Below are 144,179 nucleotides of genomic sequence, written 5' to 3' on the forward strand. Positions count from 1 at the left end.
ATTATTATTATATTATATCATTGCTTCAAAACTCTCAAACAAGGTCTTTATTGATGTCAATTTAATTCAAAATTACTATATATATATATATATATATATATAGGGGAGGAAGATTCCTCACACCTGTTCTTCAAATGTCCCTTCTCTATGCTTATTTGGCATTATTGGTGGGGGGTGTGGAAGCATCCTTGTGTCCATGCGGACTCTCTGGTGGAGTTCTCGAGCAGTTTGGGCAGACCTCCTATCTTGTCCTCCTTCCTCCAGACTGTCTGGTATATTGGGCCCATCTTCATTCTGTGGCAGATCTGGCTCGAGAGGAACATAAGGATCTTTCGTGAGGTCAGATTGTTTGTTCAACAAGTTTGGAATAGGATCATTGCCATGATCCGGGAGACAGTGGAAGCTAAATGTGAGGTGAATTTTCCGCTAAGTAGATATGAGGCAAACATTGTGAGTAGGTTTGGCCTGCAGGAGCTATCTCCTGCCTCAGCTTGTGTCAGGAGAGGTAGACGGGCTATGAAGAAGGTGCAAAGGGTGGGAAAGTGGATACCCCCTCAGGATGGGATTATCAAGATTAACACTGATGGCTCATCTAGGGGTAACCCAGGCCCAGCTGGAGTTGGTGGTGTTGGCAGGAATAGTAGGGGGGAGGTAGTTTTCCTCTTTTCGGTTCATAAAGGGAGGCACTCTAATAATTTTATGGAGGGATTTGCTATTCTCTACGCCCTAGAGTGGGCTTGGGAGTAGGGATGAAGGCAGGTGATTTGTGAATCAGATTCACAAATTGTTGTTAACTTGTTGAATGAGCAGAAGGTGAATGGGATCCAGTGGCAGTTGGCAGGGATTGTTCAACAAATTCTACATATTAGTTCTTTAATGGAGCAGGTGTCTTTCATCCACATCCCTCGTGAATGGAATAGAGCAGCTGATTGTCTGGCAAAGTGGGCCTTAGAACATGGTAGTGATTGGAAAGTTGAAGGTTGGGAGCATCTCTCCAAGGATCAATCTCAGGACTTGCAGAAGATTTTTACTGAGGATATGGATGGTTATGTAGTTGGTTGAAGCGAGGCTGGCTTGATGGTTCTATCTTGGGGCCCGGGGCTCTGACTCTCTTTGTAATTCTTGTTATTGAGTTTCAATACAATTTTTACCCCTTTTATTTAATATATTTTAAATACATTATGCAAATGATTTTTTCCTTAAACTTTTCACATCACATTCTACACATAATCATATTATGTCCAAAAATACTTTAATTAGAATATTGACAAAGCATCATTTCACACCAACATTACTTGTAATGTACGCATATTGATATTATATCTTTTAACATGTCCATCACATCTTCAAGTACAATTATTTATTAAATAAAAATCATACTCAAATATATAAATATTTAAAGAGTTCCCTCCCAAAAAAACACTCAAAATTGAATATCAATAATGACACATTCAAAATACACCTTAAACAAATAAAATAAATAAATCAACATGTCCATCACATCTAAAGTACAATTATTTATTAAAAAAAATTCACACTCAAATATAATATATAAAGAGTTCCCTCCTAAAAAAACACTCAAAATTGAATATCAATACTCACACATTCAAAATACACCTTAAATAGATAAAATAAATAAATCAACTTAATAAAAAACATTTTAATCAATTATAAACAAAATAGACTGATCTAATTCTAGAGTTGTGTATTAATAATAATATATTACATTTATTTGACCATATGGTACAAGTTGTCATTTGGATAAGAAATTGAGGTGGAAAGCTTCAATTTAAGATTGAGGGAGGGACCATGGTGGCCCACGATGATATAGATGTTTATTTGACACCCACCAACTATTTATAGAATGTTAGAGTTTAACTTTACATTATATAAATGGAGAGTTCAAATATGACTAAATGCAGTAATTTTTTAAATAATGTTTTATTTAATCTATATAGATAATGTATCAAATTAAATTTCAATTTATTTTTTTATTATTAATTAAGTATTTTAAATTTTTTTAAAATATGAAGTTTGTTATAAATTGATCAGATAGAAATAAATATACAATTTAAGTTGAGTAATGGAATAAATAATTTTTACGTAATTTATAAAAATATCAATTAATTTAAATTTAACAAATATTTAATTATATTAGTTATATGAATTAAATAAATAAATCTATTTTAACCCATTAATGGGTCTTTGGGGGCTAATCCTACATCAGATAAAGGGGAGGTCATATGGGAGCCACCTAGCAAGGAATGGATAAAAATAAATTTCGATGGTGCTTCTAGAGGAAACCCGAGAATCTCAGGTGTGGGGGTAGTGGCGAGGAATGACAAAGGATCTATCCTCTTCAAAGGAGCACACTGTCTGCAGGATGGTACGAATAACGAAGCGGAGGCTCAAGCGACACTTCTGGCAACTGAGTTAGCCTTAAATATGAAAGTCCAACAGTTGGATTTGGAAGGAGACTCTCAGGTGGTCATTAATGCAATTACTAAAGGCAACACTCCATCCTGGAAATTATCTCACTAGGTGGCTATTATCCGAGAGAAACTCAAATCTTTTGAGGAATTTTGGGTCTCTCACGTCAGGTGAGGTGCAAATGTAGTGGCAGATCTACTCTCCAATATTGGCTGCAACATGAATAGTCATAGGGCCAAGTGGTGGAATGGAGAAGGAAGCTTGTGGAAGTGGTCTTAAATGCAGTCCTAGAAATATGCAACTAACAACATGCACGCAAGGAAGCCCGTTATGACAAGTACATTTGTTAGCCGGTGTTTGCATTAAAAGTGGTAGTTGTCCATGGTAGATAGTACATTTTAGAGAAGATGGCGAAGTGCAGCAAATTTGCTGTGAAATCTCATGGCCTTTACGCCACCACACCTGCATTTATTACCTATCTCAAATGACGGCGGAGGAATTTAATTCCTTTGGTTTGCGAGCTGGTGGATAAGTTTGTATTTACTGTGAATTTTAAATGGTTTTTATGTCATTTGTATTGTAGAAGCTGGAGTAAATACTTTGTGTAGGTTTCATGGGAGCAAATTTCACTTTGTGAACTGAGAAGAAGTTGGTGCCGTTCCTGGGCATAGTATCGGAGAAGAGGATGCAGGGACTCTTTAGGTACAAGGAGGAGAAATTGTGGAGTGCAGCATGCCTTATTCTTGGAGAAGAGGTGTCCCACATCCATTTCCTCTACCAGACGAACATGGAGGTGTATTCCTTGATTTTGGCATGGGCATGTGAGTTTGAGCTGGAGGTGGAGAAAATCAGATTCACTCTGACAAAATTGATTGACGGGGAGTACCTAATCAACCTCAACTCCATTCTGGAGTGGGTAGTGCCTCAGACATGTATTCACATTAAGGAGGGTGATGACAAGGAGGAGTTGCTGCCATTTGATCACAGACCAGAGGATGACATAAATGACAAATACCATGAACGAGCTCGCATTGGTTGGGAAGCCATGAAGCTCCGTGTAAAACTCATTAGGACAGATGAAGTCTTGAAGGCTCTAAAGGTGGTGGTGCGGATGGAGGTTGGGAGAGAGCTGCGAGATAGATTCGAGGAAGGGCAGGCGGTTCAATTGCTAGCGAGTTTGGAAGGAGACCCCGACTTTGGATGCTTGGAATGCATTCCAAAGATGAAAAGCGAAGTTGCAAAGGGTAAAGCTACGACTGACAAGGTGGACGAGGAGAAGGTGAACTAGAGTGAGAGCGAGTGAGTGGCCATGTGGCCATTGTTTTTCCATGCTCTTTTAATATACTGTTTTATTAGCTGTTTTTTATTCATATGTCTGTAATATTTGGTGCGGGAGATGCATAGGATTGGTTCCTCCTTTGTTTTTGCATTTGAATGACTCTAGAATAGGCTATGAATGTGGATATTTTGGGCCACTGTTTACAGCTTTTAATTTGGCCTATGGATGCTAGTGACTGTATATCTTTTATTTCTGAATTAATTACCGATAAAAAAAAAAATCTATTTTATATTTAAAATATTAAACTAATTTATAATTATTTAATAATAATAAAAAACTAATTAATAAATTTTTAATTTAAAATCAATATATTTTGTGAGTGCAAAGACTTTAATTCTAATGTAAACAAAATATCTAATAAATAAAAATCATATAAAAATAAAATAAATACATTATTTTTTAATATATAATAAATTTTGTAGATATTTAAATCATTACAACCCACCCCATTTATACCTAAATCTGATAATTATAAAAAAATAATTTAAAAACCCACAAAAATTCAAAGGAAAAACTGGTAAGTTGAATACAAATTCTCATGTGCTTTGATACACTTAAATCCAGATGTAACACAAATTTCCATGGACAACCCGTAGCAGTATTAGTTGAAAAATATTTGTCATAAGACGAAGAAAAAATTACTTTTGCAAAGACAATCGGCCACCTTCCACCAAATGATAGGTCTATCCCGACTAATTTCAATTTCCTATACCACACTTCCTCGAACTGTACCTCCTAATTGCCAGTAACCAACTTGATGATCACGATAAGTGTCACGACAATAAAATATACTCTCTCAAACCCAAGGTTTTTAATAAGTAAATTTGTTGTCTGCCATCGAAAGGATCTATCCTCTTGTCTGTACAAACTATTCAAACCTATTCACAATTTCTAGCGCACTCGATTGCCACTAAGACTTGCTTCCGATTGGCTTATTTGGAATTGAGAAAATTCTATAAATTAGTCAGATCTATACCAACTTAAGCCTCTTCCTCACTCTCTCCCAATTTTATGTACCTTCGATAGATTCGGTAGGCAAACCAGGGAGAGGATTCAAGCAGAGCCCTAATCCACATTATCAGAGGCGGATATTTTTTCTTCATAAATCCGCTGGCAATTGCAGGAATTTCAAGGTATGTTGTTAGTTACAGTTTGATTGATAAATCTTATATTGTTCACAACTAAAAAGTGTTAAACCCCTTCGGAACTGCAGTTGGTTTTTGGTTGGGTATGTTAAGAATCTATCATTTATTTGTTTGCTGCTCTTAATTTAAGTTGCGTATGGTCTGGATCGATCAAGCGATTGTTTTCTTTCTTCTTTTGGTTTAAGTAAATAGTCTGATACGGGACTCGTTTGGATCTAATATTTGAATGCATGCTTTCCTTGAATTTAGTTGGGCGTGCCCAATGCAGTTGAATGATTTGTGCATGTAGGGGATCAAAGGTATCTAAGATATCTATGTAAATGCCTAATGCGTGTATATATGTCCTGTATATGTATATATCATATATGCATGCATGACTGTTGTATCCTTTTCTCTTTATATATGTGTATGCATACACATTTTTATTTGTGCAGATCTATATATATGTGTATGCATGTATTTTTGTGTCCTTAGATTTTAATACAAGTCTTCGTATAATTACATGTGACGTATTATATACAAACACATGCCTACAGTGTCTGTTTCTCTGTAACTACCTGTATATATGAGTGCATGTCTGTCTGTTCCTGCATATCTATATACCCATCTTTGATCCTGTGATACCTAAATAAATTGAAGTACAGTCCCATTTCTGCACTTTTCAGATAATTCTTATTTAGAGCGTAGGTTGTTTGTTTGCATCCACATTACATTATCAACCAAAAATAGCTGCAGCAAGCATCAATATCATAGGTTATTTTAAGGATGTGGAGCTTCTATGGTCAAATTGCTAATTAGAGTTTCATTGTGCAGTCATGGGACTTTGTCATCAATGAATGACTTAAACATAAATCCTAAAAAAATCAAACTCTAGCGTTGTATATTATGTATAGTCTCATCATTATATACTTCACTTTGTTAGATTTGGGGCATTTCCATGAATCAATCAGAGGGTTATGGGCATATTGATGCAATGCACGCCTAAATCAAATTAGTTGCAGCAAGTGTTAATGATTTTGATAAAGCGTATATCCCATTTATAAAACATCTTTGTGGGGTTATAACTGGACGTGGCATTTTAATATTTGTTGAGTCATTCTTCGATGTTTTCTGATGTACATTGGTGATAATCACAAGCGGACTTACAAAACACACAGGCACCTCTAATAGATGTTAGTACCACAAAGAGGGTGGATGCTAACACATCAGCTCAGGGGCTTTCACCCTAAAGCTTGCTTCTGGATAGCCAAAACTTTTGGTGCGTGTGATGCCTTATAAGCCTAATCTGTCTCATATTTATTTTCATTGTGGATAACTATGCACCGAAGATTCTTCTTACATTTTAAGTGATTAGAATTTTTGCCATGCAACATTTAGATATTCTCTCAATAGTTGTGGTCAAATGCATTTCTTAGATAAGTGCAAATTATTTAGAAGTTTTTATTTTTATGGGATTTTTTAACTGGGCGTATTATATCTATTATTAATACTTGAGTCATCCTTTGGTGAGCTATTTCTCATAAGTGGTCATTTCTTCTATAAGAGTTCTCTCATGTGGTACAGTTCATATTTGTGTGCGGGATACAGAGCATAATACAAATCATTCAGATGGGTGTAGGCATTTGTCTGCATTGCATGTATTACCATATATATTAGAAATTTAGAACTAAACAAACATACTCCTGACTCGTTCACTTATTTAAATTTAAGAAGGATCTGTACTAAGAAAATTGCCAGTGTCACTGCATTATGACTATGTAGAATGTTTTCATAATGTCTTGGAACAAATAGGCTTTCGCTTATCCATCTTTATTCTAAACATATTAGAAATTTACAAAGGAAGGTTTCCACGTAAGCTTCATTTTTCTCTGTTGCCACATGCAGGTCACTTTGATTTTCTCTTGGCATCAGGCACAGCTACTGAAATCTTCTCCTAACTAAATTATGTAATGCACACACACAAATGAATGCATGTATATATTTAATGCTTGTACCTCTAAGTACATTCTCGTATGTGTGTTCACTGTAGATGAATTCTGACACCCTGTGATTGATCTGGGCATCCTATGAATCCAGCATATTGATAGGCATAGTAATGGGAATATACCTATAGATTTGGATATACCTATACAAAGCCTGCTGCAGCTAATTTGATTTGAGTATACACTATAGATGAATATGTACGACCCTCTCTTTGATTTTCACGAGCCTTGAACATAGCACAGTCAAAGGCATAATACTGGTGCTGTACTCAAGTTGATTTGGGCATGCTCTGGATTAATGACATCAATGCCTACTGAAGCTAGTTTGATTTGAATAAGCAATGCTCTGAATCCAGAAAAGTTATGGTTACCATACTTAAATAGTTAAATATGAACACCATCTTCTCTTACATTGTTATTCCAAGCTTAATGTATAGTGCAAATATTAGTGAGAAAAAAGCAATTGTCTTTGGCAACTATTAGCAGCGAAATGGAGGAATGGATTGGAGATCATGGCAACTGATATCCTAGAATATAGATCTTGCAGCAGGTTTCATGTATATTAGCATGTTTGTTTTGTTTTTGAACTTATTTATACTTCCCCTGGTAGATCATTACATGAGCTCTTACTTTTTCACATCTGTACTGTCTCTTTCTCTCATGTACTCTTCTGCCCTGTGCTTTTCTGTTCTAATCACTGACCTGGAAGCAGCCAAACAAAATCTTGTCACAAATCTAGACTATAATACAGGATTGGAAGCCTTTCGAGCCTTCTAGAGAAAGAAATTATTTGGTAATATGAATATAACAATACTGTTAATATACAAAGGATTGGTTCCGACTCTCACAACCTGAGAACTAAACCTTTTGATTCATTTTTGGTAATATGAATATTATAATACTGTTTATATACAAAAGATTGGTCCTGACTCTCACAACCTGAGAACTAAACCTTTTGATAGTAATATCATGAAGTCTGGAGTCAGATTTGCTAGCCATAGAGCCTAACATATTTTATTCAATTCCAACGTCATATAGGGTATATTTTATTCTCAGTTTTTATTCCTACTGAATGGAGACTCATGTATCCTTAAAATGGCTAAATGTTGATGAACCGGACCAAAAGTAAGGAATATAAAAAGATATTTAGAAATTGGGATCCAATGCAGACTACATATGAAGGTTCTTCTTTTGTGGTGAAAAGTAAAGGGAGTCCAGAAACTAGGTGTACTGGCCTTATGTCATTTGTCTCACAAGTGCTTTTGGAAATGCTTGTACTGCTCTCATATTGTTTGTCATATTGAGAACTGTGATTCTAATTTTCTTTTGTGCTATTTATACTTTTACCTAATTACTTTATCTGCGATAGGTTGATGATTAATTGATACAATCCATAAAGTTTTTAACTTGTTTTAATTTTTAACTTTTTCATATATTGTAGCTTTTGAATGTTTGGTGCATTAAATTCTTAAAAGATTTTTATAATTTTATTCCTGCAGTTCAGTCTAGCTTCTCTTCCTTTTATCGAGTATTCTCATTTCTCAAGTTCTCTCCTGTACTGCAGCCTTGCAATATTCTCTCTAGTCAATGTGAGTGTATTTCTGTAATATTTATTAATAAAGATATTCTCCTACATTTTGAAGCATCCTCAGTAGCAATTAATTTTGTTTCTTTATCTATTGAGATTTACATCAATAGTAAAACAATATTGGAAGTGATTGTTATTGTCAAAATCATCTTGGTCGACATACTCGAGGTGCTTGAAACTGGAAAAGTATTTCTAACTTTTCTGTTAACTGCCTCAATGTCATCCAGTGTAAAATATCTACTGCATGGGTCTGTGTTATTGTGTATCTAATACAGCCAGAGCTGGAGATGGTTAGAAATCCTAAACACGGTGTCTACATTTTAAAGACAAACATGATCATATCCTTTTGTAGATTGATGAGTTGCTGCATTTCAGAATAGGTTCTTGCATTTTTTATTCAAGCTCTTAACTTTATGATATCTTTGTGTGCCAATGTGCGGACTTGTGGTGTTGAATCAGAGTTGATGAATTATATTTATTGTGGGAACTTGGTGCTGTCCCTATAATTGCAGGACAATGCTATCATGTCATGTGTCTATTTCATCTGAAACCTGCTCAGTTTGATGCTGTTTATATGATTCTAAGCCAAGGATTGGAACAAGGTTGAGGATAACGTCGTTTAACTATCTTGCTCAACTGTTTACCCACCTTAAGTGCAGTGGGTTGTGAGCTATTGTGTCCAAAATGCTTAAGGTGTACATATGTTGCTTCAGGTCTTGTAATTTATTACAATGTGCATTTCTTAATAATTTTATTAAGATTTCAGTGACTCAATACAAGTACTTGCTTGTAGTGTAAAAGTTGTTTTTCATTCAAAATCTTCCTTTTTCAATAGACACTGAAGTGAACTAACCAAGAAAAACCCATTTCTAATGATATTGTTTCTTATAGAGTGGGAGAACCTCCATTTATTAAGTTATTAGATTAATGTAGCTTGTCATAGTAATAATATCTACAATGGATATATGATATTAGCATTGTTTAAGTATAGTTTTTTAATTTGGTTATTCTTGTGCTATCATTATTACATTGTTGTACGTAGAGGTTTATTTGTTATGAGGTTGTTCCTCAATTTTAGGAAGTAGTTCATTTTCTTGGGCCTTATATAACAGGCCTCTCTGATGAAATATTCAATGGCTTGTTCAATAAAGTTAATATGGTATTAGAGCCAATGTATCGGAGAGCCTGAGTTTGGTGTATTCTCCAAACTTATGAAGAATTTTTCTGATGAGATTTGGATGCAATGAAGGAAATCCATGTGTGACTTCTAAAGCATTGAAATAGGGTGGAAGTGAAGATTCACTTGACCTGTGGCAGTGTGTTTTCCTTTACTTGTTGGGAGGCAATGAAGTGCTTGGTTGTGTAGAGAATATGACCTTGAAAGCATTAACAGATAAACAATGCCTGTGGAGTAGATTGTTTACTGTGCAAGATAGACTTGAAACTGAACACTTATGTGGTTTTAAATCTGCCATCAGAGAATCCATGCCACTATGTACTTCACTATAAAAGGTTTTGGCGCAGTTTCAAAGTGTTGGGTTTGATGCATTTGTGCTTTGTATTTTCTGGATCTCTAATCAATCAAATATTTGCACGGTTTGAAGTTTGTTAAATTCATGCAACACAATTGGTAGGCACAACAAATATCGGTGCAGCCTGTAAATCCTTACAACCCAGTGTGAGACTTTCATATTTAGTACTTGAACGAGTCTGTTTTATCTGAAAGAGAAAGGCGAACGCACTTCTTGTGCAATCTGCAATCAAGTTTGCTTTTATTCTTTATTTTCTAATATAAAGTTTTTGTCTATTGTAGATCTCATGAAAATTTAGGGCAAAAACAATTTATTAACTTTCTAAAATTATTAACTACTTGCCTTGAGTTTACCCTGAAGGGTATTCATTCCGTAACTTGTTAACATGCAGATATTTTTTTCTAAAAGTTGGTCAAATTGTGTGTAGTAGGCAGAAAAAGTTCCCTGTAAATTTGTTTTGTTCCACCATTTTGTTTTCTTATTTTGCCTATAAAGATATTGTTAATATAATATCTCTCAAACTGTAATGAATTTTCTCTTGTAAACTTGCAACATTGTGTCTAGTGGAGTCTGCAACATCCTTGTAAATCAGTTTTGTTCCAGCTCTAATTGATCTCCCAGTTTAATTGTTTTTGTAAACCTAGAGTCTAGGGTAGTGCCTGATATTGTAGGGATCCAAATCTTTCTTTTGGTTGACTCTTAGAAGTTGACTAGAAAGAATTATAGTCTATGGAGTCATAAAATACCCAACGTTTGTGACTATGTGGCCTTGATCAATTTATGTTGAACAAGGAGGCATGACTCATAGATAATCCAAAGACCTATGACAAAAGGCACGAGTAAGCTTTAATGCTTCTAAAGCTATTTTTTGCTGATGCCTTAGTTGCAGGAAGGAAGATTTGTTTCTGACTACCTTTTGTGTGTGAAGGATTTCAATGATTAATTGGCAACCATTGAAAAACCAGTAGATGATTAACATTTGGTTTTGTTAATAATACATAGTTTAGTAGTGTTACTTGATTCCTTTGTTGAGTCTTTGTACGGTTGTACAAAATTGTGGAGACTCGAGAACTTGTCATCAACACTTCTTTTACAAAAGGAATAAAGGTGAGAATATCAACTTCAAACATAATAGAGAGTGCATTCAATGCACAAAGCAAGAATAGAGGCAAAGATAATAAGGCAACTAGTTCATTAAGTGAATCTTCAAAGGGTGGTAATACTATGCAAAGATCCCAGTAGAAATGCTACTATTGTAAAGAGTTGGGACATTTCAAGAAAAAATGTCAAAATCATAATGAGATCTTGCTAGTGGTCAAAAGAAGTCACGATATGGAAATATTGTTGAAGAGGATGAACAAGTAGCAACAACTGACTTTGCTTTTGTGGTATCACAAAATTGGTTTGTTGAGTCTACAACCTCGTATTTTGACTTCAATGCATCTTGACACTATATGAGTTGCAAAGATTGGTATGTAAGTTTTCTTAAGGATAAGAGTAGTGAGTTTGTTTCTTTGGCTGATTGTTGGACTCACATTGAATAATTTTGTAAAATATATACTTAAGCATAGTTCATAAACTTGGACCTAGAGAGTACTCTTCAAGCCAAAAATTGACTCTATGAAAAAATTGGCAAAAACATGACAAAATTTGGCAACTTAAAAAAAAAATGTAAAAACTAAAAAACCATAAATTTTATGCAAAATGTAACTACAAAATGTATCAAATGATTTTGTTGAGAATCTAGAGGTAACACTCCTAGTGGGGTCAAGGGGCAATTCCTCTCATGAGGGCTTCTGGTAGTGTCCTTTGTAGAGTTCGGGGGCGGTTCCCTTCTGTAACATCCCCAATGAAATATTTTGCCAATTTAAATAAATAAACCACAACAAGATCTGATGCAAATTATGATATTCAACATGCCACCAAACCCAGAAGCACAAATTGCAAACACACCTTCACATACACAAGAGAAGCACGAGGGTAATTTCACCAATGAGATAGATGAATTGAGAATGAGATGATAAAATATGTACATATGCCTTGCTTATAAAGGCAAGGAGAGAGCAAGTAGAGATAACCTACATCCAACTACTAGCAACAAATATGAAATGCACCCTAAACATTATTAAATAACGTTCAACTAATATCTAATATAGTGTTATGTTGGCCCTAAGTAAAACCTAAGCCTAAGTAAATGGAACAAATCCACATTTACTTCAACACCCCCCCTTAGCGTAACTTAGGGAGATTATTATGCAATATGGTAGCAAGATGTAATATGGGTCCCAACAACTAGGCCATATCAGGTACCCATGTACAAATGCAAATGTGATGAAATGAAATTTGTCACAAATTGGAGAAAAGGAGAAAACCTCGTGGGACAAAACTCCTCTCCAAAAGAGAGAAAACAAACAAGATGATGCACGGAGGACTCACTAATACCCCCCAAGGACTACATACATCATGTATATACAATCAAGAATCCCCATAGAGGAAGGAAAAAGAGAGACATAATATCTGCCTCATAATGAAGAAGCTCCAATGCTGATGAAGTATGATTGGAAACAAAAGATGATCCAATGCTTACAAGCAACACATCTCCTCTAGGAAGAAACAAGTTCATTGAATGACGAAAAAGCCACTCTATGTCCAACTGAACGAAGGAGGAAAGAAGTCTCCAAATAGAAATCTTTGAAAACTGAGTAGGAGTCTCCAAGATCATGATCAAACTCAACCAAAAAATGTGATAATTCAAGTGAAGGAGGAAACTCATCAATGTCAATCTTCAAATGCAATGTATATGTATCAACAATCATGCTGAAATTGTCATCATAGAGGAGAAATCCCCTCAAGTATGTCTCCCAAATCTGCAAGATGAGACTCAACAAATAAGTCTGAAATAGTTGCCAAATACTTATCCATTAAAGCAAGATTTGGAACACTATGATCAACCTATTGAAGAGTAGAACTCAAATCTGAAGTAGTAGGTGGTGGAGGAGAACTAGTCTCAAGAACACCAAGATATAATCAAACTTCTCACAAACATGATTCACCTTGGATGGAAGGGTGTGAACATCAGTCAAAGGAACATTATCATTAGGTGCAAGATGAGAAATGGAGTACAATCGGGATGCATGATCCACCACACCTGTAACTATAATATCTCTAGTCTCCATATCTCCAATGAATACATGATCAGGAGTGAACTTAACTATCTTACCTTCTGCACCATGAGTAATTTGATAAACTAAAAGGAGATTAGTGGTCAAGGAGGGAACCCAAAAAATATCATTAAAAGATCCCTCTCCCATATCAACAGAATCTTTCCCGCAAACCTTCATATACGTATTGTTACCCATCAAACTGTTAGGTGAATTTCAAGGCTCAAAAGAAGAGAACATGTCCATAGAAGATGCCACATGATGAGATGCACCTGAATCTAGAAGCCATCTCCCATTTTCCGGAATAGTGAAAGCCAAGAGTGCTTTAGCTTTCATCTCATTGATAAATCCTGTGTTCGTTGATTGTGTAGATGAAGGTGCTGCTGAATGAGAAGCTAAAGAAGAAGAAGACACTAATGAGGGCAACTAAATGTTGTGCTTCTGAAGAAGGTGTGTAAGCTCATCAATCTTCTTATTGTAAAACCTATGCTCATCATTTCTTGGTCTCTTGCAATAAGCACATTTTATGTTCATTTTGGATGATTTCTTTTGAGAAGAGGTCTTGGAATAAGGGGTAGGCGATGAAGGAGAATCCTTAACTCTCTTCGGACTTAGAATCCTTATTCTGTTTCTTGCCTTTGTCACTTGGAACCTTTGGATTTGGATCTTTTGCAAGAAGTGCTTGAGACCTCAGAGGCGTCAATGTGCCCATTTGTGCGAACTTTGCTTGCTCCCTTGTGAGCTTATCTGCAAAATCACCAAGAGAAGGCATTTTGTGTGCACTACCTAGAGCATCCATAGTAGCATAAAATGTAAAAGCAAACATAGAATAATTAGGACCTAGCTTAGAGAGAATTGATAGAATCAATTGTTCATCCTCTATTGTAATCCTGCATTTTGTCAATTGCAATATAAGAGAATTGAGTTTTGTGAAGAAGTCTTGGATATTGTCAAAATGTCTAGGATCGAGACTCATTAGTTCATTCTCCAACCAAAATTTTCTCATCTCATTTGGCTTACCAAAGAGACTCTAAAGGGTAGTCCAAATATCATTAGGACTTTTACAAGATACAACATGATATCTAAGATCAGGAGAAATAGACATAATGAGAGTACCAAGAGCTTCATCTCTTCAATCAAACCATTTTCTCTTTTTTGTAGCACTTGTGGATTTTGGATCTTGGCTGAATGTGATTTGCTTCAGTTGCAATTTCAACAACAAAATCTTCGTATTGGATTTCCACTTATGATAATTGTATGGAGTTAGAAGTTTTGCTTTAGGCAAATTGATGATCAACAAGATAATGCAGCAAAATATCCCTCATAATATAAACAGTCAACCCCTTCACAAGAAATTGAGGAAAACCAAGACATGACTTTGATGGGCAAAAATGAGCATCAAACAACAAAATCACTGGAAAATACTTGTACCATTGCGAAGTTGACGAAAACAACTTTTTGTTGATGTTTGGTTTGCAAAAAATGGCCTCTGTTTGCAAAAGTTATGCAATAATGAAAAAAAGGCCTATATTAGGCACTTTTGAAGCACCAGGGGGCTTAACAGGAAGTGACTGGTCCCTCCATGTGACCATGGTCGAGCACTTGAGCAAAAAAAATTCCCTTTAAGGCTAGGAGGGTGATAGCAGAGTGTTGGTGGGTAGCCCGTGCCAACATTAGCCAGCCACTACACCTCAAGCACCAATTGCCATGAACACCAACTCACACATTATTATTGAACTGTATATAAAGAGATAAAGATAGGCTAAGCACCAACTACCATGAGCACCAACTCACACATTGTTATTGAACCATCGATGTATATAAAGAGATAAAAACAGGCTCCATAAGCAATGCGGGTTTAATTCTCAATGCCCTAGCTCAAGCCCTTCTTATAGGGGCCTAGCAGATAGCTTTGCACGACAATAAAAAACCAGAAACGACAAATATTTGTAACAAGCTTTAGGAATTACTAAAGTCTAAAACAAGAGTAATAATATATGGCCAATAAAATAATATGCCTGCCCAAAAATAAAATTGCTGGTCCAAGCATAAGAAACTGCCTGCAAACAATACAAGGTGAGTAGTCTAATGAAAGCTTTTAGGCGATGAATGAGACCACTGCACTTCAAACAGTGATCCTTCAAACAATTCGTGGCTTCTCGTACAATGAAAACCATTGCTAGACGCCAAGGAATATGGGCCAACAATTGCAAGCCAATAAGTAAAAGAAACCCACCGCATTGTACACAATGAGCTCCAAAAAAAAAGCTGATTTGAGAGAAGTAAAGCGTTCTCTGCTAGTTAATAACAAGGTTGCCCAATCAAGGAACCTCTTGGATTTGCAAAAGAGAATCCGTTGGCCAACTCAATTCACAGAAGGTGATCTGCAAAAAGAATCACGTCAAAGAAATTTTGACAAAAGACCGGCTCCAAATCAGGTCGATTACCCTTTAAATGTCATCGGCAAAAACTATTTTTGAAGCACCAACGAACCAATATATGCCGTTTAGCTCCTCACATGGGCTTTCAAAGCATGAGTTGAGGTATTGTGCAGGTTGTGAACAATATCGTCAAATGAAAATAAATAGATCAGGTAAAGAATTAAAGATGCCAGCCTCACAATAATATTAAATCGCTAAATCAAGAAATGATAGCAAGGAGAGATCAACTAATAATGGTGCATGCCAACCAAATCAGAATCTACCAACACAGCCAAAGATAATTGAGAACAAAAGGAGAATAGATGGATGTGCGCCAAATGCAATGGCACTTATATTGCCAAATGACCCTCCGGGGACCTCAAAAATTCACTGACAGAAACTCCTAGCATGAAAGGCAATGCAGATTGAAGGCTCTAATACCATGTTGGTGATGGCCACCAAACCCAGAAGCACAAGCTGCAAACACACCTTCACATACACGAGAGAAGCACAAGGCTATTTCACCAATGAGATAGATGAATTGAGAATGAGATGATAAAATATGTACACATGCCTTGCTTATAAAGGCAAGGAGAGAGCAGGTAGAGATGATTGACATCCAACTACCAGCAACAAATATTAAATGCACCCTAAACATTATTAAATAATCTAATACCCTAAGTAAAGCTTAAGCCAAGTAAATGGGATAAATCCACATTTACTCCAACACAACAAACATTTAATTACTTATGACAAACTAAAATATCCACAAATTTCATCAATTTAACCAATGTTTAGGTAGCTAGTTTGACATAAATCTTGCAGCAATCAAACTTCACAAATTCCATATAACCTAGAAAAATTGCAACTCAAACGAGCAATTAGTCAACATTGAAATTGAAGCAAATGACCTTGAAATGCTTGTAACTTAATATAATGATATGAATCTGATTTTTGCATCAAATAGGATTGTTATGACAATAATTACAACATCAAACCCTACATGAAATTGCAACATAAATAGCAATTCTGAACTGGCAAACACACATGAAACCAAACTAGCTTAACTTCATTACTCCATGAAGTTTCTTTGTGATCTCCAAATGATATCACTGTCATGTACCAAAGGGGTTTCAACTTCAAATACTTGCAACCAATGGGTTTTCGTCCACTGATTACAATCACCTATGGGTTTTTGTCCATGAAAGTAACTTGAACTCAAAGTGCTTTGATAGATAAATTGACATTAGATGAGAATGAGATGATTTCCCTAATGGAAATGTTACAAGTTTTATAAGTTGCAGCTCTCTAATTCTTTGATTGAATTCAAGCTCTCTAAAGTACTCATCTTCATCCTTGCTTTCAAAACTATCCATAATTCTTTGATTGATTTCATAAATGTTTGCACATGACCCTATATAATTAATCCATGATGCCACCAATTATAAGCAACTCCCTCCAAATGTAAATTAGCAAATTGAATAGTATTTCCTTCTGCCATGGGACTATGTGTAAAGAATGCTTGTAGCTTTTGTAGCCAAGCCATTGTTGAAATTTTATTACTTCTGCCAAACATCGGTGCACTCAATTTTACAATCATCTGTTTTAAAGCTCACTTCTCATCATTTTGGTGATAATTATGATGTTTTCTTCTTGAAGCCCTCGTGTCTTGGATTTCCAAATAAGTTAAATGATACATTTATTCGAAAAGCCTGAGGTTTGATGTTGTATTCTTCAATGATTCTTTCAAGTTCATCGCCATAAGGCTTTTCATGAGCTTCTTCTTCAACTCTTCCTTTCTTAGAAACATTGGCTCCGAAGGTTTTTGAAAGGAATGCTTAGTAGATCTACCATTTCTTGATGTGCTTCGTTCACCCTGAGGTACTCTGTTTAACTCTGCATTCTTCAATTCATTCAAAGTTTCTGACATTTTCACCATTAGAGCAGTCAATGCATCTTGCCTCATTCATTCTGATTACATTTTCTTGGAGGATCTTCTCTTTATCTTCAACATTAAGCCTGCTTTCTTTTCCTGATATTTTCTTTGTCATTGGGGTTTTGTTTTAACAACTATTACTCTCTTTTTACGTATTGGATTTCTTTGTCCCCTGAAACCATCAACAGATAAGTCTACCCAATAGACTGCCAAGATCTTAGCTTTGATTCCACTATAATATCCCCAAAGAAGTATCTTACTAGTTTTAATAATTAAATCACAACAATCTCTGATGCAAATTATGATATTAAATATACATGTAATTACTTCCAAAATAAACTGAAATATCCACAAATGTCATCAATTTCACCAATGTTTGGGCAACTAGTTAGACATAAAATTTGCATCAATCAGACTTCACAAGTTCTATACAACTTAGCAAAATTGCAATAAAGAGTAGCAACTAGTCAACACTGAAATTGCACCAAATGACCTTGAAATGTGTTGGTGTAAATTATGTCTCATAATTACACTTTACTTAAGTTGACTTAGGGTAATACATTTCATAGTAGTTTGCATATGAGACACTTAGGGAAGTGTGCACATAGGGAAGTTGCTTGTAGGAGAAATTCCACCTTTTGTGGACTTATCTTGTTGTTACATTCCAACTTCATTGGGTGATCCACCTCTTGTGGAATATTTTATTATTTCTCCTACCTACCCTTACCTACCCTTGTTTCGAATTGGGCCACATGTCATGATTGTGTTCTCACATATCCATATGGCCTTGCCTTTATAAGCATGCTCATCTACATTGTACGTAATGATCTAGTTGATCATATTTTGTATCTTGATGAGAATACAGTTTGTTCTTATCAATCTTTTGTCTCTCTTGTTTGTGCTATTCATTGGGGCTCTAGATCTCAGTTATTTTGACAAATTCTTACAAAATGCTTGCAACTTAAAACAATGATATGAATTTGATTTTTGCATCAAATAGGACTATTATGACAGTCATTACAACATCATGGAACAACAAAAACTCCTACCTTAAATTTGTGACACAAACAACAATTTTGAACTTGCAAACATGTAAAATCAAACTAGTTGAACTACATTACTCCTAGAAGCTCTGTTGTAACCTCTGACTGAGATTACTCTAATGTACCAAAGGGGTTTCATCCTTTGATATATGCAACCAATGGGTTTTCTTCCGCTGACTGCAATCTCCAATGGGTTTTAGTCCATAGAAGTGACTTGAATACAAAGTGCTCCTATAGATAAATTGATATAAGATGATATGACTTCCCTAATTGAAATGTTCAATTTTTATATGTTGCAACCCAAACTTGGGTGCCCAAAATCGCATGCCTCATTTTGGAGTAAAACAAATTAAATAACTCTTCAAAACCGTTAGCCTAATCCTAAGTGGGTTCTTAGGCCTAAAATGTAAAAATTACAAATTACATAATAAGGTCAGCCCTACATACCTTACAAGAAATAAATCATCTTATTTGAATTGAGCAATTTATCAATGACATTAAATTAACCAAAAATGGGACATGACACCATGGCATTCCTTGTTGTGATACATGGTTGCCTCAAGGGGTGAAGCCCCACCACCAAGCTCAAATGAAGAACTTCAAAACCACACAAACCTTGAGTGTGCACATCATTTTTCAGAATTTTTTAATGGTAAACAACAATGCTTATAAAGACAAAAATAAGTTTTTGTAGTGTTTAATCCATGTTCTTTTTTTGCATTTTTGACATGTTGCTAGCATGGTGAGAAAGGCATCATAATCTCAAGTGAGACATATGCAATGATCAACATACTTAAGGCAAGGATATAGGGAGAGATTCAAGGTATGGAAGAACTTAGCAACAAATGATGAGGATCAGCTCCAAGGTGATGGCGAATCAAAGACAAGTGAGATAAGAGGCAAGGAGTAGTATGATCAATGCATTCACAGCCAAAAGGAAAGAACAAGCATAAACATCACAATATCTACGTCCAATGCAGCACTAAGGCAGAATTTCAAAGCAAGAAGGTGAAGGGATTTAGGATCAAGGACATAGTTCTAGAAGAGTTAATCAAAGTTAGAAGATGATGCAATTTGGGAATATCTCTTACCTTTGTCTCATTCATGATCGAGCTTAAAAATGTTGAGTATCAAGAGATATTGTATCAATCACCTACATTTGTGATGAGTTACAAGGAACAAGATGAGGTGGCGCTCAGTTAGTCTTGTCACTTCATTCCAAGTCAGAGTGTCTAGGTTCATTGCAATTGACTCATCCAACGAGGCGGATAACTACCACATGTGGGCAAAAAGTTTGATGCACCTACCCTCGTCATTCATTGGTCAGAAATTCAAGGAAGGACATTTGTCGTATATTTTGTAATTTTATCATTGGTCAGGCATTAAATGCTTTATAATGAGTGTAACAAACCTTAATTAGGGTTTCTATCTTGAAATCTTGGCCATTGATTGTGAATCAATTTGAGCCATTCAATTTTAATAAGAGCACTATATAAGGCTTCACTTTCTCATTTGTAAAGGTTAATAGTTAATAGTTCAAGAATAGCAGGTTAATAGTTGATAGTAGTTAGCAATTAGAATTAGAGTAGGAGAAGAAGGCAGAAATTGATGCCAAACTTGTAAATAAACATCCTTTTCATTGAAGATATGTTGGAATGTGTTGTTTCTTCTACATTACTGCATGGTTTCTTGTTGGATCATCATATTAGATGATAATAATTAGATGGATGAAAGATCTTTGTGCATGATTGATGGTGAAGCTCTTATGTTCATACTACTAGTATTTCATTGATTGGAAGTATCTTGCGTAGTCAACTAAACTCATCTATCCAAGCTTAACTTCAATTGCTACTTCTTCAATGATATGCATTATCTTTATGGTGTCTATGTTTGTGGTAGTGATTTGAATATCGTATGCTTACCTTAGGAGATCGCATTAAACTTTGTGGAGTTGTTGCTTTGCCATGCAAAGCAAAGTCTAGTTGAGTTTCACTAAAGATTGTCCATCGCTCTTGCATTCTTAGGATTAGATTATGTTTCTTAACCCTTTATCCTTTTGCTATTTTTTCAAGTCAAGTTACCTTCCACGTTCCAACAACATTCAAACATTCAAGTAAAATGTAAGTCCACCTTGTGATTCTAGCAATATCACATCAAACACACATTAGGAACCTTGGAGTCATCCTATTTGATCACTCAGTTTAGCACTTGGGAGGATTTTGTTCAAGAGAGGATAGAATACTTTGTATTTTATTCTGTGTTTCATAGTGCATAAAAAACACATCAATAGGTCCTAGATGGGCTAATAGAGTTGAATCCGTTCAATATTAGTAAGGCATGGTGAACCAAAAGGGTTTAGATTCAGAATATGTTGATTTGCATGGTCCTATGAGGACCCTTGCTGTGTTTGTGCAAAGTATTTTTTGTTACTTGCCGATTACTTTTCTAGGAAAATATGGGTTTGTTTCTTGAACGATAAGTTATAGTTTTTTTTTTTTGGTGTGGAAATCATTTGTTGGAAAATAAACAAGCAAACAAGTCAAGACATTGAGATTAGATGATGGAGGTGAGTTTGTCTCTAACTAGTTCAATGAATTTAGCCCAAAAAAAAAAACAGAGTTGTGGAAAGGAGGAACAAAAAAATGATGGATATGGTAGGGTGCTTGATGCACAACTAAAATTTGCCATAAAGGTGTTGGGTAGAAATTGCGAGTAGTGCAGTCTATATCTTTAATAGAAAGTCTTTGTAAAATCTTGCAAAATGCCACTCTTGAGGAAGCATGGTCAGATTGAAAACCATTTGTAAGTCATTTTTGAGTTTTTGGTTGTGTTGCTTTTGCACATAGTCCTTAGGAAAAGAGAAGTGATTTAAAAGCAAAATGCAACCATATATATTTGTTGGTTATATTGAAAAATCCAAAGCATAAAGCCTACTAGATGTCTCTACAAACAGAATTGTGGTTAACATAGATGTTATTGTAGATAAGAAAAAAATCCTTCCTCTCAATTAATGTTAATTCTACAAATGATAGTGTATAGGTAACTACTCTTGATTTTGGAACAAGTTTTGATATTGAAATCAAATAAGAAACTTTAGGAGCCTCAAATTATAAAGGTATCAGTTGGAGAAGAGAGTGAAGCTTAGTCATAACAACACAATGGAAGGCCTATCTACATGTTTGGGAAAGCAACTTGTTCAAGGTGGTGAGTAGGTAAATTTTGCTCCATCTTCTGTTGTTTCACAAATATTTGAGCCTTGGACATTTGTAGATGCCAAAGGGAAGTTTGAATGGGAGGCTGCGATGAAGGTAAATTATTATGCCTTGACGAAAAATAAGACTTGGGTTTTGTCAACATTGTTCTTAGGAAAGAAATCCATTGTTTGTAAGTTCATTTATTGTGTGTAAATCAATGGCTATTTGAACAAGTCTAAAGCTCATGTTGTCCCTAAAGGATATGCATAGGATGAAGTGTGCACCATGACGAGACCTTTGCTTCTACCATAAGGATGGTAACCTTTTAGCTAGTTATCTCCGTTACTTCTCAAATTGGATGGAAGGTATATTAGATGGATGTTAAAAGTGCCTCCTTGAATGGAGCTTTGGAGGAAGAGGTCCACATGACTTAGTTGCTAGGATTCTAGATTCCAAGCTAAAAGCATTTGGTTTGTAGGTTGATAAAGTCCTTGTATGGACTTAGTAGACTCTTTGATAGAAAACTCGATATAGACCTTACAATAATATGGACTTAGGAAGTAGGCTCATGTTCTTGGACTGATTTAATAAGCCCTTGTGCGATGTAATATTCAACAGTTTGTTCAAAAAAGTTATATAGGAATACATGATATATTTTGTTTGCATCAATTAAGTATGGTAAGGATAATTAGGGAGCACTTGTACAAAATAAGAGGAAAATTCCTTAGTTCAAAGGGGGTGAAGTGTGATGGAGGCAGTGTCATTTCCGGCAATTGAAGTGAAACCAGCTAGGAAAAGGGAATTGTCCAATGAAGGATCTACACATTTCTTACAAAAATTGACAAATTGGTGACTTGATAGGATGTGTTGCAGTGCAATTGCATGAACTTGCCAAAATTTCAAAAAAAGTTGCGATTTTTGATGCCATAAAATATTCAGTCCATGTTACAACACAATCCACAACCATGAAATTGAAAGATTGGTTAGATTCATGAGATGGGAATATAAGATAAAGAAAAAATCATCACTTATATGAAGATCAATGTTAAATAGTGTTTAAAAAAGGTACTTTTGAATGTCAGAAAGTAAATTGATCTTTTTACCATTTGTCCAGTAACTAGTTCTAAACTAGTTTACTGCATTTTCAAGTATTAGGTTAGTGATGTTAATAGATATGGATAAGGTTTTCTTATATTAATTTGTGTGATTGTTCTTTGACATATGCATAATCCATCGATAAGGTAGGTCTTTTCAGCCATGTTAAACTGCCAGTCAATTTAAAAAAAAGTATATGATCGCTCTCATGTTATATATTATAGTTCTAGAATATTTTGAAGTTATTTAAATTTTTTTTATAATTTTAATACCATCTTCTGGTCTTTAGGTTCTCTTAAGAGCTAAATTATTGGCAAAGCTGCAATGGAGAAATTGATGGAGGCAACTACAATTGCTCATTTTTCAGGCCTTCTTTTAGATGACCTGCGACCTACTACTTCAACAGTTAAAGATGCACTGAAGCAACCATTTGTTATTGGTAATGTATTATGGGTTACACTGCTATTTTCTCTTTGCTCTTCTTAAACTAGATCTTACATTTATATAGCTTCATGGAAGTGCAGTTTTAAACTAAATTAGTGGAAATCTTTCTGCAATTTCTTGCACTTAACCATGTCTTTGTAGGCATGCAAAGAATTGTTAATGTAAATAGAGAAGGAAAATGAAATTGCTATAATAGGAAATTCCATGGATAATAGGAGGCAATGACTTTAAATGCTACTATAAATATAGTTGTTTTATGAAGTTATCTATGAACAAATAATTTTGGCATGACTTTTTATCCTTACAATCTGTTGTATATAGCAGGCTTTCCAAATTGTTCCAAGAATTGATGCAGTGCAATTCAGCTAGTTCTTGTTTTATTTTCTATTTATAGAGGCATATAAAGCAAAAAGGTTCTTCTATATTGATTAGTTGGCAAACTTAAGGAAGCAAACTCTTTTTAGCATAGTGGTCAATTTAACTTAGTCATGATTGATGAACTCTTGTTAAGGTGATTTGTGTAATGCAGTGTTACATTGCGACGTGTCCCCTGGACTTCTCCAGCTGTTCCTGTCCATAGCTAGGACATGTCCTTGGGGAAGTTCTTGGGCATCAAATAATTCACGTATGTTGTGGAAACAGCAAAAAATTGTAGTGGATGGCTGGCCATCCCTGAGACCCTTGGAATGTTTGGCATATCAGATATAAAAATGAGGTCAAGGCTGCTGCAAATATCCGTTTTTCTAGAACTCAGTTCTGTCTTTCAGATTATTAGTACATAGAAACTCTAGATACTCAATAATCAATAGTAGATTTCACAAAGATCATTCTAAGTGGGTCCAGGAGAGTACTAATCAAGGAATGAAATCCTATCTCTGGCCTTGAATGTAATGTGTCAAAATGTCTTGAATATCTAATATTGCCTGATATCTGTTATCACAGGCCACTGATGTTTGCAATTTTCTTCTTTATACATTATTGCCACGACTGTTAACAAAAAAACTCTAAAATTCCACACAGCCGACATAAAACAGGTATTAAAAAAACCTTTGAGAGCTAGATAAATATATAGTGAATAAGTTGAAATATAAAATAGCTCTACAAATAAAAATAAATGAAATTTTAGTGAGAAAAATTGAAATATAAATTATAAATAAAATAACAAGTAATACTTTTTGAAATAACTATGTAGTTAAATATATAGTTAATAATATGTAGCAATATAAAATAGTTTTTGAAATAAAAATAAAGTCAATATTAGTGAAGAAAATAGTTTTTAAGATTAAATAAAATAGTATCTAAACGTTAGATATCTTAAATATATTTTAATACATAGTATATGTAAGTTGATCTTTGTGTACTTCATAAATAAAATAGTAAGTCACATGTAAATATATAATTTTTACTATATTTTTCAATATAAAATTAAAACAATATTAGAATATTAGTTTGATATTATAATAAAGTGATTGTGTAACTTCTATTTTTTTAGACTACTATCATCTTTAGTATGTAACTACTTTCTGTTTTTAGCATATGATCGATAATATAATGTAATGCCCTCAATCTTAGAAAGCATGTCATTTTCTCTCAATCTCATTCATCAGTTTTTACCAACAATGGTATAGTTGTTCCTTGCATGTGCGCCCATTGTGCTTTTCTCAAAATGTGGACTCCCCTTTTTTGTTTTTACTTTTGTTTGGTGTTGTTTCTCTAGTAACTTTTGTTCCTCCCCTTGGTTATGGAGAGTGTGCTTTAATGTCAAAATGATGGCTAAGGTTCCATATGTTTCATGTTATGGTCGTTTGCAAGCTGTTTGGTCCATTTGCCTTAGAAATATACCAAATTTTTGGGTTTCAAAGTTTCTTATAATGACATAGATTTCCCTTGATCCCCAACTCACAATGCTTCCCTTTGTATTGTTTCTTGGAGTCAGAGTTTCAGGCTTGTCCTTTTGTTTGCTTCATTGACTAAATTCCTTGGTATTCTCAATCCTCAATTCATGATCCCTTTCATCAATATGTCTTTCGAAATTAGAGATGTGGTAATGCTTTTAATTTCATACTTTAGGTAGGTGTTGTGATATATGCTCGATCCCCCGACTTTGATGTTATGAGGTATGCTTGATCCACCTTCCCTCAAGTAGATGTTAAGAAATCCTTGACTCTCAACTCTTGATCCTTTTTGCAATGTTATTCTCTAGAGCCGGACTTTCAGCCATCTGACATGATTTCCTTGGTATGCCGAACTGCGACACCTTGCACTATATTATTTTTCAGGTTTATGGGTTTGGATTTACCCTCACATACATTGAGGTGAGAGTTACATGATATCCCTGATCCTTGACTCCTGATGCTTTGCCTTATATATATCCTTTCTGAGAATTGTTTCTATACTTCTTTTGTGATCAAGGCTCCATTCTTCCTTTCGAAGGTTTCCTTTTGGGCATGAATCATGGTGTATCCTTGACTCCCATACTTTGACACTACACACTAAGTTATCTTTTGTGCTTCCAAAAGTTGTGTGGGAAAATTCCATATTTTTCTAACTCCTTGATAGGTTGACAAGTAAATGTCGGAGGTTCTTAAGGTCATGGAACCTCGGAAGTCCTAGCAACATCCTAATCAACAATCTCTAGCAAACTCCTCGATGATTTGCATTGCTCATTTGTTTCTGCTGCACCACTTTGTTGTGAATTGAGAAATATGTACCAAGAGTATTGTCATGACCCTGCCAAGTACCAGATCACAGCTTCAATAAAATACTAGATTGCAGCCCTTATGAATGTTGTGCTAGGCAATTAGGGGTTGATAAAAGTTGCAGCAATTCGTAGAATAAAAGAATTTAATTAAAATTAAATTAAGAGTTCAAGGACAGTGAATTAAATAATAATTTACCAAGGGCAGCGACTGTTAGAAAAAGCTTTTGACTCTTTCAAGGATTGGATATAAAAGGGAAATCATTTCTTGAAGAGAAGACACAAAATGCATCCATCAATTTTTCAATCCAGCAAGAAAGCAATCATCAATCATCAATAACTAATCATCAATTTGGAAAATATAAAGTGGATTGCAAGTAAATATTGCAGCCAAAAAGGATGAAACTCCTCCAAGGTTAATTTGAGAGATCTAAACACGTAAAACCTTCTTTCTTATTATCAAGTTTTTAATGATAAATCTGAATCTTGACTCCAAGGAGAAATTAATAGTTTTAAGGACGAAACTCTTTAAATTCTCTTAGCAAGTTAAGGACAAAACGTTAATCTTGTCAATGCTGAGTTAGGGACAAAAACTTGCCCGATTCAGGCGAATATGAAAGCATTTCCAAAGTAAACATACAAGAGGAAATCATCACAGTTTGAAGGACAATTATAGCAGAAAACTAACATAAGTTCTATTTTCAAAAGTATTCATAGAATTATAAAGTTGAATATTATAAGAAAATTTCATCATTTTAGAAAGTTATATTTATAATTATAATGCAATTATCATTCCAAGTTAGAATTATCGTCTTAGGGAAAAAATAGAAATGTTCTTTGTTTGCTCCATAAGAGGTGGCTTAAATTTATTCTTGGAAATTGAAGTTTCCAAGTTGAGAGCTCTTTTCATCGCTTCTTGCAAACTACAGATCAAAAGATTTTACTGAATTCTTGAGAGGTTCAATCAGCCCTTCTTTGAACAAGATAATGAACCTTCTTTCTATGACATCAAGAACCATTATTGCCAATCTTTGAAATTTTGCTATATAGCTTTCTACATCCTCTTCTTGCTTCAGTTGAGGAAGCTCTCTAAAATGAACCTTGGGAGACCATCCCATTACCACCATTCATGTGCTACTCCTTCCAAATGGAGGGTAACATATTTGATCGCATCTCCCTCAAACATAGGATTAAGAGAGAAACAGTTGTCCAACTTCTATATCCATGCATGAGCCATACACTTGTCTGAGCCAGCGAAGGTGGGCATTGTCAGCTTACTCAACCAATGCTGCAAATCTTGATGAGTGAAGTTTGTGTTTCTCTCCCTCGGTTGATTTCTCATTTTCAAATTACAAAAATCTTGCAGAGCATGGCTGAATGAAATTAATCTAGTTGTAGAACTGATCACCATTCTATTGTGGTTATTATTGTCTTTCAACTGATGTACTCTCTTCATCTAGCTGAATTTGATTAACTTTGGAAGTATTCAAGTTTTGGGATGTTTGCGTCATTTGATTCAACAAATTTGTCACTCTTGCTGGATCTTGTATGATGGCATTGAGCGGTAAATTGATTCTTTCTCCTTCATTAGGATTTCTCTTTTCTCCTTTTGCCATATCAATATTCTCTATTTCAAACTCTGCTAAAGGAAACTCTATGTCTGAATTCAAAGGATCAAGAGACCGAGTTCTCCTCCTTTCCCTTTTGTAGTATTTGAATTCTTTGTCATTGGGACATGTGGTTTGATGCTTTGCATTAAATGGTTAGCTTGTATATAGGCTATGCCACTATAGAATGCAAACTTTTGGATTAAATTTTGTGTTTTTTTCATTTGACAAATCATTTTGAATTAAATGTCAAATGAAAAACACACAATTTAATCCAAAAGTCTGCATTCTATAATTCATGGACTCTGGAAAACTCATACCATCTATTTATAGGCACACTTTTTGATCAATAAGATTTTGATGTGGGCAAGGTGTGAACATACAATGATTTCGGACACTAAACTTTTGGCAGCAAGATGCACAGATCTAAATGAATGCATTGTTGGAAATTTAGGTGATTTTTGATGTTGTGGCAGCTCTAGGCTTACAATATTAAAATCGTTGATAGGTCTTCTAATATTTCTGGCAGTAAGCTGCACAATAAATTACAAACAAAATGCTAGTTTAATGAACTGCATGACTGAATCTAAATAATGGGAATATAATATTATTTTTGATGCAACAACAGCTATAACAACCTGTGATGTTGCAATTTAATCCTCTCAAAAGGTGTGGGAAAGCACACCAAGCAAAAGGTAATTAGAATTGCTGATGAATCTCTGTGTGATTACTGAACTGGAATCACCAATTGAGAATTTGAGAGTTTCTGTTCCCAAATTCGAAAAGACCTCAAAGGTTTTTGTCCTTGGATCTTGCAACCCGAAGGGGTTTCACCCTTGGATTGGTTTTCAAACATAACTGCACTGCAAATGAGAAAGTTGATAATATCAAGTTTATTGACCTCCTTTGAGTTTTTCCCCTTATTTTCTAGATCAATTGAGGAGTAATTAAATATTAATTATTTCTTTTCTAGTAATGCCCCTCCACTATTTTATTTTAAAGTTTGCAACTCCTTTCCTAATTTTAGATTATAACCTATTGTGTGTTGCACACACTCCTCGTCTTTGATAGGGACCCCCCCTCCCTTTGTTCGCCTCATCGAGGTCCTGCTATAATTTCTGTCCATCTGAGAGAGAGAGAGAGAGCTTAAAGCCGGAGCATGATAGGAGCCAGACAAAGGCATGCCCGTAGACTTAAACCTGGAAATTTGAACGTCACCATAGGGAAAGAGCCTTCAAAGTCGAAGCTGAGATTTAAATTCTGAAACCTCCCCAAATTCTGGAAAGCGTCTTGGAGGTCAGGTATAGGGTAAAGGGAAACTTTGGTGTTTGCTACCTGAGAGAGGAATGGGTCGCTTATCTTTAGTACCCAAGTTTTGCCTTAGAATATTTGTTAGCCAATGTCTAAAACATAACTTCAAAATTTGTTATTTTGATAGCAATAGGATAAAAAACATTTTTGCTCCCAACGTGCTTGCAAACACCAAAATTAATACCCGAATTCATCCTTTAGGCATTTTAAAGGTCAGATTTTAAGTAAAGCGACTTCAAAACTCGGTGTTTTTGCAACTAAAGACAAAATGTTTTGTTTCCAAAATGATTGAAAATACTGAAGAAAGGCACCAAATTTTGTTTGAAACATTTTAAGAAGCCAAAGTTTAAAACGTAAGTTAAAAAGGTCGGCTTTTTTTAACAAGGTGAAGTTGAATGTTTTTTTTTGGTTTTTGACCCTCCTTAGGTCTATAAGAATGCCGAATTTCATTATAAGACGTTTGAAAGCCCAAAGTTTGAATATTAACATAAAATTGACCTTTTCAAATTGACATAACACTTCTTTCATTCAAATGCCGATAAAAGTATCGAGGTTCCTTTTTTAAAACATTGAAACAGTCAAATTCTCAAAAATGGAAGCCAAAGTTCGGCATTTAAGACCAAGGTGAAATAAAATATTTTTTCTTCCAATGATTTTGCAAATGCCGAAAATAAACCTGAACTCCATATTATGCGAAGTCGTAGTTTTAAAAGGAATATAAGCAAGTTCGGCTTTAACAAGCGAGTGGAGTGAAAGCATTGTGTTTTTCGATCCTTCTAGGCCGATATAAGCCCTGAACCTCTTGCAAAGTCATAAGAAAGTTTAAAACATCTAAAAAAAAGTTTGGCATTTTCTATCAAAAGGAAACAATGTGTTTTTCCTTCGATCTCCCAGCACCGAACTTGTTTGAGGAGTTTTTTTAGAGATTCGTGGTTTTCTTTTAAATTGTGTTTTAAAGGTGTTGTGTCCAAACATACCGCCTAGGCCTAAAATCGAAATTGCTCAAGAATGCAGGGAAGGGGGAATTAGACAGCATGAGGGTGTTGCTAGAAAACACCCCAACATCCAAAATGTAGGGAAGGAAGAGGTCAAAAACAAGCTCAAAAGGGGAATCATTGTAGAGGTTAACGTCATTCATTCAGGGGCATTGCCAAAAGAGGAGAAACAAAACAAAAAAACTTTTTGAGGAAATTGAAGCTTATTCAAAATGCACTGAAAGGGAAAATCGCACCATTGGAAAGGATGTTGTAGAGGAAAAATGTAGCATCCCACCACCTATGGCATTCCAAAAATGCAAAACAGAATCAAAATGCTTTAGCAAATATCATGTTTTTAGCAGGGAGTAAACAAACCAGCACATCAATACTCACAGTTATGTTTTTCTGGCCTATGGCAAAGCAATTTAAAGTTTGCGTTTGAATCAATGATGAAATGCTGCAATCAAACCTGAGGTTTAGAAGTCAGCACGTGTGGTCTACATATTTTAGAAATTTTATTCAAAACTAACCCAGGTTAAACCCTAGGTTAAACACAAACACAGTTAGCCACTGAAAATAAAACCAAAGATCACCTTACCGACACAAATTCGGGATTGGCATAAAAAACTTGCCAGAAATTAGGGCTTGTTCCCAAAACACTTGCCAACTTTGAACTTTTCACTAGATTTTGTCAAATTTGGGTTTTTGCACCATAATGTATATCAAACTTTGTTTCAGAATTTTGCTGAAGTCTTGAAATATATTGAAAGCTAGAAACTAGTAATTGTTGCTTGTGGAAACTATCAATAAAACGCTTGAAACTGCCTCTATCCTTTTGTGGAATTTAAATTTGGAATGTTTTCGTCATTTTGCTAACGCTTGTATGCTAATGCCGTCTTTGGCAAAACTAACCCCCTATTTTTTAGTCCTCGAAATCCATTGTAATTCGTGTTCTTTTGTGTAGGGTAAATGCCTCCTAGGGCAGCCAGCTCTTCCAAGGCACCCGAAATACCAAGTACATCCCATACGTCTAAAGCAGAGAATCCCTGCAAGCTAGATAAAATGAAGTATGAATACCAAGGAGTGTTGCAGGAGTCTAAAATTCTAAGTAAGTGGGAGAATGTGGGGGATACAAATTTTGGGCACATTGGTATCGAGTAATTCAAGGATAGGATACATGGCCCAAATCCAACCTGGAGGGCATAGATGATGGTACAAAGTGGGATAGTTCAAGCTGCTGGTTTTTTGTAGGCTATCCAAAATTATGAATTGATTGTGGATTGCGCCAGGCACTACAAACCATTAGAAAGGGTAGTCCTCGTCAATGAGATGGTAATAGCTGATTTTTACACCCTAGATTCTCACATAAGTCTTTGGCATCCCCATCCATTGGGATACGATAGCCGTGCACATGGAGGAGGCTCAAGACTTGTATGATCAAAACCCAACCAAGTGCAAAAATAAAATGAATGATAATTGGTTCAGGGAAAATAGGCCTCACAGCTCCAAGATCCTGAAAAAGATCTACAAGAGTGAGTTAAATGAAGAGTATGGGGATATGGTCACCCCCCTCAGCCGGATTATGGGATTATCCCACCCGAAGTTGTTCGAGGAATGGATGTTCTGCTATACAGAGGAGATCTTTGGGGGCAAGCTCATGTTAGAATAGGCCCAGATAATCAGTGATAACATCCATGAGCAGCTGGTGCTCTTATCAGAGAAGATGTTCACCATGTCTTCTTATGTGGTGTAAATGCTAGCTCGACATTCCAGACTTATGGGGCTGATTCACCTTGGCGAGATCAGAAACGAGGAGAGCCAAATGAAGGTACATGAATGCTACCCCCAATTGCACTATCACAACATTGGCCAAAGGGAAAGGAATAACACAACATATGCAGTGGGCCAGTATGAGAGGGTGAATGATGCCTTCACCATGCGGATGGTCAGAATAATGCAAGAGGGACTACAACAAAGGTTGTTTGAATAGGCAATAGCTTTGGTGAAGCAATATGGGCCTGGTTCATACAATTTCCTAGATTCTCATACTTGAGAATTTATGGATTTGAGGGTTCATTGTATAGACTACCTAAGTACCCCACAGACAAACGAGTCCTCCTAGAGGTGACCATATAGGCAAGTGCAGAGGGGAAGATCCTTAGAGAGAAGAAAGTCATAGGGGTGTCATTTCCAATAGGCATTGGGGATAGAGATGTGTATGTGAAAACCGCTGCCCAAGTAGATCAATCAGCAGAAGAACTAGCAGCCTATGGTTTACAGGAGCACACCATTTGGAAGAGCTTTGATCCTATTAGGCTAGGACGAAAGGCTTACGGTAGACATTTTAGGCACACGACAAACATAGAGGACTATTGCACTAGTTGCAGTGATGACTTTGAGGTCCAGAAAAGGGAGTTTTCTCCATTGAGCTTAAATCAGATAAGAATATATCAATATGCCCGAGTCCTTGACCAGATGGACGATGATGGAGATTGCTTACAACATCGTATTTATGATTTTTTAAAGGATCTCCCACCGGCCTTAATCAATTGGTCGCAAGATCCTATCTCTAGTTTGGAGGTGATAATGAGGGAGCCAAAAGGGTACATTGATGCTTGGATACACCAACAGACTGAAAAAGCTAGTGTGTGAAGGTATAAAGTTTACCTATAATTTGATGGAAGGCCTTGAGTCACAATCCTTTGAAAGTGAAGAAGCATAAGTTTGTAGAACAAGGGGATGAAGAGAACAAAGATAGTGAAGAAGAGCCCTAGAGGAAAAAGAAGAAGAAAAGGGCCAACAAAGAGCCGAAGGCATCCAGGAAGTCTAGAAGGAAGAACTCGTCACCTGAGGCTCCTTGCAAGAAACTAAAGATAAGGCGGCCCTCTACTACAACCACCTCTCAAGAGGACTCCATTGTTGCAGGAGATGCAACTGACATAGAGCACCTACCCACTCCTCCCATGCTGCAAATGGAATTAGTCTTTGCAATGCCAACCTAGAGGAGCTGAATTTCCAAAAGCAGCCGATACAAATTATTGATTTAGAGGATCCTGCAAATGAAACTGAGGAATTAGAAATCTTGCTTGTAGTGTCGGATGCTGATGAGGAGGACTTAGACAGAGGTACAAAACAACATGAAAACAAGGTATATCAGCAGCCACTTAGTGAACTGGAGAAAGCTCGACTAGAGGAAAAGAGCAAGATACTGTTGAGCATAGTTTTAAAACTCGTGGACTCACCACGGACTCACGAGTCCATGGGAGCCACGAGTCGACTCGCCAAGGACTTGCAAGGTGAGTCCATATGAAAGACTCGTGAGTCCTTTGCAAGGACTCACGCAAGTCTTTTGCATGGACTCGCGAGTCTTTTAGATGGACTCGCACAACCCAGAAAAAAAGTCATGCAAGCTTTAAATTTGAGTTTTAAAATTTTTTTTTTGCCTTCATTTGGCATAACTGAGGGAGTGAAAAATAAAAGAAAAATAATACCCGACGCCTTTATAAAATAATAAAAGTATTTTTGGCCTCGCCCCCTTGACCCCAACGTGGGGGCGCTACCCCCAAACCCTCATCAAAAAATATAGGGGGAAACTGCGCCGATGGAAGTAGGGAAAATTTAACCTCTGAGTCTGATTAGGCTCCATATAACAGCATAATTAGCATTGAAAAAATCTTGGTATTATACATTTTAGAGTTGAAAGTTTGAAACTATGAGTATGTGACATGTGTAATGTTTCAATTATGGCTCTTATGCTCTCTAAATGCATTAATTTCTTTATTTTTTTTGTAAAACTACAGTTTTTCGTTTTGCTGAGTCCTTGCCGAGTCTTTCACGAGTCTTTCACGAGTCCGAGTCCGAGTCCAAATTTTTGGTTTGCCGAGTCTGAGATTTTCAACTATGCTGTTGAGGAACAACCTCTTTCTATGGATGGACAGGGGAATGTGAATATTGGGTCAGTTGTAGCTTCTAAAGAGCAGAGGAAGGAAATCATAGTCACTTCTAGCTAACTTGCACGTCCTGTATGGTTGCAAACCAAGATAGAGAAGAAAACGATAGTAAGGGTACCTCTAAGTCTTGATGACTTATTTGCCAGAGTAGGACAACCTCAAACCAAGGAGAGGAAGAAGTCTAGGACCTACTCAAGATTCGAGAATAACCAGAGATGCACAACAAAATAGGATTGTGCATGTTGTTGTTCCTCCATTGGGCAAGTCAGCTGAAGATGTGACTCTCGTTGATTACAAAATTTTATTAGTAGAGATGGGGAAAGCAACCAAGGAGCAAGAGGATGAAGAATTTTGGGGCTCCTTCGAGGCAATATTGAGAAGACTGAATAAAGAAACAAAGGAGAAAGAGATGTATAAAGCCTGGGCTGAACAAGACGAGGAATACATCAATCACTTACTTAGGCCATTACAACAGGAAGAAGAGTCGTATGTCCCTCCTATCATATTTGGATAAAGATCAACGCTCGAGTTTGAAAAGTTAAGAGTTGTGCTAAGGCAACCAAAACATGGTTCAAGAAACTAATTGCAAAGGGAAATGATGTGCTCAAGGAGTTGATGATGCTACAAAAGGGGATGGACCGAAATCTCTAGTTGATAGAAAATCTCAAAGACCATTATGACAGTATCGCCAAATCAATCAATGTGGCACTTCCTCTTCTAATTGCTTTGGTTAAAACCTTCACTAAAATTCCCACTGGCAGGCAGGTCATAGAGCCGCATGAATTCAACGCCATCATGGAATGGTTTCAAACTTTCAAGCACTATCATTCAAGAGGGATGTTATTGTCACTATCAATCACGACTAGGAATTGAGCGAGGATGCCATTGAATATGTCAAGGAGAGTTGCTCCTTCTAGAGAAAATGATTGGTGATAAGAACCCATAGATGAACATTGACAATTTGAGAATCCTTGGAAAAGTTGGCTCTGGGACGACGAGGGCCCATTTTTCGTGAGCGAAATGAAAATTGCCAGCAGACTATGTTGCAATGAGCCAATATGAATCCAACACGCTAGATTGGAACAGAGAAATCGTGAAGGTGGACAACAAAATTGAGGCCAATAAATTTTGGTTCAATAGCATCCTTGTACCCTTCGATCAAGAGCTGATAGTAGTCCACCTAAAATTCCAGAAATACATACAAGAAGAGTGGGCAGCGGGCCGAGACATTTGGAAAAACTATGTGGATGGTGATAAAGATTTTATATTGTAAAGGAAATATCTATTTTGGGCCAAAAAAAAAAGGTAAAACACAATGCCCAAAAATAGTTATTTCTGCAACTAAAAAGTTACCTTGTTTTGTCTTGAGCTCTATGCAGTTCACTTTTTGAAGGAAATCAATTGTTGGTAGTTGCAGAATTAGTTGGGATGTGAAATGTATCCTTAGCTAGGTATGGGGCATGTTTTTGGGAATGAATCTGGGCCATTTAATGGATTGAATCTTTGCCATTCATCCAGTTTTCAAAATCTATAAAAGAGATCTAGCTCTCTCCCATTTTTGTAAGAAGCTTAAGGATTGTTGTAGAAACTTTGTCAAAGCTTAAGGATTGTTGCAGAAACTTTGTCAAAATTAATACAGAAACTGTTTGCAGAATGGTCTATGTATGATTTCATGTGAGTGCATGGTTCTCCTTCTTCCCATTTGTTTATTTTTGTTAATATGGAATGGTTTTTGAGTTAGTATCTGATAAAAGTCTTTTGTTTATACCATTCGGAATTAGCTGAGTGTTATTTCCTGTGCATGGTTAGGTTGAACATGTATGAATCTTAGTTCTATCATTGGATGTTTTATTGGAATGCTATATATCTTTTAGAATTGAATGTATGCATCTTAGTGGTTTGAAAATCTGTTTTAATCCCTTGAAGATTGCACTAGCCTTTGCTGAGTTGTGTCAAAAATTGTCCAAGCAAGGCTTGGTTTTTAAAGACTGTCTATTGACTTAAAAATTGTTTCATCTAGGATAGATTAATCTCTTTAACCCTTCCTTTTGCTATTTATTTTCAAAATCTGTTATAAAAGTATCTAACACAGCATCATGAACATTGAATATTTGATGGTGGTAAGGCCTATGAAGTTGTAAAGCTGCTTGTAAAACCTGTTCTGAAAGTCTATCCTCAAAGAAGACATAAGTCCCTTTCGTGATTACCAGCAAATCACATGCACCCTGAGTTATCCTTAGCAAGTCAAGACCTGATGACATGAACCTTGAGGTTATCTCCCATGATCAACCCGAGTAGCATTGGAGATTTCCTTATTCAAGAGAGGGTAGGATACATTCAACATTCTATTATGCATTGATTGAAAGTGCAAGCTTTCGCGATCAACATAACCCCCATCCCAAACGATAGAGAAATAGTAAAATATGTCTAGGATTTACATATGGCCTTATTGCTAAGTTACTCATTTGGGTTTGGAGGTTCAGTTTGTGAATTTGGGCAATTTTTTTTCGGGGCTGGGTTCGTGCATACAAAAATATATAAAAATAAAAAATATGTACATATTTGCAGCAGTAATTACATTAAAAATACACCACTATACTAATAGTCAAATACAGTAGCAAAATACACCATCATATTAATAGTCAAATATTAGTCAAACTTGACTGTCATGATATATATTGAAGTTTAAAAATAATAATGTCAAGTGGCAACAATCAGCCATCATTGGTCAAACATCATATGGGTCATCAAAAATATCATCCTCCTTCATATTAGATGATCTATATTGTGGTAAATTAGAAGAACCACAAAAGTGCCATTGGTAGTGGCAATGACACTAGCATTAGCATTGGCACTAAGACTCATGCTCACTAGGTGACTCATAGTCATCATCAACTCCAAGTGCAGCAAGGTGGGAAATGGAAGCATCCGACTCAATACGCTTTGGCTAAATATCCCACTTCTTTGTGTGTAAGGAGCTGGAATTTTGAATGCACAAACAAGTCGTCTGCCTTTTCTAAGTGTAGTCTATTGTGCTCTATTGAGTGGATGAAGGAGTATGTGCTCCAATTCCTCTCAGATGAAGATGAACTAGCAACCTATAAAGACAAAATTAGAGATTTAAGAGTTACAAATAAATTTAAAATATAAATAAAGCTTAATTGATAAAAGATAAGATTTTTTTTTTAAATAAAACTTGCGATGAATATTTTGATCGTAAGAGGTAGGTGCGGGTATGATTCTCCATGGAAGTACCATGAACTATGAGCATCAATTTATATACTTGTTTCAAAGAGCATCAAGACCACAATCATTTGTGGTTGCAAAACCCTTGAACTAAACGCTCACTACATCCCACCGATCACCAAAGAGTTTGTGAAGTTCTGCCTTGTATCCTTGAGCAACTTCAGGACCTCTATATGGGGGAACTCATGTGCCAACAATATTGAGCTGAGAACTATAATATTTAAGACTCAATAAAAAGGCAAGATGATGCACAAAGTGGTCATTTTGTTCCATCTCTCTACCATTATTTGGTGTGGCTCTTTGAAGGCTTTTTCTTTGGGATCTTCCTCTTTTGCATTTATGATGACTTTCATTTTCTCAATCACTAAGTCGATGACATCATATACCTCACCCAAGAAAGGCTTATCCATGTCAGTATAACGGAATCATGCTCAATATAGGTTTAGTGAAATTGAGGAGATACTCAACATGATCCCACCAAATGTCATCTAGGATCATTTGCTTAACCTTTGCTGCCCTTGTAGTGCTAAATTGTCTCCATATGGACCAAGTTGGGCTGATTACCATGTTAGATAGTGCCTTATGAACCTTCAGAAGTTGCCTCAACACAATTGTGTTGGAGGCAAAATGGGTCTTAGCAAACTAATCAAAACAAGAAAATAAATTTACAAAAATTAAAATTAAAATAAAATTAAAAAGTTTATTCTAAAGAAAAACAAATTTATTATTTAACTTACCTTCAGCAGTTCCAATCGTGAAAATTGTCTAAATGTGCCTTGTGACATATGGTGGTCGGTGATGAACATTTGGATCTCTTTGGCCTCAACATACACTTGTTTGATCTATTCAATTTTGTTGCCAATTTTATGTAGCATTAGGTTGAGGGAGTGGACATCACAAGGTATCCAAAAAATGTATTCTTAATGCTCCTCAACCAACAACCCAACAACCACAACCCAACAACCCTACAGTTTTTGGCATTGTTTTTATAACATGCACAACATTTTGAGGGCCCACTTCTTTAATGGACTGGCAAAGAATGTTAGCAATAAATTCACCATCCTTCAACTTTTCTTCACAGTCTACCGCTTTCAAAAACGTTGCCCCTTCAGGGGACACTGCAATATCATTGATCAATGGGTGATTTTTGTATCTTTCAAAAACATTGCCTCTATTTCGACCCATGAATCCTTTATGGGCTTCAAGGAAGGAGTCATATACATATATCACCTCTTTGTCCAATAAGGTAGCATGCATCTTCTCATAACTTGGGACCTTGTACCCCTTTGGTGCCTCATTAATTGATCTCATTATTTTTTGCCAATATGGTGAGCAAGCAACATTGAATGGTAATCCATTAGCATAGACACATCTAGCTATGTCTTGATTGGTAATCTCTTTACACTCATTGTGAAATGTGATTTCCAAGGGTCCCTTTGATCTCTTATGTGTAGAGGTCACAAGTTGTTGTTCAAGCATGGACAAAAATGGATGGCCCTTTGTGGTTGAGGATGAGAAGGTGATGGAGAGGCTTTTGGTTCTGTCTTAGTCTTTAGCAAAGGATGAGTTACAACATCTTTCTCTATTGCTTGGTTTGCTTTTGCTTGCTTTTCAATATATGCCAAGACTTGTTCCTCTACAAGAAGACCTTTACCATTTGGGGGTGTTGGGACAATATTTGATGCCTTAGTTAGAGATAAAGCATAAATGGGCTTTTACTTAGTTGTTATATTTTGCTTTGCAATGATTACAAATCCAAACATAACCTCCGTTGCTTAGAATTGTTGTACGTATTCAACATATTTCTCAAGGGGAGAGTATGGGTGTGTTTTGAGTGAGGTTGGCTCCCAAAGTTAGAAGTAGTTGTCAATTTAATACCTAAGACAACAAGCTCTATAAACAGCACATTTGAAACAAACCAAAATGAGGAAATGTAAAAACAAAACAAGAGAGTTCATTTGCAAAAAAAATAAAGGAAGAAAAAACCAAAAACTTAAAAAGACCTACCTCTTTGGAAGAAATCTTCCTCTACGATCTCTTTGAGAACAAATCAACACTTGCAAATGCATAGGAATAGCGCAACAACAATTGGATTGGAGCATTCAACGATCAATCTTCAACTCTCTGCGTGCAATGGCAAGCAAAAAAATAAGTTCACAATGGAGCAAAATATTCTTGTTTTTCATTCACAATAGCATAACTGAGATATATTTTGCATTTTAGATATTTTGTATGGGCAAATTTAGGGTTGGGGGGTTGAATTGCACTTTTTGAGTTTAAAAAAGAGTTCAATAAGGTAAACAAAATCCAAATTCCTCTTGGGTTCGACGAGTGGTGTGTTTTGGAGGCAAAATTCACTAGGGCCGGACCCATAGTCTATGGCTGGTACCCTGCCCAGACCCACAATGGACTGGCCTGAGACCTCGGACTAGGTTCGAATCGGACCAGGACCTGAGCCTTTCAGGCAGCGAATCGGTATCTTAGCCTTATTGTGCCCCATTTAGGCAGCCATAAAAATAAAATATTTAAATTGTCCTTTACAATAATTTTTAAATAATATTTAGGATTACCTTGAATTCTAGGATTACCCCTCGGTCCACTTCCCTAATAACACATTTTATTAAAACTTGTAAGTTGTCCTTTAAAATATTATAGTGACTAGGACAAAGGACAAACTTAAGTTATTATCATTGAGATAATTGTCCTCACTTTACCCATAAGCCTATGGTAGATAAATAAATAGGCTTAGGTGCATTTGATTAACTTTGGTTTGAAATGGGGACATGACATATGAAATGTTAGGAATGTTCCAAGATTGAACAACAATTTACTCTAGTCCTAACATTCTTGTGCAATTTAATGGGAAAAATTGCATTGTTTGTAATGCTAAACAGGATAAAGTGTTTATAAAGGTTTGTACAAGTTTGGTAACCTTGTTTTGCATGCTACATTGGAGGAACTGTGGTTCGGTCATAAATCCGAGGAGATCAAGGCAAAATCCATTACTATGGTACCCATTGATTGATGTACCTTCCAGTTCATGGGGTGTTCCAATTCATTAGCCTTTGGGTGGTTCTTTGTGCATCAATGATGCATAACCAAAGGTGTCTCCATTTTGGTTGAGGTTCAGCCCATACAGAGCTCATTTCCGGTTGTCATTTTGTCTTTGTAGCATTGCTTGTCCTGCTTCAAAGGCCCTAGTGTACTTTGAAGGTGAGCCCGATGCATCACTTTGAAAAACAAGAAAATTGGTTGCTAATTCCATAGCAGAGATCATTTTGTTCTTTTTGCATATTTTCTTTAGTGCTTGCCATCATGAAGATTGCTCATGGAGACATTTCTTCCTATCTTTGCACATATTCAGGGCCATATTGTACCTAAATGACAGCCTCCAAATCCTTCCAATTTAGTCATCAAAAAGGGTGTTTTAGAGTATCAGTTTAATATTATAATAATGTGAATGTGTGCGCTTGTTTGTAGTATGTAGTTAGTTTGTTGTAACTTATGCGTATTTTTGGTATGTAACTACTTTCTGTTTTTATCATATGATCAGTAATGTAACGCAATGCTCTCAACTTAAGAAAGCATGCCATTTTCTCTCAATCTCATTCTTTGTTTTTTACCAACTAACAAAAGAAATATGAAAATGATAGTAGTAAAAACAGGAAATAAAACTATTGAAATAGGTATATAATTTAGTAAATAAAATAGTAAATAACTAAGTAATACAAGAAAATAGGAAGTACTATACTTTGTAAATAAAATACTAAGTCATACTTTTTGAATACCTACGTGATTAAATTTGCCATAAATAATTTGTACAAATATAAAATAGATTTTAATTTTTTTTTAAATATTTGATAAAGTAGTAAGTAAAACTATTAAAAAAGTAGCTGTGCATTTAAAAAAATAAAATTGTAAAAAATATACATGTATGTATGTATGATAATATGCAAATAAGGGCATAGTTCAAAAGGGGTGCATGCAGGATATAAAAGAAAATAACTAACATTGTAGGAAAAGCAAGATCCATATGCTGCAGAGTCTCCTTTGAGTGCATCTTAGTGGAAACTTCAAATCAATTTGACAGGAAGCACTCATCTTAGTGGAAACTTCAAATCAATTTGACAGGAAGCAGCTGTAATTTCTCCATCTGAACTCCTTAGAAGGTGATCCTTATTTTGGAATTCATTTCTACTTCAACATCTATTCACGCTGTGAAGATCCTTGACTAAAAGAGCAGACTTCTCTTTTTGTGACCACGTAGTTGTATCTTTTGATTTAGTTTTCACCAAATCCCCATGAAATAATTTATCACCAAACAAAATACTGCCATGATAAACTGAAAGAACCTTTGTTTAATATCCTAGCATAGATATCTTGAATATATCTATCGAAAAGATAGCAAGAGATAATCAGTCTTGACATCTATATTGAAATTGTTATTAGGATGAATAAACATCTCAAGAACGATATCTCTTGGCATCTTTTAAATGTATTTATATTTACGATATCTATGCTAGTTTAATGCATTTGTATATGTAGGGTGCCTATAAGTAATCTTCATATGTTATTGACAACCTTGAGGAATTTCCTTATCATTCAAAGAGGCCTTAATATTAAGTTGTCACTGGCCTAAAGGATTTTGTGCATTTTTTTAATCATTTAATGCTATCACAGTTGCAAAGGCTTGAGCCTTGCAAAACCACTTTCATTTGGAAATGCATTCCAACATATCACATGCATATTCACTAACCTTTCATTTGATTGCATAACCTTAAAGAGTGTCATTAATAAATCTATTTTCACTAATTGCACAAGATGCATGTGTCATGTCTATTGCTTTTGTATTCCTTCCATAGGCCATATGTGGTTTCCACTTTTAGTTGATTGTTTGTATTCATTTGCGGCAAATTTGTAATTATTTCTTTTGGTCTTTTTTCGTGGACTGACAGGTCACTGTTGGATTTTGCAGGGGTTGCTGGTGGTACAGCTTCCGGAAAGACTACGGTTTGTAACATGATCATTTCACAACTTCGCGATCAACGTGTTGCTCTTGTGAATCAAGTACTATTCATTGTGTATCCCATCATTATTTGTTTTAAGTTTTAGCTATTGAACCTTTGAACATTAGTTTGAGATAGTTTCCATTTTAAGCCTTGTCAAGATTGCCTGTTTGGTTATTCAACATATATCTTGAAACCCAAAGAACGAATTGGGGCTTTCTTGCTGATATTTCTAAGTTCTAAACTTATTTACTTTGCTTATATTGGAATCGGGGATATGCATCCCTTAAAAGTTTTTAGCCAAATGTGAAAGTAGATATGAGAATTTATTTTTTAACAAACGTAAAAGTATTCTCTTTAGTTCCCTTGTGAACCTTATTTTTGAAATTATCTTCTTTAAAGAACTCATTTTTGTCTGACATTTTCTTAATGGAAAGGAAGTTATTTTACATGTCTTGCTGCATATAGAAGTTTCATCTTTTTTTGGTTGACTGAAATAAAGTTTGATTTTTGTTTTATCTATTTTCACAGGATTCATTTTATCATGTTTTGAATGAAGAAGAGTTGAAGCACGTTTCCGACTATAATTTTGACCACCCAGGTAATAAGTTAATTTTTGTTGGTGGCTTGATTGGTTCTAAGAGGATTTTTATATTGCAAATTGCATTTCTTTCCTGAGGTTTTACCGTTTCGGGGTTGGGCACAGGGGTTTTGCTCTAAGTGAAATGCAACTTTCACAAGGTATGCAACATATATGCTCATACACAATCTGGGAAAAATTGGATGTGGACAAATAGTTAATATGCTGACAGACTGTAATTATGCTTGACAGAACTGAAATTTGCAGAATTGATTTTACAAAATCCTCTGATACTGGTTTTGGTCTATTTTCTTCATTGTATTGTCATAAGTACGAATACATTTTCTATTGTTACTACTCTCTTCCCTAGATTCCATGTTGAAAGTAGACAATCTTTTGATGGGATCGCCTGGGGAGTTAGGCTAGCTGCATGTCTTATCCAACTGATTATGCATAAAATTTTATTCTTGAAAATAATGTCCCAAACGATTGACATTTTAAAATTTCAGAATATTCTCTTCATCTTGGTAGGGATTATGCAGCCCAAGGTCTTTACTTTGTTTTAGTGAATGGTGGAAAATAGGCAGACATATAGTAGAGTTTTGGAGTGAATGCTCATGGAACAATTGCAATATTTTGTAGGGATAATTGGAACTTTTTATGTTTGCATTCAATCTAAAGAAAATAAATAAGAAGAGAGGTTATTAGTGTACAAGCATAAGTTGACTCAATCTCACTCTATGAAAACCCTAAAACAAAGGCATTAGTTTAGTTACTGTCTGTTATGTTGAAACTAGTGATGGAGATTTTGCACATTTTGTTTAAACACATGGTTGCATTTAATCGACAAAGATTTTGTTGTTGTTATTCTTTTTCACCAATGAGCTTTATAAATAAATTTCTATTTTAGTTTCATATTAGACAAAAGGAGGCAGACAGCACATCAGTTTTGGCAGCATTGTAGATTTCCAAGAGGAAACTGAAGGAAAGATACCATACATTGGGAGAATATATTTCTTAACATAAATGTGTAACTAGTTCAGGTATCTTAAAACATATCTGTTAAACTTGAGGTGTCAACCTCAAGGTACTGATCTTAAAATCGAGGGAAATTAATTTGTAGGCTATGCACCCTAAAAATGTCTGGAATCTATCCTGAAATTTTTAAAGAAAAAATATCTAAGAGAACCTATCTTAAACTGTGGGAAAGTAATTTTTGGACTATGCAACTTAAAGTAAATATATTTAATTAAATTGACGAATGAAATCTGGAAAAGATCTATATATTGAATTTGAATTTAAAAGAAAGTGTCATATTACAAAAAACATTTTAAGCACCAGCTTGTAGGTGCTAAGCAATCACAAAAAATGTGGTAAAAACACATAATACTACAAGATCGTGTGGACAATGACCAAGATTATGAACAGGAAAAGCATTTTGAAGAAACAGAGCAGGCTTAGACAAATTCTGAAATAAACAGCTAAGGCAGTAACCAAAAAGTGACTAGGACAAAAGGAGTTTTTTCTACAATTTTTTTTTTGGCTAGGGTTGCAGAACAGTTTCCTGTTGTCAGTGCCAATAGGTGGCCAGCCTTCATAGTTCCAAGCCGAGTAACAATGTAATGTTTTTGATTCTTTTTGCCATATTCCCACATTTTGGCCCTTATTGAATTTCAGTTAGGATTGACATGTTTCATTTTTTTGGCTTGTCCATCCTTCCTTGAGTTTAAATGATTTTCCACTCCATGGAATAACACTGTTACAACCATTATTCCCATTGTATAATGCCTTCTGGTATAATTAAAATTATCAACAATAGCTTGGTCTATCTTTGTGAAAGTTTAGGCATCTGTTGTTATCAGGCAAGGTACTTGTTGTGATGTATTCACACATCACCCCATTGCAAATGGGGACCCTCCCCACTTTTTTGCTTTCTAGGGTAGTCTTAGCTTAGTTGTTGGTTGTTGTCGAGTCTTTGCTATTATTCTTTTGTTTGTAGTTGCTCAGGGGTTGATCAAATCTCCCTCTTTAGGATGAAGTGAGGTACAACATTATCTTTGCCCTCCAAAGCTTCAAGTGGTTAGCATTCTAAGATTAGACTAGAAGATGAAGATTCCCTTTGTCCTAGAGCATTGTTAATCTTAGTAGCGGAAGATGAAACTCATAGTTAAGACGCATGTAAGAAAGTTTTGAATCATGATTTTCTCTAGAGATGAAAATTTGATAAACATAGTCTCAAAATCTTGACAAAACTTTGGAATGCAAATGGATTGCAAAGGTCTCCAAATAGGCCAATTCACTAATGGATTGCAAAACTAGTCAAATTGGCCAATCATGGTTTTGGGTTTGCAAAAGAACCTAAGTTAGCAAATCAAATGGAAAATTGCAAAACTAGTTGATTTGGCCGATCACACCATGACTTGCAAAGGTCTTTTGAAAATCTGCCATGATAATGACTTGTAAAGGTACTTCAAAAAGCCCCCTAAGTGAATGAGTTGCAAAGGTCTTGTTATCACAAAAGCTTGCACCCTTGCTGGGCTATCAACTCAGCAACCTCGTGAAACATGGAAACAACCCCGAAGTGTGGGACCTTGCGCAAGGGGGTTGAATCTCCGGAGAAGGCCAACTTCCTTCTTAATCCAAGTGCAGGTGTTGAACCAACTCAACACTTCAAATCTTACTCCTAAACCTATCCTAACAGCTTGCAAGGGAAAAGGGAAGAGAGAAATGCTTAAAATGAAAGGAGGTGATGCACCAAGATAAGAGATGTTTCTCTCCCCACCCAGAGATGACACTAGGAATCAATTGAAATAACTAGGAGATGCACAAACTTCAGTTGCATGAATGACCCCAATGCATGTATGGAGGTTAGAACTTGTTGAATATCGAGAGGGGAGAAGGTTTCCCTCAAGTCACACTCAGAAATAAATTAACACAACATATATGAGAGAAGAGCCATTAAACATACCTATGATGAAGGTAAAGAAATATACATAGTATGCATAAGTTGAAGGAAGGCAAGAATGATAATTTCAATTCATTCAAAGGCCAATGGCCAAACTTACAATTGCAGAAATGCACAAATACACAAGTCTTTAAGAGAAGTGAAAAAACATAGAATAGCTTAAGCCAGCGGGGAGAGAACCCTTTACAATGAGGCCTAACTACCTTATATAGAAAACTGGTTGCAAGAGTTGTTGGAGCATTAAAAACCTTGAGTGTTGATCACACCATCTAGAAGTGTTGCAAGCTGGAAGGAATTCGGGAAGACTTCAGAAGCACAGGTTGTTGAAGTTGGGGGGACAAGGAAGGAACTTCGGAACCTCAGGCTTTTGGAGTTCCGGGAAGGAGAAAGGAGAGGCAGCAAGGAACTTCGGAACCTCGGGGTTCAGGGGAACTGGAAAAAGGGGCTAATGAAGGAACTTCAAAACCTTGGGGTTCCGGAGTTTTGGGGAAGAGGGAAAAGGTAGCAAGGAAGGAACTAGAGAGAAAAGGAAGCAAAGGAAGGAACTTCGGAACCTCGGGGTTTCGGAGTTCCGAGGAAAGGAAGAAGAGACTAAGAGAAGAGAAGAGGAGACCTAGCAAAGGAACTTCGAAACCTTGGGGTCTCGGAGCTCCGGGGATTGGAAAAAAGGCTAAGGAGGGAACCTCAGAACCTCAGGGTTCCGAAATTCCAAGAAAGAGAGAGTAGGCTAAGGAAAGGTACTTCAGAACCTCGGGGTTCTGGAATTCTAGGGAACTGAAGAGAAGAAGGCAAGGGAAAGGAAAAGGCTAAGGAAAGGAACTTCGGAACCTCGGGGTTCCGGAGTTCCGGAGAAGAGAGGAGGAGGCTGAGGAAAGGAACTTCCTCCAGACAAGACAACCCTTCACACTTCATAATTCCACTGCTTTTCTCTTTGATCAATTGGGGCAGTGCTGGTCCATGGAACATATCTCTTATCGGTTCTCACTGATGGACCAAGGGTGTCATAAAATGACAACAGGTTCCTTCAAAAGCCGCTTCAAGTAAATGTTGCAAAGGTCCCTTCGAAAGCCGCCCTCAATCCAAAGTTGCAAAGGTGCCTCAATAGGCCAATAAGACCAAATGATGCAAAGGTGGTTCAAATTTCTGCCAAGATTGCTAAGTCGCAAAGGATAACCAAAAGGCTGAAATGATGATCAAAATGAAGAAGTCAGCCTTCAAGAACTAGCGCTCCCAAGCAAAGAACATATTAAAATGTTTCTTTTAAGATGCAAGTTGGCCTATGGGGGAGTTGGAATGAAAAGACACATCCTTAGCCCTCAACGCCTATATAAGAGAGTATTCTTGTTCATTTCAAAACATTATCCAAGGAAGCGATTTGATAACCATTTCTGATCATTTCATTTGATCAAATTTCACTTGAAGGCAGTGATTTTGGTTGAGCGAAGATTTCAAGATCAAATTGAAGACATCTTTTATCCACTTTGAGGGCAAAATTGTGTGAGAATTCACATTGCGTCAGACCTATAGCAAGCACAAAATCAGACATATAAAAGTGGAAAGTAAGTGAAATTAGTGTGTATTCTATGTATTTGACACCCTTTTGTTTGCTTTGCAGGTGATTAAATGAGGAATCAAGGACAAGTCAACATCAAGATCTAGCTCATGCAAAGCAGAGATCAAAGTCAAGACCTTGGAGCATAAAAGAAAGAAAACTTACAGGATGATGAAAGAAAGTTACAATCTTGAATTCCCTTAAAGATTCCAAGGATCAAAGATAGTACACCAGGTGCACCATTCATCAAGTGTATCATGAACAAGGGAGGATCAATCAAGGTCATCACATAGTCTACATCAAACATGATCAAGGAAACAAATAGTTTCAGAAGAGTTAATCAAAGTTTGTTAGATCATAACTATGCTTCTCATCATCAACACGTTGAGCAAACTGAATAATGTTGAGTATCAAGAGATATTACTCAATACTCATTCATGATGATGAATCAAGTCTACAAGTACGAGCTGAGATGGCATCCTAGTCATCACTCAACCAATCAGAGGAGTCCATTGTCATTATGTCCAGATACAATGCACTTGACTCATCTTATGGAGACACAAACTTTGAGCTACCTATCCTCATATTTCATTGGTTCACAATTAATATTGAACCTAAGCATTGTAATTATTTCATTGGCTAGAATAAAGTTTGTTGTAACAAACCTTAATTAAGGTTTCATTGTAAAATCTTGGCAAAGTAGGGGGTTAATAGTTAGTAAAGGGGGTTAATAATTAGTAATTGATCAATAGATAATAGCTAGTTAGCAATTAGAATATAAGTTAGATTAGGAGAAGGTAAAGATTGTTGCCAAAATCTTGTTGTAAAGAGCATTTGATTTCATTGAAGCTATGGTGAATTAATGTGTCATTTCAATAAGTTGTATGGTCTTTATTTTTCAATTCATTTCCTTTCATATTGATTAGTTGAATGATAGAGCGATGTGCATGATTCATGGTGAAACTCCTAATCCATACCACTAGCAGTTTGTTAACGCAAACTCGCTTTGTGTGGTCAACTGGAATACGTGAATGGGTTTAAGTTCAATTGTTATTCAATCACTGATATGCATTCAATTAATGGTGTCTATGCTTGATAATGATTTGAAAATCATCTAATGTCCTTAGAAGATTGCACTAAGCTTGGTGGAGTTGTTGCTTTGCATGTCAAAGCAAGGCTTAGTGAGGTTTCACCAAAGATTATCCATTGTCTCTTGCATTCTTAGGAGTAGCGTAGTCTTCCTAAACTCTATGCCTTTTGCCCTTTTTTTATTCTCCAAGCAAGTAGATAGAATCTAAGTTCCAGCAATTCAAGCATTCAATTATTCAACAAAAGGCCCCTTGAAGAAACAACAATCACGACCAACTGTGCTTATCCACACGTCGTGACCTGACATTGAAGTATCTTGGAGTTATATCAAGTGATCTTTGTGCGAATCTTCAGCATTTGAGAGACTTTGATTAAGAGAGGATAAGATACTTTTAGGTATTTTATTCTGTGTTCGCATGTGCCTAAAAAACACATCAACGGTGCTATTTATAAATTATTCTATATGATCCTCTGACTCATGTAGTATCAAGAGAATCATTAAGCTTTGAAGTTACGGGGAATAGTTTTCTAGCTCAGTATTGTGATAAAACTTCACAGTTTGCTCAGCGTCAAGTGGAATCTCACAGGCACACAATTTCATTCTTGTTATTATTTTATAATTATCTTCCTGTCTCACTTAGTTCCCTTCTTTTATTCAAGGGGTTACCGTTCATACCTATGCATATGGGTGTTTTTCTTTAACTATGCACATCATGATTTGTATATGAGCCCGTGAATTAGGCATTTTATTTGTTTTGATTCTGGTTAGAAATTGGTACTTGCAGCATTCCAGTGTTGAAGACCCATTCTTATGATAATATCATTGACTTTTATCACAAATCGTTTCTTATATGGGTATATTTGAATGAATTGCTTCATTTCACTTACTCATCACTTGTTGGGTTGCAAGGCTTACTGTTTCAATTCAAAACAAATGGGTGTTCCATGTAGCTTGTGGACAATAATTGCAACATCTACAACAGAAATATGGGGCAGTTTACTCAAACTTTGGAGGAAATAGTAGTTTCCTGTGTGTAGTTAGATTTATTATTATCTTGTAATTATCTTCCTAGTTCACTTACATGCATGCATTGATAGAGTTAAGGTTTATGTTGGGCTTACAACTGAATCTAGTAAACCTAGTCATAACTTAAGTATCCGATATGCATCTTCTTGTATGCATGTATGACAAGTGACCAACTGTGGCATCCAAACCAAGTTTACTCAGTGATAACAGATGACTAATTACTACTTGGTTCTCAAGGGTTCTCTTTCGACTCATGACAAGTGGGTGGCCAATGCAACTTGTGGGCAACAGGTTCCACATCTAACAGAAGTGTGGGGCAATTTATTTAAACAAGGGAAAATGATAGGGTGAAGTGGAGGCTTGTGTAGGTAGATTTATTATTGTCTTCTAATATCTTCTCAGCTTCTTGTATTGCTGGCATGTATGGAGTTAAGTTTACATTGGGTTCACAGCTTAATTTAGTAAGCCTAGGCACAACTTAAGTGTCCAATATGCATTTTCTTGTACATGTGTTACATGCAATCAACATAATTGGATGTTTGTAAACTATTAATTTTCTTTTGGTGAAGAGAGTACTGCATGCATAGTTGTGTAAATCTCTCTTCTCTCATTCATGTGTGTTTGCTTTTTCATGGAATTCTCTCTTCACTCGTGGAAATTGCTGCCTTGCTCTACTTGTGCAAATACATGTATTAAGAGTAAGTGCTAAAAACAATCAGATGCATTAGTTTCATATTTATAAGAATAGATCTTGAGCTGCAACATCTATGATAACAGCCTTCAAAGAACTTGATTTTCCACAATGGTCAAAAGTCTCTGGTATATGACAATTGAGAAGTAAGAAACCTATGTACTTGCAACCTGTTTGTCTGTGAACATATTCAGTAATGCAAGATCTAGAGAGCATGTCTGTGCAGGTAATCCATCAGTTGCTAAATCAAATATAGCTGAACTATGTCTTATAAGCACTTCTAACATGAGTAACCATGGTTATTTTTCAATGCTATTACTTCTAGTTCTGGATCAGCTGCCTGTCTTATTTTGTTCATTAGCCATCATGTAAATGTTCAGCAACTGAAATAGCTTGAACCTTTTAGATGTTGAATATTGTAGAAGCCTAGAGGACAAAGTTTTGTGGTTTTTGGCTAATTTACAAACCTGTGGTTCTTACTAGGTCTTTTCTTTGCAAAATGAATTGGAGTCTGGAGACACCAGGTTTTTCAATTGTTGTCATCATGGAAGATCTATTATCTTGTTTGTAGTTAGTTGAAGTTTTTATTATATTTCACATTTAAGAGTTGGGGATTTGTGACATTATCAATTATAGTTGGAATCTTGAAGAGTTGTGTCTAGTTATCCCTTTTAATGCTTAATATTTTTGGATTTTTTATTGTAGATGTTTATCTCTGAATTTTTTTTAGCGGATGCAATATTTTATAGATGCAAATTTTTATATGGCTTATGAATTTTATCCTCAGATGCATTTGACACAGAGCAGCTACTTGATTGCATGATGATGTTAAAGCAGTGGAAGTCAATTGATATTCCTAGCTATGATTTCAAACATCATCGAAGATGTGTGCCTACCCGAAAGGTATTCTTTTTCCAGTTGTCCTTTTTCAGACTTCATTAATATGGGAAGCGAACACTGTGATATTCCAAGTTCCAGCCAATCAAAATGAATAAGTGCCATGCTATGTTTAGGCTGGAACCCTTGTAATGACCAATACACATGTTTTGGCACTTGTAGTTGATAATTCAAGTTTCAAATAAAAATTCGAAACAATTAAACTGACAGTCATTTATAAGGGGAAGTCTCTGATGCATAAACTTAGATTCTTTGTCATCCCAACAATTCATGGGGTAAGAGTGAGGGAGGCAAGATGGTTTAGAACTTTAGAGTGATGAGCCATATAATAAGTAAGGAGTCAAGAGTATCTTTCCAAAGGACATTAGACAAAACTCAGTCTTGGTTGTGATGGTGGAGAAGGAATATTTGCTGTATGTAAATTGGGAATGATGTGTAGGCATAGCATTCAAGAATTTGAGTTGTATAGATGCAATCTATAAGATGCTGACCTTTCTGCTATGATGGCCAAAATTGACATGGATGGTATAAACTTCAAGGTAAATTTGTGGATTTAGCATGATTTTTTTTCCATGTGTACGGAAGCTGAGATTGAATAATTGAGGACAAGATGAAAATAAATCAGAAATAGGATAGAACTGCTTATTTTCTAGTGCTTTAAGGTGTATCAGCATCTTTAATAGATTTTTTTTTCTAATTACAAAGTACAAACTTTAGGACAAAGCAAAATTTTAAATGGTGTTAATTTTGATCTGGGTGCAAAATATTTTATCCTGCATGTTCTTTTTGTTAGTAGATGTTCAAAGTATCTATGCTGTAGTCTATTTCTCTGTTGTAAATCCAGGACCAATATCCAGATTTCAAGCCTTATTTTGTTTTTCCTGCAGGTGAATCCATCAGATGTTATCATATTAGAGGGATTATTGGTTTTCCATGATCCACGGGTCCGTGAGTTGATGAACATGAAGATTTTTGTTGACACAGGTTTCATTTTTTCCCTTAATAGCTTCTGGTTAATACAGCTTGTTCGAACATATTGATCATTAACATACCAAGTACCTTGATGTTAATACTTTATTAATCGAGATACTAATCTGTTTTACTTGGAAAAGGTGTATTCTGTCTCTAAAGGCCACATTTCAAAGTATTAAAAATACAGAACTACATTTGGAGCTTAAAGTAATTTTTCGTTTACACTGTAACAGTTGGGAAAAAAAATTCAAAGGATTTGCTGATCCAATACAATGGAGTTACATTTGTAATACAGCAAGTGTACCTTGAGCCTTTTAGTCAGTTGCAACTTAGATAGGGTTTATCGCTTTATTTTACTTTTGTATAACTATAAAGTATTGTCTCAAATTTTATCATTTATGCCAAAATTTTTTTACTAACAAAACAATCATTTCTTTGCCATTTCAGGTGGTTGGCCTTAATTAGATCTCCGTTGTTCCAACTGTTTGTTTTGGCATTTTGCTAAGCATCATTTTTTAATACAGCTAGACATAGGATACTTTTGCTAACAATAATTATTGCTTCTACACTTTACCTTTCTTCTCATTGAATGCCTTTGAGGAGTGCAGGCTAGAAAAGGAGAAGTATATGCAGAAGAATCTTTCCATGATCAATATGTTTGAATTCTCCTTAATACATAATTTATTGTTTTAAACTTTTAAGTTTAAACATTACGTATCTATGTTGTTTTTGATCTTTTGTGCTTTTCTTAGGAATGAGATAAAATATATCCCATAGTTTTAAAATTTTTTGCAACCATTTCACTTTGAGAGTTTGAGGACAAGCTTGATTTATAATTATTGCTCTGTACTTCAGTCTGCAGTTTCAACGAACCCTTTATGAGTTTCAATGAATCTTGTGCAAGCTTGACCTCCTTTTTAACAAGGTGCTATGCATCGTCTCGTAACATAGGCTCTTGTATCCTTTTGGAGCCTCATTTTTTTTCACCATTTCTTGTTGATATCACGAGGAAAGAACATTGAAATCTAATCCATTTGCATAAATACATCTTGCTATGTGTTGATCGACGATCTCTTGATACTCATTTTGAAATTCCATTTCCAATGGCCCCTTTGGTTTCTTATTTGTAATAGCTTGCTTAGGCATGTAGAAAAATGGGTGGCACCCTACCACAATTTTAGGATTAAAGGGAGGTAGAAGGATGATTTGTTTGCCAAAAATGATGATTTTATCTATGGCTTTTTGCTTCATCTACTTGCTCCTCATTAATATATGTATCACTTGCTTTGATGGCATAGGTGCACCATTCTTTCCAAAGAAAGCTTTGATGTATTGTTTAGGTATGCCACACAAATGGGCTTTGAATCAACTATATGAGCTTGAATTCTTGTTACTACACCCATTGCAACTACAAATGTAGTCTCCAACACCTAAAATTGGTTGCATCATAGCAATATATTTCCAAAGAATAGAATTTGAATATGTTTTGAAGTGGAATTGATCGACATAGATAAAAGTCCTTGGGGCTTGGACTCGGGCTCGTCTGAGTCTAGAGCGAGACTCATCAAGACCTTTTTTCATTTTTTTTTCTAATTAAAATCTCAAATCATACTTTTTTAGGCTTTTTTTCAAGAAATGTTTTGTATCCAAAAACCCTAAAATGTCCCTAAAAGCATCATTTCGTGCGATATAAAGATCATTTTTCTCTCTTCACTCCTCTTTTTCTTCCCGCATCCCTTCTATCGTTGGGTTTTTCACACATTTAACACCTTGTGCAACTTATCATTGCTACCCCTCAAACCCATTAGCGTCTCCACTCCCGAACCCCCACTACTTAGTGGGACCTACCTTAGATGCCTTCATAAGATGGATGCAAGCTCCTTTGAGCCATAGACTTCTAGTTATTGTTTTGATATTTATTTGGAACATTTGATGTCATGGATTTCATATTCCATGAGTTCTGTATACTTTTGACAATATTTAAATATCTAAGTGTGCTATTTCCTTCAACCATAATTTGTGTTTATAATTATATGATCGATGTATATTTGTATATGTGATTAAATTAGCTTCTACTTGATGATGCTATTGTGTCTTTAAGGTTTATTAAATAAAGGGTGCATGAAACAAGTTTTAAATCCTTAAAAATCTCTAATTTTCCTGGGTTTTTAAATTGCCGAGTCTACACTGAGTTTTTTTCCTCTTGTCGAGTTTTAGTCTCGTTTTTATGATATATATAGCAATGAACCATGGGGATGTCTCTCCCCCCCAACCTCCACGTTTTTGGGACGGGGATGGGGCAACCTATCGCCATCCCTCTGCCACAAGGACTTTCAAAGATGCCATGCACATCCAAACGCCTTTGTGACGTCTTGAGAACGATAGGAAGCAATTTAAAAAAAATATGGTGAAGATGGAATCCTTGTCTTCAAGTCAGTCTCATTCTCTTCATCAGAATATATACATGAAATGTAACAGAAAGTTATATTTCATGCCATTTTCCTTTCTTATACTTCAAGTTATATTTCATGTATATATTGACAAGATGTTTGAGAGTGGTTTCATATCTCTAGGAGTTATAATGCAGATTTTAGGTTTTAAAAGATTTTTAAAATATCAGATAGTCAAATTTTATAATCAACAAGCTCTTATCAGCATTCTCTCTCTCTCTCTCTCTCTCTCTTGCTCACTCACTCACTCACACACACACACACACACACACACACACACACACTTACACTTTATTTACCGTGAACTCTAGACGTATCTCCCTCCCTATCACTCTTCCTCTACCGCCTCTCTCTACCTCTCTTTATCTCACTCTCTTCTCTCTCTCCCTACATCTAGACCTATTTCTCTATATCTCTCTCTCTCTTGGCCCCTGACTCCCACAAGTGGTTCTGCCCTTAAAATCGTTTTGGTGTTGCTCTAAACCCCCATGAAACTATAAATCTAAGCAAGTGATAGGCCAATGATGATCGTGATGATAAAAATCACATAATACATATCCCTTGGTTGCAAATATATGCATGTTTCATTTATAGTTATACAAATTCCTTACACATCTTTTTATAACTAATTTTTCAAGTACTATATGTGTTTGTACCACCACCTCCCAAACCCCCTCCCCCCCCCTCCCCTTCACTTGTCGCCTCTCGCTGCCATCCCCAAGCTTAGGCCCTTTGTCCCCCTGTCCTTGAAACCCGTCTCCCTGTCTTGAAACTCCATGGCACATTGATATATAGAGATATGCATCTTTGACCACTTGGAACATGTCTTGAGGAATGGGACACGTTTCTCCATTCTAGAAACAAGGTAAAGACATCCTTGATTGTAGGAAATATCTCACTTGTGTTTCCTTGCATCTTTGTTTAAAATAAAAAACAAAAAAACAAAAAAATACAACATGCAAAATGTCATGCAAGGTTTTTAATGCTTGTCCACTGCTCAAAACAAACATGAAATACATTCTACAGTCGTTATTTATATTTTATTGTCGGGTGAGGTTTTTTTTACACTCTGGACTAAATGTTTGAAGCAGAAGAAAGGATTAGTCAAATATGCGTTGAAGGTGTTTTGGTATACCATGTTGAAAGCATGGCTTACCATTTAATACATGTGAGGGGGGCTCCAGGATCTATAATTATGCAGTCACATGTACAATGAGATATGAAAATAATATTATATATTCTATTATATATCAGAAATATTAAAGAATATAGAGAAGTATATTCAGACGAACCATGTTTGCATAAGAGACTATAATTCTTATATAGATATATTCAAAGTTCATATAAACATGAAAAAAATGGCATCTCCAAGTACTCTTGTCTCCTATTTTTCAAAAAGAGAGTTGGACCCATTCTTAGATTGTGTTCAAATTGGAGTTGGATTTGGCTTCTATGCAAATTGAACCAACAACATTGTAAGAATCGTCTAGGGAGATAGCCACCCAAGATCTAGAGGCCTATTGAATAGAAAAATAACAAGAGAGAACAATAGAGACAAGAACAAACTCTATTCTCATCAATGATGCAATAAGATGGCCCAGACAAATGTACATAGGAGACCCCTTGGTGATATAGCCAAGGTGAGTATACAAGACGATGACAAGTGTTGTTGTCTCATGACATGATAAGTAGAGCAAAAAGCTATCATCCCACCTAAAGTGGAGAGGTGCAACCATGGAAGGTTGATATGATAAGTGATAAAATGATATGTCCACCTAAAGTGGAGATGCTTCAACCACTCCTATGCAATTCCCTAAGTAAGCTTAAGTTTAGGACCTAGGAAAGAATAAACCAAGTTAAGATGCCTTAATTACACCAACACGCCCCCCCACAAGTGCAACTAGGGGAATGTAGACTCAAGCTAATAATGCAAGATGGGTCTTGGCAACATAGCCATGTTAGGTACCCATGTACAAATGCAAAACAATCTCTCACAAACGAAGAAAGGGAGAAAACCCAGTGGAAAAAAACTCCCCCCCCCCCCAAAAGAGAGATGAAAATACAAAAGAACTCTCAGAGAATAATGAGAAGGACAAAACCCCATGTGAGGAAAAAGTCCCCCCCATAAGAGAAAAGAAGAGAGACCAAGTAGCCCCCCCTCAATGTAGAATGAGCACCAATGGTAGATGCTCCAAGCTGGATGGAGAAGCTGCTCCATGAGCGTCGGACAATGTTCCTCCCCTTGGGAATAAACAAAACCAAAGGTGTTTGCATGAAGTCTCTTGAATCCTGGAAGGAAGTTGTAGGAAGAAACTCAAAATGTATGGAGTCTCTGAAGGCTGCTCAAGTATCCCCATGTTGATGTTGAATGTCACCCCTTCCAAATCAGGTGTACTAGGCCAAATTACTGAGGAATATAATCCAAGCTCTAGTGAAGATGAATGTAGAATATGATCCAAAGACTCAAATGTCTCTAAAGATAAAGAGACCTCCTCCAAATGCTGTACATAAGTATCCACAGTCACATCAAACTCGAGAGAATGATCATGTAGAGAATGAACAAGAGGCCAACAACTGAAGAAGGATCATCTCCATCAAAGAGAAGATGAATATCATCAATGATGTCTCCCAAATCTGCAAGGTAGGACTCCACAAACAAAGCTGCAATGTCTGTCAAGTAATCATCCCAAGGAACTGTTTCTGGAAGGCAATGTATATCTTGCTGCACCGAATCACATGAAGCCAAAACTGTAGCAACACAAGCATGATCAGGAGCAACAATAGATGTGATATACAATAGGAGGTGATGAAATGCAAGGCTCAAGAATTGGATCACATGTGAGAACACCCAAGTTCAAGTAACCAAAGTTCTCGATACGGGAATCCACACAAGAAGTGTGATCATCATCTAAAGAATCAAACTCATCAATAGGAACAAAGTCTGAAAAGGAGTACAACCAAGATGCATGATCCACCACCCCGGTAGCAATGATAGCTCTACTCTCCAAGTCTCTAATGAGAATTGAATCAGGAGTGAACTCCATAGTCTTCCTTGTTGTGCCATGAGTGATTTGATAGATGGAAAGAAGATTGTTTGTCAAGTGAGGTACACACAACACATCATTGAAGGTGCCATTCACAATAGCAATAGATACTTTCCCAATCACATTCATATATGTATGATTGCCCATCAAAATTGGTGGCATGTTGCAAGGCTCAAATGAAGAGAACATAGACTACGGAGATGCTATATAATAAGAAGCTCTTGAATCAAGAAGCCATCTCCTTGAATCATGACTTGTAGTAGCACAAAGCGCTTGTCCTTTACTTGCCCCAAAAGTGTCACTCTTTCCCTTATCAAATTCTTTTTCTTTGGAAGAAGTTGCTAAAGTAGACATTCTAGAAGGCAAACTGATTCTATTCTTCTCAAGAAGATGCTTCAATTCATCAATATCCTTCTCGTGACAATGGTGTTCATCATGTCCTAACTTCTTGTAGTATGCACAAGTAAGCTTCTCCTTATATGGTTTCCCCTTAGGAGAGGATGTAGAATCCTTTTGTTGAGGTGAGGTAGATTGTGCTCTATCCTTTTGTGGTTTTGGCTTTTCTTGCTTTCGGTGAAGGAATCAGCGCTCCTAACAGACACAGAAATTGACTAAACCTTCTTCATAAACAGATACTAGCTGCCTATCATCGCTGGCGAGAAGAAGATGGCTGGGATCAATGAAAAACCTATGTTTTAGCGTCGCAGTTCGCTACTCAGAAACTACTTTTTTCCCTCCGTCGCAGTTAGTTTTTTAGGAAGAATCTCACTTTTTCCCTAACTAATGAAAACCATTGGAAACAATAGATGCCCACCCATGTTTAAAGCATAGGCAGGCGACCTTAATTAATATCTTTCCTAAGCAATTAATCTATAGTTAACAACTTGACAAGGAACGGGCGGGTAACAGGGCTTGGCTATTCCTGATCGTATAGAAATGAAAAACCAATAGCTCAGCTTATCACGAGCGACCGTAATAGCTCAGCTGGTCCGGTAGCTTATCGCAACCAATTTGCTTCTTTTTGGAACCTTTCTCATGATTAGCCACCAAGGCATGTGACTTGGATGATTTGAGAATACCCATCGTGTTCAACCTTGCTTGTTCAAGCATCAACATCTCTGTGAATGAATCAAAGGATGGTGTAGTATAGGCACTCCCCATTGTCAACCAATGAGTGTGGAAGCTAGAAACAAAAGCTGCATACTTGGAAGGAAGCTTGTCCAGTAAATTGAAGACCAATTGTGCATACTTCTTATCAATGCCACAATCCTTTAGTTGTGCTCTTATCCCATTTGCCTTAGCTACATAGTCTTGGATTGTAGCAAAACCCTTAGCATCTAAATTAGTGAGATCATTGTCAAGCTTATAACCCCTAATCTCATCAACTTTGCCATATAATTGAGCAAGTTTTTCCCAAGCGTCCTTAACTGTCTTACGCTTATCAATGTGAAAGATAAGATTAGCTGATACATATTTCTTTAATGTTCCAAGAGCGATAGTACTTTTAATGAGCCAATCCATTTTCAAATTAGCATTCAATGGTTCTGAAATGGTACCATCGCTTTTTCCATTAGCTTACTCCATGTATTAACTTTCCAAGTTGCATGATTATGTAGAATTAAAAGTGGAAATTTAGGAGAACCCATAACTAAAAATCAGAAGAGCACCAAGAGAGAAAGGAAGGAACAAACACACGACACCCCCCAAATTCACTCAATCAAAGAACCCCCCCTCCCCCCGCCAAATGATGGTTTGGCACTTTATACTTAGTGCATGTACAATGGCCACTTGCAAAAACAAGGCAAGGTGGACTTCTGATTTCAACATTCAAAACTACCTCAATTAGGCTATAAAAGACTCAAATCACCAATGCAAAAGATCTAATTGAGATATGAGCATTACATATGCCAAAATAGGCCCAAAATGGCCATATGTTGAAAGTACAAATTCTACTCACAATCACTGCAAAATGATAGCATAAAAGTGAAGTAGACAAAAATCATGCACTTTAAAAAAAATTACACTTGAAAAAGTAGTCATATGAGCCTGAACGGAGCCATGGAAGTTGCAAAAACGAGGATTGGATAGGTACAATTGTGAAAAAGTGAATTCTCTAAAAAATCTGTGCGTCAAAATGGAAAACCACTTGCAGCACTGTGAAAAGTACGAAATTCTACCCCAAATAAAAAATAAATTCATTGAAAAATGAGCCCAGATGACTAAGTTATGAGATTTTTGAAATCAGCTTTAAAATGAAACCTCTCAATGGAGAGAGAGAGAGGGGGGGGGGGACTAATTGCCCCACATTTGTTGTGTGGTGAACAATTTTAATGTTTATAGAAGAGCAATGCAAGCATGACAATCGACTAAAGTTTTGACATACTTATTTCACGTAGTTGATGATGTGACACTTTGGCTGTACTTGTGGTTCTTTGATTGCTAATGTGGCAGATGATGAGGAGTTGGTGTGGCTATTGTGTGGGCGACTTGAGGAGTGCCATGTGGCATTTATTGGTAGGAACTGCAGATTGTGTGCTCACCGTTATCTTTGTGGTCCACAACTAATGAAGTAATGCCACGTGTCCTGGTGTGATTGGTGACTACTAGCAAAGTGTCCAACCAAATGTAATGTACAAATCAAACTGCCAAAACCACGATTGAGTTGTGATCGATAGTCTACAATATAGACTCGAGCAATTAGAGGAGGTCGATGTAAGAGGAAATTAGGTTCAATCTAGGCAATGCGATTACACAATATGCTGAGAAAACCTCTCCAACAAATTTAATATCCTCTTGCCAAGGAAATTGTCACTTTCCACGTAAGAGTCCCATGCCACAACACTTAACATGTCAGGCAACAGAACCAAGGAAAGTGGAAAATATGCACTGATCAAACGATATTAAGATGTTGATAATAAAAACGCATGGGCCAGTAGAGAAGGACTGCCCACACTGGTCAAACCATGCCGCCGATTCAATCAAATACGCCGATCACGGTAGATACATGCTCTCGATCCAGCAAGGAGAACGAGCCACTTCCAAAATAAGATCCATGAACGTTGCTGCTGGTACAATGCATCAAACAGTATCTAGGTTCCAAGTTGGAAATAATGCGCTTGAAAGGTTGCCCAATGCTGTCAACAAGGAATAAGCCCGATCATGGAAGGCAATTAAAAATGCCTCTGTGCAAACCACGCTAGCCAGACAAGATCAAGCTGCCAATTTGAAATACACATTCCAATACAAGGTGCGATCAGAATAAATGAACTTGGTGCCTAAGCAAGTTCGATCAATGAACAGATGCTGATCAACAATGATTTTGAAATATCTGGTGCCGTGGGCCTGGCAAAGAAGGATTCATTAGCATAGAGATCCGCCCAAACCAACGATCCAATAGCAAACGTAGTCTGCCAATCAAACAATATGCAGTAAAGTGCAGTTACTGGAATGGCACGAGGTGATCATCAAATGGAATGCAAAGACCACAGGTTCAGAAAGTCCAGATTTGCATAAAATAGAAAGCACCCCTTCCAATATATCGTAGGCCACCCAAATAGATCTTGGGCAATAAAAATAAATCGATGACCAAGCTTTAACCACAAATTGGAGAGGCCATGGATCTACAAATAATGCGATGCCAATCTGAGATACTCCACGTGGGTCTGTGGATGAAAATGAGCGGGATAATTCTACAACAATTCTTGAATATGATCCCGATCACAGGAGAATGTAATCAAACATGATAACTGCGGGCAGCAAATTGAGAAAACAATCGCCTGACAATTCAATCCCTCAATCGAGCAATCAAACCATGGGATGATAAGTGCAGCTCAACACAACGATACAATGTGCCAAAACATATATAGGCAGTGCAATACACTGCAAATGAAACTTCACTGCCAGAGTGAATATGGCCACCAAATAGCCAGGTTTGAAAACTGGTTACCGTGGGCTTTCTCTGCCATAGAAGATAAAGACAAATAGTAATTTGTAGATTTGAGTGGGAGGGGGGTTGCAAGGCAATGTTAGTTCTGATAGCACTTTGGTAAATAGCACATTAGATTGACCATGCATCTACCAAAACTCCACACAAATCAACAATATGGAGCCACACCACAATAAAATGCAATATGCACATAGTATAGACCAGTATTATTTTTTCCAATATCAATAAATTTGCTCAAATTTGATAAAAAATGTGCAAATGAAATATTGATAGAAAAAAAAATCTGCAAATCTGCTGTTTGAAACAGTCTAAATGGCCCTGCGACTAAGAAATTTTTGCTACAAAAACAATTTTATCCGGAATATAGGCATATTTGTAGTCAAAATTCATTGAACTAGCCTTCCGAACACAATGTCGATGACCAATCAGCCTTAAACTGCACCAAGATCTCTCCAATGACTATCCAAAGGAACCCTAATGGGTTTGATACCATGTAAGAATTTGCTATGGAGATAGCCACCCAAGATCTAGAAGCCTATTGAATAGCACAATAACAAGAGAACAATAGAGACAAGAACAAACTGTATTCTTGTCAATGATGCAATAAGCTGGACCAGACAAATATACATAGGAGATCCCTTGGTTATATAGCCAAGTGAGTATATGAGACAATGACAAGTGTTGTTGTCTCATGACATGATAAGTAGAGCAAAAAGCTATCATCCCACCTAAAGTGGAAAACCGCAACCACAAAAGGTGGATATGATAAAGTGATGTATCCACCTAAAGTAGAGATGCTCCAACTGCCCCTATGCAATTCCCTAAGTAAACTTAAGTGTAATTAGGGCCTAGGAAAGAATAAACCAAGGTAAAATGCCTTAGTTACACCAGCAAACATAGATAATAAATATGTATGATATATTGTTTAATAGAATAAAATAATAAAGTATCCAAAGCAATGTTAAAGAATTGTGTGAAAACAAAAACCATGATTTTTGTTTATGGAGGCTTTTGTATGATTGCAATGGGGAATAATCTCATTGCGTTTTGATTTTCTAGTTGCAAATAACTCCATGATATCATTTACTATAATGGAAACATTTTTTTCGGTGTCATGAAGGGTAGAAACATGAATTTATAGTTGTGAAGAAGAGTTTGAATCATTTTTACGGCATGTGGTAGTCACTAAAATTACAGAAGAAAGGGCCAAGGCATGTCCTTGCAGCCTTCTCTACTTGGAACATACCCACATAGTATCTAGGTTTGCAAGGCTATGCCTTTGTTGTCTTGTAGATGCTCTTGTTTGGTCCTTTGATACTCAACTGCAAGGAATTTAGTATCATAGGATGAGAGGGTAGGCTTCTTGTTGGTAAAGCATAGGGTTGTCATTGGGATTGTGAAAGTATCTATGTTGAATAACTGTTTCCTAAGGCGAGTTTTCATTTTATTGGAGTCTTCTTGCTAGTTTTTATTGATGGTTTTGTTAAAATTCTGTATATTTTTAGCATTTAAGTCTCTATTTTTTTTGGGCCTGGTGATTGATTGCCAAGCCACAAGTGGGTGTTTGAATGCCTCATCTATTTCTTGTTGTATAATTTTTCTTTCAATTGCCATTAATGCTCATTCAATTGAGCTCGAAATTGGTAGGAGTGTTAGAAGATTAACATGTATTAGATGACTCTTGTTGATGGACTCTTCCATTAGAAGTTAATCATTTGTTGCTTGAGCATGCTAGCTCATTCACCATTATTCTTTTGAGTATTTTGATTGGAGCAGTGGTGGGCTCCCATTGGATTAGTTGTACTAGGAAAATTTTGCTTATTTTATTTGTTTGTTTTCTCAAAGTTGGGTAATCTAAGAGAGGATACCTATATGAGCTTGCTTTTGTTGTGTTTTGTTCTCCTGATAAAACTGTCTTATTTACTTTTAAGGATTACTCTTCCTTACATTATCTTTGAGACTCTTTAAAGTATTTTTTTCGTGCCTTATCTTTCTTTCTATTTACTAGTGGATGAAATTGAATTTGATATGCATTCTGAAAAAAATGAAAATGAAACGTACATGTAAATTTTTATTTGTTTAACTTGTCTAGTTTCTTGATACTTACTTCTAGCTGTCAAGCTGTTATTACTCTGATTATCTTCATGAAAACTATTTTCAGTGCAGATGCTGATACACGTCTTGCAAGGAGAATAAGGCGTGATACAGTCGAGAGAAATAGGGATGTAGGATCAGTCCTTGAGCAGGTAAGTATTTTATTTTTTTTAATGGGTCTTATTTTTCTTAGTACCATTGTAAAGTTAAATCATACCTAATATTTTCATTTTGGTTTTCTAGTGGTTATTTATACTTTTCAAACCTTGCTGGGATACTTATTTGTCATTTACCCTGGAAAGTTATTAGTTTATTCAAGTATGCCTTTTTCTTTTGTGGATTTTGTTCTTATTTGTACACACAGTAAGTGTAAGGGATTGCAAGATGCTAAAAGTATCATTCTATTGATTGTGTACAGTATTCGAAATTTGTGAAGCCAGCATATGACGAATTTATATTGCCATCAAAGAAGTATGCAGATATTATCATTCCTCGTGGAGGAGATAACCATGTTGCTATTGATTTGATAGTGCAACATATTCGAACAAAGCTTGGGGAACATGATTTGTGTAAAATATATCCCAATCTCTATGTTATTAACTCTACTTTTCAGGTAAATTGTTTAAGTTGTATATCCTTTTCATAGTTATAGTTTGTTTGGAAGCCATTCACTTTTCAATGGTATTAGAATATGGAATTTGAATAGAATTTAGTAGATAGAAACTCAGTAATTTTTTTTTAGGATAAAAAAATTGGATTGGTGGTTCTAACATTCTTTTCTAATGATTTAATGTCAAGGAACTAACCCTATTGGGATGAATGATTATATGTTTGATTCACAGATAAAAGGAATGCATACATTGATACGTGATGTTAAAACTACCAAGCATGATTTTGTATTCTATGCAGATAGGCTGATTCGTTTGGTAATTCTGCTGTCAATATCTTTATTTTTAAAGCAACTCAAAACATTGTTAATTATGGTGCGATTGTGCTCGAAGTTTGTTAGATTATCTAATTCATTAATTTAAAATTCCTTGCAGGTTGTTGAACATGGTCTTGGTCATCTTCCATTTACAGAAAAGCAGGTGATCACTCCTACTGGTAAGATCCTAATGGCCTATATTTCTTTCCACTCAAATTCTTCAAAACTATTATGTGATATACTATTTGCACTAAGATCATGTACTTCATTGATGAAACATAATGTGCTTATTAATGGACCCAAGGTCAGTTGTCAAGGTGTGCTAGTACAAACATTATGTATCCAATGAAGAGCCTAGGAAACATACATGTTGCACGTAACTGAGGTAGCCTTTTTTATAAACCTTTGTCCAAAGTCATATGTGGGGCATCATGTGGCTTACATATAACATTTGTGTCCACTTCTTATTTATAAATTGTTTGCCTTAACATATTAAATTTTTGTGTTCTGACAACAAATAAATGCTCTACAAAACTTTCAGCAGCACTAAATTTTTTGTCAGTTGCTTAACCTCTTTAATGAAGTTAAGAATGAGCATCCCATCAATCTTCTTATTGACTTTTAAGTAGGCAACTTATGATCTTCTTGTGAGGGTAGTAGTTAGGTTTCTTAATGTATAATTTTCTGGACTATGTTGTTGAAACTATATTTCTTAATTTTTAAATTAACCAATTTACGCTTTTCAGTGATTGATACAATTGCCTTCAGTTTTAAATTTTGATGTGTCCCTCCTATCTTTTCGTATGGTCATTGCTTAATTCCATTCTCCTAATTTTTTTAAGAGTTTTCTTTTCATTCTTCACCTTATTTTTTTTCAGTTCTTTTGTACTTAAACGATAAATTTTTCCTTCTTTTTTCTCTTCATCTTTTTCCTATTGTTAACTTTCCTTCTTGTGAGCATCCAATCCATATCAACTGATTCCAAAACCATCTATTGCCACGGGAATGGAGCCTTCAAATCACTTGTCGTAACAATTAGTTTTATTCTATTTATCAAGAGACAGCGGTAATTGTATTGGTATGGGGAAGGGGATGCCAATCAAATTTAAGTACACGGGTAACTAAATAAGGAGACAGCTATATTATATATAAATGTAGGCACCCGAGATTGTGGGTACGGAAATGTGTGAATTAATAATTGATTGTTATTAAAAAAAGTAGAGGAACACTCCTTATGTAAGCAATTACAAAAGATCTTTCCATAACGGAAATGATCGAGAACTAAAGATAGAATAGAACAATTCTAAATACTAACTGACTGACTTACAGAATAGAAAGTTAATAAAAACTAACCAAATAACTTAAATGACCATTATAGCTATAAGTATTACAATATTACTCTAATACTCTCCCTTAATGGTCATTCTACTAACTACAAACATATGTCCTGAAATTTTACAACCAGCCGATACAACCCATGATCTTCGATGCCAACTGCAATGGTTTTCTTCTTGCCGTTGAGTCTCTAGCTACCTTCCAACCTGATGTTGGGTAACGAAGCCATCTCTTCCACTATCCAAAGACACCAAAAACAAGATAAAATGCAGCTTCTAAAAAAACTTGAAAGCCATGATTTGTTTTTAAAAAATCGTGCAAAAATTCTGAATACCCAGAAAATCGTTCTAAGCCTTCGCAATTCTGAAAATCCATGATTTTGCCAAAAATCTTTAAAAGAACCCCTTCAAAAACTCTCCACGACTTCGGAGAAAAACAGCAACATCCACGATTTTGTAAAAAAATTGAGCAAAAAATCAGCCACGATTTTGTGGGAAAAATCATCAAACCTGAGATGTGACGTTGTAAGTAGAAATATAACACGATTTTGTTGAAAAATTGTCAAAAACTCTCATTTTTTATATTAAAAAAGGGTAAAAACCCACGATTGTGTCGAAAAATTGTCAAAAACAGCAACCCTCAGTGATGGGAACAGATAGCCCTTGCAGATCTAAAAGGAAATCTGCAGAAACCATGAAAAATCGCCAAAAGCAGATAAAAAATTCATGATTCATTCAAAACTTCTGAAACAAACTTTTAGGTTAGTGCCAAAAAATAGAAACGCTTTATTTTATTTAAACAAATTGATAAAAAAATTCTGTCAATCAAAGCCCTTGATTCTACAGATAGAACCCACAATTTTGTTTTAAAAAAATCGGGCAAAAAACTTCTAGAAATTTCCTCAAAATTTCTAGGTAAAGACTATGAATTTTTATTTAAAAAATTAGCCAAAAAAGAACCTATGCTATAATACCATGAAATAATAATTGATTGTTATTAGCAAATTAGAGGGAGGAATACTCCTTATATAAGCAATTACAAAAGATATTTCCATAACGGAAATGATTGAGAACTAAAGACAAAATAGAAAGATACTAAATACTATCCGACTTACAGAATAGAAAGTTACTAAAAGCTAACTAAATGACTTAAATGACCATTATAGCTAAGTATTACAATACTACTTTAATAATGGGTACTTGGTCCACATTTTTATAATGGAGTTTCCTAGTGAATACGGGTTTTACTTCCAAACAGTGGTTACATAAAGGATTATACTTGAACCCACAACAGGTGATCCATATTTCATGTTAACAAATGCTTGAGCAAGGAAAGTTGTCTTTTATGATCCTCATATCTAGATTTATATCCGATACCCATATTTATATACACTTTAGAGCTCTTCTTGGAGAATGCTTAGAGGTATGCTTAATCAACTCCCAAGAAGATGCAATTTTCATCTATTCCTGCAAAAATAGTTATATTACTTTATTGCACATGTTGATGGCAGAATGGTTCATGTTAGATATTGTGCACAAGGGTCAGATATACATCAACATAGTTTGAGAACTCAGAGTCACTATGGATTTGGCAGCTCAAAATTTTAACTCTGATTTGGGACTTGGCAAAAAATTAGGCAAAAAAGTCATGATTACAAAAAAAAAAACCAGAAATTAATGTATTTAGTATTTTAGAGAATACATAAGTTTATTCTCATCAACAATTTATTATAATTCAAAGACTACTTACACCATAGGACCTTCAAATAGTAATGTTTTTTAAAACTTATCAAACCTTATCAAAGCCAAGTCAAAGAGGGATGAAACCACCTTTTTCTCCCAAAGAATGTGATTCTAAACTTTGCAACAATTCCAAAGTGTTTTTGTTCTATTTTGAGTTTTTGATCCTTGAAAAATCCTGAAGGACATAATTGTTTGTTGTTTCATAGGTTTCACAAGCAACTGAAGGAAATAATAGGTGAATCCGATGGTATAGAAAATGCCTGGTTCAAATGTCTGCAGCTGTGCAGAAGCCAAATAGGAGGCGAAGGTGAAGGAAGGTGCTGACAACCACAATTTTTTGTATTAAATATAAGGGATAAACTGTTACAAAAATCAGCCTACAGGCTAGAAAAGAGTCGGAAACAGCAACTTATAAGTATAGAAGTAGTTGCCAAAAACTGCATATGACTAACATATCCTGCATTACTGACTACCCTATAACAGAAACATTAAATATAACTTCATTATCTACTTGTTGCAGCAATATACAGCTGCAAACCAAAAACTAACTGAAGCTGTTCATCTTTTCCTATCAGCTCCTACTTACAAATATATAGTGGATACATATTTGCTATTTTGGTGACAAAACATAATAAATACATTTCTTACTGCTTCCTATTCTCACTAAGAACATCAAATCTATTATCTAATCACGCTAATGGTGGTACAACAGCAGATATCTCTTCTTTGGATCTCATTACCTCTGCAATATCCTCATCAACAGTGTTGATATGTGCTCTCATGCCATGATCTTTACCTTTGATCTGCTGGTTCTCTTTGGGCAGCTCCCTATAGGTCATTTGAGGATGTCGTAAAGGTGTGGATTTCAGCTTCGCTATGAAATGGTACCACTTTCTAGCAAGGTCGTACACCTTTAGTAGTGTTAAATTCTAAGTGTCTCGGCTAGAGAGACTTTGGTTCAAATTTAAGTGTCTCGACCAGCACTGCTTAGGGAGTTTAGGTTGACTAAGAGAAGCAATCCTAGATTGACCTCCTTTGAAGACATTGACATAGTTGGGAGGATTCTTTGGCCATTGTAGTTATTGCAAATGGTTTGTTAAGGATTTTTCATAGTTGGCAATGCCCTTAATAGATTTGACAAAGAAAAGAGCCTTCACATGAACTGGTGCAACACAAAGAGCTTTCAATAAACTCAAGGACATAATGAGTTCATACCCCATGCTAGCTGTTCTTGACTTTTCATTTTTCTTTGTACTAAGATGTGATGCTTCAAGAGAAGGGATTGGATCAACTTTGATGTAGAATAAGGATTCAATAGCATTTGAGAGCTAAAAACTCAAGGAAGAAGAAAATAGGTTCTCAATTAAATGATAAATAGATGTTAGCCATCATGCATGCATCGACTAATTTCAAGCAATGCCTAGTTGGTGGTAGATTTGTGCTGAAGACAAATTAAAAGAGCTTGAATTATTTCCTTAGATTGAAGGTTCCAAATGAGAGACAACAAAAATAGGTAAGCAAGCTTTAGGCCTATGATTTTGACATAGAGTATGTTAAGAGAAATAAAAATGCAATAGTTGGTGCTGGTGCTTTGTCTACGAAGCCAATTTTATGCTCTATCTAACATCTCTACTAGTTGGAAAGTTGATATTATAGTTGAATACATCATGAATGCTTTTGCTACTAACATCCTAGAAGGAAAGTTGTAAGTTGATAGGTTCAAAGTAGCAAATGAATTCATCCAATACAAGGGTAGAGTTTATTTTGTCCATGAGTTAAAGATGAAATACAAAATCTTTAGGGCAGTCCATGATACACCATCGGAAGACACCTTAGATATTTCATGAGATATAAGGAGATTAGGGAAAGTTTTTCATGAAAAGGACTTAAGGATAATGCCCTCAAGCATATCAAAGAGTGCATTATTTGTTGACAAGACATGACAAAGTAGACATTTCTAGCATTCTAATCAAAAGTGGGGGAGCATTTCAATGGATTTCATCATAGAACTTCCAAAGGCACTAGGTAATGATTGCATTTTTGTTGTGATTGATGGATTCACAAAACATGCTCACTTCTTTGCCATATCCTTTGAGTTCAAGGCGTCTTAGGTAGCCAAACTAGTTTTAAGAGAAGTGTTAATGCTGCATGGTTTTCTTGAAAACATAATGAGTGACAAAGATAGGAGGTGTTGTGACCTTTTCACACATCACCCCATTGCAAATGGAGACCACCCTTTTTTTCGCCTAGGTGTCTAGTTGTTTTTTAGGGTTTTGTTAGTTTGACAGTAATTTTTGATCACCGGAAGCAATTCACTTTCAAAATTTGATCAAGAATGCGATTTGAGCTAGCTTCGATGAACGGTCATAAGATTAAGGGGTAGAAGTGAAATGTGCAATATCGACAATTTTGTCAATATGTTGTCAGCTTTGTTGATTTCTTGTCAGGATGCTTGGTGTTGGCTTAGTGTTGAGGATGTTAAGTTTTAGTGTTGCATTTGAGGCTAAGTTATTGAGCAAGCTAAGTTTTTAGCACTCAGGGGATGTAATTCATTGCAAAATTAATTCAAACTCTGACCCTAAAGTGCAAAATGCAAAAGCCTCCCAAAGTTCGACCGAGATGTGGTTCAGTGAAAATCCTTCCTAAACTCTGACCTAGGAAAGAAGAGAACAATGCAAATCCATCAAAAAGTCCAATCTAGCTCGTAAGCATTGCAAAACCTATAAGAACTCTGATCTAGAGCGAATACATTGCAAATAATTTAGAAATTCCGACCTTGAAATCAATGCACAACTCAAATAAAGTCAAACCATTGTATTATTGTAAGTTTTGAATAAAGTCCAATCTATGGTTGTGTAAAATGCAAGATCTCACAAAAGTCAGATTCGAGAGTGCATAATTCATTTAAAGCTTGACCTGGCTTATGATCAATGCAAATCAGATTGAAATTCCAACTTTGTGCAATTGGAAAATTGTCCTAAATCTTGACTTGATCATTGCAAATTCGGCTTGAAGTCTGACTTGAATTCGTCACAGACCTGTTGTGACGTTTTCACACATCGCCCCATTGCAAATGGGGACCCTTGTTTTTTTTTGCTTTTTAGGGCTTGTTTTCTAGGTTTTTTTTTTAGGGTTTTGTCAGTTGGCCTTTGCATTTTGAGTGCTGTCAGGGAGATCAATAGGATAGCAAGTCCGGCTTGAGTGATGTCCTGATCCTGAAATTTGGCTAAGTCTGAAAGTCCTGATCCTGAAATTTGACCAAGTCTGGAAACTGAAAAACCTCAAAAAACTAGATTTTGCAATATAATTCCTGGAGGTCTGAAACCACTCTCAAACATCCTGAAAGTATATATGGAATATAACTTAAAGTATAAGAAATGTTTCTCCTTTATTATACTTAAATGTTATATTCCAGAAAAATTATCCTGATAGAGAGTTCAAAAAGTCAAATTTTGCTCCTGTCCTTTATTGAGGATCCAGAGCGAATTTCGCTCCTGACCCTCTCAGGAGGTCCAAGGTGAATCACTCCTGTGCCTCACCAAGGTTCCAGAGCGAAAAGGCTTATTGGAGTCATTCCTGACCTTGTTTGGTCAAATTGAGACATCAAAGGCATGGTGGAGGACGAAATGAACGTGATAAAGCATCCAGATTTGATTAAAGACAATGAAATGATGGAGTTTTGCCTAGAAGGGTAATTTCGCTCCTGTTCCTCACTGAAGGACCAGAGCGATTTTCTTTAGATACACATTTTTAGACCTTTCTTGGACTTGAACTCTTATTCATGGCGTGTAACAGGATGAAATCTTCCTTAGCAAAGACATTTCGTGATTAAGGACGAAGCATTTTGGCCTAGAGGACAAAATTCGCTTCTGTCCTCACTGAAGGACCGGAGCTTGAATTTCAAATTTGCACTATTTTTGCAAGATCAAAATGATTTTATGATTTGAAGAGGTTAAGGGAAGCATGTTTTATCCATTGAATATAATTTAAGCAGTCTACAAAGGAGTAAAACAACCCAAAATGTAAAAAGTGCTCCCGTCCCTCACCAAAGGACTGTCCCACTTTTTCAAAAGTGCTCCCGTCCCTCACTGAAGGACCGTCCCACTTTTTCAAGTTTCTCTTCTTTGTTTGATATTTTATGGCAAAACTTGATTTGGATGCGAAGGACGAATGATGTTTTATGCCTTGGACGCAATTGAGAGGTTTAAAGAGCAAAAAGTATGCCAAAATGACAAAAAGTGCTCCCGTCCCTCACTGAAGGACCATCCCACTTTTCTAAAAATACAAATTTCTTGCAAAGGCAAGGCAAGTTGCGTGATTGAAATGAATGAAAGAGGGCAAGATTCATCCATTGAAGATAATTTGGAAGACTAGCAAAGGACGAATTGGCTTGTAATTGCAAAAGTGCTCCCGTCCCTCACTGAAGGACCGTGCCACTTTTTCCAAATATGACCATTTACCTTGCATTTTGAAATGATATTTTTTACCAAGGCTCAAGATGGTGTGAAATGTGATATTCTACGCCTTGAGGGTAAATTGAAGATTAATATGATCAAGAATTCATGCAATGGACTCAAAAGTTCTCCCGTCCCTCACTGAAGGACCGTCCCACTTTTTTTGAAAACAACAAATTCCCTCCGAGATTAGGCTAAGGCAACGTTGTATGAATTTTGTTCATCATTTTGTTCATCATTTTGTTGGCATTTCATCAAAACAAGTTTTTGAGGGTAAGAAAGGTAATTTTCAAAGGAGAATACATTTCAATTTCAAATGTTTTGATTCTGATTTTCTGATTTTATGTTTGAAGTATTCATCATCTTTGATGTCATTAGCAAAGCTTGCAAGGTTTTAATCGAATAGTCATCAAGCCTCTTAGCTCACATCTTGCATTGATATGTTTTAACTCTTCTTTGTACCCTTGCATGTTTGTAACTTAAGGTGTTTTAATTTTCAGGGTAGATGTTAGCTCCAGGAGGTATCTCTCGAAAGGCTCAAAAGAAGTATGACTACAAGGGAGTGCTGCCTGAGTCCAAGATTAGTTCGAAATGGAAGAAGGTTGGAGACACCAACCTTGGGCATGTGGACATTGGAGACTTCAAGAAGCGGATGCATGGACTTGATGGATGCTTACTACCAACAATAGCAAGGAAGATGATGCGCAATGGAATTGTTCAAGCAGTAGGTTTTCCACCGGCAATACAATGCAATGAGATGATAGTGTTATGTGCAAGACATTGCAATTGTCAAGAAAGACAAATTTGGGCTCCCAATGGAAGAGTGCTAGCATATCTAGGAGAAGTTGCAATCAAGGAAGCATTTGGAATCCTTGATCATAATTCCACAGTTTACATGTCAAAAAAGGATGCAATGAAAATTTATGAGGCAAAGACTAAGGCTTGTGTAGAGATAATCAATAGCCAGTGGTTAGAGAAACCAAGAGGTTATCACTCGAGGATGCTGAAGAAGCTCTTATGCATTGATTTTAAAGAAGATTATGGAGACCTCGTCCTTCTATTAACCTGAGTCATGGGAACCCCTCAGGTTTCTACTTTTGAGTTGTGGATGTTTTATTTCATTGAGGAGATCACAACTAGATTGTAGATGATAAATTGGGCTAAAATAATTAGTGATAATGTAGATGAGCAATTGAAGAATTTGGTACGCACTCGGTCTTTCTATATGAGTTTGTATGCTGTTTATTCATTGGTAAGAAGTTACAAGCATCCAGGATTGATATGTAAAGGGATAATGGGAAATAAGAAAGATCAAGTTAAGATGTATGATTGCTATCCACAGTTGCATTTGCATGAGAAATCTCATTTCAAGAGAACAAATGATGCCTTTTCAATGTACATTGTCAGGACTCTTCACGGAGGTACCCATCAAAGATTGACAGACGAAGCTAAGGACTTGGTGCAGAAGTTTGGCTCATGGTACATCCAGTTTCCCAAATTCACATATCCAACTTATAAGGTGATATTGCTTGAGGTCACAAGGCAATTGTCCACATACGAGAAAATTCAAAGAAGCAGGCACGAGGTTGGAGTTTCCTTTCCTCTTGCAGTTGGGAAGATTATTGAGTCATGTCCTTCCACACAAGAAGCTGAGAAATCTGATGAAGAAATTCAATTTTATCCTCTCTCCGTCTATAGGTCAAGATCTAATTTTGATCCTTATCATTGCATTAAAATGATAAATAGGAGGAAGTGCAAGCATAGAGTTGATCTTGAGGATTATAAGGGCCAATGCAGTGGATGAGTTAAAGGATGCGGTCAAGATTGTCTGTGAGTTTGATTAGCGAGTGAACTTTTCCTCATGCTTTTGATCATCTCGAGGATGATCAAAATTATGTTCAAGTCCATTCTGAAAAAGAAAAGAGTAAGCCACTTCCTCCACTTAATTGGTCCGATCTTGAAATATCAAACCTATCTACATTGATGAGACCGGTTACAAGGTATACAAGGTGGTGGGTTGATCAACAAGTCAGCAATTTGAAAGAAAATAATACTTCCTTGACTTATGAACTAATGGGTGATTTGGAGTCACATTCATTTGATGATCAGGAAATGACTGAAAGCATAGAGAGAGAGATTACAATAAGCAAGAAGATGAAGATTCTATTAAAATAATATTAATATCTATTCTCTAATGGTCATCTTCTATTCTTAGTGGTCATCTTAGTTGTCGACTTATTTAGCTATTTAGCTTTTTAGTCGACTTATTTAGTTTGTTTAGTCTTTTAAGTGTAACAATTGCTTCTTTATTAAAGATGCATAGTTAGCTTTTTGTTATTTAGTTTTTAAAGCTTTTAGCTTTTTAGTTTTCACTTAAAACAACTAGTTCTTAATTTAGAACGTCGCCTTATAAACTCTTTATATATGGTTGTATATCGTTGAATAGTTCATCTGATTATTTTGAGCAATTAAATTTTCATGGTATCGGACCAAGTCAATGGGGTTTTTTAGAATTCGGCGAATTTTTTATTCCTACCTGGAATTTATTTCCATTTTTTTTTTTAAAACTTTTTTTATGAAAAAAATCATCATTTTCTTTTTTGGAGGGTTTGTGGTCAAGGTTTCTTCTGCAAAGTTTTTTAGCAACAAAAGGGTTTTTCAGGCGTCGTGTTCTCTGCTTCGCTCAAGGGTTTCGTAGTAGTTTTTGAGTAGTTTGTGTCATTTATTTTATATTGCTACATGCGATTTTTTCACGCGTTTGTCTGCATCTCTGTGTGTAGCGCCTATTTCATCTGCGGCGTTCTTTTTCTTCTGTGATTGTTGTGTAGGAGGGTTTTTTAAGAACCGTGGATTGCAAGGGCTTTTTTTAGCCGCGATTTTCCCTTGTTTCGTGTGATATCTTGTGCGATTTTCTGGGCGTCCTATATTTTTCGGCGTGTTGGCAACAACTCGTTTTTTCGTCAAGAATTTTTTGGGCTTTTTGGTGGTTTTTTGCAACCCTGCACCTATTTCGCAATTTTTTTGGAACCTAAATGCGGGTCTTGTTTTCTCTGTCCAACGATGGTGGCACATTTTTTTGTGGCTTCTAGTAGTGATGGTAGCGGTTTAGCTTGCGTTTTTTGAAACCTACCTTTCAGTTTGCTCGCGAAGATCATTTCTTGGTGTTGCGATTTTGATCACACGTTTTTCGTGACCTGTGGGATTTTCTAAGTGACAACAGTTTGTTCTGCAATTTTTTTTCTTGCGTTTTTTTAATATTTGTGAATTTTGCGATTTTCTATATTGCGATTTTTTCAACAACTTCGGCGGTCGTTTTTGGGCTTCTTTTTTTCGTGGCGGTAGGTTGACATTTCTGCAGATTTTCCAATGACGTGTTTTTGCGTTTTTTCGGCTCATTTTCTGTGTTTCCACAGTTCGGGAGGGCTCACTAGTTTTTATAATTTTTTTAAGGTCTTTTTTCCACAAAAATTATATTTCTGGGTTTTATTAATTTTTTTCCTACAAAAATTATTTTTTTCTAGGGTAAGGCCTCTTGTCCTATAGGTCCCAGGGTTTTCACAATTTTTTCTTGAAAAATTGTTTGTCAGTTTTTTATTTTTTTCCACAAAATTCATGGGAGGGTTTTGGTTGATTTTTTCCTCAAAAATCAGAATTTTGCCGCATGATGTCTGGTGTTTTGTTGAGTGACATTTTAGGTTTTTCACGATTTTTTCCTTAAAAATTGTTCGCAGGGTTTTCTTGATTTTTTTCCCTCAAAAATTGTTCGCAGATTTTATAATTTTCCCTTAAAATTATCATCTATAATTCGTGAAGTTCACGTGAGATTTTGGGTATTTGGATTTATGATGGGTATTCCTATCTTTGGGTTTTTACAGTTTTTTCCAGAAAAACGATGATTTGTAAATTCTAGTTTTCTAGGTTTTCACGATTTTTTCCTCAAAATTTGTTTGTTGGTTTTTTTGATTTTTTCCTCAAAAATCATTTGTAATACGTGAAGTTCACGTGGGATTTTTTGATTCACGAAGTTCTTAGGGTTTGACGTTTTTTCTCGCGAAAATCGTGCTTTGTTGCAGTCAATTTTGGGTCGCATTGCTAGGGCGAACATCTGCATCCATGGTATTTTGTAGTCTGTTTTGGAGTTGCTGGAGCAAACAGTGCTCAAGGCTCTTCTGCAAAAGGGTTTACCGATTTTTCCTCAAAATCATGGTTTCAGGTTTCAGTAATTCGCATGCGCCAGATCTTTAATTTGCGTGTTAGGATAACATCAGCTTGGGCAGCTTTTGGTACTCTTGGTCATTTACATTCTTTAGATCCTGGGAGGGTCTCCGTAGCAGCAGAATGTTCTTTGCATTTGTGATCAAACGACCTGTAGTGTCTTTTGTAGGGTATTGAGTACGATGACCATTAGGGAGGGTATTAAAATAATTTTAATATCTATTCTATAATGGTCATCTTCTATTCTTAGTGGTCATCTTAGTTGTTGACTTATTTAGCTATTTAGCTTTTTAGTCAACTTATTTAGTTTGTTTAGTCTTTTAAGTGTAACTATTGCTTCTTTATTAAAGACGCATAGTTAGCTTTTTGTTATTTAGTTTTTAAAGCTTTTAGCTTTTTAGTTTTCACCTAAAACGACTAGTTCTTAATTTAGAATGTTGTCTTGTAAACTCTTTATATACGGTTGTATATCGTTGGATAATTCATTCGATTATTTTGAGCAATTAAATTGTCAAATTCAAGGAAAAGGAAGGATACAACAAAAAGTTCTCAAGTTAGAAAAGAAAAAAGAAAGGAAGGATGGAAGTGAAGAATTGAGACAAAAGAGACAAAGGACAAGTATTACCCATTCTTCTACTAGGACCTCATTGGTAAGAGAAGTTGATCCATTAGGAGATAAGAATGTGACATCAGTGGTTGAGAATGAATCACAAAAGGAACTTGAGATAAGATCTCCAATTCATGAAGATCAAAATGTGAATGCATTTGTTGAATCAGTTCAGCAAGAAAATTAGGAATATGAGTCTTCACAAGACTTTGACATTCCTATTGTGGATTGCCTTATCAAACCATGAACAATAGTGGTTGAAGACTTGGGAGACCCAAAAATTGCCATTCCAAATACATATTTTGATGAAGGAATGATTTCAGCACTAAAGGGACTTCAGGTAATTGAACAACTAGATGAAGGCGTGGAATAGTCTACCATACTTGAATGGTTGAAGGATGGAATGATAAAGAGGGCAGTATTAGAGGTACAACCAGTGGATGATGTGGATGATTTTCTAGAAAGGATAAGCAAACTTGTAGAGAAGAAGAAAGCTAAGAAATTCTCTAAGATCATAAGAGATGGTTTAGGATCTCACACATTGCAAGTCGCGGTTCCTAAAGTGGATAAGGCAAAAGAAGGTATCCTTCTCTAAGAATATGAGGTGAGAATGATTGATTTAGGACTTGCAATGCAAAAGCAAGAGATTGAAGATTTGGATGATTCTATCAACATCATCAAGGAAAGATTGAGGAAAGAACAAGAAAAGAAGAATAAGTTAAGGGAAGAGAATCAACAATTGAAAGAGTACCCAAAACACTTGATGAAGCCTATTCGGCGAGAGGATGAAACATTTGTTCCACCAGCATATCTCCCAAGGGAATCAGTTGAAAGTTTTGAAGAAATGAGAATAACAATGAAGGAAGTAAAGGAATGGATTGATGACATTTCGACAAGGCCAACAAGTTTGTGGAAGAATTGGTGCAAGCACATGGAAAAGTTGCTACATTCATGTAGAGGATTTAGAGTGTGGTAGAATTGTGGGAGGATTTTCTAGTTGTGCAAGAGAAGACAATTCCATGCTTGTGTGTGTTGAAAGAGACTTCCAAACAAACTTTGATTGATGGAAGAGTGATAGAAGAGAAAGACGTATATGACTTTGGTCATTGGTATTGCGCATTGATGGCAAATAGGGAATATTTGAGAAGATAGATGATGATTGTGTGCAGCTAGAGGGAGCGATTAAGGCAATTTAAACTAAGATATTTGTTGCAGTTGCAAAGGTACTTGGATAGGAGGTGATTGGTGAAGATGATATGAATGTGGAAAGTCTGAAAGACAAAGTGCAGAATAACCTCCTCAAGTTTATTGGTCCTATTATGAAAGATCACTTGAACAAAGCTCATTAATTCATGTTCTTTGTGGATAGCTTTCGAAAATAGGAATTGGAATGGGAGAAGACATTTGCAACATGTGCACCTATGGGCAGAACAGACATATCATGTGTAGAAGGAACTAACGTATGCATGTAATGGTTTTGACCATTTACCCACATTGGCAGTATGGTGGCGGTATCGAGTTCTTATATAGACCGATGAGTGTGGTTTAAGTGAGCAATGGCTCACATGCTTTCTACCGCTCGACTTGGAGCGGGCGTCGAGGTGCCATGAAGTGTTAGGTGCAAGTTCGTAACTGTCAAGTCAAACCGCCAAGGAAGACTATGATGTTGCTATGGACCGTGAAGTGTTTGGGCGCATGTTGGCAGTGGTCAGGACAAACCATTGAGGAAGACTGCGATGTTGTGATGAACTATCAAGCGCATGATCACAAGGGTTAGGGATAACAATCAGTATGACTTGCGATCTTGTGAGCTAACCGTTAATGGTCATAGAAGATGCTACACTGCAACTTTGCAGCTTGGAGATAATAGTGGACAATTAGCCTGCGAAGTAGCGAGAGATTGCCACGTGTCACTCAAGTCGCACCATCGCAAGAAGTGATGTCATTATGAAAGGCTTGTGATGAAGCGACTGACTGCCATGCATTGTACCGGGGCCCACGAAGCTAGAAGGAATGGAGAAAGTGTAGCTTCACAGAGTTTGATGATGTAAGCAGAAGTCAGGTTGTGATGTTGTGACCCAACACCACGTGTTCTTGACGGTTAAGGTAAAGTGGAACATGACTCTCCAATGTGACATACAAAAGAAGACTCAAGGAGTTTGAGTGAGCTATAAAATGATGTGGCGCGTGGAACCACCATGGTGGCAACAACGATCAAATATTTTTGGTCAAATCAAGTGGATCAATGGTTTAGATTTAAAGGATCTAGAGGAACTTGTTTTGGCACAATAACTGAGCATTCTGGGAACTTGCACAAGTCAACTTAGATAGCTATAAATTGAATGCAACTGGACAGTTATAATATGGGATGGATTCTCTATGCTGTGATTATAAGAACAGAGTGCAAACCGACTGAATGAACGATCCTAATACAGCATAGGAAAATGTATAGATCATGCTACATGATTACAATGCAAAATGCTGTTTGTATGATCTGTGATGTGGTATTGACTGACTTTTTGGAGGTTAATACAAAGTATACAAATAGAATGAAAATTGATACAAAGTAGTTGCAATGAGAAGAAAGATTGAAGATTTGTAGAGAAGCAGAACGAAGTGAGAGCTGATATTGTTTTATCAATCTGAGCAGTAGATGAGAGTTGCAGAGTTGAAAGGGTGTGAACCAAATTTCTGAAGAGAGAGAGAGCAAAACTACAGAGTTTCACTTCAATTCATTTTCTAATTTCATCAAGATTACAGTCTTGAATGTTGTAAAGGGATTGGTGTCCATAAACTGTAGGGGTTGGTGCTCCTTTGGATTGGTGTCCATAAATTGTAGCGGCTGGTGCTCCTTTGGATTGGTGTCCATAAAGTGTAGGGGGTTGGTGCTCCTTTGGATAGGTGTCCATAAAGTGGGGGATTGGTGTCTCCTAAAGGTTGGTGCCTTCGAATTAATTGTAAACAGTTGATACATTTGTGAGGCTGGATTTGGACAGTAGCTCCAAGCAACATTTCTTCACTGTGGTTTTTCCCATTTTGGGTTTTCCATGTATATCCTGGTGTTGTGTGTTGTGTTATTGATATGCACATTCTTCTGCATTATATGGTTAATTACTCGTGAATGCTGAAAAGTGGTTTTAGAAGTATTTAAGTATACACTGATTCAACCCCCCCTTCTCAATGTATTTGTGTGTTCAACAATTCATAGAGTACATGTTGTATATTGTGCCAAGTGTACCAATGATGGAGATTGATCGTGTGGTGTCCAGATTCATGGAAATTGCAAGCAGAGAAGGGGACAAGGGACACATCCTTGTAGAAGAGAGTTTGTTGAAAGATTAGGTGGCTTGGAATTTTGCCATTCGTTCTCTTTCCTCGCATTTTGTGCCAAGGAAGGTTTTCATTTTCTGTTGGTTGTAACTAATACTAATTTTTTTTTATTTGTTTTAATCTTGGCCATTGATTATAGATCAATCTAGGCCCTTCATTTGTAATAAAAGCTCTATATAAGGCTATCTCATTTCATTTGTGTCATAAGAGACTTATGTGAAATTGTTGCCGAAATACAACCAAAGTTAATACAAACTCATTGAAGCTTGGTGAGCCTATGTGTGATTTTGGATGTTAGCATGGTTTCCTATCTCTCAAATTTAGATTAAGAGTCATTTTGCATCAAGTTATTTAGTTGAATGGAAGGCATTGTTGATGATTTATGGTGAAACCTACATGTGTTGGCAAGAGACACTGTTTCAGAAGAGATAAGTGCTTGAAGATTGCTTAGTGGTTGTCAATGATGGCAACCCAGATCAGAAGCATCATCCGGTATATGCAAATTCATTCTACCGTTAGTTTTGCTTAAGTCTGGAAGGTGGAACATAGTATGAGTACATTGAATAGAACTCAATTTTGGGTGTACGTTTTTGTTTGCGGTGGAAGAAGTAGCTGATTCGATGATTGGAATTGCTTAGTTCGCAATCCTAGCTTTCGGTGTTGATTCTAGTGTAAGTTTATGATCCGGTTTTTGGTATTTGAGGAAGAATAGGGTTATTTTGGTATAGTGTGTTATGCAGAATCTTCGAGATGATTTTGTTGATTGGTGTCGTGTTTGAAGTTGTTGTGCCGACTTGATTGAAGTGTATTATCAATTTGTTTTGGTCCGCATGTGTATTGGTAATTGGATTGAGCCGACTTGATTGAAGTGTATTATCAATTTGTTTCATGTTTTTGGAGTCGACTTGTTGGTGACCTAATCAAGTGATGCGGATATATAAGACCGATCTATATGAGCATTTTGGTGATCGATGTGAGTGAGCGAAGATTGTATAAGCATCTGTGCGCAGTTTCACGTGCGCTATCCTTGGATTTATGCTCTGGTACATGACAAAGCAGAGCATAACAAAGCAGTGTGCTAGAACAGTGGAAGAAGACTCTTTGTGCTTAACTGGAACTGCATTTTGGCATTTGTTGATGCTATTCATCAGTTTAGACAATTTGTAATCATTTGTAATCATTTGTAGGATAGTGAGTCCTCCGAGGTCGCAACCCTCTCTGTTGTAATTGACCAGTGAGCTCTAGGCAGTGTGCCCGAATGCATGTGCATTCCCTTGTAATATTATTATACTCCTGATCACAATATTATAATATTTTCGCTCTCAATCCCACCGTGGTTTTTCCCTTTCTTGGTTTCCATGTAAAAAATTTCGGTGTTATGGTTTTGTGCTTGTGTGTGTTGAGTTTCTGCACTTTGCTTTTATTCATTTGTATCCGGTGGTTGAAGAATCAGTTAAAGAAAGTTATAAATTGCTTAACACTAATTCACCCCCCCCCCCCCCCCCTCTCAGTGTTAATTGATTACAACAACATGTTCATACCATTTGTGGTTTGATGATTGCAAGTCGTAGTGCATGGTTGGACTGAACTCCGTTTATGCTTAAGTTCAATTGCTTTACTCTCATTGATTCACATTTCTTTTGGTGTCAATGTGTGTGAGCAATTTGAAAATCTTTCATATTTCTTGAGAAGATTGTATCAACTTTGCGTAGTTGTTCCTAATGGCGAAGCAAAGTTTGATTTGGTTTCATTAAGTCATTTAGAATTTCTTGCACTAGTAGAATTAGAATAGATTCATAAACCTTAATTCCTTTTGCACTTTATTTCAAAGAGAATTAGTAGAAGTAGTCAAAAAGAGCTTATTTGCAACATCCTAAGTCATTTAGAGGAAAAGAATTGATTGAAATCCTAGAACAACTATGTAAGTCCCTTTGTGTGAACCAAGATTATGACATTTATAAACTAAGTCTATCCCAAGCAATAAAGTTGCTTAGTTTGTGTTGTAAACCTTGGGGTCTTGTTGATTGACCTTGACCCTTAGCATCCAAGATTTCCTTGTTAAAGAGAGGGTAGGATACTCTGTATACTATTATATGTATGAGGTGCATAAAAACACATCAATAGAAGGTCTATTCTTGTGGGAGCTTTTTCATTTGACAAGGGCTAAGCTACACCAATAGCAAGTCACCACCCTTAGATTGGACAGCCGAAGACTATGAACAAATGGATTGAGGATTACTTAAGGAATTATGTGGCAGGGCAACAAGAAAGCATGGACCAAAAGAATCCATCTAAGTGAGCATTGCTACAATACTACACATCACATGACCATAAGCATGGCCCTATTCATGGCTATATATGGATATGTGACTCAAACCTCTGTTGATTTGGTCATTGTTGACAACAAGGTTCTAGGGGCTATAAAGTTGGTAAAGTACAACTAAGATAGTTTTAGAACTCCCAAAGACAACCATTGGCACATAGAATTAGTAGACATTGTATGCCGATTAGCCTCACATAGAAAGAATCTTCAAGGTTGTGTTGACGTGTATTTTGTACACAATCATACACAGAATAAAATACCCAAGGGTACCTTATCCTCTCTTGAATAAAGTCTTTGATTGCTGAAGATGTCACAAAAAAGGATCAATCAGGGTGACTCCAATGTTCTTTTATGTAGGGTCTCTACGTGTGGATAAGCACCAGTGGTCGTTGTGATTGCTGTTTCATCAAGGGGCCTTACGTATCCGAAATAGAATTTCCTAAACTAACAAATTCTCAAAAGAAGATCAAAAGGGTAGGGTTTACAAGAGATAAATTCTAATCTAATCCTAAGAATGACTCAATGTGGACAAGACTTGGTAAGATTCTACCAACTTCAATATTGCCATAAAATAACAACTCAACTGAAATTGATACGATCTTCTAAGGTAACAAATGATCTTTCAATTCATCAAGGATCATAGACACTACCACAAAGGCACATGTCTAGAGTTCAATGACGATTGAAGGTTTAGGTGATTCAAGTTTCTCCAGTTGACCACGCAAGGCGTTCCTACAATCAGCAAGAAGCTAGTGGTTTGGAAAGTGAATCTCACCAAAGATCAAGCCCAACACTTTGTCCTTCAAACTAAAATACTACCTTGACTGAGAATGATTCAAGAAAGTAAACAACCATGAAGATAACCACAAGAATTGCAATAAAACACCATAACTTCAATATTTTATTGATCTCAAAGTCATCATAAACAACAATTGCTTGAAATTCCTTCTTCAAAGCTCAATCTTGCTACAAAGTAACTTGCTCTCTCTTTTTAACTTCTAATCTCTAATCACTAATGACTAATCTCTCTAATATCTAATTACAAAATGAAAAGAAATGAGGGTATATATAGCATGCTCAATTACAATGAACGGTCCAGATCAAAAGAAGATCAATGGCCAAGATTATGACACCTAAACCCTAATTAGGGTTTATTACAAATAGTCCCCTTTTTATTGAACAATATTAAATGCATAGCCAAATATTAAATTTGGCACAAAAATCTAGGAGACATAGACCAATGACAATTAAGGTGCCATGTCATCTATAACAACCTTTCTTCTAGAATCTTATTTACTTTCCAATGCTCCTTTTTAGCATATGCAATGAATCTGGACACGATTCCTTCGATCTCAGCAATTGGAATCTCGGGAAGATTCCTCATTCGTTCCTCCATGTGGATGACCTCATCGAAAGCCTTGAGGAGAGCAGCGTCCCATTCAGGTTCAAGTTCTTTGGTCTTCTCAATCAGGAGCATGGTAGCAAACATCTGGTCTCGTTGCTCATCTGTGATAACATTCGCATCTTTGCAAAAGATGACCTTGACCCTTTCTTCCAATTCTTGTAAATCCACATCAGTCTCAACTTCGATCCTCCTGCCAAGAATAGTACATAATACCTCAAACACTCTGTCCTGGATCGGGTGGATGACCTTCTCAACATGATTGCATTTGGTACTAATGTCCTCGAAGAGAACCTCCTTCATCTGAAGTAAGGTTGACCACTGAAGTAAACTATGCGGTCCTCCATCCACTATCTTTTCTTGTGCTAGGACCTTCCTTGATGTTTGTCTGATTACTTGCAGGACAGGAATGATAACATCTTTAGTATGAGCAAAGGCGGCTACCGTTATCATTAGGTTGTGGATGATCTCAAGAACCTGGATAGCTCGGTGAATGGTTTGCATCATTCTTGTTGCAAATTCAATAGAAACTGTATGGGATTTGTCAATCCAAGAACTCATAAGCTGGACCAAACTCTTGACTCTCTCTGCCTCACCAACTGATTCAAGGGGAAGTGCCTGCACGGGAGATACTACTGGATCCTGACGTCCCAAAGGCTGATTGAGATGGCTAAAGTAGCCTCTCCATGCACCTCTCTCTCTCTCAAGCTTTCTATTTTTCTCCATTTCTTCCCTAAGCTTGTCTTTTAGTGCTTCAAACGAATCGGTGGCCTCATCCAGTGTCTGTTCGGCTGTGAGTGGACCAAGCTCAAATGTCTCTACATCATATTCCTTTGTGAGGATCTCACCTTCATATTTGTCCACTGCCGGTGTAGCTATCTGCAATTTCCTGGATCCTGTCTCATCTCTGATCATCTTGGACATCTTAGTAGCCTTCCTCTTTTCTGTTACTTCCTGAGAATTTCCAACAAGGCTTTCTAAATCAATCACATTATCTTCGTCCTCGATCACAATCACCCTTGTTAATCTCTCCTTTAACCAATCTTGGATGGCAGATCTTGTTTCTCTAACATGTATCTCCTTAGGCAACGTTTCTTCTTCTCTGAGAGGAGATGTCACTTCGTTATCATTCTTGTCTTCATGTAGCTCATTAACTTGGAGAGATCGACTTGGTGATCTTTGAGGTGCCTGTCCTTCTTCCTGTTTATCGTTCTGTACCATTGATTCCATAGACTCCTCCATTTCAAGCGTCCTCTTCTCTCGTCGAGAAGATGTGCCCGATGAACGATCTCGGTTGGCCTCTTGCTTCTTCTTGGAGGATTCTCTTTTCTCAGGTCTCTCTTTCCTCTTCGAGTCTCTCGGATGAGGATTGCCCTCACTTACGCTTCGAAGGTTACCTTCGCTTGTGCTTCTGGGATTAGGATTACCTTCACTTACACTTGCTCCACCTTCGGCTGGTCTTTCCTCCAAAGTAAAAGTCATAGATATGCCCTGCTCTCTCAAGTTTTGATGTTGCACATCAACCCATCTGCGAGTACAAGACAAAACTGGAGCCATCAAAGCATCTAGATCCACAATCTCGGGTTCATTCCAATCTAGCCTTACTAATTTGCTTTCTCGATCATAAGATGATTGGAGATGTTTGCCACCGTCCTGAGCTTGGTCGGCCACTCTGTAAATCTTGCATTTCCTGATGAAGTCTAGAGGCAATCTGGAATGCATCTTTCTTTTTACTTCAAGATCATCTGAGAGATTCATCACAAAGTCTTCTATCTGAAACTCATGCTTATATTTTCTTCCGACTGTCTCCTCTATATACCCATAAGGATCAAAGCTTTCTCTCAAGGCAAAGAATGAAAATGAATATAAAGCTAACTCCTTCTCTGCATCATCCATGGCTGAAGCATTAGGACATACCTCAACTGAATTCCCTAATATGATAGGCACAAGAACTCCATTTCCATGTCTGTGTCTGAATGCCTTCGCATAAGCTGCCAATTGTCTAGTTACCTCAAGTAACACTATTCTGTCTGTCGGATATCTCGGCAACATGTATGGAGGTGAAGGACATCCATGAACTCTAATATATGTAAATTTCGGAAATTGGATAAACCAAGCACCGTACCTCTTTACAAGCTCTTGTGCATCTTGCGATAGCCGATTGTGAATTCCGCCTTGCAATGTCCTAGTGATGTTCATCGTGAAGGTATCATTGACTAACTTGTAGTCACTTCCTGGCGGATGATGCAAGTGAACATAGGAATCACAAACTCTGACCTCCTCGGGCCCTCTTCCAATCACTCCTCTGTGAGGTAATCCTGCATGTTCAAAGCTCCTGATCAAGGCATATATGATGTACGAACTCATGCGGAAGGACTTGGTAGCCTTCAGTCTCCTTAACTGTACGTCCAAGCAATGGCTAATCATTCTAGCCCAATGAATTGTTCCTTTTCCCTGAACTATCACTTGGATGAAGTAGAACATCCACTTCTCAAAATAGAAGGCTTGAGGGGCTCCTGTGACTCGGTTGAGTAGTGTTATCAAATCTCTGTATTCCTCCTGGAAGTCGATCCTATGTGGTGTGTTTGGAATCTTGCTCAGGCGAGGACGACTCTTGAGTAACCAGTTCTTATTGATGATGTTTAGGCAAGTGTTTGGATCATCCTCGTACATGGACTTGGCTCCTTCTAGGCTTTTGTAGATCATATCTCTGTGCTCTGGAAGATGGAAAGCCTCACTTATAGCCTCCTCTGAAAGGTAAGCCAAAGTGTTTCCCTCCTTGGACACGATCGATCTGGACTGTGGGTCATAATGGCGAGCACACTCGATTATCAACTCATGGCACTGGATTGCTGGAGGGAAGCCGGCCGCCTTAATGATGCCACTTTCAATTATTCTTCTTGCAACAGGTGATGGCTTGCCAATGTAAGGGACCTCTCGAAACTTCTTCGTACTGAAGTTTCTCAAGTTGGTATCTCCAGTGTTGCTCCACTTCGACACGATCTTGGTGTCCAATTCTTCATTCTTTTGATCTTCCTTCATGAGAGCTGGACGACTGGTGGATGCTCCCGCCTTCGGGGTCGCCATCGTAACACCTACACAACATTTCATAATAAGTAATAGATTTTGCAATATAGAAATATAGATTAGATTAAAGATTGAATTTAGGAAACTTCATGATAAGTCTTTGAGTTATCATTTCCCAAATACGATTGAGCTACTGGAAATTCAAAATTTCAAAATTCAAATTTCAAGATTGAGACTAGGACGATTTTAAAATTCAAAATTTGGACAAGGGAACTTCGCCATACCTCACTTTGAGAGCTAACTCTAAGAAAAGACGCAAAATTAAGGAAATTTGCCTAGGCAAAATGAAGATTGGAGTCTTCAACGTGAGCTTGTTCTAGCAAATGCGCCTTCCTTATTAACTTCACCACCCTTGGAGTCTTCAACGCTTTGAGGGAAAATTCACTCCACTTCCAACCACTAGCAAAATTCGCACTCTTCCTTGGATGGAAATTTCGCTCCTTGCTTGTTCTCCAAAATCGCATGTAACAATGATTAAATGATGATTTAAAAATGCTTCAAGGTACCCTTCTTATATAGACGCTCACCTCCTTACTTGCCCATAGGCCGACTTTTGGAAATAAGGCAAATAATAACAAAAAATAAAAAGAGGAGGCCGACTTTTGGAAATAAGCATTAAAATAGAACCCAAGCGCTCTCTTTTTATTTAATTTAATAATTAATTAATTTAAATGCCTTTGTAATTAATAATTTCGATTTTTTAAAAGGCTAAATTAATTATTAAATGCCTTATGCGCTATTTTTAAATGCCTAATTTATTAAATATTTCAAAGTTTATCGAAATTTAGCATTTAATGTAATTCAAAAATGTGTTGGCGCCTAATCATGGGAGGGATTTGGGACATTAACAATATCGCTCTGGTCCCTGGGAGAGGGACAGGAGCGCCTTAAGCATTTTGGATTGATTTTCACGTTCAAAGTCACTTCCTTTACGTCCAAAATGGCATCTTCATTCGTAACTTGGAGTTTGATCTATTTGATTTTTTGAATGAATGCCTTTTAAACCATTTTCGCCTTGGTCCTTGACTGAAGGACAGGAGCGATTTTACCTCTATAGGCCAAAATATCAAGAATTTAGGCTCTCAGTCACTTCACAAGGCAAAATTAGGTTATCTCCAAGGCCAGGGATCAATTATCAATATTTCCAAAATTTGGTCAAAAAATTCAATTTGGACAAAACTTCAAAATTCCATCATTAACACTTAGGCAAAATTTGGACTTGCTTTCAAAATTCCGACTGGACCTAGACAGACTCATCTGACATCCTGACAGATTCACCCTATTTCAAAATTGCAACCTACGCAAGGATGCTCAATAATCATTCAAAATTGGATTGGACTCCGGCTTAAAAACATCAAAATGGAAACCCTAAGGCTTAACCCTAGTCCAGACAACTTACTCACTTACCCAAAACCCTAAAAGCAGAGAGAAGACAGGCAAAACCGAGCAAAAAGAGGGGGTCCCCATTTTAATGGGGCGATGTGTGAAATGGTCACAACAGGTTGGAGACATGGTTTTCTTAAGATTGCAACCATACATGTAGTCTTCTCTTAAGAGGAGTGCAACAACGAAGTTCAAGCCTCACTTCTATGGACCGTATAGAATCATATGAAGGATTGAAGAGTTTGCATATGAGCTTGAGTTGCCAGAGCATAGTGAGATCCATAATGTGTTTTATGCATTGTGCCTCAAGAAGGCACTTCGGTATCACATTACTCCTATAGAGCTACTTCCCTTTGATGATGATGTAAATTTGATTTTGATTCTTGAGGAGAATATCAAGACAAGGGAACAAAATTTAAAAAATAGGAGCATAATAAAGTATTTGGTCCATTGGAATAATCTCCCTATAGAGGATGCCACGTGGGAAGGAGCATGTATTTTGGTGCATCAAAATTTGAAATTGCATGTGGCAAAACAATTCTAAGAAGGGTGGATTGTCATGCCCCTTTCTCAAGTATTTGGGAGTGCCCTAGCCTATTATTTTATTTTCTACGCGCTAAAAGTGTAGGGTGAGGGAAATAATTTAATAATATAACTTAAATTGTCCTAGTAACTTTATGTTATATTTATAAAAAGACATGTTCTATTACTAAAGAGGGTCCACTATTAAAAAGCGTTTCTAGAAAAGGTGGCCATTGTAATGTAACAATAAGAAGGTACTTTCTAGTTACTTCTTGAATAATGTGGGAAATGATTTTTAAATTGAAAAAGGGTTATAAAAGTAGAGGTTGGGTATAGAAGAAAGTATCTATTTATGAAACCAAACCCTCCTTTACTTTGAGATCAAACATTTGTTCATCTTCTTGTTCGAGGACCAAAACCCTTTAGGTATTTAGGTCAGAGGCAATTAACTTCTTGATTTGTTCAAAGTGATTATATTCAAGAATCACCAGTGTTGAAGTTTGTTGATTGTTTAGGTTTTTGATGATTATTGGAAGAATTGAAGATTCCAGTTTTTACAGATTTTGGTATGAAGGTTTTTAAGGAAGCATTTGCTGATCTACGACAAATCTAATCTTTTTATCTTAATGTGAACTTGTGTGCCCAACCTTTGGTCAATATTGCACCTACCATACCAATGCCCAAGTATTGCTGTACCACCTAAGGATGATGTATAGGCTTTTCATACCCAACCATGACTTTTGCTTGTGCTATAGCTACATCGTGCAGTTCTACAACCTCCCAGAAAGGCCATACAACTTTACCAGGGTCATTGATGTCACCCTCTTTTATTGATTGTAATCTCACCCTTTAAGCATGTTGTAATGCTATTTAGATTGCTACACATTTCGGTTTCTTATTTGCAGCCAAACCATTTCAACCCCTAGTTGCAACTCTGCCAAAACCAATCGTGCGATCTCCTTATCCAATCGCTGCAATTTGTGAGTTGTTTGGTATATGACTGAAGGTTAATGATCATATTGGAAGGTTTACTAAATTTCTTGTGAGCAAATAATATTCTGTGAGTAGTTTTCAGAATTGTTTAGAAATCATTTGCGTATGGTTTAGTTGATATTATTTTTGTTGCATATATTATTTGTTTCCTATTATTCATTGACCGAGTCATTGAAAAGATTCTGATGTAATAAGTTCTGAGTGGTACTCTGTCAAAAATAATCCTGATTTTGCAATTTTTTTGGAAGACTTGTCACTAGAACTAACATAACCTTACTCTGATATTTTTCTTGGATTGTAAGATTCATAACCTAATCACCATTTTGTATTGCTCATAACCTAATCACCATATTCTCTCACCCTACCCCATTCCTAGATCTTAGTGACCAAAAGGTGTAAGGGTCACACATTTACATTGTGAAATTCAAGGAAATTGCTTTTTCTTTATCAGTTTGGGGACATTACATAGTGTTTTTCTTTATTCCAAGTAGTACCTTCAAGTGAAGGTTTTGCTCTTGGAACAATGTGAGGAATAAAGAAATTGTGTGAAGCAAGACAATGAGAAGTCTCAGGAGTTTCACTAGTAGATGAAAGTGGATTACAAATGTGTGGGCCAATAAAGGAATCTATAGGTTAATCAAGATTGACATTCATCACTGCTGACAGTGCTTCCCTTGTTCTCTTCCCCTTTTTTTTCTTATCAAATCTGTATATTAGGGCATCCATTTCTCTCACGACCTTATTGAGCACCTCACCTCATGCCCTCACATCATGTCTACATATTTGAGCAAGGTGATATTTTTAACCTATCGATTCCTCATGTCACGCTTCCATTTATGATCTTTCCTACTGCGGTTTTGTGTTAAATTTCCATTCCTGAAAGTCTCAAAAAAAGTGTTATGACACACATTTATAAGATAGAATAAAATTATAAAACAAAGCAGCATGCCGTAGGGTTGGGAATCGAGAAAACAAGTAAAATACTAGATATCATAATGCCCTAGGTTTTCAGCATTTGCCATTTCAAATTTGAAAAAAACATAGATACATGCCTTTGTGAAATTCACTCCAAAGTCATTTAAATCTTCAATATACTTCAAATATACCTTCCAAAAGCATTCAAAACCCATGTCTTAGACCATTTTGCAAATCTGCAGCTCTGCTGGGCTAAAAGAGGGGAAAAAATGAAACCCAGGCATGTATACTTTATTATTTTTCCACAGCAGAGTCTGATGGAAAAATTAGTGAACCTGTGATAGAGACACAGCTTTGAATTTGGTAAAGCTCAGGCAATTTCTGACGAAACAATGGACTAAACTTGACATATTTTCTCAATTGATTTTTGAGTCACGCTGAGTTTTGATTAGTTCATGCGAGTCTTTAAACTATGATAAATTGTTTATTGGCACACCCTTTAGCATCATTTCCTCGAGATAGGTATAATTTGTTTTTATGTGCTCTCGCAACAGTTTGTATAATTAAGAGTTCACTTGAACATTCTGTTTAGAAATGAGTTTTCTCTTAAGTCCAGCTTTGGCCTACAACGGTTTTCACATTAGAACTGGATCTGACACTTGGCTTGAAATTTGTGTTAAATAATTGTTCTATTTCCTTAAGTTATACCAAAAAGGAAACGAAAACTATAGGTTTGAAAGCATGCAAACTAGCTGAAGTCTGAGCCAAAGCAATGTGTCTAAGCAGTAGTGTAGAAATAAAATCCAAGTAAATTTTAAACTAAAATAGAGACAAATTACTTGCCGTGTATATGGAAATGAGTGGCCAAATAACAAGTCCTCATAGAAGTCTAAACTAAAAGAAATGAAAAATGTAGCCATTACCCATATGGAAACAAAATTCTAAGATCTACACAAAAATCAGTTAAATCTAAACAAAACTAAATTGTTTTTACTTGCAATGAGTGTGAGGCAGCAGTGCATAAATTAAAATACATTTTTCCAATCTGTTCCCACTCCCTTTTAATATGGTCATTGGGATGATTGTTTGCAACAGACAAGGATGAGGAAGCAATGATGAATGAGCCCACCCCATTACATACAACCCTAATTCACTTTTTCTTCTTCATGCCTGCATAAAAAGGAAGCAGGAATGTTTATGGAAAGTTTATTTTTTGTTCGTGTGCTTCCACTTGGGGCTTCTTGTAAGTGCTTTCATAGTTTTTAATTTCTGCTTGGCTATTTGCTTCCACTTCCATGTTTTAGCTGCGTTTTCTTTCTGCACTATAGCTGAAGGCTCATTGATTATCCTTTTATTCCTACAAAACATAGTTAGCAATTTATATGCTTTTCTCATTTAGATTGTGACTGGTTGTCTCTGCACGACTGCTTAGATTTATTGATTCGACATAGAATTTAGTTGGTTTGTATACTTTCCAACTTATAGTTTTTCCTTCTACTTTGGCATGTGTTTAGGTGATGGCACTATTCATCACAATACTTATCAGGAAAAAATTTTCACATCCAGTCCTATGTGAGACCTGTTGAGTTCTGAAGCTGGCTTTATGCAAACATATATTAGTGTGGCATGACACTTTAGTTTGTTTGTAAGTTCTTGTTTTTATTTATGTCTTCTGTCCCCAAAATAAAAGAAGTCGTTGACAAGACTCACACATTATTTAGGCTATTGTGGAATCTAGGCTATGAAATTTGGGAAGCATTGTGTTATGGGATATGGTACCTCTACACTGCTACTAGGATATCTCAACCCTCTCATTACACAGTGTAGCCAGCATGGATCCACTTCTACTTGACATTTTAGGCATCATGGATCCACTTCCACACATCTTGGGGCATTGGGCATGGGGGCATTGGAGCAGTTGCATTGGATTCTCGGAGATGTTTGAAGGAACATTTTTTTTATTTTCCTTTGTATTATCCATAATTTAACCTTAACTCACAACATCTTTGTAATGATATTTTAGGATCCTCCGTTGGTCTTGTGATGGTGGTTGATGATGCTGTCGGCAGTTATCCTTAAACTCTGAGTGTCTATACAAACATGACTGCACTCCTTTGTTGCCTTGACCTTCTATGGTCTTCATGTATGTCTTGCTTACTTTGTGGGCCCTCTCCTCGCTTGGATATTTATATCTCTATGTGTACTTTATGGCTAAGATTCACATGCATTGGGTTCAATTGCTCTTGTTATGTCTTTTGTGCTTTGCTGATTTTTTTTTTTATTTGGTACTTTTAAAGCTCCAAGAGTTTTTTTGTATCAAGATCCTCCATCGGTCCTATGATGGTGATGGATGGTGATATTAATGGTTCTCCTTCCACTTTTAGTCTTTAATACAAAAAGATGACTGTACACCTTTCTTTCCATGACTTTATTTGGTACTTTTTAAGCTCCAAGAGTTCTTTTGTATCAAGATCCTACATCGGTCCTATGCTGGTGGTGGATGGTGATATTAATGGTTCTCCTTCCACTTTTAGGCTTTAATACAAAAAGATGACTGTACACCTTTCTTTCCATGACCACCTTTGGTCTTCATTTGGGATTCTCTCCTCACATGGATATTTAGATTTATACTTGTATTTTATGGCTACGGTTCAAATGCTTCTGTTTTGCCTCTACTTATTATGCTTTTGTGATTTAGTTTTATTCTTGTTCATTTTTCTAGCTCCAAGAAGTCTTTTCTACCTTTTTACCTTTTTATTATAATTTGATGCACTCTTGAGTTCCCTTGATCTATTTTGGTCACTGGTGGACATTAATATAATAATTTATTTCTCTATTTCTATTAGTATCTGTATTTTATGAGACGATGAGAAAATGCTTATGGCCCTTGTGACATTTCTAGTTTTAATGTTGTTGGTGATCTCTACTTGGCTCTCATTACACCTAGAGTGATAACTATGTGCTTTTCTAGGCTAATCCTCTATCCTTTTTACTAAGAGCATAATTTTTCTCATATAACAATGAACCATGGTCTAATCTCTCTCTTTAGTGAAACTAGTAATCGAATTAGAGACTTTTCTGTTGGCTTAAACATGATGTGTCTAAGTAATAAACTTATCACGATTAACTTGCTGTGCTGTTTATAACTAGTACCCATTCATTGTAAATAAACATTTCAAGTGCTTTAATGCAGGATCAGTCTATATTGGAGTTGACTTTTGTAAGACGCTATGTGGTGTGTCAATAATCCGCAGGTAAATTTTATATGCAAAATACCCATCTTAATGTTCTTTAAGTTTAAACCATAATTTGTATTATGTTTCAACAATTTAATTGTTAGTGTTATATTAGTGAAAGGCATGATTCTGTAGTCATCAATATTTAGAATAAGCTTTACAAATGTTTTCTTTCTAACTATATTTCTTATAACATCAAGCATCACGCCACATTTATTTTTTTATTACCTTAATGGTAATGGTATTTCCCTTGCTTTGTCACCACAAAGACGTAATTGATACCAAAGAAGATTTTTTTGGGGCCAAGGGAAGCCAAAGAAATGAGGTCTAGAGGAATTGGCATGTCTATCTTTGGGAGAAATGGTGGCCTTATTTTATTGAAGAATGTCTAATAATATATGGTAGTTGCATAAGCCACAATGATGGTAGCTATATAGTAGACTAAAATGACAAGTGTAATAGGAGCTACACTACTACAGTGTTTAATATTATTCTAATTTATTATTAATATCCGAATACCCCCTTGCCCCCAAATGACCAAACCGGAAGGTTCTAGCGGTTTAGTTATTAAATTACAAGATATGTGGAAATGGGGAGAAATATCTACATTAGTAACCATTTTTGACAGAAAGCATTGGACTAAGACATGCAAAAATAACATAATGAGCACCCACTGATATGGAGTTATCAATTGGTTTGCTTATCTTCTGAGGTGATGCATTTGATTTGGTGAAGTCATCATTTGGGATTAACTTCAAAGCATCACTAGGGCCTTTGAGGCATAACAAGTGAATGGTGCAGAGACAAAGTCTCAATCAGAGACAAACTCTGTTTGGTTGAATCTCAACCAGAATGTAGACACCTTCAATTTTGTGTTACCCAGACACATGTGGAGAAGAACCTCAGAAAGGTTGACAACTTGGAAATAGAAGCAATGCAACTTTGTCTGTTGTTGTGAAGTGCAAGAAAGAGAACTGTGGTTTGTACTTTGTGAAAGGAGAGCTTCCATCATCCCTTGAGAAGACTAAATCCTGGGCCTCAAGTGTGTAATGTCCCCGCTTTGAAATATAATTTAATAATAAATAAAAATACTAAAATTAAAATACAAAAGAATAAAACAATGGATCAGATGAGATCAGAACTGTAATTAAGTTACCTGATAATATGTGCTTAATATATGATGCCTGATAATGTTCTTATGCAGAATTTAATAGTAATATTAATATAGACTGCAAAATGTATGACAGTGTAGTAATGCCTTTCAATTTCACCATTTAATTATGGAGGGAGAATACAAGGAAGCAAGTGCACTAGGCTCCAGCAGGTATGCCAACCCCGAGTGTGGGTCAAGAGGCCAAGTTGACGAGGTCCTTGGTGCTCTCGGGCTTGTTGGAGAGGGATAGACTCGAGGCACCTTGTGTGATTCTCCTTGAGCTCCATAATGGGGACAGGTGTAGGGAGAGAAAGGGTTGATGAATCTTTCATATAAACTGGGCAATATATAGAGAATGTTGAATATATGATCTATCATAGCATAATGGAAATGTTGACTAATCTGTTGTGCAGGTTTCAGACCAAGCTTAGTTGACAATAGTGTCCCCCCTATTATATTTACTATGCACTAAAATTGTGATTCTAGACCAGAATATAAGAGGGTCCCATTAGGGGACATTGCAAATTGCAATTTCCCAACTTCTGTTTTTTCACTCTTTGTTTTGTCTTGGAGTCACAATTAGGTTTTATTATTTTGCCTTCTTGTCAGGTGATTGTAAGAACTTCTGTCACGACAAAATTATTAGTTGCTACATTTCGATTCTTCAAATCTCTAATGAGCAATTTGCTACCTCTAGCCTCAATTTTTTCATCGGAAACATCTAAAGGGAAGCCTTTCATAATTAATTAAATGCATCTGTACCCCTTGAGAGGACCAAGTTTTGATGGAGTGGAGGATTAGCTTGGAAACATCTACCATGGTATACATCCTGACAAATCTATTATGTGGATAAGGTGAATCTGTATAATGTTTGATAAAGTCACCTACCTTGTCAATGAACATTTGAATCAAAATTGACACTCTCATTACTAGTGGAAAGTTGTGTAGGTGGAGCCACATTCGGCAAAGCCACAATTGTGTCAAAGACTGGTTTTTAAGGGCACACAAAAACATGTCATCTTCCGAAAAACCAGGGGCCCATGTACAACACAATCTCTATCCTCAAGGGACTAGAAAGTGACCAATAAGTCACTATTTGCCAGCATAGACAGGGAAGGATATGAGATGTTGCTCCAAGCATGTAGAGATCAGTATTGTTTAAAGTTTGTTTCTTCTCCGTACAGAAGCACATGAATGACCTACTTTTTAGGTCTTCTTCAATCAATTTTATGAAACTCCCCTGTAATATAAAGAGTTAGTTCTTCCTCAGTTTGTAATGTCTCGAATCAGAGATACTAAGAAAACTGTACTAATTTGTTTGTATTTTTTGAATGTACGTTTTTTGGTAGTTTTTCTGATTTATAGGGAAGCAGGAAAATAAATGCTGAAAGTAAACACAATAATATGAGAAAACCCTAGATAAATAGATAATCACTAATTATTGTCACACCCTAACTATACGAATTCAGAGATTAAAACAATCTAAATCAGTAATTAATGAAAGCAATAATTGAATATAGAGTATTCAGATCTGATAACATTAGAGCAGTAGATTAGCAACGAATAAATGCCTGACATAGATGTATACTGCTTACCATGTGATATGGGAGACTGGAAGTGGAAACACCCTTATTGTGAGGTGGCACAGCCAGATCAGGACTCATAAATTACTTCAGCGACCCCCAAAATCACCTCCAAAGTTGACTATCAGTGTAGAATGATCAACAGCTAGGCTTATGGCTGGGGTGGCAGCTGATTATCTATGATTCGTGCAAGGAATTACAGTGAACAAACCCTGCAATGAGCGACAATATGTAACAGTGAATTAATCACCTAATAATTAATTATTTAATTCTCAGATCAGGTGACCAGCCCTGTCAAAAGGCCAGTACTCCTGTGGAAACTCAGATCAGAACCTGCAGTAAGTGCAGTGACTTTTGAAGAATGAAGCAGACCCTGTAATGCAGGTGATCAGCCCTTTTATGGTCAGTGCTAGAGTTTTGGACATAGGCAGCTCGTACAAGGCCAATTAGCCCTGCAAATAAATGGTGAACAGCTCTGCAACAGCAGTAAAATCACACCAAATAAAATATATAGAAATGTGATCCTCGAAATGGAATCACCCCAAATGGATATGAGGATTTTTTTCCAAAATCCTCCAAGATGCCATGAGGATTTTCATCCTCTAGAAATTGCAACTAATGGGTTTCATCTTTGGAAATTGAAACCATGGGGTTTTGTCTTTTTTTCACTAATTTGAAAATTTGAATTTTTGCAAATGACAATAATGGATGATTGAAAGGAGGGTCCTAGCATTGCCTTTTAGGCATTTACAGACTGGGCCCTTGAAAATTGTTTTTCCCTTAAAAAATAAACAAATTAAATATTAATTAATGAGCGATTATGTAGGCCACAAGGTCTCATTTGGACAGAACTATAAAGAAACACAAAAAATGCCCAAATGAAGCAATGATTGGGCCCAAATATATAACCAAAATCTTCAACCTTGACAAAGGGACATGATACAGATACTTTGAAAGGAAAACCCCCAAGAGAGACAGAGGAAGAAATGATTTGGGCATGGGCATCATCCCCGCGTGAATGGCCTTGATCAGAGGAGAGAGGGACCTCATTCTGAGTGCTAGATGATTTAGATAAGGTCCAACCATCTTGAGTGGAAGATAGAAATGAAATCTGTTTTCAATCAATCAGTAAGGGATAGAGACTGGTTTCGAGAGGTGATTTGCTGGTTGCAGAAAAGCATGAAACAATGGAAGGGGTTTGAAGAATACTTGCATTCCTTGTATACCACTTCCATCAATGGTGGCTTCTCAATCTGCAATTTTGAAGCTGTAGCTGCAGCCCTTTTCTGGGAAGGGAGGGGATTTAGGAAGCTTTTTCACAAGAGAAGACTTTACTAGTTGATGCTGTCCCTTTCTGCCCAGACTGGGATTTAGATTCTTGCCCATGATTAGAGTTGTGGAAACCAACACTGCACAGCAGCAGAGCAAAAAGATGTATCTCATGAGCCACCTCTAGCAAGCTCTGGACAAATTTTCTCTCAACATCACCTTGGTTGTCACTGATGCCAACCTCTTTCCAACAGATGGATCACTGTCCAATCTGCCCTTGTTTGTCTGTGCTTCCAGCCTGCACTTGCTCACCTGCTTGCTTGTCATGCTTCTGCTCTTGTACTTGCATTTTTTTGTCTCTTTCTTGGAGGTTGTTATTTCAATATCAAAACTATAATATTAATATAACTATGAATAATAATTGTTCAGATTTTAGCAGAGCCGTTACTTTATGAATGCTTGTGGTAGTTGCAGAAACTAAGAAGTTTATATTGTGCTATTTTTTTTTAGCGGTGAAAGCATGGAGAATGCATTGCGGGCATGTTGCAAAGGAATTAAAATTGGAAAAATTCTCATTCATAGAGATGGAGATAATGGCAAACAGGTTAGTAAGTTCTCAGTACTCATGGAAATTACACTAATTATATTTTAACTACTGTTTGTTTGTTTTTTAGTACATGTTGTAAGCTCACATTCCATTTTTTGCAATATTGTGTAGCTGATATATGAGAAGCTGCCAAAAGACATTTCGAATCGTCATGTGTTGCTCATGGATCCAATTCTTGGAACAGGTATGAAAATTCTTTTAGGAAAAAGAATGGCCTTATTAATTGTTTTAGGTGGAATGTATTATCACAACATACTTGCTGAAAGATGTAAAATAATTGTTTTCACTTTCTAGTGCTGTGTATTTTATATTCTGAGTCAGTCCAGTACTGCAAAATAACTGGAATCTGTAGTTTTGTAAAATTATCCCTTTATACTAGTAGTACTTTGTTTTGCCTATGAAATGATTCAATCTATTTGGGTTCAAGCTACTTGAAGTAAATGATTGTCTATGTTTAACACATCTTCTGTAACCATTAATGAGAATGCTGTTTCATGTTAGATCTATTCATCATGCAAATCACTGACAAATAGAATTTGTAATGAATTTTGTCCTGCACGTACCATTTTAGCTTGTAATACGTTATACCCAGTATTCAATTTTACTGGCAAAACCTGAAATTTTCCACCTGTTCATATTTGTATTTATCTATGCTCAAAATATTGGCATAAGAATGCATTGCATAATCTAATATTTTCGGGCCATTGATTTAATAATTTGCAGGAAATTCTGCTGTGCAAGCTATTCTTTTGCTGCTGGAGAAAGGAGTACAAGAATCAAACATCATTTTTCTTAACCTTATATCTGTAAGTTAATCCTCTTTTACCTTGTCTTTTCAAAGTCTAGAAAAAAAGGGCAGCCTCAGCGCTCCTTTTGCGTCTCTTACACTGTATTTAGAATTCTCTTACAAACATAATATCCAGTCTTCTTTATCAGCATCTATTGCTGAGATTAAGATGCATGGAATTTGTAGTACAAATAGGTCTTAATCTTGATGGGTTTTGTGTTGTGATTTTAGTTTGTCTATTGGTATTATAAACATGTATTTACAATGACTAAATACCTTGATGTGTTGCGAATGATTGTGAGGACCATGTGTAGATAGGCTTTTCTACCATGTGTGACATGGGTGATGTAACAGTGGCAAGAGGTGCCACGTTATAAAATCTGCTTGTAAAGCCTTGTCTTTGACATAATCTATAGATTATACTGTTGAAGTAGTGTATACGCATGATTTAGTTAATTTTGAGTTATGAGGGTAGGAAGTTGATATCTTGATAGTTGTGGCCAACTATTGCCCCTACTCCTATTCTCTCTACATACATTTTATATCAAGTTAGCCGATTTCTCTACCATTGAATCAATCACCGTCTATATCAAGAGCCAAATCTGCACATTGGAGACCTTGTACTCTTATTTGTTCTGTTGTGTTCTTATATGATGTGATGATTACTGTATGATAGTTCTCTTGCTTGTTTGCACACATTATAACATGTTCTATTTATTTAAAGATGACTATATGTAAAATCTTGGAACTAAAATGATGTAACATGATGTAGGCCCCTGAAGGAATACACATGGTCTGCAAAAAGTTTCCAAGGCTTAAAATTGTGACATCAGAAATTGACATGGCATTGAATGAAGAGTTTCGAGTGGTTCCAGGGATGGGAGAATTTGGAGACCGTTACTTTTGTACAGAGGATGATATTCAAACTACTTGCTATAACAGTCCCTATGCAAATGGTACCCATGCAGTATGAACAACTAGTAAAAAATTCTATACCGAACTGTTTATGCAAGTTTCCTGTAATGGTCAGTTGCTATTTGCGGTTGATAAAGTTCATCTCTTACATGGCCTTAAGATTCGACTGCCAGCCTGGCTACAAAGTGTCTTGTTCTGTAAAGTGAGCTAATCCCTTCTTGCTCGTTGTTCCTTGTTTGTTTGCATTTCCTACCTAGAAAATCCACCTGGGACTTCAGTCATATATTAATAATGGAGGGATGCAGTTTCTTCCACTCAAAGCAGAAGATAATGTGATTTTTTTTTTTTTTTCATCACGGTTTCATCCAGTGAAAGCAGAGGTCACATTTTTGTTCTCTCTGAGCAATTCAGTCAGAATTAATAACTAATGTAACTTTGATATTCATACTTATTATCCTCAGCAATTAAAATGGCCACATTCCACATTCTGCAATTAAAATTACATGCATGTCGAAAAGCTTATTACTATAAATTGTGTAGATTTAGTAGGTTATCCTCTTGCTGTGTGTTGGAAAAGGTACTAACCTAGTCTAGGTTCAAGCTTGATAGCCTTGTCTTTTGCATTTGGACAGATGACTAGCATGCTTTGTAAAGTTGGAATTTGTCCTAAAATTTCATTTCTTCACAAGGTTACAGTTGTAATAAATGCAATATCATGAATCAACTGATTCACATGACTTGGTAGAATTCATCAATAATGAATGAATGAAAAAAATATTTTGATAATGTCCATGACACCAAGTATTCTATAGATGATAACAAATATCAGTTCAACTCAAAGTTATGAGAGTAGAGTGAAATGTTGGAATTGCGAGAAATGGGCCTATGTTAAGAAAGAATGTAAAAATAATAAGTATCTTGAAAATTCTTTTGATGAGAAATCCAATGATAATATTTGTGCTAACATAGCTAGTGATGTCTGTTGGCTATTGAGTTAGGTGCCTTGTATCATAGTCATAGGGAAAAATTTTCTTCATACAAAGCATACGATGGTGGAAAGAAAATGTGTTCGGTGATGAGAGGGTAAAATCTCTTATCTGTGTTGCACATTTCCTAATTAACACAAAATTTACTTTTTAAAAATAAAAATAAATGCATTAACATGGATCAATTGATTCGCATGACTTTGTATATTTCATCAGTAATGAATGAATGAATGAATGAAGAAATATTTTGATAATGTCTATGACACCAAGCATTCTATGGAATCTGAGGTGATAACAAATTCCTGTTAACAGGTCTAACAAAACTTTAAATTATGTGCTCAAATCAGAGCTTCAAATTGATGTATAAGATCACTGAAACAATAAAAGAGAGGAAGCAAAAGAATCATTCATATAACACATTAGACAATGTTTAACTTGGGAAGCCCGTAGGGGAAAAACCCAGCATTAGAAGAGAGCCAACAATTGTATTAGTTTGTAAACAAAATATAATCATCACTTATGCTATTGTTCTCAATGTACAGAATACATATATTGTGCAACCTACACACACCCACACCTAAATACAAACTATGTTATGACATCATCTTTGCTTCATGTCACTTGCATGAGATGTGCCCATCCAACAAAAGAGCTTCTGGTTAGAAACATAAGCAATTGAAGTGATTAGTAGTTGACCATGCATCCACTGAATATAATGTAACATTGAAGTAGTACAACAATGTTGCAATGTTGCAAAGTCATTATCATAGCTTTGGGTGATAGGGGTTATACTCCCATGATCTAGTGCACCTTCTAGATGATCTACTTGCCTTTTTACAATTGTTACATGCACTCTAGCAATGTTGCACATGCTCCAACTACAACATTTAATACTTTGAATAGGATGCAATTACCAAGTTTTAACCAAGATGGCTGCTTTGCCCTTGTGTAGGTCTTGTGGAGGGTGTGCCCACTTGTAGCCTTCTGGATCTCCTAGGAGTGGATTCACTATGTTCCTCCAGTTTTGTCTTCATAAAACCCCATTTTACATGTCTCTTCTCTTGTGTCTTTTCCATGTGTTCTTCAGTCTTTGCTTTTTCTTATTGAGTCCATGAATTCCTAGTATGTGGGATCTCTTCGCTTTAGAGACTTGCAGAGTAGTTGCATATGAGTCAATCTCTGTAGTTGTTATCTCATAGGGCGATTGGGTTATCCAAGAGGTTTGGGGTGCTATTGCCTCCATCATGGTGTAATATTTGTCTACCAATATATTGCTGGACCATTTCATATGAAATTCTTTCCCTATTTTGTATTCTATTTTGAAAAGATTTAAAGAACCCCTAGTATGTGGTTATAAAGGAGGTGGCATCCCATGAATGTCTAACATGGTCTTGAATTTGTGCTGCAATTGACCTAGTAGTGTCCAAAACTTTACTTGCAAAAGTTGGTAGTTCATGCATAAAATAAGATTCTAAGCAAATAATTAGGGTTTCATATAGAAAGTGGTATTTGATTGTTTGGTGCAAGACCTCACAAAGGTCAATATCTTTCCATTCCATTACCATTTGGAATGCTACATGTATTGTGGTGGTAGTAGTAGAACCCTCTCTATTTGTGAAATATATCTTATATGCAATCCCCATAGTTGCATATTTCATTATTGTATTGGTGATCTTAGTCATATCAAGACTTTAACCATCATACATTGCTTTGGTAAGCTTTGTGACTTCTACATTTTTTATAGCTTTCCTTTGGTGACACCTCCCCTTGTGTCTTGAGTTTGGTAACTACTTGAGCATCCTCCTTTGTGATCCTATAGATTTTTTCCGAGTAGAGATACACACCATGGAATCGGTTTAGTACCATACAAATCCACTCCTCATGTGTTGTGATGTAACCTTGAGTTCTTCGAACTTCGTATGATTGACTTCTGTAATTAGGGCATTAATGCATTTTTGCATATTCTCTGTATAGATGGTGTGTCTAGCTACTTTGGAGATTGGACTTGTCAAATTGACCTCTATCATTTATAGGGGAATTTATTATATTTAGGGTGAGGCTTCTATGAAGAATCAATGAGAATAGGTGCAACCATCTTAGCAGTTTTGAAGTGTAGCAATGAACACGTGAGTTATAGCTAGGGTTTGATCATAGAGAGCTTTGTTCACATGAGAAAAATGATAGCAAAAGTAAGTATAAGTCAGAAATTGAGTGTGATAGTGATGGTTGATACTTATATAGGCTTGACCAAAGGTAGTTCATTTATTGTTGTAGTTGTTTGTTGCTTTTTCTCACTGTTTTGTGCTTGTTAATCCTTCTATGGCTCTATTTTTCTGACCACTTTATTTCTCCCATCTACTCTATAATACCACTCTATAATACAATATGATATAATTATATACAATTAGATAAAATTAAGATTATGTTTAGCATATTTCTTTCCTATGCTACATCAGATCTTTTTAGGGTTAGTGTGCAAAATTAGGGTTTTGTTCTCTAATCTTTCTATTGCCTTCTAGTACTTAGCATTGCTGAATAATATTTATAAACTTTTCCCTTGGTGATTATGAGTGACCTTTGCCCAAGCTTATTTCATATTTTGAATCTCAATGGTTTGATTGGTGATGTAGTTTTGACAATTCCACAAATACCTTTTCTAGGTTGTAACTGGGTAGTAGGGTACTTGAATGATGATTACGTCTTTTTTTTTTTAATTTGCAAAACCATAAAGTGTTCTGCATTGTTTCAAAAAGGTCTAATAGGTATGCTATGTATTAGAAATGCTATTCAGAATGCTCTTCTTGCTCTCCCTACATCCAAGCATCAATAACTTTGTCATTGTCTGAGCTTTCATGGTCATTATCAAGTTCAATCTCTTTTGAGCTATTGGAATTTTCTTCTTCTTCTTTTACATCCAGGAGCTATAATATAGGGTAGGGGCTTCTTAGATCTTCTCATTCTTCATTTTATGCAATTCCTTCCACATGCGTTTATCTTTTAGTTCCCCAATTGGATGTTGACTATTCTATTATTATTTGTAGATGATATTTCTTCTTTCTGGGAATCAACAATACCATTTTCATTAACAAACCATCTCTATCCTAATATAGCTCTAAAGATATTAAATGGTTCCTTCATCTCTACTATTTGAAAATCCACAATTTGTTTTATACCTTTAATGTCAATCTCAACATTTCTCCATGTACCTAATGTTTCCATGCTTCTCCATGTACCTAGTGTTTTTACAAGCTTTGGTCTTCCTAGTTTCTCCCATGTGGTAGCCAATATGATTTTCAAATCTACACCTAGATCAATCATTACATACTTTATTATCATTGAGATGTACATTGGTGAGTAGAGGACCATTCTTCTAGATTTAGTCCCCAGTCAGTTGGTTTATTGGGTTCTATTTTTTCTTGTTTCTCTGCTTGTCCAATTATTTTAATTTTCCCACTAGATCTTTTTTTTGTGTGGTAAAGAGGCCAAATCCTTTAACATTCTTACCTCCTCTTAAGTAAAACAACTCACTTCCTCTTTGTTGTCACTGATTGATATGCTATTTGGCCTTTTCCACTACTTTCTCATGCTTAATTTTATTTGGTTGGAACTACTGTTGATCTGTTTCTTCTAGATTAGAATCCTCATATTCCTCTTCAATTTCCGCATGTTTATTTTTTTCCCTTGCCTTGTTAAGGGTTGTGGCCTTCCTCTTTGGTCCATTTTTTTTCTTTTTCTTTATTTTCACCACCTACTCTTCTTCAAAATACTCTTCATTAGATGTGTCATAGGACATATGTCCATCCTTTGGGAGCTTCACACTCTTTTGGGTAGTATTATTCAGATCACTTATAAAGGTAAAGATATTCATCTCAAAAAGATGGGCATTTGTTTTTTCTTATCTCCTTAAAACTTAGTTGCATAATGACCAACTTTTCCATAATTGAAGCATGTGGCATAATTCCTCCTCTCACTATTTCTTCCTCGTCCTCTACCTCCTCTATAGTTAGATTGTCGGTTATCCTCAATGTACTCCTGGTGTGAGTTATTATGCATGGCATAAGAATTTTTATTGTCCTTCCAAGGGGGTTATTTATAACCTAATCATTTGTGTTTCTTTCATTTGCACTTAAATTGTGGCTATGACATCCCTTGTTGCAACGGTTCCCTCCATTAGAGACAAGAGGCTATTAATCTAGATAATCCTTAGTTAGGTGGTGACCCATCCTCTACAAATAGCATAATATAATGAATTGGCATTTATTGGTTTCACTTCTACATGTACTGCAATAGTTGTCCTCTCCCTATGCTTTAGGGCATTCATTCTAGATATATCCCTCTCAGGAGTAGTATGTGCACCATATCTCCTTTGCCTTCTTTGATTCTTTTACGTAGATTCAAAGTACTACCACTATTGTTCTTGTTGATTCTTCAAATTTTGAGTGTAACTATCTTCAATTTTTCATCCAAGATAGGGTTTTTAATGATTTCAAACAAAAAATGGCCACTCAAGACCTCTTTTTGGTTCCCTATTTCCATGGACATACTCAACAACATTATCCAGTTACTCCATATAATGACTATGATCTTGGGAACACACATTATTTAAGGAAACATTGTCCAATTATCAGCCTTAATAGCCAATATCTCTACTCAACTATTGGCAGGGAAAAGAGCAGTGAGAAACCATATCTTGTCACATCAAGTCTACGAACCCTAGGATTTGGAACACAACATGTAGACTAGGGATACTATGTATGCATCACGTCCCATCACCTAGGAATAAATACATTATAAGATGTAATCACCAATAGTAGTGATATAGAGAGATATATAGATGGATAGAATATAGAGAAATTAATGTTATAAAAGATATAATATGAATTTATAGATGAATACAAGAAGTTATAAGGATTTATATGATGTATTAAATGAATATAAACAATATAAATGCTTGTGGATTGTAATATGATGTGTTGTGTATGTCCTTGATATTCTGTTAAGTATATAATCTCTTGTCTTGATTGAACTCCTTGTTTCCCTTAATAGGATTGAGTCTAGGTTATATGACTACAACACCAAGAAAGTCATTGGGGTTCATAATTTTTTATTTATGTCCGCCAAATTTCTTACTAACATTGGTTCTATTGTCAGGACCTTGGTTAGGTCTTGTTGAGGATAACAGGAAATATTTTCAAATTCAAAACTATATACTAGAGTAGAAAGGTGGATGATGAAAGTGTATTAATAATCTGTAACAATATCCTATTAATATCTACCTTGTTAGAGGGGTTAGGGCCCAAGGGGGAGGAAAATGGAAAAAGGGGAAGAGATTCAAAAGTTATCCTTGAAAAGATGTGATCAATAGAAGAGTTGTTGGATAAATACCACGGGGAATAATAAAGGAGTATTGTAATCCCAAAACAAAAATACCCATGGCAAGAGGAGACAAAAAAATACTAGAGAAATTAAGGAGAAAATTTAGTTAAAAAAAGAAGTGACAATGGCCAGCCCAAATAGTGAGAAAAGGATACAAAGACAAATTGTTGAAAGAGAGGAGAGACACTGCAAGATGATGGAAATTGTAGAGAGAATGAGGTTGTTGTGTGCCAATGTGGGTGTTGCTAAGTGTGACAAGGTACGTTCTGCTACGCACCAAGTTGGGTGCTACTGAAAAGAAGAAAGAAAAAAAAAGGATGTGAAGACCCTAGAAAGATCAAATTCATGCTAAGAGAAAACATGACAACTATTAACTAGTCTATAGAAGCACATTGATGACTATGGAGAATCTAAAAGGTTTTTAGGGGAATGTAGAGGTTAGGAGGCTCCTACCATACCACAACTTTCAAAAATCTTATAAACAAAACAAACTTACCAAATATAACAATAAAACTATATGACATATTTATGGAATTTTTGAAAGCTCTAGAGAAGGTATTACCGTTAATTGAAAAATACTTGGAAGACTTAGTTAATAAATGCCTAGGAAAATTAAGAAAATATGAAACAAAAAAGGAAGGGAAACTTAAATTAAATTTTAGCAAAGAGTTGAGGTCAACAACTAATCAAATGTCTCAACAACTCACTTAGCTTCAAACTATTCTCTCTCCTGCTGCAAAAGTGCTGCTACTTAGTGGAAAGAGATCACTTGATGGTTAATGCTTTTGAGTTTGCTTCTATCGACACCTCTTTGGAGGATGATGTCTCCTCTCAAGATGAGGTGCCCCTTATTACTAATGAAGCCTTTGTTGATATTACTGCTACCGTGGACTCTTCCATCCCCTTGGCTCCTATATCTCTTTCTCCTACTCCATAGCTTCGCTCTTGTCTTGGCGATTATACTCTTGTTGTTGTACTACAACAACAATTTGGTATTGTTTTGTAGCAGTAGTTTGGCAGTAACTCTATGTGGTCTTCCTCGCCTGATTTTTCTTTGAATGTTCCTAATGATAATGTTTCTTGGATGGTTGTTTGTCGTAGGTGGAAGGGAAAATCTACCCCCCTTTCCCAACCCCCCCTTCGTCAAGTTTTGGGTATTTACCGCCCACTCTTGAGATGGGTTGGGTTGTTGCAGGTTTGACAGGTTTGTTTGGCTTGTCTGACTTTGTTTGTTCAGGGTTTGCACCTTTGCTTGGTCTTTTGCCGCCTTTGGGCTATTGTTTAATTATTGATAGCCTTTTGGCCATGTAAAGGGTTAGCACCCTAGTTAACACTGTTTTTTTAATAAAAAACAACTAATCAAATGTCACTTGGAAATTAAAATATGAAACATTGTTTTGAGGAGTCACAACCCCTATTTAGGATCCATACCATTAGCCATACAAGAGGAAAGTTCAATGAAAGAATTATCATAGAAAAGAGAAGAAGGCAAGTCGAAAGAAAAATTAAAGCAAAAAGTTGCTTGGGATGACATACTTGGAAGAGACTATTTGATATTAAGTTGAAGAGAGATAATGGTAGAGAAGAGAAGCTCTAGATGCTTTAGACTATAAAGGAGAAAAATGAGAGCTCACAAAACCATAAACCTAAACTAGAAAAGAAACCACACGAAATGGAAGCATCAATCAAGACATTAGTCTTTGGCCAATACACCACCAAAGTTGTAGAACATGTTTTCTTGTTGGAGTCCGTATAGGAAAGGAAAGGTGTAGAAGATAGACAAAGATTATTGGACTTTGTGTCCTCTTTAAGAAAGGATGAATTTTTTGGTATATGAAGATCTATCCTCAACATGAAAGTGGTTGGGATTTGGTTAAAGATGATTTCTTGGTAAAATTTGATACTCTAGCCATCCCTGAAAAAAGTGCCAATAAAATGAGAGAGTTGGCACAAAGGGAGAATGAATTAGTCAAGGCTTATCATAAGAGGTTTAAAGAGGTATGCCACCAATTGAAAGAACCCCTATTGGAGAAATATAAAATTGAATGGTTTGCATTTGGATTACAAAGACATATCATAGTGGCTTTGAATGGAAGTCTTTGATTCCTATATTTACCTAATTACAATGATTTACGAGATTGAAGCACAACATTGGATAAAACTAGAGAATGATGAAACAAAATAAGCTCTTAAGAAAATCTAGCTACACATACAAAAACTGACTATTCAAAAAGAAAAGAGGAGTAAAAATTTATTAGATCAAAGAAAGAGATACAAAGTAAGAAGGTCAAATGCCCAACAAAGAAAACATTACACAACTCTATCAATATCCACTAAGTCGTCCAACAAATGAGACATATCCGAAGATAATTGCCCCTTGTCAACTATATTCCAGCCCTGCCCATAATCAGAAGCCCACTTGGCTAAACTATCAACAACTCCATTCCATTCCCTAGGAATGTGATTAAAAGTACTAGATTCCATGGAATTGCACAACCAAAGAATCTGCCTAATCACCATAGCCAAGTGCCAGCTACCCTCGTCTAACCATTGCTCATTCATCAAAGTCACCATCACTTGAGAATCAGATTCACAAATAATCCATTCCAAGCCAAGAGCACAACTACACTCCACCACATACAAAATGGCAAGAGCCTCCATTAAATTATTGTTATGAAAACCCTTATAAATTGAGAAGATAAATTAAATATATCTAGAACTATCATGACCAACTGCACCAATACCAACATGACTAGGATTCCTTTGAGATGAGCCATTAGTGTTTAAGTTTGAAAATTCCCTAAGGGGAGAGGACCAACGACCCTCCCTGTTAATCTTTCGTAGAGGGTGACGACATCTATTTCTCATTATCTGCCAAGCACACTGCCCCTCAAGAGAAAAAACACCTCCTTGAAGAGAGAAATTGAACCGATTACATATATCAACATCCCCAGGATTTACAACCCCATCAAAATCACCCTTAGCCATAACGGTCTCACGAATAAAATGAATGATTCTCCACCACAAATGTTGAACAATCATCCTAGCATCATGAAAAATTCAATGATTCCTTTCTAGACAAATATGCCAAATAAGGAAAGAGGGTCCAATAGCCCAAGCCACCTAGAGAAAATAAGTCCTAACAAGAGGCATACCCCAAATGGACCCAGAATTCAACTAAATAGAAAACATGCCAACAGGCTTGGTTCCAAAGCTCCCACTAGAAATGCCAAATGGCCTTGGTGAAGGAGCACTAAAATAAGAGGTGAGAAACACATTCCTCACTATTGCAACAAAGCACACATAGAGGGACCTTGAAAAACCTGTTTGCACAAATCATCCCAAGTTAAACAATGATTTTGGACAACCAGCCACATAAATAAGTTACATTTAGGCCAAGAAAATTTACTCCACACATGTTTCCACCAAGAAACTTCCTCCCCTCCAAAAATTTGTCGAATAAGCTCCAAGTAGCCAGTAGCAACAAAGTACTTACCATAAGTATCTTTGCCCCAGGCCAGAATATCATGCCCTGCCAGGGAATTACACTCTCGCAAAGCAAGAATCTAGGCCAAATCCTTACGAGCACCCTCAGATCCACCAGGTGTCCATTCACGGGGGTTCTTCCATACATAGACATTAGCCAGCCCTAAATTTCAAACAATCTTATAATGCTCCACCTTATCCCAACCCATGGCAAAAAAAACATCACAAAGAGGTTGGAGGTGTGGATACATAGAAAGGATAGGAGGATTGCCATCCCAAGAATCCAACCAAAAGAGAGTTTTATAGCCCTTATTACATATCCAAAATAAACTTATCTTAACTAGCTGAGCCCCAATTTTCAAAGCATGCCAGATCAAAGATCCCCTTCCTTCAAAACAATACCGAGGAACATCCAGAATGTTAATTCCTCTAAGATACTTATGCATTAGAATGCAAGCCCAAAGTTGATTTTGATAGGTACACCAATGGCAATATAATTTGGTAGCAAGAGCTTGCCCATTCAAGATAGCAGAAATAAGACCAATACCCCCCTCCTTCTTCAGCTTACACACAGAATCCCACTTAACTAGGCTCCATTTACAAGAATGCAAATTACCACTCCAAAGGAATTTGCGAGAGAGAGAGTCAAATTCCTTAAGAATATACACAAGGACAAACAAAAAAGGCACCTATAGATAGGCAGAGCCTAAATCACAGATTGAAGAAGAGTCACCCTAGCAGCAAAAGACAACCATCTATGAGTCCAATGATCAATTTTCTGATGCACCTTATCCAACAAATCCTGCTAGAACAATCTACGAAACCTCCCAATAGAAAGAGGGATTCCCAAGTAAACCAAGGGTAAAGAGACAATTTGAAACCTCAAAATATTGGCAATCCTTCTCTGAATAGCCTCAGGAGTATTAAAAAATTAGATAGAATATTTACGCTCATTGGCTTTCTAACTTGAAGAAGCCAAATAAATATCTAATGTTTGTCTGAAATACTCGGCTTCCTGAAGATGAGCAGCCCCCAAAAGAGTAGTGTCATCCACAAATTGAAAATGAGAAAGTGTGGGTATCCCATGAACCCAACTCCAACCTTGAATCAATCCCTGAGAAACTCTAGCCTTAATAAATCTACCCAAGCCTTCCGCCATAAGAATAAACACATAGGGAGAAAGAGGATCCCCCTGATGAAGACCCCTAGAAGCACCAAATAATATAGACAACTCATCATTGATAATAACAGAGAAGGAATAAGGAGTAACACAACTCATCATCCAATTGACCCACTCTTGACTAAAACCAAAAGAAATTAGAAGTTTTTCTAAGAAGCGCCACTTAACTCTATCATACGCTTTGGCCATATCTAGCTTGATGAACATAGATTTATCTCTAGAAATCGCCATAGAGTGAATGGCTTCAGAAGTGATCACCACCCCATCTAAAATTTGTCTACTAGCCACAAAACCTCCTTTCTCCCCTGATATTAAATTCGGGAGCCACACTTTGAGCCTCTCTACAATTAATTTAGTAATAATTTTGTAGACCACATTACACAGAGCAATAGGCCGAAAAAAATCCAGTCAGTTAGCACCCTCCTTTTTGGGAATAAGAAAAAAGAAAGTAGAGTTCAAGGCCCGAAGCATTTGTTTGCTACCATAAGATTCTCAGACCACCTCCAACAAATCCAAATTAACAATATCCTAAAATTCTTGAAAAATTCAATAGAAAATCCATCCGGACTTGGGGCTTTATCTTTATGCAAACCCAAAACCACCTCCTTCAACTCAGGCAAAGAAACTGGACACATAAGGGACTTATTCATCAAATTGGTGACTAAAGTGGGGATACAAGCAAGAACCATATTCTCCCCAGCTCCAGCTGGAGGTGAATCTTCTGAAAAGAGAGCAGAATAGTACTGAGTAGCTTCACAACACAAATCTTGAAGAGAAGTTAGATGAATGCTTTTAGAATTCACCAAAGAGGAGATATAACCCCCATTCCAAAGAGCTTGCACCGATTTATGAAAAAAGGCTGTATTCCCATTCCCTTCTTGAAGCCAATCAATCTGAGCCTTTCGCTTCCAAAAAATCTCTTCACAAAGCTCCCACTCTTCTAAATCCCTCACAACTTGAGACTGCCCTACCCAAATCCTTTGAGAAACCATGATCCCAAATCTGATGAGTGACAACATCCAAATGAGCTTGAGCATTCCTCTTCCTAGCATGAAGGTTACCATAGCACAACTTATTCCATATCTTAAGCTAAAATTTGATAAACTGAAACTTCTTAACAAATGAATACATATCAGTGCCATAGAGAGGGCCACCATATCTCCATCGCTGAGTTAATAAGTCATGGGGGGAACAATCACGAAGCCACATAAGCTAGAACTGAAACAGAGGCAGAAGAAAATTTGATTGGCCAATGATCAAAGCCCCTCCAATCAAGAATTTCAAAAGAAGTACTCAAGCTACCGCTAACCGAAAAAAGAAACAAGAAACCTATCGAATAGTTCAGATACAGCTCCATCCCCATTTTGTTAATTATTCCAAGTGAAGATCCCATTTGATGGCTTAATATCGATTAAGTTTAAGGAGTCCATGTTCTCACGAAAAAGATCAAAAGAAGGACCCAACCGAGCTAACCCTCCCCTTTTCTCTTCCAAACTTAATGCAAAATTGAAATAATTACCTAAAACCCATGGGAGGAAAGGAGAACACGATCTAACATACCGAATATGAGACCATAACAAAACTTTTCCATGGAAATCGATTGGGGAAAAGACATTAGTAACCAAAATAATCTCTCCAGATTCCAAACTAGAAGCAACTATCAAAAGAGTAGAGTGACATGAGATCCACGAGAGTGGAACAATATTTATTGGGTCCCAAAAGATAGCCAGACCCTGAAAAGAGCCCATAGAAGCAATGCATTGACATTTACCAAATCGCCAAATACTAGAAGCATACTGAAGTATGGAGTCAACTGAAAGTTTAGTCTCCTGAATATAGAAAATATCTAGAGAATGAAATCCAATCAAATCATGAATATCCTTTTGTCAAGGGATTCTATTCAAACCCCTAACATTCCAAGAGAGAATAATCATGAAAGAGATGGGGAGAAATGAGCCTCAATGGGCTTGACAGACCTAGATTCCAACAATAGTTCCCTAGCTACCTTAATCTTCTCATGGTCCTTTTTTCGACCAACTTTTAAAGAATTATCAAAAGAAACCTTCTTAAAGGGTCTTTGCTGCAAAGCCAAAGCCTGGGAAGACCCTCTTCCCTTACTAGAAGCTTACACCTCCTTAGCTAGATCTACCAATACAATATCATCTTGCAAATTAGTAGAGACACCTAGACTTCTTGAATCAAGACCATTAAGGGGAACCTCCTATTGCTGCAAATCAACTGAACCCATAATAAGATTCCTCTGCTCCTGCACAACATCCATATTCATTCCAGTAGCCTCAAAAGAAACAACTATTGGATCCCTTCCTCCTCCAGGGATAAAGTGTCCAACACCTTAAATCTATTGAAGCCCTCATCATTCTAACTATCCCTATAAGACCTCTTATGTACTCTTCCCTTAGAATGAGGCTTAGTAGGTGTAAAACCATCCTTATCAGGGCCACCATCTTTCACAGGAGCCTTTAATTTGTACCCATTAGATCACTTCGGAGTCAAGAAAGAAGGAGAACCACCAACCACTTTACTAACTCTAGTAAACTGACACTAAAGGTGTCCATACTCATGGCAAATCTAGTACAACAAAAGGAAGAGATTCATAATCCAATTGTTGAACCCATGATGAAGAGCTTAAACAAATTTCCAAAGACTATGGCAATGGATGATTCAAATCTATTTCAACACAGATACGAGATAAATAAATTACCTTCTTCTTAAGGGTTTGTTGAGCTATCATAGTTGGCTTTCTGAGCAGAACAACAATTTGTTAAAAAATATCCTCCCTCCAAAACTCTAAAGGAAGTCATGACAAGCAAACCTAGACAGGAACCTTTGAAGGCAATTCTTTAGCCGAATTCAAGCCCGCTTGCCAGGGTTTAATAAACAAACCCACATGATTGTAAAAATAGGGTCCTCCCTCAAAAACTCAATTTCAATTAGACATGTAAGAAAAACAACCAAGAAATAGTTCTTCACAACCAACATAATCACCATATCCCCCTCAACCTGCCAAAAATGATGAATCCATGCTTCCAAAGTAGACAAAGAAATACGGATCCCAAGAAATTTACAGATCAAGGCATGTTTGCTCCAATAAGAAACATCCTCTAAAACCGTATCAGGAGGAATAATTAGAACCAGACGATTCTGACTCCACAACAAACAACCATTCACTTTCTTAAGTTTAGAGCCCCCACCCACATAAAAAGAGTCTGTTGATCTAACATGCAGACCCAAATAAAATTCATTAGGCGTCACAACCCCAACTGCCACCAAGCTGAAAGGAAACTTGCAACCAACTTTATGACAGTTTTCACATAACCCAATTGAGATCTTAATTAAATCAACACATAGAAGCCATATGCAAAGAATAGACAACTTACCCATGAAAATACGACACAAGATATATCCTAGGAAAACACTCATGTGGGAAAAAACTAGCCCCCAAAAGCATCATCCACCATGTATTATCAGTAATGCGTCCATTAAAATAAAAATATGGAAAGCCTTCAAAAACCCAACCATAAAAAACTCTCCATGTGACCAAGCATGAATCCACACATCCCATGCCATGCTTCCTCCCTCACAAATGCTAACTTGTCTAACCCAAACAACTACCCTTGTGGTTGCTTTTATAAACACAAGCTCCCACAAAACCACCAAGTGGTATTACATCAAAACCATGTGCCCAAAACCACGTGACAATAAAATATAATATTTTTCCTACCTACCCTTGACCCACATTTAATATTGGGTACTTTATCACAATTACATTCCCCAATATTAAATAAATACAATATAATAATATCAATGTTTCAATACAACTCATCAAGTGATTACAAGAATATTCAAAAGGAATCTCTACATGTTGCACATCCATCTAGGTGTTCCTAGGTGCAACAATACAATATGATATTACAATATAATTTTGGTGCAGGAGCACCCAAGCCACCATCATGCCTCTTTGAGGCAAATTATGAAGTTTTTGTGTTTTGAAGGATAAATTTTGTAAATAAGGTATTTTAATACCATATGTGATGTAATAAGGTCATTGAGACCATTGGATGTTAGGTCAAGTCCTATTAGGGTCATATTGTTAATATTACTCAAAAATTGTCAAATTGTCAAAAGTTGTCATTTTGTGAGAAATAGGTCTCAATGGGTCAAAATTGATGTTTAATGGTATGTAATGGTTTTTTGGATCTATTTGGACTTATCTAAGTGAGTTTGAGTCATGGTTTGGTCTAGGATCAAGTTTTAGGCAAAAGTTGCTCATATTGTCAAAAGCAACTTTTTGTGTTTGAGAGGGTAATTAGGTGTTTGTTAGTCATGTTGGTTCAAAAGGTGGTTACATTAGTTGGGAGGCCTTTCAGGAATTAAAATAGGCCCTTCCCATGACCAAAAGGAGGTTTGATGGTGATTTTGTACGAAGAACTTAGTTTGAAGGCAATTTGATGATCATTTTCTTTGCAATAAAAACGTTGCACTTTGCTTCATAAATTTATTATTTGGATGAATTAACATGTAAGAGTGGAATTTTTAGAAATATATCTATGTTACCTTTCATTTGGGACCAGTTTGGTTCAATTTTATTTAGTTTTGATCCTTCTTCAAGCGGATTTACCAAAATTGTCCTGAAAACCTAGGTTTTGGGGCTTTGTCAAAGAAAAATGTAGAACTCTCCATTCCATCAATGGATTGCCTCAAGACTTGGTGGAAAGGTTGATATGGTAGTGTTACAGATGGGTTTTAAACAGTTTTTGTAGGGGAAGAACCTAAGTGGATTTTTGAGCATTTGAGGGCTTAACATCTTCATGTGTTAAGTCGGTTGAATAGGGTTTGAGAAGACATTTAAAGTTTTGGTACCAAAATAGTCAAGAAGACCATAAAAACTATGAGATAATTTCATTTTTTATATTCCCTTACATTCCAAGTTGAGTGTGCAGGCTAGTGGAGTGTCTAAGGCATGTGTCTAGTGCAGTTGGAAGCCTAATAAGGCTCTTGAAGGACTGTAACAATCAATTTTTGAACACTTTTCTCCAAAACACCATAGTTTGATTTTCACACATTCTGTGTAAAACCAAAATGGGTATCTAAATATGGTTTTATTTTTGGGTAATGACCTATGTGTGAAAATTTATGCCCAAAATATTGAGTTTGCTACACTAAAAAGCATATAGGTTGTACATTATCAGTCCGTTTTTGGTGAAGATGGTCCAAAACACTCTATGGTCATTTTGAGATATGTTCAAGAAATTCCAAAAGGGTATGTGGAAGTGGTTATTTGTTGTGCCTAGGGTCAGTGAGACAAGTTATGATTAAAAAACCTTTTGAGTAGGGCTACTAGAATCTAGTCACTCTAGAAAGCCAATGTTGTGGAATGGCCTAAAAGGGTTTGTTTCAAAGGTGGATTTGGTTGATTTGATTCCATTTGGGTTTGTGGACATGATGAAATTCCTACCCCTATCCTTACGAGTGTCTTTTGTTGCGTTGTCTCAAATTTCTACTTCATGAGACGTTGCCAAATAGTGGAAATCTTGGATTGAGTAACCTATTGTGTAGCCTAGACTTTGGGGTTTGAAACCATAGCCTTGGTGTGTTGTAGACCCTCTTAGAAACTCTACATAAAATTACATGTCCACCTCACACAATAATATAATAATATAACAATGAAACATTATTATGCAAGGTGTACAACACCATTTCCCTAACATTCTCCCACCTGTTGTATACATTTCATAAGGGCCAGGAACTAATCCGTCACACAAACAAGAGACTGATCTATCCCCACACATATACTATCATGGAATCCAAGTGCTTCATCAAGATACCTGGAACAAGAAACAAAGTGACCACCATCTCATACATGAATGCTCCCACCCTCCATCTTGCCACTACCATTGGACATGAAAAGGCCATCCAAAGAGAAAGCCACAAAATTTGTCGCAACAAATGATAAGTCTTGCACCAACTGATATCCGAACACAAATACTAATCCAAAGGTATCCAATGCAAAGGTAGCTGTTTACATAGCTGAAATAACACCCACAACAAATGCTAACACATCAACTATACATGCCTCCAAGGCATACAAACCAAGTGAATAACATCTCATCAACATATGCAACCTATAACATGCAACCATAAGCCCCAAGTGCAATACCTGCCATGTATATACACCAAGGAACTCCGACTACATAGGTAATGTCAATATCAAAAATGAATCCACTAACAACATATCATAGAAGTGTAACCATTTAGTATCAAGAACATCCACATCAATATGAACATCATGTGAACCGATAACCTACAAGTACCACTCTCACACCATGTCTCCAACATTCTCCCAAGTTATCCACACCAACAAAAGAAAGAGATAAGGGAACCTCTATGCCATCTCCCACATGACAACACATGAACACAAAACTAGTGAACGCATAGATCCAAACAACCTCCAACCAATGTAATGTGAATACAAATATCGAGGAAGATAAGCAAAACAAAGAGAGAAACACTGCAAATCAAATCCTGTAGTATGTCCTTCTACACACACCTCTAAATGCTAACTGCACGTCAAGTATGATCTACTCCATAAAACCCCCAAATGAGAATAGCATAACAACACCCAAAACACCGTTCAGTCCCTTGGACCATGTTGGGGCTTCAAATTTCCAAATAATTTCAAGCACCCTACTATTAAAAATGGTGGTTACTTCATGGAAGTGACACATAATGGATGATTAATGATTTGAACAACTAGAGTAAAGGAGGATATGAATAAATGAATTCCAATGGACCCCATGAAAGACTAGTGTTTTTGATCTGTAGAAAAGATGATATGAACAGAGAATTAAAATGAATGAAACATGAAAATATAAGAAATACCCATTTCAAAAAGTCAAGTTTCTAAGCTCTAGTAAAAATATTAGATTTGTACAATGTGTTTTTGGTTGTAGACCATATAGAAGACCGTAAGAAGGCTGAAAAGCCTATTATTTCAACCTGCATGAAAGAAGATGTCGACTTGGAATGGAAATGTATGCAAATATAAAATCTGATGAAGACCCATTTTAGAAGTGGATGTTTCCTACCACCACAAAATTTTTTAGATTCGTATCTGAAGTTTAAGGTATCCGATCAAAGAAAAACCCGAAAGATAACTTAAAGAAAGGTTATTGACTAACTAGTTTGCGTATTAATTTCAAAGGGTTTTGTTACTTTTAATGTAAAATGGTGACTTTTCACCCCAAAAGGGGTATTGTGCCCATTCAACCATATATATGAGGGGGAGAGCCATAAGAACAACATAATGCTGTAAGGATTGAATATCATTTTGTATTAAAGAAGTCTATAGGAAGAAGAAGTATCATTTTGTGCAAACAATATGTAATGAAGTATTTACAAGTGCAACTTATGTATGCAATTATTTCCTGAAGATTAATATACAAGGTTCACTGTCTCTTTTTCCAAATATTGTGTACACTTTTCTGTTGATGAGTTTTCTTTGTCCTCTTGATAAATCTGTTTATAGATTTTCTATGATGTGAATCACATGCTATTGCATTAAGTGAAAGATCGAGTTCTTATTGTTTGTGTAACACATACTGAACCTCCATAGTTGATGAGAAATTGTCTCTTGAGTTGATAAGATATTCTGTCCACAAAGTGTCATATATATCCCTGGATAGAGGCACTGGTCTGTTATTGTTTTTTCAAGGTTTTGATTTGTATGCATTCAAGGTCCTTGACAGAAAAACATTCTTCCCAAATCCTATATGAACTGATCTATGCATATGTCTTTTAGGTCTTGAAAGCAATCTCATTTTCAATATACATTCACAATCATTTCTTTTCAAAGGCATTTATTTAAAGCACATAATAAAGCATAATTGTAGACAACAATTTGCTTGTTTGTAATTTGCTAAAAGACTTAAATCCACTTTAAATAATCTCTTTTGTGGTTGAGAGTGTGAGGTATACCCGCCTAGGTTTAGTGGAGCCTAAAGTGCAGAGGGATTTAGTCTTTGACTATCCTTGTTCGTTGGCCAAGGCCGATTGGACTGCTTGAGGATTTGGCAAGTCTTTAGGTTTCCCAATCTATGGTTTTGGGCATCAACATACCAAACAAATGTATATAAACATATAATGAACATGGATATAAACCTCTCATAACCAAGAAGATCAAACGAAATATCCATTCCCAAGCCTAGGGAATACACCCAACAAACCATCTCCCAAACTAATATCAATGACTGTCACCATCATAATAATAACTCAAATGCACAAGGAGATAAAAAATGCTATACATCTCTCAAATGGACTCTCCAAAACTCACAAACTCATTGTAGTTCAAGATCAATATCAATGAAAGATAAGCATAAATGTATTGCACTTGAAAGAAAAAATGGGCAATACCTCTCAAATGGTAAATCGCCGAATAGACCAAGAGTGGGGAATAAGAATGCATACCAAGCTATCCAAGTCATCAATGAATCACTCTACACTAATACATTTAGCCTAAAATTCCAAAGGAGATTTCCGATGGAGAAGGTATATTGTGATCAAACTTGATTTTTTTAAGAAAAAATGCCCGATTTCATCAAAATTCTGACGATAATGAAACATTTGGTTTCGACGGAGAAGGAATTGGCAATGACATTTGGGTTTTTTTAGAAAAAGTGCCCACGTTCATCGAAATTTTGACGACCGCATGCATTACTTAAAAAAAAAAGAAAAGACCAAGTCATTTCATAAATCCCGCCTCTTTACAAAATCCTGCCTCTCATTTGTCCCGCCTTTGTAGCGAACTTGTGGGTTTAATCATAGCAGGGAAGATCATTTGTGTGACAAACACGACCGTAGCAGGGAATGTGGGCATGAAGTGCCACAAGTACAAAGTACCAAGGGCTGGTACATAACCAGCGAGGATGACTGCAAGGGAGCCCAAAATGGGCTATGTAAACGACAACGCCTGAGCCTCCGTCAACAACAATAAGAGCTACGGACGGAGGAAGAAGTTCACCCACAAAAAAAGCTACCGACGGAGGAAGAAGTTCACCCACAATAAGAACTTCCTCTATGCTGTATATCCGACGTCACTGCCATGTCAGGCTAGAAGTGGCGATGGAGTATGATTCGGTGGAAGTGGAGGCGGACACTAGCCGACATTGATCAATCAGTTGTTGGTAATGGGAGACATTATTTTAAATGGTATGAAAAATTTCCAACTATGGCTAGATAGATCCTACTTTGGTTTTCAGGAAGCCATTGGAGTGAAGTTGATTGCGTCTTTTGCTGTTAGATAATTTGTATTTTCCTCATTGTAGGGAAGATAGGTTGTGTACTTCATATTTTAATGCTTATCTTGAAGGAGATCGGATGCATGGTGGACATTTATTTCAAATTATTATTGTCCTGTATCGTGTTTATGTTAAAATATGAATTTGCAGGTGCATGTAATGGTGCAAACTTTCAGTAGTAGATGTTGTTGTGGACAAATCTTTTACATATGTTTATTGTTCTATTCCAGTCTATATGAGAATTATGTAATTGTTAAAAAATTCCCATAAATAACAAAAAGATCTTTTGAAAAGTTTATTAAATATTTAATGATGTTGGAAGTGTTATTGGGTTTTTGGTTTAGAGGTGAATGAGTCTATTTGGGGTCAAGTATTTTGACGAGGCTAAGAGCAAGGCACTAATATCAAAACAATTCAAAATAGAGGAAGCTTGGATCACAACTCCAAGTGATTTGGAAAAATGATTAACCCTCAATTCTAGGCTCTTGATAGGTTTTTATCCTAAGACTTGTGCTCCAATATCAAGTAGATAAATGAATTTTATGGTTCTTTTCCTTTAGCATTGAGTATTCACCATTCCCATCATTGTGTTCCATGAAATGACATCTCTTTGAGGCATTTTGTCAAACAGCTCACCCGCTTTGTGGATGCTTCCACATTTTGCAAACATATATACAACACTATCGAATCTCTATCCATCTTTGCTAGCTTCAACCACAACTATTCGCGTAAGCGTCCCTTCCCGATTGAGCGAATGAGTGCCTACCTAAAGGCCCTCCCAAGGTATCTTAGTTCGCGTTGTCTCAGGGCATATTAGGGGATCACAATGGGGATCACAATAGGGAACATGCAGGTAGGGGCCGTCCCCCGATGAATGCGAAGGAGGGAGGTGGACATAGTTCCCTGTGGGTTTAATCACTGCAGGATGTAGGAATGGTTTAATTGTTGCAGGAAAAAGGTAGGGTATAATCAAAAAATTCATTGTTATACATATTCAAATATTTAGATTCAAATTTTATTATATATTTATCAGATTAATTGGAAATAGCAGAGATGGTGAGAGGTTTCTGTAATATGATGTGATTGATTTAAAAGAAGAATTTCTTACAAGACTTAAACCATTGAACAATCCTACAATCATGTATTATTTAAACACTGCATTTTAAATAATGAACAATATAGTTAGCCTGAAACATATTAACACTACTTTCCATATTTAAAATATATCCTAATTAAGTGGATGGATGACCTAAATCTACGTGATCGAGTGCCATTATGTAAAATATATCATAATCACGGATGTTGGTATATATGGTAGTGACAAAAAATCCCTGCTGCAGAACCATGAGAGCAATGTGTAGTGATCGAGTGCTATTTTTTCTTGGTGTTTTGGAGGGGAGCATAAGTGTACTGTTAGGAAGGTGGTATAAAATGGAAGCTGAGAGGTATAAGGTTATGAGGTGTGGGTTAGGATAAGATAGGGAGGTAAGTGATGAAGGATGTAATGGTAAAAGAGTAAGTTAGGATATGTTAGGGGTTTGGAAGGTAGGAAAGTGAATGGGGGGAGATAAAAGGATGGAATGGGGTTAGGTAGGTGAAGTAAAAGTAAGTGTGTATGAGGTTAAGGGGTAGGATATGATGTAGGAAAGTGGAGGAGGTTAAGATAGGGTATATGAAAGGTAGATGGAAGGTAATAATGATAGGAAGTGAGGTAAAGGTTATGAGGTATGGGTTAGAAAATAGGGTGTAGGAAATGGAAGGAAGGGTCATATCACTTTGAGATTTTTCACCAAGATGAGTAGCCCGAGTATGGACCTCAAATGTTACAAGCCATGAGGATCCACTTGTAGTAGAGAAGCATATACTTGCATCTTGGGAGCTTATTAGGAGTTCGCCTTGAATTTGGGAAATACATATAGAGGAGATAGAATATTGATCAATACACATTACCTAGCCTCATCATGCATAAATACAAGAGGTATAGACTATAGCAAGCACATATCATGAGCCAAAGGATCATATTCAAGAGTTGCTTCATCTCCAATCCTCTACATTTTTAAGATCCACAAATGGGGTTGAGGATAAGTCTTGTTTACTAATTAGCTTGGACTTATACTTTGGGTTGCATCTATATGTGAGCAACCTAAAGGCATAATTTTCAATGCAATTTTTGAGAAGACTTGCTTCCACCTTGTGGTACTAGGAGGATAAAATGCACCAACTCACATTGGAAACCCTCTCCAGATACCATTTTGGAGTGCTTCAAAGTGTGTTCTATTTCAAAATATTTTTGATAGAGATGCATAGATGAGTTTCACAATTTACATAATAAGGTTTCATAGTGGCTCAACATGAGAGTTAGTTTTTGGAGTTCTTGTAGTTTGTAGATTACATTCAAGACAAGTTACTTGTCAATTATTTCATTAGGGGTGGAAAGCCCAAAATTTTAGTTTTCCTACACATGGCCAATCCAAATGACTTTAGGGTTGCTATGGCAAAGTCTCTTATGGAAAACGAGGTACATGGGAGGACACAAGAGGCATGAGAGAATTTTGTAACCTTGATTAAGGGACTAAAGTGTCCATAGGCCTCCCCATCCTTCAAAGGATAATTTAGACTTACTATATGATGTACAAAGAAAAACCCAATAGTATCAATATTAGGGACATAGGTCTACTAGAGCATAGTAGGGGCCATAGGGTAGTCACATTTGACCATCATAGACACAAGGATATTTTAGTAATGAGAGACTATAGGGCTATCGAGCTAGGCCTTCTATGACTCAACAACCTTTTAGGGGAGAATCTAGTGTTTTTAGTAATTAGGATCTTCTAATTATGGTGGGGCCTAGGCAACATAGGGTTATATGAGAGGCACATGTTATGTATATGTTAGTATTAGACAGAGAGTGCCCACAAGGTTTTAGAGTAGGTGGACACCATGCTAGGATGTCAAAGTAGATAGTTGATATGTGGGTCTTTACCCTCCCAACCACTCAACATATACCACCATGGATCTTTACCCTCCCAAACACACAAAGGTAAAAGGAAGATTCACTACTGCAACACTCACTTTTTTTGACAGTCTCAAGCACTTAGGACAATCACTCCTTTCGTGGCCATTCTTCTTCACACAACACTCTCTAACATTAATTATGATGATAGTGTACCTCCTTAAACCTTCCACCAACAGCTAACTCAATACCAAACTCTTTCCCAATCTTGCTAATGGACTAATTAACTCAATTCACTATGAAATTGTGACGGTCAATGCAAGGTTTAGGATAGTAGTAATTAGGATCTTCTAATTATTGTGGGGCCTAGCCAACATAGGGTTATATGAGACAGGGGTAAGTTCAATAGTGATTTCTCCTCTATAACCTTTGCCAGTCTGTGCAAAAATGAGAGCTTGACAACATTCTTTTGCTTTTAGCTAGCTAAATTTTTCAAGAATTTTATCTCTAGATTTAATATTTCTTTTCTTGCATGAATCTATTAATTTTGAGATAACAGATCTTGCCTTCATGAATTGATCCTAGTTTATCCCTTTAACCCTGATTAATTTATTTAGAGTGTTTAGTTCCATTTTAATCCTTTCTTTCACAATTAAATATCATTAAAAAATTGTATCATTGTTCTGAATTTTGTGGATATTTAGGAGACACAAATAAAATATAAATGTAATCATTCCATATTTTTGTAGGAGATATTGGAATGAGACTAATAGGAAGAGTAGTAAACATGAGTCATAATGAGCACTTTAGAATAAATCTAAACATTATAAGGAAGAGTAGCTTGGAAAAATAGAAGCGTAATTTATTTTCCAATATGCAAGATTATTACTAGGGAAAGAATCTTTAAAGAGGATTGAAAAGATTCCTTGAGCTAACATTGTCTCACTTATCCAAAATTATGAGGAAGGATTCATTAATGAAATGGTCATTAAAAAGATGGAGAGAATAATAATTAGGAAGAGATAGATTTCACATGCTATTAGGTGACTAGATTGGAGAGAAACTAGAGGCAAATCGTTTAGCTTGGCCATGACACAAAGTCTTAGAATAGATGCCAACCTTGGTGAATGGAATGAAAATCCCAAACAATTAATGAGTGGTGAGACAAGTAGAGGCATCTATAAATTTTGTTTTGAATAAAATAAAGAAAAAATGGGACTAAAACCAAGGGAAATGCACATGGAAAGGATATGTGTAAAGCGGAAAATCGAACCCTAGTTGCTCTCCCCTCTTCCAACTCCAAGGAGAGAGAAGGGAGGTTACTAGGATTGACGGTTTTCACTTAGGGGAGACTTTACATTCAAAAGAGGGGTTGAAATCCACAAGATCCAATCCCACACAATGCAAGATTGGATTCTAAATGAGTTTCAAGGGTTAAGACAGCAAGGCCACCCTCTTTTGTAAATAATGTGGATAGAATGATTAAGCTAGGAATGCATAGAAAGTGAGAAAGATTCACTTATAAACAGAGATAGGATGAAGCTGCGGACTTGGAATTAGCAGTAAAATGTCAAGACGGCACTATCCTGCAAATTTGAGCAAAAGTTGACAGGATGATGGCGCCCGACGTGCACACGGTCCTCCGAAAAATCCGCGAAACGAAGGGGGATCTGTTCGTCTCTGCACAAGGATTCCAGATCTTCAATTTCAGCCGCGTGCCTGCAACCTACACACAAAAAAGCGAAGACGATTGGGGGGTTAGGGATTAGGGGTTTGCCCTTAGGTCAAACCCCGGTTTTGGAATTAACCAAGAAATGAGAAATGCTGTAAATGTAAATGATTGTAAAACAAGTACTAGTACCTTGTTGTAAGAATGTTTGTATTCTTACATGCGAAGGTGTAGATGTTGTTGTATGTTGTATGTTGTAGTATCTGATCTCCTCTTCAATGGTTGAATCCTTGTCTTGAATGCAACACTTAGCCTTGAATGGAGACTTAGAATGATCAATTGCTTCAAGGAATGCTTGAATGCTTGAATGTTTGAATACGTCTTGTACACATATGTCCTTCCTCTTTTTATCTTACAAAATGGGAGAGGAAAAGTAGTTTATATACTTGCCAATTAGGGTTGATAGACTGATTTTTCCGACCTTAGGCTGACTAGGAAACAATATTTCCCGAATTGCAAACAAAAAGACCCGAAGCCCCAAAAGAGACCGGGCCCAAAATAGGGCCAGGGACTAGGGCGCTAGGCGCTCTGGTCCCACCTCCCGGGACAGCAGGGTGCAAGGAGGGATCAAGCAGGGTGCTAGAAAAATGCAGTTTTTGATGTCGTGGACAAGTTTCGGGGTCTCCATTCAGGTTCCGTGTTGCGTCACCATCGTGAAGACCGAAATGCAGTAAAAATTGCAAGTGTCACAATTTTAGGATGCTATATTTAGCCCCCACTTTAGCGGGAGTATAGGCATACGCTCATACTTCTGGTAAAGTACAAGGAAACAACATTGAAAGACTTTCACCACGTCAAGGAGGCAAGACACACCAAGCCCCCAGTGGACTAAGGATCTTACGACTTCGATTGAAAAAGTAAAAGGGAAGATCATGAGGGAGAACCATGACTGTCAGTAGTAAGGTTCCCTCACTATGAGTCATGCAAGAAAAATACCAAAAATTTTCAAGGCAAAGCTAAATTTGCCAAGAAATTTTCAAGTATCCTGAAGGGATAGACGGGGTGTATGCCCCCCTACGTTAAAGTGATCGCACACGCCTCAATGGGGGTGATTTCTTTAAGGTAGTGATACACATAAGAAATGACAAAGGGAAGGAGCACGTCATCACAAAGATTTAGCCCCCAAGTGTGAGATAAACCCAAGGATAATAGACACAAACACAAAGCACGAGGTGACTTCGCTTTCCTCGGGGTCAGTATGCTGTATGATAATTCATGTATATCATATGTATGTATGCATAATTGTTCTTCATTCCCCAATCAAGGAAGGTCACCTAGAAGAAGGGAACACATGTGTCTTTTGAGTCAACATGAGAGAGACCAAAAGAGATCTCAATGCTTTGCATCGTCCTCAAGTAGACAACACTAAGGACAACAAATAGAAGAATGAGAATAACACATAGAAGAAGTAACGAAAGAGAGGAGGAGAGAGTCTGCTATGCTAATGAAACTAGTCTAGCACGTCATCCACCCCCCGATCTTGCTGATCAATGTTTCGGGAAGGCAGGGAACACGCTAGAGGAGGAACATCCAACACAGCAGATGGAGCTATCACAAGATCCAAACAAGGGCTATGTTCATGTTCCAAGCCATGTTGTTCTTGTCTAGGAGCTAGGATAAGTGCTTTAGAAAATTCGTTAGATAAATGGTTATCAATATCAACAAGTTCATATTCACTATCAGAAGCAAGAGAAGTAACATTTTCATCATGAATAACATTTTCATCTATATCCTCATCAAGATTTATAAAAATAGGATCTTTAACTCGCACAGGATCAAGATCATCATGCATCTTATGTTTAGGAGATTTGGGAGAAAATGGAATAATGCTTGTTGAAGGTGTTTTTGGGGGTTGTAAAGTTTGAGAAGCAGCTGCCTGAGCTCTAAGACGACACTTTTGTCGGCATTCACGTGCAGAACGATTTCGTCTAGTCTTAGTAGGAAGTGGAGAAGATTGAGGAGGAGGAATGTTCTCATCCTTATCACTTGGGTGTTTAGGTTGTGGTCTCTTAGGTTGGATAATAGGAGAAGAGGAAGGTCTCTTCTCTCTATAGAAGGAAGGAGGAGGAACCGCTCCATATAAAGGAGGAATTTTTGGTTTAGGAAGAAGACCAAGTCCATCATGACGAGGAGGTATAGGTCTACTTTTAGAAAGTTTACTAGGCATAGACATAGTCACATCCATGGGAATGGGTTGGGAATATTCTTGAGGAAAGACATTAGTTTTATCTTTCAAAGGAAGAACTTCCTTGTCAAGAACGATAGGAATATCAAGTTTGGGTGTTCTAGGTTCACTTAGAGATAGGATCATATCTTTTTTCCACTTTTGATAAGATTTGAAAAGATGATCACTTCGTGGAGGAAGGGATTGGAATTGTTTAGGCCAAAAATAATCAATAGGAACGCTAGAAGTTCTTTCAGCTGGTTTAAAGAGACTATGATTGACAGTAACAACTTCACCATTATGGGGAAATTTCAAACACTTGTGAATAGGAGAAGAAATAGCTTTCATGGAAGATAGCCAAGGATAGCCAAGCTTCACACGAAATTGTTCGGATGAAGGAATAATAGCAAAGTTCACATCAAGGGATTTGTTATGGACCTCAATAGGTAATGTAATAGAACCAATTGTAGGAGAAGAAAATGCATCAAATAATTTCACAATCACATCTATTTTGTCATAGATCACTTGATTCAATTGCAAAGTAAAAAGAAATTCTTCAGTAATAACATTAACCATGCATGAAGGATCAATAAGCACTCCACGGCAAGGTGTATTCTTGACTTTTGCAACTATGTATAAAGGACCATCAGGTGCCCTAATAGTTTCACTAGAATCAAATGTGATGGAAGGTTCTTTAGGGTTTTCTTGCTGCTCTACAAAGTTAATCACATTCGGAGTCATAGACACAAGACCATCAGATGAGAAAGAGGAATCATTAGTCTCAATCGCATTAGAGGTATGAGAAGGTAATGGATTAGTGAAAATCTGAAGATTTTGGTTAGGAGGAGCTACAGATGTGTTGCCTTTATCATTCACTCCAGAAACAGAGATAGTATTATTATCAATCAAATCTTGAATTTTACCCTTTAAAGCAAAACATTTTTCAGTATCATGCCTAAGTTGATGATGAAATTGACAAAAAGATTTGTTATCAAAATAGGGTGAATTAATCTTTGCAGGATCTATTTGCCTTATAGGAGGGAGAGTGAGCACATTTTGTTCCAATAACTTATTCATAATACTATGCAATGATTCATTCAAAGGAGTATACTTTCTTTCTTTCTTGAAAAACTTAGAAATAGAAGGCACACCTGATGCTGCATTCACATTGTTGTTGATGATGTTTTCATTGAATTTGATGGAATCTCTGTTCGGTTTAAACTTCCCAAATGGTTGTTGACTACTATCACCCTTATCACTCGGAGCCATAGGATGTGATTGTTCCATTTGACTCACAGTCAGTTGATAATTGTGAAGAGTTGCACACAACTATTGGAAAGAAGTAAACTCAGAAAATAGAAGTTTGTCTCGAATATCTTTTTGTAAATTAGAAATAAAGACTCTTTGAATATCATTGTCAGGCACTGGAAAAGAAATTTGAGCATACAAATGCTTATATCTACCAATGAAATCAGTCACTTTTTCTTTAACACCTTGTTTATAATGCATTAAATCAATCAAAGTAACTTTAGGACTTATATTGTTTTGAAATTGTTGAATAAAAGCATTTGCAAGTTGTTCGAAAGAAGTAATAGAATAAGAAGGCAACGAGCACTACCATTGCAGGGCTTTGTCTCTTAATGTTCTAGTAAACAGTTTTGCAAGCAACCTTTGGTCATAAGCAAAATCAGTACATATTGTTTGAAAAGTCTTAACATGTGTTAGATGATCTCCTTTACCATTATAAAGCTCCAAATGCAGGATTTCAACATGTTTAGGAGGGATAGCTCGAACAATGTCAAGAGAAAGTGGGCTCGCAACATCAAATGTGGGCACACTAAACTTGGATTGATTCATAGAGGCAATTTGTTTCTGCAAGGAAGAGACAGTTTGTGAAAGATTATTAATGGTCGCTTCAGTCGAAGAATTCATATTAGATGTGTTAGATTGAGATGGAGGTGTTATGTTACTGAAAGAAGGTAGAGAGTAAGGTGGCGGGACACTATGATAGTTAGTCATAGGAGAGGATTGGAAAGAAGGAACACTACAAGGAGGAATGGAATGGTTGAATGAATTGCCCCCTTGCGTCATGTTCATTTGTGGAGATGTAATAGGGACACTCATTGAAGGAATGAATGAAGAAGTCGGATTGAATGAAGGAAGAGGGTTAATTGAAGAGGAAGGATTGCCCCCATGGCTAGTAATCATAGGTGGAATGTCTTGTATAGAAGTAGTCATTATGTTTGATGTAAAGGTAGGTATGCTAGCAATAGAAGTTGTCAAAGGAATAAAATGATTGACTTGAGTAGGAGGTTGTGTGTAACCTAAAGTTTCAGCACAACTCTTCATAGGCATCACATTCGAATCCACAATGTGTGCAATACCACACAAAATATCAATTCCATTCTTATCACTTTGAAGCATATGTTTTAGACCCTTAATTAAAGGAAGAGCTTGACTATCAAGGTATTCATGAGACATCCATTGGTGAAAATCATCAAATTGGTTATCCAATTTCGAAAGTTGTTCTACAGAAACCTCACGGAGAGCTTCTTCATCATTAAGAGGATTAGAGGAATTACCCATGTCCTCGTTAAAAAGGCTATTCAAATTAGGTTCCATCTCCTCAGTAATTAAACCTTGGAAAGACTTAATTCTAAGGCTTCGTCTAACGGGAATAGTGTAAGTTGGACTTATTGTTGTAAAACTCATGCACTAGAGAGGGAGAGAAGATTTTGTATTTAGAGGTAGCAAATTTCAATAAAATCAGCCAATCTCCTAGATTTAAGCTGTTAAATGCAATCACGACAATCTCTCAAAATTTTAGAAAAAATGTCAGGGACCGTGGCGCTCGGGGTGCACACGGTCCTTGCAACTTTTTTTGAAATTTGCAGGGATGAAAGTTATGATGATTTTAAAGCTAATCTGAAAAAATTGAGTGATTTTACGATCTGTAGATAGGCCAAATTAAAGTTGCAATCTCAAAATTGAACCCTACCAAGATTGTCAAAAAATGCAAAATTTGAATTTTGAAAAAGAGAGGGAAACCGAAATTTTGGATTTTATGATTTTAGAGGGAATGTTAAGAGCAATGCAAGTTTTGAATTTTAAAAGTTGACTCAATTTCACGCAAAATTCAATTTTGAAAGTGGAAATCCAAGTTGGTATAATTAAGCACTTAATTTCAAAAGTCACAAATTGCAAGAATTTGAATAAAGCACTGAAATTTTGAATGAACACCAACACACTTTTCAGATTTAGGACAGTAAGAAACACAGTTTCGACACAAAATTTCAATTTCAACAATTTTTGAATGATTAGAAGCCTTAAACCAAGCAATCACAAGACCAACTTTAACCTTAATTTTGAAAGTGTTGTAATTGATAAAATCAGCCAAAATTCTAGATTTTAGCAGAAAAATACAGTAAGATCTAACTCTCGAAATTTCAGAAAAAATGTCGGGGACGATGGCGCTCGGAGTGCACATGGTCCTCGCAACTTTTTTCCAAATTTTCAGGGATGAAAGATATTATGATTTTATTGCGGAATCCAAAGTTACAGCTGATTTGGAGATGTTTTGATCAGTGAAATTGTCAGACAAAGGTTAAATCAAGAGGGTTTCAAAAATTAGGGTTTTGACACTTAACCACTTAATTTTTAGAATTAAAGCACAAATATGAATTGATAATTTATAATAGAAGGGTAGATCTGAAACAAGCATTAACAATTAAACATTTCACAAGCTCAATTACTAAAAAGAAAATTTAGGGTTTTTATGCAATTAACCTCTAAAATTTTGCAAAAGATCAAACACGGAAATGTAATCAAGGAATCCAATTTTCAGATCTAACCATGAATAATCAGAAAGGATGTTCACGTCGGGTTCACCAAAATGTAAAGCGGAAAATCGAACCCTAGTTGCTCTCCCCTCTTCCAACTCCAAGGAGAGAGAAGGGAGGTTACTAGGATTGACGATTTTCACTTAGGGGAGACTTTACATTCAAAAGAGGGGTTGAAACCCACAAGATCCAATCCCACACAATGCAAGATTGGATTCTAAATGAGTTTCAAGGGTTAAGACAGCAAGGCCACCCTCTTTTGTAAATAATGTGGATAGAATGATTAAGCTAGGAATGCATAGAAAGTGAGAAAGATTCACTTATAAACAGAGATAGGATGAAGCTGCGGACTTGGAATTAGCAGTAAAATGTCAAGACGGCACTATCCTGCAAATTTGAGCAAAAGTTGACAGGATGATGGCGCCCGACGTGCACACGGTCCTCCGAAAAATCCGCGAAACGAAGGGGGATCTGTTCGTCTCTGCACAAGGATTCCAGATCTTCAATTTCAGCCACGTACCTACAACCTACACACAGAAAAGCGAAGACAATTGGGGGGTTAGGGATTAGGGGTTTGCCCTTAGGTCAAACCCCGGTTTTGGAATTAACCAAGAAATGAGAAATGCTGTAAATGTAAAAGATTGTAAAACAAGTACTAGTACCTTGTTGTAAGAATGTTTGTATTCTTACATGTGAAGGTGTAGATGTTGTTGTATGTTGTATGTTGTATGTTGTATGTTGTAGTATGTGATCTCCTCTTCAATGGTGAGGATTGAATTTCTTTATTTAGTGGTATCTTTCTGTAGATTAATTAGTTGGGGACTCTATTACGACCTTTTCCTAATTAAAAAAAATATATAAAGATCACATCCCTAAATATTGCATTCATAATAGAATAAATTTCTGCAATATTGAGACTAAATTCATAATAGATTTATAGTGATGAATAAAGAAATATTTAAGATTATCAAAAAATTGATGTTTTCTTTTGATGTTTTCTTTCTCCCAACCGTCATTGGATATTGGGTGATCTTTGAGGCATTATGTCAAATAGTTCATGTGCCTTATCTAAGATTACATATTTTGCATGCATGTGTACCTGGGCAGTTGCACTACAACATCTATACTCACTAATCACATTTGGTTGGAAGTTTCTAAATCCATTTCAAACACATCTTGTGCATATTTTGCAATCATAGCATTCCATTAGATCGCGTTTCTTTGATGCATAAAGCAGGAAAGGACATGAGAATATCTCCTCAGGGAGGTATTCTATGACAATTGCGAGGTAGATGAGAGTTTCTTATGCCATTTGCTTTGTTCTATGCAGTCAAACACGAGAACACTGTTTGAATTCAAATGCTAACGGTGATTGTCTTTTTAACGGAAATAGACGGGAAGGGACGTCAAGGGAAGGAATGGGCCCACAACACACCTAAGCAGTCAAATCTTAGTGTGTGTTGTTTAAGGCTACCCCCTTAAGACATCATAATTGATTGTCTCTTCACTCCTAAGACCTTCAAAAGTATTTAATGGCTTCATTGAGTCCTTCTGTCTTCCAAATGCACCTGCACCAACTTGAATTCTCCTTCAATGCTTGATTGCCTGTTCACTTGGAATTGAATTGATTTTATAACTAAGAGATCACTTGAATTGTAGGTAGATCCCTTCAAATGATAGGGTATGCTTCCTTTCATACCTTATATATGTCTTGAAAGCATTTTATCCTGATGACTTTAAATTAAAGTACTTTCTCTTCTATCTGGTATTGGTGGAGCAGAGGTTGCATTGCATCGTCCTAGGATACATATTTCTGTAGATACAACACAAGTTAAATGTATCCCAGGTTGATGCAAAGCAACCTCTGCTCCAAAGATCACCAAAAAATAGAGAAAGAACTTTAATTTAATGCAATCAGGATAAAAGTCTTTAATCAAGACAGATAAATTGTATGCAACTGGATCTATTTGGAATGCATTACCCAAACACCGCAATCGATCAGTCACCTTTGAAAAGAAAGTGGTATGATGAAATATTTAGACATAAAATAGATGAAATGCACTCCATACTACTTCTGCACAATATTTTGGTCGATGATATTTTTAAAATAGTAAAGGAAGGTGTATGGAAGAACCAAATTCTGATCATTATAAACAATGAATATTTTAAGATCCTTTTATGATATGTAAGTTGAGAATATTTTATGAAAGGTCTCTAAATGAATACACTTTAAACTGATTTTAATATACCTTGAAGTGTGCAATATGGAAGGTTTGTATTCTTAATCTCCTGCCCATTTCTTAATTTAAAAGATGATATCTTTATTAAATATCTTTATTAACTTGATTTCTCCTTCAATTCTTAATGAATGCTTGATTGCATGTTCACTTGGAATTGAATTGATTTTATAATTAAGAGATCACTTGAATTGTAGGTAAACCCCTTCAAATGACAGGGTAGGCTTCCTTTTATACCTAATATATGTCTTGAAAGCATTTTATTGTGATGGCTTTAAATTAAAGTGCTTTCTCTTCTATCTAGTATTGGTGGAGCAGAGGTTGCATTGCATCATCCTAGGATACATATTTACGCAAATACAACACAAGTTAAATGTATCCCAGGTCGATGCAAAGCAACCTCTGCTCCAGAGATCACCAAAAAATAGAGAAAGAACTTTAATTTAATGCCATCAGGATAAAATTCTTTAATCAAGACAGATAAAATTTGAGTTTGATTGTCATCATTTACTTTGCCAAATTCTTCACACGTAACTCTTGAATCAATTTCCTACTCACAAGAATTTTATTATGTCTCAAATATAGGGAAACAGAAGGCTTCAAATAGAAAACTTGAACATGCAACTAAATCCATTGACTAACCAGAATAACAAAATTAAGAAACGGTTTGATCATCTGAGAGATGTTGTAGACTTGCAACTCACCAGCTAAGTTTTTGCAGGTAAGAATTTTTTTTGTTTTGGTTATGGTTGTGGTGTTTATAGGGAGACATTTACAAATTTATATCTATTTTCACTATTTAATGGTTTATGGGTTTGTAATGGTAATTTAATGTTCTTTCATATTTTTGTATATATTCTTTATAATAGCCTATTATATTGATTTGTTCTATTATGCATAATGGTGTGGGTTAGACGACTTTGCCGTTAGTGCATGAAAGCAGTGAACGAGTTCTACTTTTAAAAATTACATGAAACATTTTTAATTTATTTGATTCAGTGTTATTTGCAAAAAATGATTATCAATGATGTTTCCTTTCTCCAAGAATTGTCTAGGATCTTTCCATCAGATAATATGTAACATCGAATGACTAAATATTTTCATTACAAATGCTTATTTTATTTAATTATTATCTGAGCGTGAATTAAAATTTATATTTGTATAGAAGCAGAACATACAAGTTGAAGAGTCATGTGCAAGCAAATTTCCTAAAAGAAAGCAAGTAGGCATTATCTTGAATGACATGGAAACAAGCTCATCAGCTGCCTAGAAGAGAGCAATTGGAGAATGGTAGAGGAAAGTGTTTAAGGGTGATAAATAGATAGATGGTATGCAATATAAAAAAACAATGTCTGGAGTGTCTGATGTGACATCTCTAATTTATGTCCGGAGGGACTAACCAGTTTTGGAGTTCCTGTGAAACCTATTGGGCCACGCTTGGAGGAAATCAATGTGTTCATGCAAGGAGCACCTTTTTTCTATTATGAGAATGATACTTTTTCATCGAGGGATATTTGGAAGTCAATATCCAAAAATTTCTATAGTGTGGAACCAGAGTTGGCAGACTCGAAGTAATTTTCAGCTTTCAGAAGACCAAGAGGTTATGTACACAATCTCCCAATAGAAGGGCAATTTCAAGCATTACCTCTCCCCCCCATGACTATTCAGGAAGCACTTCCTCAGACAAAGGACTATTGGCCTCCATGGGATCAAAGAAAAAAATTGAAGCATAAACTCTAGACAATGTGGTGGTGTCCTTCGTGAAGAACTCTGCACTATAATTGAAAATTCACAAGGGAAACTGCAAGATAGTGAAGAGAAATACAATCTTGAAAAGTGGGAAGAATGGATATTGGTTTGGGTGGGGCCAAGTTAGGTGGCTCCTCTAGAGGTTGACGAGATAGAAATCATATTAGGATTTGAAAAAGATCACACTCGTGGAACTTCGTGTGCAAGTGATTGATTGTGGTGTTTGGGAAATGCATTCCAAATAGATACAGTTGCATTCCAAATGGGTAATGTCTTGATTAAAGACTTTTATCCTGATGGCATGCAACTGTATCTATTTGGAATGCATTACCCAAACACCGCAATCGATCACTTGCACATGAAGTTCCACGAGTGTGATCTTTTTCAAATCCTAATATGATTTCTATCTCGTCAACCTCTAGAGGAGCCACCTAACTTGGCCCCACCCAAACCAAGATCCATTCTTCCCACTTTTCAAGATTGTATTTCTCTTCACTATCTTGTAGTTTCCCTCATGAATTTTCAATTATAGTGTAGAGTTCTTCACGAAGGACACCACCACATCGTCTAGAGTCTATGCTTTAATTTTTTTCTTTGATCCCATGGAGGCCAATAGTCCTTTGTTTGAGGAAGTGCTTCCTGAATAGTCATGGGGGGGAGAGGTAATTCTTGAAATTTCTCTTCTATTGGGAGATTGTGTACATAACCTCTTGGTCTTTTGAAAGCTGACAATCATACTTCGAGTCTGCCAACTCTTGTTCCACACTAGAAATTTTTGGATATTGACTTCCAAATATCCTTCGGTGCAAAACCATCATTCTCATAATAGAAAAAAGGTGCTCCTTGCATGAACACATTGCTTTCCTCCAAAGCGTGGCCCAATAGGTTTCGTAGGAACTCCAAAACCAGTTAGTTCCTCCGGATATAAATTAGAGACATCACATCAGACACTCCAGACATTGTTTATTTGTATTGCATACTCTCTATCTATTTATCACCCTTTAACACTTTTTTCTTCTTTTCTCCAATTTCTCTCTTCTAGGTAGTTGATGAGCTTGTTTCTATGTCATTCAAGATAATGCCTGCTTGCTTTCTTTTAGGAAATTTTCTTGCACATGACTCTAAAGCTCGTATGTTCTACTTCCGTACATATATAAATTTTAACTCATGCTCAGATAATAATTAAATTAAATAAGCATTTGTAAAGAAAAAATTTAGTCATTCGATGTTACATATTATCTAACGGAAAGATCCTAGACAATTCTTGGAGAAAGGAAACATCATTGATAATCATTTTTTGCAAATAACACTGAATCAAATAAATTAAAATGTTTAATGCAATTTTTAAAAATAGAACTCGTTCAATGCTTTCATTCATCGACAACAAAGCTGTTTGACCCACATCATCTCTCGCTGTCAGAATTTCGATGACAACTAATGGAACGTCTGACGAGGATGCTGTATATTTGATGTCACTGCCATGTTAGATGGTTGTTGAGGAGCAATCATAACATCCATCAAAAATCCGATGGAAATGGCATTGTCGAAAATTCCAACAATAAGTTTTCGACGGTAAAGTTTGTTGGAAGATCTACATTTGGTCATCGCAAATCCGACTATTAGCCGTCGGAAATTAGGCCCAAATGTACTAGTGCTAAGAACAATCTCCTCTCAAGTCCATAAAATAGGTGAATGCTCCTCGGTCTTCTTGCTGAAACAATAACCATCTCAATGCATATCTCTAATCACAAGAGAATACCAACATCACCTACATCTCAATGTATCCATGCCAAGCTCCAAATGCAACCCAACAATATCATGAAGTATCAAGAAAAAGATCATATACTCTATACAAAGAGAATAATCCATGATCAATGTCAAAGATCCAATGGCCAAATCAGAAACATAAACATGACAACATGATCTAATCCATATCAAAGAGATAACATGCCTCATATGAACATATCAAGTAACCATATCATGCCAAAAATCTAAGCATGCAATCAAGAGTGTACCATGACATAATATAATCATCCAAACAAGAAGGATACACATGTCAAATGAAAGCATAAAACTACATCTATACTAAGAACTCCATGAGTCCTCAAGATGCAAACATCCTCAAATAACATGAAGATAACCATCTCTTAACAATGTACCCGCAAATGCAAGAGAACCCTTCTACAATAATGGGATTTGAGGCATCCTTCAACATCTGCACACTAAGAAGATCATCCACCATCCAACATGGTGAATACACATCATTGCTACAAGCTCCTACTGAACTGTGATACCAAGCTCTCCATAGTATCGTGATAAACCATCTCCTAAATGAAGAACATCCAGGTCTACACACATCCAACTAAAATGTCAAAAATATCAAGTAAACCATGAACTCCATCTCAAGAAGATACATAGAACCACCAACAAACCACCAATTAGGAATCAATCCTACACTGCCAACTCATCACTGTCAAAATCTCCCACTGAAAGTGTAATCAATTACATAACCAAGCTATCATGACATTGTGATGAAATACATGCTACAAGTCCCAAATCCAACTATCCAGGTACCAAAAATATCATCCATCCTCTCATCTCAAAATAACCATACCAATGCACAAATGATGACAGACAAGGTCAACTAACAAGTATGCACCATAATGAATCAAACTTGGTGGATATAGATAGTCCACATCCGAGTCATCCCACTGCAAGTGAATGGGTAGCTAATCCACAACTTGCATAACTTGTAGATCCAATCATTAAGCATGAAAGCTCATCATCACATTAGTAAATTGCAAACTCAGATATAAAAGAAAATAATCCATGTAGACAACCATGACTCAAACACCAAATCACCATCCAATTTGATTTGCAAGACATGTCCACAAACTAGTACCACAGTCAAAGGATCTAAATAAGCATCAAGGAGATAAAAACAACCTCATAATATGAAACCAAATCACCACAATCATGACTATGTCATGTCAATGCAAAACATGTACCTGCATACCCATGACACCATAATCATCATCTGCATCCAACTGTCACCCATATAAAACTCCAAGTCTCAAACCGAGTCCAATCATGTCCTCAAACCAAGAACAACATGCAAACCTCTCAATACTCATCAAAATGACATAATAACAACACCAAAATTAAGTACACTGAACACCCTCTTCAACTCTTATTCGAAATAAAACAACCGATTCCGTGTGCAAAAGATATGACCAAAACTGCATCAAGGAGAATATCAGGCTTCTAGGTTCCCAAAACATGTCAAAACAACAAAATCACTGAATCAAACCTATACCAAATAGTAGTACTTAGAATCACCTCTCCAATGAGTATAAGAAGTCGAAAAACAAACTCCCCAGTTGAAAGTTATGCCAGTTGGAAGAAAATGTCTAATTTCGCTATATAGGCAATACATGGACTTAATTTTTTTTTTTCAATTTCTCTAAAGTCCATTTTCCAATTTTTTTCACCAATTGGACAATAAAAAATTTCCAAATTTAAAAATAAAAATCAATTTCTGGGTGGGGCCCACTGGCCGGACCCCACCACCCATCTTCCAATAAAAAACTGTGGCAATTTAATAATTTTTTCAAATATTTCAAACATTTCAAAATGTTTAATAAATATACATGGCAGATTTTTTTTTAATTTTTAAAAATTGGTAGTTTAAAATTTTTGCGCTGTGGTGGTGGTGGGGATCACCGTCAATGTCCCGACCTTGCTGGTACCACCGATGGTGGGAGCCCTCCTTGCCGGATCGGTAGTACTACCGCAGTACTGTCGTTGTCGTTGTTGCTTTGGGGGATGTGGGGGGTGCCGATACGTCCCCTTCAATATATTAATTTTAATTTTTTTAATTTTTTTTAAAATGCATTTTACAAAGCGCTCCCCCATATATATATAAATTTTGCAGGATTAATTTTTTTTTTTTTGGCCAACATGATATTTTTTAATATTTTATTTTCTATAGATTGCGAACTCAAAACAATTTTTTTTTGCAATCTTTTCAACTGTCACCGAAATAGGGCAAATTATATATCATTTTTCATCTCTCAACCAACCTGAATCCATCCATGAGGTCCAGTTTCTCCCACGAGGCCATTTATAAAATATCACCCCAAAACCCTTATTCAAAGTATTTTTCAATGATGCCCTAGATTGACCAAAATTCTTCCAACCCCAAATTTGAAAACAACTCATCATAATAACAAACCCAAATAATATAGATTTGCAATAGCAACCTACAAAACCATATATCTTGCTTTGTCTTTTCATTATTTCATGCATTCATGGATTCCAACTAGGGTTATAAACACCATTAAACCAATAGCTCTAATACCACTTGAAAGGAAACTTGCAGCCAACTTTATGACAATTTCCACATAACCTAATTGAGATCTTAATCAAATCAACACATAGAAGCCATATGCAAAAAATAAACAACATACACATGAAAATGCGACACAAGATATATCCTGGGAAAACCCTCATGAGGGAAAAACTTAGCCTCCACAAGCATCATCCACCATGTATTATCAACAATGCGTCCATTACAATACAAATATGGAAAGCCTTCGAAAATCCAACCATAAACAAGCACTCCAAGTGACCAAGCATGAATCCACACATCCCATGCTATGCTTCCTCCTTCACAAATGCTAACTTGGCTAACCCAAACAACTACCCTTTTGGTTTCTTTTATAAACACAAACTCCCAGAAAACCACTAAGTGGTCTTACATCAAAACCATGTGCCCAAAACTATGTGACAATAAAATATAATATTTTTCCTACCTACCCTTGACCCACATTTAATATTGGATACTTCATCACAATTACATTCCCCAATGTTAAATGAATACAATATAATAATACCAATGTGTCAATACCACTCATCAAGTGGTTACAAGAACATTCCAAGGGAGTCTCTATATGTTGCACATCCATCTAGGTGTTCCTAGGTGCAACAATATAATTCCATGTCCACCTCACACAATAATAAAATAATATAACAATGAAAAATTATTATGCAAGGTGTACAACACCATTTTCCCAACACAAGCTAGAAGACAAACACTGCTCCTCTATACCCAAGAAGGAAAAATAAATCACACCCAACCCCCAAACACCCACCACCAATGAGTTGCAGCAGATCCCCACCCCACACATAGCTCTAAAACTCGACATAGAGAACACCCCAAACCGTCGACAAAAAAAAAATGTAGAGAAAGGAGAAGCCATTTCCCCCACGCACGATCACCTGCAAACAAAACCATTGACCACTTGCAGACAAAAACACCACCCTTGTAGCAACCACGCAAGAACAAAAAGCCACAAGAAGAAAAGAGCTAGGGCACAAGAGCCCTAGCTCGAACCCTCACCAACCAACACACAAATCTCAACCATTGTACAACTCCTTAGAGAAAGATCCCAACTCAAACCCATGTCATATCTTATAATGTATATATATATATATATATATATATATATATATATATATATATATATATATATATATATATATATATATATATATATATATATATATATATATCTATGTATGTATGTATGTATGTATGTATGTATGTATGTATGTATGTATGTATTTAAATTGAAACTAAATTGTATGTTTTTTAAAGTTACTTTTAATAACTTTTTTTTATAGTAAACAACATTTTTGAAAAAGTGACATTTATGATGTTGCACATAATTTTTTTCTACAAAGGATAAAATTTTGATTATTTTGAATTTAGATTTGTAATACCAATATCTAATGCTTGCATTTGGTTTCATAATGTTTTGTTGAATATATATTTTAATTAAGTTTTGAAGTCAAGTGCATTATCATTTAGACGTAAGTGTCTAATGGCGTGCATAACTTATTTTGTATGTATCAAAATTTAAATTATTATTTGTGTTGGAGTAAGGACATCAATAACTAGTGTATAGATATTTTTTAGATTTTTTTCATGTGTAGAATTGTTATCCTCCATTTTTCGTTTTATGAGAATCTGAGGGTACCCTACAAATTTTGTGCTCATTTATGGTTTTGATGCTCAATTCATGCTTTACAAGACTTTACGCCATTGTAAGTCCTTCCCCCCCCTTACGTTCCATTTTCACTTAAGTGTGACATAGACCTGTGTAAATTGGGTTTGTAAACTCGATTTACACCAATTATACCTTTTTGGTGCAAATCGGGTTTACAAACCCGATTTAGACCTTTTTTACTTTATTTTGCCCATTAAGGTGCAAATCGGGTTTGTAAACCAGATTTACACCTTATATGTGCAAATTGGGTTTACAAACCCGATTTGCACATATTTGTTATACTTTGAGATATTAATTACCCATTTGAAACTTCCAAAATAGGCCTCTTTCTTCTGATTTTAAAGCTTTCTTTGGTGATTTTATCTTCATTCATTCATTTTTGGTTGGTCAAAATTGGGAGAGAAGAAGATTTTCACATTTTCAAATTCAAGTACGTATTTTTCCTTCCAATTTCTAGGGTTTTAGAAACCCTTTTTGTTTATGCTATTTTTCCTTTTGATTTTGTATCATTTAAATCTTCTCACTATAATTCCCACATAGTGGTACGAGGTGGTGGCTATGGTGCATGGCAGGTTTGTGACCATTGCCACACACTGTATTTTTTATTTCATATATTTTTCTTAACAATTTTTGTGTTGTGTGTTTTGTGAGGCCATTGCCCTGCCACACATCACATAGTGGTGTGTGACGGGTCAATGACCTCGAAACACACCACAGTCATTCCTTTTTCTATGCATTACCATTACGGTGTTGGGCGGGGCCATAGGCACATCCCACACCACATAGTGGTGTGTGGCAAGTGTGTAACCCTATCCATCACCATTGCCCTTTCACTGCGTATAAAAGAAAACACTTGGTGTTTGGTGGGGTTGGAAACCTGCCATACACCAAAACTTTCTGTTTGATGGTTTCTCACCCCGCCAAACACCTGTTGGTATTTTTTTTCCTTGGTGTTCTGCAGGTTGGCATGTCTGTCTTCTAGCTTATTTGCACTTTTGTTTTCCTTTGGTGCTTGGTGGGTTTGTAGCCCCACCCAACACCTATTTTACATTTATGCTTTTCAAAGTGTAATTTGGGTTTAGAAACCCGAATTACACAAGGATTTGTTTTTTCCAAGTGTAATTCGGGTTTCTAAACCTGAATTACACTTTGATTCACACTTTTTCTTAGGTGAATTTTTCAAGCTTATAAACTTGAAATTCGCTTAATGCGCACACGTAAATCAAGATTTTATATTCGATTTACTTTGAAGTTCTCAAGATTTCAAGAGGGGTTTTTGGTAACCCTAATATCTTGAATATATCATTTTCTCAAGATTGCTCAATTCAGATAAACAAAAAGGTTTAACAAATGTATCATTATAATATTGATGAGTGTCTTTTTCTCAATGTTATTATCATACAAATGACACAAGCTTCCCCAAACAAGAGGGCAATGAAATTCAAGAAACAAGACCCACATCCAGTCTTTTCACCTTCTTCAGTCACATCCAATATTGATCATATTAGAGATACAAAAATAGGTCATGTGGACCTATCTGAATTTCTAAAGAGGATTGAGCAGTCTTATTCCTACCGTTAGATGAAATCCATCATCAATAGTGGTATCCACTTGGTTGCAGCTTTCCCCATGTTTTCTCAAAACCCCGAGTTCGTGATGGCAATTGCAAATCACTTAGATCATGTGAGTAGAAGTGTAAAGGATGAAACTGGGAAGAAATTGATCAATCTTGATGAGGAATTCTTTGATTCTATCTTCAAGTTTCCCACTATTGAGAAGTATTATAATATCACAATGCAATAAGCTATAGCCTATTTTGATAATTTTTTTGACAAGTGCAGAAAGAACATGAATGATAATTGGCTAAAAACCCTGAGACCTACCATTGCAAGATGGCTAGAAACTCTTCCCAGATGTGACTTCATTGAAGAAGTCAATGATTTGATAACTCTCGAGTAGGGTGACAGGTCTTCCCACCTCCAATACCTTCTATAAATGGATGTATCAATACATTCACGTGATCAGGCAAAATAAAGAGAAGATATTTTAGGGAACATAGATTAGTGATGCTATCTATGAGCAACTCACTAAGGTACCTACCACACTCAAGTTCTATATGCCTTCATACTTGGTGTATGCTGCAACTTCAATGAAACATTTCCTTGGGCTATCTACAATTGGTGATAGGAGACAAATTGAGGTACATAAATACTATTCCCAGTTGGTTCTTCAGAATAGTCATAGTCATTTTTAGAGAGTAAATGATGCATTCTTCAATTATTATATGGTTATGTTGAACAATAATTTGTATACTAAACAAGTATTTGATCATGCTTGGGAGGTGGTGAACCAATGTGGATGCTTGTTGCTTGAATTCCCAACCTTCACATACCTTAGGGTTGGTTGTTTTACTGGTGAGCCTTTTATGTTCCCTAGGTACCCTTATGATAAGATTGTATTGATAGACCTAGATCGTCAAATGATTGCAGTGCATGAGGCCCAATCAAGTTCTCATAAGATAGGTTTGAAGTTCTCTCTTACTGTTGGTAGATATTCTATCAAATCTATCTATAAAGCCAGAGCAATGGAAGAGGAGATGAGGAGAGTTACCATGAGGTTCTTCAAAGCGAGGAAGGACTTTGACTACAGAGGAATAGGAAATAAACTGAAGAAGGTATATGTTCATGTGCACCAAATCAATGATGTTTGGGCTGATTGTAGGTTTGAACATGGTGTGAGAAAACTTGACTATTGTTGGTTAACAGTTGAACAAATTGAAAACTTTGGTCTTGCAGATGTTCCTAACGATCTTGAGGAAGACAGGGATCTTAGATCCTATGTATGAGAATAAAAAGGTTTATTCTACTGCTTTGGCTCTCATTCAATGTTCGCAAAAGTAAT

General features: G+C 36.3%; 2 protein-coding genes across 2 annotated transcripts; one reads left to right on the forward strand and one right to left on the reverse strand.

Moving 5' to 3' along the window:
- Positions 1 to 4,404: 4,404 nt before the first annotated feature.
- On the forward strand, positions 4,405 to 100,679 carry LOC131044647 (uridine kinase-like protein 3). Its single transcript, XM_057978011.2, has 15 exons — positions 4,405 to 4,902; positions 23,155 to 23,304; positions 42,074 to 42,165; positions 42,636 to 42,705; positions 50,796 to 50,911; positions 51,793 to 51,889; positions 63,484 to 63,563; positions 63,830 to 64,024; positions 64,254 to 64,337; positions 64,455 to 64,515; positions 93,838 to 93,898; positions 98,396 to 98,489; positions 98,604 to 98,676; positions 99,216 to 99,298; positions 100,052 to 100,679. Exons 2-15 carry the CDS (start codon positions 23,190 to 23,192, stop codon positions 100,250 to 100,252), a joined length of 1,422 nt encoding a protein of 473 aa, XP_057833994.1. The 5' UTR covers positions 4,405 to 4,902; positions 23,155 to 23,189; the 3' UTR covers positions 100,253 to 100,679.
- A 10,324-nt stretch (positions 100,680 to 111,003) lies between these two features.
- LOC131044623 (uncharacterized) lies at positions 111,004 to 112,214 on the reverse strand. The gene is made up of 2 exons (XM_057977980.1): positions 111,815 to 112,214; positions 111,004 to 111,563 (listed from the first exon to the last, which is right to left on the reverse strand). The coding sequence occupies exons 1-2, from the start codon at positions 112,212 to 112,214 to the stop codon at positions 111,004 to 111,006; spliced, it is 960 nt and encodes a 319-aa protein (XP_057833963.1).
- Between the last annotated feature and the right edge of the window lie 31,965 nt (positions 112,215 to 144,179).

The sequence above is a fragment of the Cryptomeria japonica genome, chromosome 1, assembly GCF_030272615.1.
Source record: "Cryptomeria japonica chromosome 1, Sugi_1.0, whole genome shotgun sequence".
Classification (NCBI taxonomy): domain Eukaryota; kingdom Viridiplantae; phylum Streptophyta; class Pinopsida; order Cupressales; family Cupressaceae; genus Cryptomeria; species Cryptomeria japonica.

What these genes read in the sequence shown, in the direction of transcription:
- LOC131044647 (XM_057978011.2), top strand. Translation starts at nt 23,190, where the DNA reads ATGGAGAAATTGATGGAGGCAACTACAATTGCTCATTTTTCAGGCCTT. An exon ending in GAAGATTTTTGTTGACACAG is followed by an intron (nt 51,890 to 63,483) that starts GTTTCATTTTTT and finishes TTTTCAGTGCAG; the next exon opens with ATGCTGATACACGTCTTGCA. An exon ending in GGATCCAATTCTTGGAACAG is followed by an intron (nt 98,677 to 99,215) that starts GTATGAAAATTC and finishes AATAATTTGCAG; the next exon opens with GAAATTCTGCTGTGCAAGCT.
- LOC131044623 (XM_057977980.1), bottom strand. Translation starts at nt 112,214, where the DNA reads ATGGTTTCTCAAAGGATTTGGGTAGGGCAGTCTCAAGTTGTGAGGGAT. An exon ending in GTTGAAGGAGGTGGTTTTGG is followed by an intron (nt 111,564 to 111,814) that starts GTTTGCATAAAG and finishes AATTAATTGTAG; the next exon opens with AGAGGCTCAAAGTGTGGCTC.